This window comes from Channa argus, chromosome 6 (genome assembly GCF_033026475.1).
Source record: "Channa argus isolate prfri chromosome 6, Channa argus male v1.0, whole genome shotgun sequence".
Taxonomy (NCBI): Eukaryota; Metazoa; Chordata; class Actinopteri; order Anabantiformes; family Channidae; genus Channa; species Channa argus.
The window spans coordinates 6922552-7066730 of record NC_090202.1 but is presented as its reverse complement, the minus strand read 5'-3'; the positions used below and the strand labels follow the sequence as shown (position 1 = coordinate 7066730).

General features: G+C 39.4%; 6 protein-coding genes across 11 annotated transcripts; 2 read left to right on the top strand and 4 right to left on the bottom strand.

The window, feature by feature from the left end:
- Positions 1 to 2465: 2465 nt before the first annotated feature.
- On the bottom strand, positions 2466 to 49829 carry LOC137129384 (roundabout homolog 2-like). Of its 3 annotated transcripts, none has more exons than XM_067508458.1 (26): positions 49211 to 49828; positions 40272 to 40598; positions 30271 to 30428; positions 29174 to 29294; positions 28956 to 29094; positions 26438 to 26565; positions 23765 to 23889; positions 21624 to 21795; positions 21086 to 21291; positions 18870 to 18951; positions 18472 to 18640; positions 14820 to 14986; positions 14358 to 14479; positions 13922 to 14138; positions 13055 to 13173; positions 11671 to 11848; positions 10854 to 11066; positions 9965 to 10007; positions 9739 to 9875; positions 9368 to 9655; positions 8130 to 8268; positions 6623 to 6954; positions 6305 to 6421; positions 5789 to 5968; positions 5347 to 5477; positions 2466 to 3090 (listed from the first exon to the last, which is right to left on the bottom strand). In XM_067508458.1, the coding sequence occupies exons 1-26, from the start codon at positions 49263 to 49265 to the stop codon at positions 3079 to 3081; spliced, it is 4077 nt and encodes a 1358-aa protein (XP_067364559.1). In that variant the 5' UTR covers positions 49266 to 49828; the 3' UTR covers positions 2466 to 3078. The 3 variants fall into 3 exon arrangements, with proteins under 3 accessions (XP_067364559.1, XP_067364560.1, XP_067364561.1); XM_067508459.1 differs by having other exon boundaries at positions 9368 to 9652; XM_067508460.1 differs by lacking the exon at positions 10854 to 11066 and having other exon boundaries at positions 49211 to 49829.
- Positions 49830 to 68805: 18976 nt separating this feature from the next.
- esamb (endothelial cell adhesion molecule b) lies at positions 68806 to 112821 on the top strand. The gene is made up of 7 exons (XM_067507375.1): positions 68806 to 69260; positions 102399 to 102544; positions 103294 to 103495; positions 103827 to 103982; positions 108355 to 108477; positions 108559 to 108688; positions 109851 to 112821. The coding sequence occupies exons 1-7, from the start codon at positions 69206 to 69208 to the stop codon at positions 110320 to 110322; spliced, it is 1284 nt and encodes a 427-aa protein (XP_067363476.1). The 5' UTR covers positions 68806 to 69205; the 3' UTR covers positions 110323 to 112821.
- Positions 112822 to 112959: 138 nt separating this feature from the next.
- acad8 (acyl-CoA dehydrogenase family, member 8) lies at positions 112960 to 117863 on the bottom strand. The gene is made up of 11 exons (XM_067507376.1): positions 117704 to 117863; positions 116912 to 117012; positions 116377 to 116546; positions 116073 to 116182; positions 115908 to 115984; positions 115680 to 115817; positions 115401 to 115536; positions 114490 to 114587; positions 114240 to 114392; positions 114049 to 114151; positions 112960 to 113928 (listed from the first exon to the last, which is right to left on the bottom strand). Exons 1-11 carry the CDS (start codon positions 117813 to 117815, stop codon positions 113873 to 113875), a joined length of 1254 nt encoding a protein of 417 aa, XP_067363477.1. The 5' UTR covers positions 117816 to 117863; the 3' UTR covers positions 112960 to 113872.
- Positions 117378 to 120350, top strand: thyn1 (thymocyte nuclear protein 1). Of its 3 annotated transcripts, none has more exons than XM_067507377.1 (8): positions 117378 to 117463; positions 118903 to 118961; positions 119047 to 119216; positions 119298 to 119366; positions 119554 to 119646; positions 119733 to 119828; positions 119925 to 120075; positions 120159 to 120350. In XM_067507377.1, the coding sequence occupies exons 1-8, from the start codon at positions 117429 to 117431 to the stop codon at positions 120203 to 120205; spliced, it is 720 nt and encodes a 239-aa protein (XP_067363478.1). In that variant the 5' UTR covers positions 117378 to 117428; the 3' UTR covers positions 120206 to 120350. The 3 variants fall into 3 exon arrangements, with proteins under 3 accessions (XP_067363478.1, XP_067363480.1, XP_067363481.1); XM_067507379.1 differs by lacking the exon at positions 117378 to 117463 and adding an exon at positions 117840 to 117993; XM_067507380.1 differs by lacking the exon at positions 117378 to 117463 and adding an exon at positions 118204 to 118506.
- A 192-nt stretch (positions 120351 to 120542) lies between these two features.
- On the bottom strand, positions 120543 to 127553 carry LOC137128816 (vacuolar protein sorting-associated protein 26B-like). Its single transcript, XM_067507381.1, has 6 exons — positions 126882 to 127553; positions 125577 to 125728; positions 125215 to 125384; positions 124052 to 124227; positions 123818 to 123960; positions 120543 to 122763 (listed from the first exon to the last, which is right to left on the bottom strand). Exons 1-6 carry the CDS (start codon positions 127102 to 127104, stop codon positions 122626 to 122628), a joined length of 1002 nt encoding a protein of 333 aa, XP_067363482.1. The 5' UTR covers positions 127105 to 127553; the 3' UTR covers positions 120543 to 122625.
- A 2350-nt stretch (positions 127554 to 129903) lies between these two features.
- On the bottom strand, positions 129904 to 142734 carry jam3a (junctional adhesion molecule 3a). 2 transcript variants are annotated; one of them, XM_067508552.1, is made up of 9 exons: positions 142508 to 142734; positions 134484 to 134555; positions 134265 to 134378; positions 133906 to 134058; positions 132968 to 133170; positions 131695 to 131794; positions 131152 to 131281; positions 130978 to 131020; positions 129904 to 130882 (listed from the first exon to the last, which is right to left on the bottom strand). In XM_067508552.1, the coding sequence occupies exons 1-9, from the start codon at positions 142554 to 142556 to the stop codon at positions 130847 to 130849; spliced, it is 900 nt and encodes a 299-aa protein (XP_067364653.1). In that variant the 5' UTR covers positions 142557 to 142734; the 3' UTR covers positions 129904 to 130846. The 2 variants fall into 2 exon arrangements, with proteins under 2 accessions (XP_067364653.1, XP_067364652.1); XM_067508551.1 differs by having other exon boundaries at positions 130978 to 131026; positions 142508 to 142728.
- Positions 142735 to 144179: the final 1445 nt, after the last annotated feature.

The following is a 144179-nucleotide window of genomic DNA, read 5'->3' as shown; positions in this document are numbered from 1 at the left end:
GAAAAGCACTTTCCCATGTTAATGATGTCTGAATGGGATCTTTGAAGTAATGCGACAGTGAAATTACGTTTTACAGCATAAGAAACTTGGTGAAGTCCATTTATAGACACATGAAGTTGCCTCAGACTGGTCAAGCTGAGCTGTCTGTGTGTGTGTGTGTGTGTGTGTGTGTGTGTGTGTAGGTGTGTGCTTTTAGGTCTATAATCCACTCTACAGACCTAAAAGCATAAAATTGCAGAAGCCTTCTAAATTGCATAACCCCTTCAAATTGCTTCAGATTACCATTATCCTCGTAGCCCGTGGGGCCCAGTGGGTACATTATTTGCCAAAGGCAATGGAGTCCAACTCACTTTCCAAGCCACCCGATTGCTTCGCTGCCAAACTGTAGCACTTCAACTTATAAGATCTGCACGTAAGAGGCGCGTACAGTTGAACCTTTCAAATCCTGTAGCTGTCACGTTTCACAAGTCGTACTGCGAGATGAAGGTTACCTCCCCTCATTAAGCCACATTCACAAAAGGCTTTGCACAGTGCTGCGATATACCAAAAGTTTCAAATCACGCTCAGTATCATCTCTGAGTTCCGTCAGACCTAATCAGGGACGTTTGGCTTTGATGGTAAAAATTCTAGTTGACTCCTGTCTTCTTTTATTGCTCCTACTCTCTGTCTTCTCCTTTTCTAGCTCAGCCAACACAAGTATATACTGTCATGGTGAAACACGAGATATTTTAATCATTTTGTTCTCCTGCACTGAAGTTTTTATCTCATGCCTTGAAGGTACGATATATAAAGGTTACATGGCAATATTTTCCAAAATTCAGACTAAATTACTTTGTTTCATTTCACAGATTACAGTTATTTGTGTTAGAGTACTGACATTTGCTAATTAGCTTTAGTACAAAATACAGCTGAGCCTGATGGGAATGATATCAGTTTTGATGTGTAACCAAGGAACAATTAGTTCAGTTACTCTTGAAGTAATAATACATGTTCTTATTCCTTTGGACTTTGGTAGTTGTTGGTAGCTGCAATCTTTTATTTATAAAAAGTTGTTTCGAATTTTCCTAATCCATCACAAACCAGATTCCCCTTTGTCTTCAAGCTGCTCGTTCAGAAGCTATTTACATAAAAGTCGCATTATTCATCCTCCATCCGCTCTGATTGGCTGCAGGCGTGACCTCTACACTCACCCCCAAACCACTCAGAGAAGTACTTCTACTAAATAATGCAACTATTTTGTGCTGCATGTAGAGTAACATGGTAACCCAAAAGATAAGATACTTTATTGGAATCCGATGCCGAATGTGAATGGGAAGAACCGGCTGTTGGATTGTGTCCGAGACAATATGAACATCAAGCCAGAGTGTATTTTAAAACAATGGGTCATTCTCCTCATGCTTACCGTGAGTGGGGGACTGAAAAAAACTGCTCTCTGCATCATTATATTCAGCAGAATAGAAAAATGTTGGAATCATCGCTTTGTCACAGAGCAAACACAGAGCAGTGTTGGGGAACAAGCAAATCTTTTTTATCAATCCAGGCAACGAAGTCCAACTGCTTTTAAGGTAAAAAGATGCACTACTGCCACCAGCTGTTTGGGTTGTGATATAACACTGTTTCTATCCGAGCTCCATTTCCTCCGAGAACACTACAACGCCAGATTTCTCTACCTCCTGAGCTGTGGCTCAAGTCTCGGAAACAGAGATCATGTCTGCATTAAGGTTGAGCTGTGGCTCAGGAGGAAGAGTTTGATCCCAAGCTCTTCCTGACGTCCATACTTCGACGTTCGAAGTGTCCTTGGGCAACACACTAAACTTCACTTTCTTCCTGTTGGACTGGATCAACGAGAAGCAATAATGTAAAGAATGGAAAGAATAAAGGTAGAAAAGAGCAGCCGTTTTTCATTCGCACACTAAACTGCAGTTTCAACCTTAATGCAGACATGATCTCTGTTTCCTAGACTTGTGCCGTCCAGCACAGGCTACCATCACCCTTACACATTCCAAAGCAGATTTTCCTTGTTTTCCACAACACCAGCCATTTAAATGTATTGAATTTTACTTGACCGCAGACATTTTGTTCAGTAAAAACTGCTACTTTGATCTAGTTCATAAAATCTCTCCCCATGGGGTTTTGGAATGCGACACAAATGTCTTTGCCTCCTTAAAAGTTCAGGCTGACTAAATGATTCACACTAAAGGCATCTGCAGAGAAGGCAAAACATATATGATATTAAACCCAGTGCACAAAATATTTAATAGAGACAACAACTCAGTAAATGATGTTCATTATTCAATGATGCAAACATTTTTTTTTCTCGCAGGCTAAAACCGTTGGCCACAATTTAACCTTTGGCCAGATGATGGTGCTACAAGAAAAATCTGATTTCCTCAGTCAGAGGAAGAAATTGTTTACTCTTCCAAACAGCATAAACAGTTTGGCATATAAGTCACACAAGGACTGAAACATTTTTGTAACAAATGTTTTATTGGTCAGGTTTAAAAAACACACTGGTGAGCTACAGGGATACCACAGTACACAGTCACACAGAGATGAGAGATCAGAACAGTACATACAGAAACACTACACACATGCACTGACACTCACACACACACACACACACACACACTCCAACGTGATGGGTTATTATCACATTTTCTGCCTCATGTCTTTCGTCAAACACACACATCATCATGAATTCATGGTCAGGAGTAAACAGAAGATACATTCAATAATCTGCTGTACAATAATGTAATAGTTCCTTTTGCTTCCCACGGCCGGAAAATACTGTTTTCTTCCCCCCAGGTACATTTTTAGTAATATATCTGATCACGTCTTTTAAAAAAATTGTCTATATACACAAAGGAGGGGTGAGGGAAGTCACAAAAAATAAATTAATTAAAATAAACTAACAAACAAAAAAAACTGTTTGTGTGAAGGCAGATGGCAAACCTTGACACTTTCCCTTTTGTCTTCAGTTTTTTTCTTCAGTTCAGAGACTGTGGCAACAGATTGATGGCTTGCAGAAAACAGGAAATCAGAGAGGGAGGAGGCGGATGTCGTGTGATCGGTTTCTGTCTACATGAGGCTCTGGAGAGAAAACACACAACAGAGCATCATGGGACAGGTGCAGGTAACTGTACACGGGGGTATGTACAGAAACCTGGAGGTTGTTACTAGAGCCCAACACATACCAATTGATGAACCAAATCCTCCTATTTGCATAATGGTACTAGATGGAAACACTAATTGCTTCGCATTTTGTTTTGAAATTTTCTGAAAATTTAAGCAGAATTGAGACGGAAATTTAACAATTTACTGCAGTGGTTCTGTTCTGCAATTTCTTGCTATGCTGGATACATAATTAGCTGGGGGGGGGGGGGGGGGCAGGAGCCTATTCTACCTGTCATGGGACAAGAGGTGGGGTACACCCAGGACAGATTGCTAGTCCAACAGGGAGAACATGCAAAGTCCAAACAGAAAGGCCACCGTCGGCCAGGGATGGGAACCCGCAACCATCTAGCTGTTTAGCTTTTTTTGTATCACCTGCAAAGAACGTACCAAACCATCATTTTAAAATAAGCTGTGAAAGTGATCCTGGACACATCTGTGAATTATGTTGTATGGCTAAGAATGTCGTCTTCGTTTCCTTTCGGCTGTTCCCTTTCAGGTGTCGCCACAGCGAATCATGTGCCTCCATCTAACACTGTCCTCTGCATCCTCTTCACTCACAGCAACTAACTTCATGTCCTCCCTCACTACATCCATAAATCTCCTCTTTGGTCTTCCTCTAGACCTCAGCATCCTTCTACCGATATATTCCCAGTTTCTCCTCTGAACATGTCCAAACCACCTCAATCTCGTCTCTCTGACTTTATCTCCAACACATCTAACATGAGCTGTCCCTCTGATGTCCTCATTCCTGATCCTGTCCATCCTCGTCACTCCCAAAGAGAACCTCAACATCTTAAGCTCTGCTACCTCCAGCTCTGCCTCCTGTCTTTTCTTCAGTGCCACTGTCTCTAAGCCGAACAACATCTCTGGTCTCCCCACTTTCTTGAACATCTTTCCTTTCATTCTCGCTGATACTCTTTTATAACACAACACACCTGACACTTTTCTCCACCCGTTCCAACCTGCCTGCACTCGTCTCTTCACCTCTTTTCCACACTCTCCGTTGCTCTGGACCGTTGACCCTAAGTACTTAAAGTCTTGCACCCTCTTCACCTCAGCTCCCTGTAACCTCACTGTTCCACCTGGGTCCCTCTCATTCACACACATGTATTCTGTCTTACTGCGGCTAAGCTTCATTCCTCTGTTTTCCAGAGCAGACCTACACCTCTCTAGATTTTCCTCCACCTGCTCCCTGCTCTCACTACAGATCACAATGTCATCTGTAAGCATCATAGTCTATGGAGATTCCTGTCTAACCTCATCTGTCAGCCTGTCCATCACCAGAGCAAACAAGAAGGGGCTCAGAGTCGTTCCTTGATGCAGACCCACCTCCACCTTGAACTCCTCTGTCACACCTACAGCACCTCACCACTGTCTTACAGCTCTCATACATGTCCTGCACCACTCTAACATACTTCTCTGCCACTCCAGACTTCATACAATACCACAGCTCCTCTCTCGGCACCCTGTCATACGCTTTCTCTAAATCTACGAAGACACAATGCAACTCCCTCTGACCCTCTCTGTACTTCTCCATCAGCATCCTCAAAGCAAATACTGAATATGTTTTTTCTTTCTAGGCATGAAACCATATTGCTGCTCACAAAAGTGAAAGGGTATAATGCAGTATAACTTCCATCCATCCATTATCTGTTTGGGGGAGCTGGAGCCTATCTCTGTCACCAGGTGAGAGGCATGCTACACCCTGGACAGGTCTCAAGTCTACTTAAGGCCAACACAGAGACACATACACAAAGATTCACCAATTAAACTAACACTGTCGGAGGAAAACGGTGTACCTGGAGAAAACCTACGCAAACATGGGAAGAAAGTGCAAGCTCCACACAGAAAGGCCACAGCCGGCCAGGGATGTGATCCCACAACCTTCTAGGTGTAAGGTTGTACTATACAGTCTAACTAGTTTATTTCATAGCTTACAGTAGAGTTGAGTCGAGTGGAGTCAACTTCCAGATAGTTGGGAACTTGTCCTTTTCTTGAGTCAATAAGTTATATAACAACTTTTTTTGGCCACTGCACACTTCTGATAATCACTGTCTCAAGGTAGTTGACAGGCAGCTCAAACTGCCCTCAGTTTACTGTGGAGCTGGCTGTGACCCACACCATTCAGATAAAATGTGTGTTCAGCAGCTCCTAATGGACATCTAGACATACCTCATTTCCCCTTACACCAGTAGTGGAGGGTCGTGGAAAGACTCGTCCACCCAGGGACCCAGAGCCTGACATCTGCATCTTGGGCAGGAAGCTGGACTGTCCATATGGGACATATGGGACATCTTTGTCATCTGCAGATGACAAAGATGACAAGATAACAAATCACTCAATGTTACAGCTGTATTTATATAGGTTAAATCCTTAATGATGGAGCGGACTGAAAATAGATCGACTGCTAGTAGAAGTGGAGCTGCTCCTATGGTATAATACACTGATGGCAGTTGGTTGTTCCTAAGCCCAAAGGGATTTATATTAAGCATCACAATAATATTGTTACAAATCTACTTGAGATCCAGCTGTTGGAGCAATATGATTTTTTCCTCTTTTTGAGTATTTTTGTTTGTTGCCAGATACAGATTGTGTATTATATATTCTAACGTACCCTGTGATGACCACTTTGTAGGTCCCCTCCTTTGGGGTGAGAAATGTTCTTCCCTCCTCGGAAGGGTTGGCGAGTCGCTCCCCTCCTTTGTTTCACTGTTTGTTCGGCTGCGGCTCAAAACATCAGCCAAGAGCTGCAGGGAATTGTCTACTGGAGGAGGGGCGGGTGGAGGGGGGAGCCCTGCATATGATTGATCAACGATGATTAATTAGCTACAGGCAGAGTTAAGGCTACATTAAAGAAGTAGTTTGACAATTTGGGAAACACTGTATGTTTATTTGCTTTCTTGGTTTAAAACACACCATACGACGAGCAGTGGATTAAGTCATCTTAGCAAAAAGACTGTAAACAATGGGAAAGACGGGCCCCGGCACATCCAAAGGTAACAAACTCTACCCGACAGCACATATAAACTTCACTAATTAACATGCAGTATCTCATGTCATTGTTATTTATAATCCGTACACTTATTATATGGAAATATTCCCCTCATGTATTACAAACACTATATCATACCTGCTTGGCTCTGTAGATCTCGTCTGGGTTGTCCCTCCTTTGGAGCTTTCTTCTTACTCCGGGATCTGTGGTGCTGGGCTGTGGGGCTCAGCTCCGCAGCTGGAACTGGAGATTGTCCTGACAAGAGAGCACACTGATGTCATCCTCAGGAAATTGGGAGAAAACTAAAGACCAATGAAGAAATGCAACATGATTTTGCAAACACTTTCTGTTAGGTAACATCATAAACTAAATTATACATGACACTACATGGTTATGTGCTCCCTCTTAGGAAGTCACTTTCAAGAATGTGAGGCTTCAAAGTGAATTTAAAGTGACCTTTGCTGAGACATTCCTCCTTGAAATCATCTGCCCACTGGCTGGTGTTGTCCACCTCGCTGGCATCACGGGTCTTGGAGTTGGTAAACAGGTCTGGGTTGGACTGGGAGACTGGGGAGCCTGAGTGGTGACGGGCCAAGAGGTCAAAGTGCTGCAGTCGTGGACTGTCGCTGGGGTTGTGCGTGTCTCGCTGGGGGGAGGACTTCAATGTCGCAGCGTAGGACAGCTCATCCGGTTTGCAAGGCAGTCTGGAGAGTTCCTCCCTGGAAGTGTCCATCAGGTAGGTCCTGGCAGGCAGCGGAGGACACCAGTCATCATCTTCCTCCTCAGAGCTAAAAGACAGTGAGTAACAGCAGCATGAGCGTATGTTTGGGAGGGAAACACAAGTGAAACCTACTTACAGTAAATTTAATAAGTGAAAGTCTATTCCACGTGGGATTACATGACACACTTCCAGTAGATCCAGTGATTTTTCCTAAAAGCATTGTCCAAATACATGTGTCCATTTCACAAAGCATATTCTAAATATATGCATCTTCTATACAAAGGAAATTTTGTTTAACTAAATTACGCACAGCAGTGATTTGAGCTAAATGCTAACATGCTTACAATTGATTACAATGCAATTGTGTTTTGTTACAATTTCAGTGAAGTTCCACCCAGCACCTCTGAAGTACAGTAATTACCATATTGTATCTTATTTGTATAATATTGCTGTATTTGGAAATCAAATTTTGGATAAATCTTTACCAGATTTCATGGAAATTCATCCAATAGTTTGAAATATTTCACAAGAAAAAAATAATACAAGCGGATTAGGAGACCATGCAAATCAGCAGGATTCATCCTCTGTGAAACGTGAATGTCCAATTATTTTGTGGTAAATAATTTAGTTACTGAAATATTTCTAATTGGATTAGAATGGTGTACACTGCTATCCACAAAGAGATACATCTGTCATTGTTGAACCTTATACAAAATTAGTAAAGACAGTATTCTTCAAAAAGAAAAAAGTATTTCCAAGTTCTTCTGAAAAAGGGAACCAGGGAGGATCTAACCATGATTTCTGTTGTCACTTCACTTCAGTGCCGTCAGGTCTAATTTAATGACGGACGTGTCATTGAAAATGGAAAGTACTAATCCAAACTGTCACATGCTGGCTAATGTCATTACAAAAGACACAGCACAGTTGGAACAGCCCTCCAATCCCACCCTGTTATGTCTGCAGTCTAATCTGTCAGAAGTGGTTAGAGAAGACGCTTCCCTCCAAAACCCTCAAAGCACAATCTTCTGACTGCCCGCAGGCACAGCCGGTGTTAATTTGAAAACTCCCCAGACTCCAAACTTCACTCAGGCAGGCAAGTTTGAACTCATCCTGTCTCAGCTCTCTCTGTCCTGAAGGTGAAGTCAGAGGCCTGGATGGTAATAATTAACTGACTGAATGAATATAAGGCTTCACACTGCGGTTGCAATCGCGGAGGAGGAAAGTAATAGAATTTAGTCTAACCTTTGTTGCTCCTCATCTTTGTCTGTCTTCGCGTGACCTCTGTCTTTGTTGGCAGGAAGAGGCAGTGACAGAACATCCACCCAGGTGAGAGGACCGGATTTGGATGAGGATCCAGTGGACCTTTGCTTCACCAGTTTGTCTACAAAGACAAAACACATGGACATTCAGTGAGCTGTGGCATCTCCACCTTGACCTTAAGACTGAACCCACTGGATGTTTTAAAGGGTATATAATCTCAACTAAATAAAGGCTTTTAAAAAAACCTTTTTTGTTGTTGCTTTGCCTGTGAGTGCCTGAAGGACGTTTCTTTTAACTGAACAGCTTTTTCATCTTCAAGAGCCCCTTAAGGTACCCAGCTTTAGTGTATCTGAAGCTGACTGAGAACTGCATTCCTTTATTTTCTTTGTTACGGTATGTTTTAATTCAAATCTTATATATTTTCATGTAAATTTCAAGAACTTTAGACAAATGTATTAATTAAGACTTCATGTGTGTATATACACACACTAAACCATACATTGTGGCTTATCAGTGTAGCTGCTATTTTAGGGGCAAGGAGAAAAATTAATTTGTGCAACGTCTCTAATAATTGTAAAAACGTGTTTCTACTGCTCTTTAACATATTTCACCATTTCCACCTGCATTGTTTAAAGGTTTCTACAAGTTTCAGGCTTTTCCCCTCAGTTTGTGACAGTGCAAAATTTCCAAATGCACAGGTGCCCCCATCTTCTGGTATAGTAAGAGATTTCATTTGTGTGCAATGTTGCGTTTCTGGTGTCATAGTATGAAATACTTATTGGATTTGTATTTATGTGCGCAAACTGATTCAAATGTGTGGGTGAATGGACATATAGCCTATTTGCGGTATATATATTTAATTACATTAAAAACTATTAAAAACCATTGTGCAACATGTTCCTTTCCAAACAACAATACGCTACGGCTATAAAAACACTTGGGCAGCATAAAAACAATGCATCCAGACGCATCAAACATGGTTTCGGTCAAGAGTAAAAGGATTGTATTAAATGACTAAATCAAATTACTGTATCTGCAGGGAACCATGGTAACAATTCTCATGCTTCATGCCACATTACACGAAAAGTCCCTGAGTACAGTTGCCATTACATAAGAAATGCAACCAGATGTATTAGAACTGAATCAGATCAAGTGAGACATAATCACATTTCTTCCCTGTAGCTAAAATAAAACCTATCACAGTGGCAGGAAACCCTCACCGTTACTCTTCTTGGTATACTGGAGTTTGGCATATTCAGACCCAGACTGGCCGGACTGGATGGTCCACTGCTCCAGGTCCTGCTCCAGACACCCAAGTCCAGTATTTGACAGTGCTGGGTTGCTGCTGTACGGGTCTGGACCCTGGTTGTAGGATGTGCTGGAATAGGTGTCGTAGTACGCCAGCAGGTCATCCTCAGCAGCTGTGTTAATGGTGCTATAGATGGGGCTGTCATTGGAGGCAGTGCTGTGTTTCTCTGACTGGTTCGGGTAGTTGATGAAACCAACTGCTGAACAGCAAAACACTGTGTTACACTAACAGGGTTCTGAAATCTGATATTTCACCACACTGTCAAAGTCAGAGAGCTCTTACTGTTATAATATCTGTCTGAGTCCAGTTTGCCTGAGCAGCAGTTGACAGACTCTTTGCTGTTATGAGTGAGGTTTGGAGTGGGCCAGGAGTCGGCCAGCCAAGGGTAATTACCCATGTTTGATCCCAACAGTCCAGGCCTGCAGGGCGAGTTGAGATTGTATCAATACTTGTTACATAAAACAAACAGTGGCAAATTATGTGAATCGCATCATAAACTTCAGTTTACCCTCCATTGATTATTCCAGATCCTTCACTGTGAGCAAAGCCAACTGGAAGAACAAAACGAGATTTGTTTAAAATCTTGTTTTACAGCGGAGAAGATAAAGCTGTTCAATGAGTCACTAGCAGATAAATACATTTTTGGACTCAGCTATGCTCCATTCCAAATAAACTGTTTATCCCACACAGAGTTTAAGGGCACAGATGTTAATTTATGTTGTATAAGTACACAATGTTGACCTACATATACAAAGAGGCACCTAACACAGTATGTCGGAAGTACAAAAAGCTGCAGATGTCGGTTGATGAGTCAGTGAAGTGGTTGCTTGCTTCTCCTGCTATATATCTACACTGTAGACCACACAAACTCTGTAAAACAGGTATGAGAAAGTTAAATTACATATGTTGCTGTTACAGCCTTGGGCTGTCCATCGAGTAGAATATCTCAGAAAACAACTGATCTGTTTATGTTCTTATGTGCCCGAAGGCATATTCTAAAATAAACGGTATGTAGTGGTTACTATTCACACAGTCTTCAGTAAGTGTGACTTCAGTTCTCTACCATAAAAAAGTGCATTTACATTTACATACATACATTTCACTTCACTGAATGTGCGATGAAAGTGAAGTCGCTCTTTAGGCAAACACAAACTAAAATGGAAAACATTCATCACTGCTGCAGATATCCCAGCGGCCCAATAAGAAGTCGCCGTCATTTGTTAAAAACCAAAACTGTTGCTTTGCTCTAATGAACAATTGCAAATGAAGCCTTTACTCCTCAGTATCATCTTATTCATATCAATGAATTATGGAACCTCAGTGTGTGGTCACCCCTTTTTATATTTCTACTAATACCCAGCTACTATAGACAAATCAAAGATTCTTTACCCACTCACCGGCTGGTGTGTATGCAAAGGATGTGGTATAGTGTCCGAGCTGTTTCCTCCTACGGTGGCGACAGTACAGCCAGCCACTGAATCCCGTCAGCACCAACCACGCAGCTACACCCAGTCCTGCGATAAAGGCAGGCTGGCGGATGACACCTGTGATCTGCTCTGAGATACTGAGGTTACGGCCTGTCTTCACAGGTGTTTTGTCCACTGGCAGGGCTGGAAAGGAGGTGAGGCAGAAAGTGTGAGAGCCTGGTTGCCGAAAAATGCCGACTGCCAGCAGTAGTTTAGTGTAATGTGATTCATACTTGCTGGACACACAAAAAAATACCTGTTAAATCTCATTTTCCGACATCTGCCTATACCTAAAAACTGAATAGTGATGATGAGCCACATGATTATAGTATTTTTTCCCCTTTTTCCAGTCTTTTTGCTAAGCTAAGCTAACCTGTTGGTTATCGTAGCTTCATATTTACTATACAGATATGACAGTGGTAAATGTTTTCCTTATTGAACTTAAATCAATAAGTGTTTTTTCCCAAAACTGTAAACTATTTATATATGGCAGAAAGCACAAAAAGCACATTATCTGTGCTTCTCTTCATTTGGTTCTACTTTGAGTATCTGGAGGCTAAAAATCCCGTTTCTCAGCTTCACCGTGAATCCCTGACGAACACATTTTAGATTTTCCCACTCAAATCAGTGTTGATGATACTTGCTGGTATTTTCCACACACACACATTTCACCTGTGGTAAACCTCAGCCTGCCAAGAGCAAACCTTGCCATATTTGTGTAGTAGCTGTAACATTTTGAGTGACTCACTGAGAAACAGGCTGACAGGCGGACTTTCAGCGCCCACACCCAGGCTGGTGACAGCAGCCACCATGACAGAGTAGCGGACATCAGGCAGCAGGCCCGTCAACAGGATGGACAGAACGGATCCATCCACTGTTCGGTTTATGTGGTTCTCCTGCTCCACACTGCTGCCAAGACACCAGACCTGATCGACACCAGACACACAGAATTAATGTTTCAATTTGAATGCATGAGAAGAGATAAAGACAGTATTTATCCAACGCACCATGTGATAAGATGTCAACTTTATTAGAATAATATAAAAAGCTGGTTGCTTTTCTTTGTCATTGAAGCTTTATCTGGTGGCAGGCAACACAGTGGAGACTGACAGCAAAAATACAAAAGAGATAAAAGAGAAATGGATTGTAATGAACTAAAAAACAGATTTAAAATCCTAATGTTGCTCTAGGCATTTATTTTATGTGTTCCCCAGCCTTTGTCTCCCATAAATGTTTATATAAATTAGATGTATCTTCCGAAGCAGCAACATCGCGAGTTTAAACAGCTACCTGTACCTGTGCTTTATCAAATGCTTTTTTAAAAAGTCTTGTATACTTTGATTACTTTACAACAATCAAGTTAATGTATTTTGTTTTTGTTTGTTTTGTATCTATAATATTTGCAAGTAAATGAGGTAAAGTCAAAAAGTACAATATCTTTTATTAAAATAATTGGGATTTTTGCAAAGGAGCAGTTTCGTATAAACTACATATTGAGCAGACATTTTTCACATTTAATCCTTTGAAGCTTCATACAAAATAATACGTGTACAAATTGAAAGTTTAAGGGGATTATGTGTAAACCTTGCCTTTGGCTGACAAGCTGCCACACACAAAAGAATCTGGATACTCATGATCAGACGTACCATTTTCTTATGCCTCTCAACATGTTAGACCCACACGAGATGAATAAATTTAAACAAAAGAACTCTGTGTTCCATTTCACAGTTTTATTTTTTCCGGGAATAGCCGCCTGATGATTAGTAATCAATGCTGCGCTCTTGCTAAGAGACAGATAATCAGAACTCAAGTGTTTTTTTTCACAGAGCAAACAGATGACAGGACCAGTCAGCATTCAGCCAAGAATCTGATGACAAAACTGAGCCTCGTTCTGAAGCAGATAAGAGACGATGAGTAATTATTAATTGTTAATTAAAATCAGTGATTTTCACACGTATCCAAACATCAAATCGGAATGCTGCCTAGTAATGTTTGTATAAAAATACAAACATCATAGAATACTTTATTTTTGCTCTTTATGTGTTACTAAGCAACAGTCATAACAGAGACATAGTCAGCCAGGTGTTGTCTAAGGAGTCAAATATTGTCAATGTTGATAGCTGTTGTCTCACCTTGTACTCTCGAATGATCCCACTCTGAATATTATGAGGCGGAGGCTCCCAGGACACACTGATACTGGAGCTGTTGGTGAGCTGGACCACTGATACAGCCTGTGGAGGGGCACTTAAAACTGGAGACGCAAATAAGAAGGAAACATATGTAAGTATTAAATGTGATTGATTGACAACGATAATAATTTCTATTTTACATGATCTGCCATTTCAGAATAAATTGCCAAGAAGTTTCGGGGCAAAACTACTAATTGCTGATTAGGGGAAATGAAATGAAGCCTAATTTAAAGCCAGATTAATCTTCATTACTTATTTACCATAGGATTTATTATTATACACTTATGATTTTGCTTTTTTATCTGTTGATAAAAACTCTCTTTAAGCTACACTTGAAATTTATTTTTCATAATACATTTGTTTGTAATCCAGTGAAACTTAAATCAGTCATAGAGAAACAATACTGCCATGAAATGAAAGATTCTATCCTACAGCAGATTTTTAGGTGCAGGATTTGGAAAATATGCCGGGCACCTCATACATTCTAAGAGAGGGCATATTAAAGTGGATTTCTGTGATACGAGCTTGGCCTCGTAGGGGCATCAGTAGATTTAGTAAAAATATTATTATTATTATTATTATTATTATTATTATTATTATTATTATTATTATTATTATTATTATTACTATAATCCATCTGTTATCTGTAACTGTATATGCTATTTGGGTCGCAGCAAGGCTGGAGCCTATCCCAGCTGTCACATGGCAAAAGGCAGGGTATACAGCCTCTTACTAATTTTAATATTATTATTATTACTATTATTATTATTAATAATAATAATATTATAAGTATTTTTATGGATTTCTTACCTTCCTCAGGTGTACGCAGCAGAACCATGAGGCTGTCATGTCCCTGTAACTCATTGAAGTAGGGACGTATCTTGACCTCATACTCTGTATTGCTGTGCAGATCTACTAAGATGGTACTGTGGTCAGATGTATCCTCAACATCCTGGACCAACCAGGAGCTGCCAATAGTCCGGTAAAAAACACGGTAACCCTGAACATACCGAGACTGGCGAGCAACCTGCAAAAAAATGTCAAGACACAAAAAATATGTAGAGAGAGTTTCACATTTGCATCAGCAATTAAAGCCAGCGGTGATTGTACGTCATGTTAATCTGTTTGTGTCATGTAATGCTTGGATGGGTTTTTGAAGTTTATTTGTGGAGATTAGCGTGTCCTCCGCACACTGCCAGCTGACTTTGAAAACTAGACCTTTTCATCAGCCAAGTATTCAACTCACAGTCCAAGAAATCTTGGCACTGGTAGGAGACAGAACCAATGACTTCTGCAGGTAGACGGACACCTCTCCTAACTCTCTCTGCACCTGTCTGTGGTCCACACCTTGCTCTGTAGGACTGCCATCTGAAACAGCAAAGAAATCCATTCAGTCTGGGCCAAGACCAAAAACAGAGTTGAATAGCAGCTAATCAGCAAAAAAAAAGAGCTTTTTGATGAAATTCAATATTGCTCAGGGCATGAGAACATCACACTGAGAAAGCAATTAGTTTTGAGACTGCACATGCAAAAGACATTTTTAAAAGCATGCAGCACATTATCTTTGCCTCAGCCCTACACTCACTATATCTAATTTCTTTACTTAAAAATAGAAACAGAAATCAGGATTGGGTAATTGGAGTCAATATTGGGCATAGTAAGAAGTAAGATCAGAAAATGGTTATTGTATTTTGCTTATGTAACTCACCCTGCGTCCTGACAGGCTCAGAGATGGGGCTGGGGTCACTAAGGCCGTATGAGTTGACTGCTCGGACAATGAAGAGGTAAACAGTGTTGGGGAAGAGGCCGACGACCGTGTGCCTCTCCTGCTTCACGTGATCTGCTACAGTTTGCCAGGTGCTGCCCACTGATTGGCTGCAGGGGGGGGAAAAGCAATTACAGTTTCCTTGTCAGACTAACCAATGACAACATTTCATTATCTCAAAACATCACAAGTTTTCCTGGCGATCACTGTGAGATAAAACGAGAGACTTTGATTATGACATGGTCTTAAACAAAGGCTTTGGATATAGGCGACGGGGGTGTCACACTTGAAGGTCAAGATCTTTATCAGAAGGGCATGTTGCTTTTAGAGGAACACTGATAATTAAGCGCACAGTCGGTAAGCTGTCTGTAAAGTGATGTTTCAATGAGAAAATGTTTTGCCCTCTATGTGAACATTTTTTTTTTTACTCTTGTTATCTTGAGAGCAGGGCTTCATTATCATGTCATTTTGAAATAACAAGGTACTGTAATGGGCTTGATGACAAGTCTTTGCCTGCTGCTGATCGCCCGATAGTCCAGATGAATGAAAGAAGGACAGGGGACATCAAAACGAGAGATCTGAATTTTGCAAATGGGGTAAAACATGGACAGTATGATGACTATAATTATATTAGCTACCTTAACAGTATTAAGTCAAACATTTTAAAAATTTTGTAATCATGAGAAAACCTTCACTATACTAATCGGTCTTTTCATTACAGTAGTTGTTCTGGCACGAAAAAAAAGGGCCACGAATAAAAGACCACTAGGCAACAGTCAACCAAGAGACCAATTTTATGTTATGTGGTCTGCACTTATAAACCTATTGGTACTCAAAGCACTTTACACTGCTTCTCGTTCACCCATTTGAAGTCACACACCAATGGGGGAGCTGCTGTGCAACTGGCCAACACTTGCTGGCAATAACTAAGTTGGGGTGGTTCAGTGACTAGCTCACGTACACTTTGACATGTGACCGGAGGAGCTGGGGATCAAACCAAGAACTCTGGGATTGGTGGACGACAGCACTACCTCCTGCACCACAGTCTCCCTATTGACATTTTTGACCCGATCCATTTTTAAAACGGTTACTTATGACTTTCCTGTCAGTTCTTACATATTCTGCTCATCATTTTAGACATACTTGTGCTCTTTTGGACACTTTGGACCCTCACAACTATCCCCAGCGGCTGGTTAGCTCAAACATTATATCTTGTTTGTTTAACTTGAGTGGAATAGATTGTTATAAGCACTCAGGTGATCTCATCACAATCATCTGTTGATAAAAACTCCTTGGACCCATCTTGGGGACAAATTAGTGATTACTTTTATTCCTCCTTTGTGTTTCAACAGGTTTTAACCACGGCGGGTCGAGCGAGAAAAGAGTCTGTTGCTGAGCGGGGATGAGGACTATCGGACAGCATGGGCACAATTTAAAATCTTCCTTCACTCCATGGAGGAGAAAATGGAGATGTAATTACAACAAACGGGCTGCAGCATTTTTCTATCATCAGTCTGTCCTCCTCCTCAACCTTTCCCTCCAAATGTTCTCTGAAGAAACTATTTTGCCATTTAAATACAGCCATTCTGCCGTCTTCTTTTAAATGCAACTGCAAATGGGTTTGAAGTGGAATCTACTGCCACTGCTTTTACATGAATCATCCAATAATATTTAATTTCTTTGAAATTAAAATTTGATATGCAGCTTTTGTTCTTTCCTGACTAAGCACAGAGATACTACAACACCACATATTAGTTTATTTTATTTCTTCGGTTCCTACTGATGCCAGAAAACAATCATTTCCAAGGAATTTGTTGGTGGTGGACCATGTTACAGTGAGTGGATCTTAACCATTAGCTCTGCCACACTCAGCTTTCTGTCTACACAGACCTAACTGGACTGTGCGTGTCTCGGTGTCTGTACACTTGTTCTGTACCCTCTCTCCTGCTTCTGTAATGAGTGAACTCTCCCCGACTCAGTTGGCATCCCCTCCTTCCGTTGCCCCAGGATAGGACAGAGCTGCTGAGCTGACCACTGCAGTAATTGACTCCTCTTTCGCTCACTGTCTGTCTCACTAAAGCCTCTCGGTCGGTTGTTAGAGCTGCTGTGGCTCTTCGTTGCGATGCCACGGGTAAATACTGATGCAGTGTCACATATTCACTTCCTGTAATGACTCTGGGCGAACAAGAGGTCACTGCCAAAGAATAGTGACAATACTATTAATTAAGAAAGTGTGGACAGACTTAGTTAGAGTTAAAGTTAAATAGAAATGATACGAATTAACAATTAATGCTACCAAGTCCATCAGAGAAGTATGATTCAATTTCACTTATCCATCTCATTATCATTTTATTTTTAACATAAAACTTTATTTAACACCTCGGAAACTTTATTTCAAGCGTCACATTAATAACCCTTGTTGTAATGTGTGTTCTCTGAGGCCTCCTTTAAGCATCATGATGTGGACTGTGACTCATTTGTGGTAGGAAGTTGCAGCCACATTTTCTCAAGTGTTTGCTAAAACCATGCCAGTGTCTATTTCAGTGTTTTGTGTTGAGGTAATTGTTGCTATTTTGCATTTCTAAATCCCAGGGAAAAAAATACTGTCAGCTGGGACTAAAGCAGCAAAGTGGACAATTTCCACATGTTTGAAACTTTTTCACTTTGGTTATTATACAATGGACAGGATGTTACTACCCTGTTGTGATAGATTCATGTTGTATATTGTATTTTCAGTTTTCTAGTCCTTTTGTTTTGTTTACATTAAATTGCTATAATAGAGCCCCACCCCCTGCTCTTTAAAACAAAATATTCTAAAGAAAAAACAAAACCTTATCACAAATTCTGACACATTGTCCACTGCAGATAATTGATAAGGATATAATGGTTAAAAAATAAGAAGAAGCATCATCCAACGAGTCAACCTTAAACTTATAAATCCCAAATAAGAAATAGGTATATCATAATTCTCAAGTCTCAAATGTGGGATTGAACCAGCAGTGTAGCTGTGTCCGCTTTGCTCAGATGTGTCACATACAGTAATATATGCAAACGAAGCCAGTGGACTGGATTAAAAATTTAAAAACCACCAAAGAAATCCACTGATTTCTTTGGTGGTTTACATTAAAAGCCTTTAATCAGCTGGGTTCTAAATTTGGATACGTCAAGAATAAAGCACTCATGAGATCTGATAAAGAAATGATTTCTTTTCTAAATTGCAGAGAAACCCTTAGTAGAGTTGTTTTTTTCTGCCAGGGCTTTATAAATAAATATGAAATAGTGCAATATTTACGAGTGCAACTTAGCCTACTTTTATGTCTCTTTTATGTCTCATTTTTCAGCTTTATAGTTATCTGATGTTTTACTCCTACTCACTTTTAATGTCACTGCTTTCACCAATTCAGCTTGTAACTTTGTTGCAAGTCCCGTTAAACATTAATATAATTGTTATTTATTTTATCAGTCACTGTTTAAACAAATGACGACTATATTAGCACAATTAGCCACAAACAGCATTAAGAACTTTAATGTTCTTAAGGCTTAAATTATACTTGTGTAGAGTAACAGGAGTGACACTTTGTGTGCCACTGCATACCTGAAAGCTTCAATAATGTACGAGGTGACAGCAGCCCCGCCTTCGTGAGGGTTGGACTGCCAGGTCAGGGTGACTGTGTTTTTGGTCACCTCCGTCACTATGGGCTTCTGGGGAGGCCCTGGAAGCTGGATGAACTCAGACACTCTGGATACTGAAGACACTCCCTCCTCTGTTACAAAAACCAGAAAGAAAAACACCATGATATGCCAAACCATGGTTTGATTTGGATCAGCATTTTGGTTGAAACTGAAATGAATTTCATCCTGTTCTTTGTTCTGATGAAGAGCACCACCAGCAGGGTGCACGGTTTTCTTGAGGAGAGCGTGTCCAGTGTGAGAGTGACAGACTGTGAAGTGTAACAGATAGACAGGCTGTGTGGAAAGGTTTGCTGTGGGTACCTTTGACCGTCAACATCCCACTCCAGCTTGTCTCCCCTGTGGTGCTGGATGCCATGCATGTGTACATCCCTGAGTCCATGTCCTGTTAAACAGCAGTCAACATTTCAGGCGCACATCGAGAAGAAACGCAAAAAGAACAAATACTACAAACAGTTGGTAATTTTTGAAAGGTGACTCTAGGAATAAATTACAACGTCTTCCTTTGACTGATTAGATTCTGAGTATGTCTGACAATGTTGGAAAGAACATAGGAAACAACAATTTTGAGGTACTTCCAGGTCTAAACATTCAATATTATTTCACAATAATTTCCAAATGAACGTTTAGTTATTTCTGAAACAATTCCTGGAAAGAGCAACGAAGATGGGTCCTGACTACAAATTAAACCATGTTATGTAATTCATTACAATTATGTAGAAAAAAAGAATGTTAAAGTTGAATGTTAAATAGGAACTGCTCCTCTTAGTTATTTTTAAATTATTGTCTAATTTTTGGAAACATTTTTCTATCTATTGTGTAATGTATGATTAGCTGACCTGCTGAACACTGACTGAAATGTTCTCTATAGGTTATGGTAGCAGTGTACTTGATGAGCCTATTGTGTTTTCCCATAAAACTTCCTTGGATTTGTGTGGAAATTATTTATAAATATTAGACCCAAGGGTTTTACTGTACTTCAATCTGCAGTAACTTATTTTCTAGCCTCCTTTGATGCAGCAGAAATTACATTTAACCTGATCAATCATCCCCTCATAAAGTTGACACACTAAGAATTAGTGACGCCCTGTAGTCACTCATTATTTGGTCTCCACCAACCCCTGAGGGGGATACATGTATCTTTAGCTGCTAAATGCTGATGTTCACCAGCTAGTTGGCGACCTTGTCTCTCTGCCAGTGGGTGATTTTTCAGTGTATACGGCCGCCTGGTGAAAATGAACTGAAATAGTCACATTGTGATCTAAAGGCCCTAAAAAGCTCAGTTGAGCCGATAATTCTCTGCGTATTTGTTACATATCACAATACACACATTTGGGTCATTGTTAATATAAAAATAGAGATTATGGCAGCTTTAAGGAGGATCTGAATACATCTTTGACTACTGTTGTATGGTCTGCCATTATCCACAAATCTAAATGTAATCCATGCATACATAAAACATTTCCCCTCAGCTGAAGTCAACATAGCAGCTGCAGTATGAGGCTCTGTTCCACACTCTACTTGCCCTCATGTTTACATTAGGAGCCATAATCGTCTGCATGCTTCACTGACACACTTGGTGTTCACTCCAGCCCTGCCCTGGATGAGAGCCAGTCTGCTGGAACTATCATCAGGTCATATGAGATCATCCACCACAGCGTTGACCTCTGGCTGACAGACAGCACAGCATGTGGGCAGGTGAACTTCTTTAGATTATTCCAACTCCTGCTAAAATATTGATGTTGGAAGCGGCAGCAGCGGGGTAAATATTTTTAGTCCCTTGCTCGTCATCTCCGTTTCCACTCTTGTTTTTTTTTTTTTTTTCTTCTTGTCATCCCCTTGATGCCACACTAATGCATGTCTTCTGTTCCATTGAGCACATTGGCATGGCAGATTTCCCCCGCCTCAGTGCTGCACTGGACCGAACCTTAATGCTCTAAGTTTGCTGAGCAACACTACTGAGAAACAGGATGAGAGTGGAAGCGAACAGGCACAGTGCAGCCAGCAGATTTAATTGCCGGTAAGATGATTTATCATCTACCGCAAGTCAATTAAGGAAAACGATGCTGCTTTTGCTCCGTCCTGCACATATTGACTGACCTACAGGGGAGGTTTGAGCACAAAGGGGCTTCTGACTGCTCTTTCATCAAAGGAGAACACATTAGCATTTACAAACAAGCACCTTCATTAACATTACAATTACACACCACACGAGCACATAATTGCACTGGAGAGATATGCACAGCCTTAGAGAGATTGTTTTTTGAAGCTAGGTCTTACCTTAATTTTACAAATGAAAAGTGATGGTATAATGAAAAAATTATGCTGTCACATGGGCTGTGATGAAAGTGTAAGATGGTCAGAGATCAGGTGTGAATGTTGAGTGTGTGCAGCATTTTGTATTAGTCACACAGACTATTTGTCCTTCAGTTTAAGAGTAAACCTTTCAAAAGCAATCGTTTTCTTGCCCTTTTGCAATAAATGACTCCAACGTAATGCAAAAGCACACACACACACACCTTAACGTCGATGATTTGCAAAGTGCCATTCTCCATCAAGGTCAGTCGAGGTTTATTTCCCTGCACTTTCTCGCCATCCTTCTCCCATGAAATCTTGACTGAGGGCCCTCCAATTACACGGCAGTGCAGCTGCACCATTGCACCACGAGATACGGTCTGATTAGCTGGGCCTTGGCGAATGATCGGCGGGACACGACCTGAAGGCCCTACAAGTTAGATAGGAGAGGCGGCAGAATATTATGTTAGGGGTTTCTTTTCCTTTCTGATAGTGGGGAAAAAAAGCAGAGAAACGTGTACAAAGAGTGAAAATACTTTAAATGCTCAGTGGGCTGCATAAAGAAAAAAAATCAGGTTCTTAAAAGCTGCCTGAGGAAGAAAATTATCCAGCATGGGGCCTGTAACTGTTTTCTTTCTTATTCTTTCTGAGCCTCATTGCACCCATTGAGTAATTAATGTATTGCCTTCGTTAGCTGAAGGAACAGAATACAGAATAAACCTCGGCCAGGTTAAAATGTCACCGTGTGAAGTTAAGTCTCACCTCCCTCTACCTCCAGCAGAGCCTTGGTCAACACACTTCCTGCTACACTGATGGCCTGGCAGATATAAAAGCCTGCATCCTCGGGGTGGACGTCGGTGATGGTCAGTTCTCCGTTCATGGCGACAGAATAACGGCCAGATTGAGAAGGTGGCTGGCCAGGGAACAGTAGCATCTATCACACCAAAATACACGACAAGAACAAATAAGTCCTATAACTATTTATGGGCTGCATTTGTTTTTTGTGTGTGACTATTTGTTTTTCACTTGAAGTGCTCCATTATGTCATTGAAAAATTTTTCAATTTCCTGAGAATATATTCAAATCGCTTGTTTTGTCCAAAATCCAAAGCCCAAATATTGAATCTGTGCTCATCCAAAACAGAAAAAAATTAACACTTAAGAAGAGCAATAAATAATAAGAAACTGTCAGGCATTGTTAGAACAAACAATGTTAGAATAAACAAATATGTCAATAACGACTGAAATTATATATATATATATATATATACACGCAACTCGGGATGTTGTAATATCTTTTGCAAACACTTATGTTACTGAAAGTCTAAGCATGGTAACATTAATATCTGGCTCAATGTAAAGCTGAAAAAAAGCCACCAACATAGTTATGCACACCTCTGAAAACCAGTGAGCACAGTTTGCTGGTGTATCCTCAAATATACGTTAAACCTCTGCCATGTGAGGAAACAATTATATATCAACAAAATCAATACTGCTGCTTTGAGCATGAGCTCATTTGAAATGGACTTAGGTGAAGTGGAATAATTATTTTGGAAATTATGGAATATGGGCAAACAACACTGCACATATTACGGCATGGCTCCAGAGTAAAAGAGTCCGGGTGCTAAACTGAGCGGTCTGCAGTCCAGACCTTTCATTCATTGACCACATTTGGAGCATTATGAAGTGAAAAATACAAGCAGCTTGCTTTCAAAACTAAAGCAATATGTCTCCTCAGTTTCTAAAACGTTTCCAGAGGGCTGCAACACAAAAGTGCCTTTTTTCTTATAGTGTCCTTTATGGAATTGGAGTGTGTACTACATTCACACACTGATCTACTCAAAAGCCGAAACAACAGCTGTTGAGTTATTTCGATCTGGACCTCAAAGTGGTGCAGGTGGGACCGGCACGCCGACATTGCCATACAGCAAAGAACTGGAAGAGCTGGGCTGCTTCTGTGTTTTTGGGGATGACTGCCACTAACAGATATTTTAAAGCTGCCCCGTGTTTTTTTCTTCTTAAGTGAGATAGATGTAAGCAAGGGGGGGAGGGGAGGGCTGCACATCAATCCATTCAGCCATCCATTTCATTCATCTAAGAGGCTTAGACTTGGAGGGACCAAGGTTATAAGGTTACACATAATCCCCCAAATACAGCAAAAAAGCTCTCCAAAACAGCCAAGCCGTGTCCCCAACCATTCTGCAGACTGAAGCTTATTCACAAAATCTCTGGCCGAACTTCCTGTTTACTCTCTGACGAGCATTTGAAAACATCTGAAGCTGCTCCTCCAAGTCAGTGATCCCAGCTGCTGTTGAGCAACAGGGTATTTATAGTTGGGTACAATGTGGAAAGAGGACAGTGTTTTCCCCCTCTGTGGATTTGGCCTGAAGATACAGCTTCCACACCTGGTGTACTTCCTGCCACCCATCTCTCGTTTTCTTCTTCTTGTTTACCCCTCTACCCCTCCTCACCACTATTCTCTTACACTGCGATCGCAAACAGAAGAGACAAATTCTCGCCAACACGTTACTGCAATTCGCTTCCAACACTTTGTCTCTACTCATCTCTCTGAGCCAAATGCAAATGTGCTGAACCCCCTTGTTCGCTTCTCTTCTGTTTTCCATAGAAAAACGTGTTTTGAAGAGTGTGGGCAATCCCATAAATAATAAAAAAAAAAAAAAAAAACCTGTCAGAAGAAGACTGATTAAATCAGACAAAAGCTGCTCGTGTTGTGGTGAGTCACTCTCTCCTTTAAAACAAAGACGCTGTGATACTCATTGAAATTATTTTAGCCTTTTTAAATGTATTCATCTGCACTAATCTGGTGATTTATACTTTGGAATTTTACCAACGTTGCAATATTATCCATTAGATGATGTGTTCTTCTACGCTCCAGCCTCTTACCTGGCTGCCCTCTTTCTGCCAGAAGATGGCAGGTGGAGGGTTTCCTGTGGTGCCGCACTGAAAGGTGAGGCTCTTCCCCTGGGTGGCAATCTGGTCCCTAGGCTTCGAAGCAATCTGAGGTGGAACTAGAGGAAGAAAAGAAGCGTGACCATCCATTAAAATTCTTACTACTGGCGGAAAACTTGTTAAGTTGAGATGGAAGAAGTATTACTTTCCTTTCAGTAACTAGTAAAAAGTTAAATTAGCTGCCAGATAAATGTATTAAATGGAAAGAACAATATGTCATTATAATATTTAATGGATGAAAAGAATAAAATGATATGAAATATGAAGCACCTCTAACTGTTACAGATAGCAGCACTGCTTTTAACCCTGATCAACAGCGTATCACCAAAACACTCGCCAGTGCTCGTAATAAGCAAGCTTTAAGAGTCATCTCTTTAACCTTCGGAGCTTTTTGATCTATTACTACACTCTCACCACCCTCTCATCTTTAATGGCAGACATCACCTCTGTATCCTCTGGAAAAAAACAAATCATGGCAGCGCGAAGCAGCGCTGATGACATTTATCCAGTTATTTTGGGAAAGGTCTGGGCAGAGCTGCCAATTTCCAGCTTGGGTCAGATCATTGCATTATCCACATCATCACATCCGCTGCAGACTTACACTGACCACTGGCTTCTACCTTCCGTATGAATAATTGGCTCACACTTCCCATCAGATGAGGACCTTGCCCAGGTTGGACTCATCCTCTCTACAAATCTCTGCTCAGTGCATATGCACATGCACACACGCGAACACACTTTTGGCTCAATGCACAAGCAAAACTGACTCATCTGTGTCGTGTCTTAATGTTCTCAGCGAGTGCATGTTTTGATGATGGTTTTGTGAATTTGCTTCCGTGGAGATGCTCTAATTTCTTTCAGATAATCTGATGTGTTACTGTAGTCTCTACACCTAGTGCCTTGTAGCATCGGCTCGTCCTTACGTAGGTTGCAATTTTAGACAGTTCATTGTAGATAAAGATAGATCCTTTATTGTTGCTGTGTCATCCCAAGCCAATACACTACATCACATCACATCACAATGCATTAAGGCTTTTACGCTATACGACTACATTGCGTTACTTATTCCACTACTGCTACTACTGCTAGTACTACTGCTACCACAAATAATAATAATAAAAGCACTACATTCATTCTATAGAAACCCCATTTTAAGAAAATATTATTTAAATTTGCATAAAATAAAACGAAACACAACAATCTGCAAGTCATTTAAAACGTAATTCTGCTTATAAGTAGTACAAACACAACAAATCAAATATTTAAACTTAAAAATTTCATCTTTTTATAAAATATTTAGTAATTTCAGCCTTGATGGCAGGACTCTGGGTACTCTGATTTTCTGCCACAGTCCAAAGACATGCGTGTTGGGTGAATCGGTGGCTCTCAATTGCCCGTTGGTGTGAATAGTTGTCTGTCTCTCATTTTTCATATTTTCCTATTTTTTTTCCTATGGTTTATTATTGAAGTCAAAGTGGGTAATGTGTTCGTAATGGAATGCATTAGAAGAGAAGAAGAGGAGGTTCTAATGTTTTGGTTAACATCTTTCTGACAGTTTCAATCTGAAAACTGAGAAATTTTAACATTGTAAAAGTATAATTCATTGCAGACCCACTGCTTTGAATTCCATTAAAGTGCAAAGGTGTTCATAATGTGTTATGTCTGATGGGTGTTTTTCCATAAAATATAAAGTATTTCCAGTATTAGGCTAGATTTTAACCTGAGGTCAAACAATACTCTTATTTAGAAATTAAGACCAAGATTTCCACTGAGCTGTAATCAAACTCCGTACAGTTGCATGTGAAATAAGGTAGCAGCAAATGAAAGAAGGATTTACACAGTGACAGCAGATGTGTGTCAGATAGGAGGCCTTAATCTACATTAAGTCACTATATCAGAGGCTTACTTAATGCCTGACTGCAGTCACAGGAAAGATGTCACGTTTACACCATTAGGTATTGATTGTGTTGATTTAAAAAACAATAAATAAATGAATTTGACAATTAGAAGGAATGGGAACTTACAGAATGGTCCGACTGGCACGATGACAAGGGTTTGAAACATAATGGAGAGAAATGGAAAAATAATGACATGGATGTAACTCTGAGCTACAAAACTGGTGATAAAAAGGAAAAAAAGGAAAAAAAAAAAGAAAAAAAATTAAGCTGAGTGAATGGAAAACTGCTTGGTTGGTTCAGATTTCATTTACACTGATAAAAGCATTAGTGGATGAAGTCGTCGGAGACTATTTGAAAGAAGGCGCACGGCACAGTGAGAGAAAAAGGGCACAGAAAGCGAGGCAGAGAGAGGAGGGAGATAAAGAGACCGGAAGACAGAGGCAGAGAGTCATGTCTTATTAATACTGGGACGGCTCTCTGGCAGTGAGTTAAAGCACACATCCACCAAACATCTGTCAAATGCTGTAATCCATACGGTTTAGCATAAGCTCCTGGCACCACTGCCGGACAGGGACTCACAAAAACACTGATATGAAAACACAGACAGGAAATGGGAAGGGGCTTTGTATGATGCTGCTGTAAAGTGACAATATGCTACCTTGAGATGCTGTTGCGGACTCATATACAGTATGAATAATGCGTTTCTTACCATGGACCTGCAACATGGCTGAAGCCTCAGTCTTGCCCACACTGTTCTCAGACGTGCAGGTATATGTCCCTTCATCCTGCTCCTTCACACGGAACAAACGGAGGTTGTTGCCGTTGCGGATTTCAAACCTTGAGAGAGAATGAAAAAAGAGAGAAAATAAAAACTGTAACAGAGAATCAGAGCAAAACAAACAAACAAACAAAAAAGACCATATTAATTTAGTGAGGGAAATCTGTCAGTGGGACACAAGATGTCTTGTCTTTTCTTATCAAACAACCTGTTGCAAGGATTTTTCTTGGAACGAATGAAACCCTCTGCCTTATCTCTTGTGCTTTAGATGTTTTTTAGTGGGTTTTTTTTTTTTATTTTGCAGATGAACGTGCAAGATAGTATAATTTAGCTCCTTCCAAACATGACAAACAGCAACTTGCATGTCACAAATACCTCTTCTCAGAAGGTCACCAGCAAGACAGCACCTACTGTGCAATTATGGTATATATAAGGCTTCCTATCGCTGTCTGATATATAGGCACACTAGCAATTCTCAATCTTACATCCTTAGACAAGGTTTCTGCAGCCAAGATTGTCAAAATTAACTTTTCAAAATCCCATACAATCTAATATACCTGCAAGTTTCATTCTCATACTAACTAAAAACAAGTGTTGAGCAAACGAGTAAGGCCCAGAATTATTTAGTAGATACCTTAATTTACTTTTAATTGATAAGTAATTAAGTAAAAACCCATATGTACATTTTACCTAATGTCGAACATAAAGAACATTGCCAAGGTTGTTTTACAGCGTAGTCTTTGCACGGATTAAACTAACAAGATTAAATACATTAATTATTCAGCATTAGAAGTGCTGGTAAGCAGATTTTTCTTACCTTTGAACAGTTTCCCTAATTGCCTCATTGTTTTTTGAGCTCGTGATTCAAAAGTAAAAGATGCTAAAGTTCTCATCGAGTCTCTGCCTGTGGCACTCACACCCATTGTTGTAAAGTGCTTCAGCCATCCTGATGACCTTCTACCGCTGTGCATTAGAGAGCATCCTCACCAGCAGTATTACGGTCTGGCATGGTAAACTGCACTATCGCTGAGCGCAAGGCAATGCAGCGAGTGGTGAAAACTGCCCAATGCATCAAAGGGGGCTCCACTTCCACCCAGTTGAGGACATCCAGAGGAAAGGCCTGCCTGCGCTGAGTTTGCAGCATTCTCAAGGAATCCTCTCATCCTTCGCAAAGACTGTTTAACCTGCTGCCCTCTGGGAGGCACTGAACTAAAACCACCAGACTCAAAAACAGCTTCCTTCACACAGCTGTTGCGTTACTGATCTCTGCCCCCCGCTGACCCCTCACTTCCCTACAGATTCATCTCCCCTCCTCGTCTCTCTTGCACACACAAACAATGAACTGTATCCATCTCATACACTGATCCAAGTCGTCATTCATTTCATTTATTCAAGTACTGAATATTATGCATTAGCTTATACACTACGCTGTCGACTGTAGTCTTTTCTGTTATGCATTATTCTAAATGTCCATTACACTAATGGTACAATTTGCACATACTGACTTGTAAATAAGTGTTTATAGCTTCTCCTGAGACTTAACATCTAATAACACACGTTCATCTGTACATCATGTCCACAGTACTCCCATCTGTATAATATTATGTCCATTGTAATTCCATCTATATATTAGTCCGTAGTACTTCCACATGTACATTATATCCATAATAGTGCATGTACATAGTGTAGACACTGTATATTTTGCACTGCTGATTGCTCTTCTGGTTAGATACTAAACTAGATTTCTTTGCCTAGTACTTGTACATGTGTAATGACAATAAAGTTGAATCTAATCTAAGCGAATGAGTCTCAATTCTCTTATAACACTTGGGCCCTAAAATCTCTGAGAAATGTTTCCAGCACCTTGTTAAATCTGTACCATTTAGAATTAAGGCAGTTCTGGAGGCAAACAGGGGTCCACACTTGTACTAGCAAGGGGTACCTAATAAAGTGGCAGATGAGTATGTAATTTAGTTATACTGAATTAATACAGTATAGCTCTGTTGAACAAATCATTAACAATATTCCTTCATTCATGTATCAGGGGAGAACTGTGTGTTTGACGGTTGCCTGCAATAATTTAAAACACATCATAGAACAGATGTAACAGATGTTTAACAGATGCTCTTACGTAAACTTTGAGATTAACATATAGTTTACACCTACATGTCATTTGGCCGCCACTCTTTGTAATTATTTAATAGGCTTAGCTGAATATAAATTCAGTTTGGAGGAAAAAAAGCATAAAAATGGTCATGGAAGGATTCTGCTAACTAATAAATCAAGTTTGGTCTCAATTAAATGTATCGATTTACATTTGCAGACCGACAGAAGGACCAGTCATGACAGACTTGTCTCTGGTACAGCTGTATCATTCAGTCTCATAAAAGGCTGTGCGTGCATCATCAGGGTGACCCCCCGTTGGCCTGTGCTCACGTTGCACTCTCACCTCCCACGGGGAAGCTCCCCTTCGTCTCTGCGCCATCGCACAGTGGGAGCAGGATCTCCGTGGACCTCACACAGGAAGTCAACAGTCTCGTCCTCCATGACCACCTGGTTCACGGGCCTCCGTACCAACACGGGTCGTTCTGCAGAGAGACAGAGGTGCTCAAATATGTCTAGCGTTGTCGCCTCATATGCTGAGCATAGATCTATTCAGGAGCTCACCATACACCACCAGCTCTGCAGGATCGCTGTCCCTCTCGCCAACCATATTTGTGCCCACACACACATACATGCCAGCATCGCTTTTCCTAGTGTGAGAGATCATCAGTTTTCCCCCACGCATCTGAAAAACAGCATAGTGACAGCTCGAGTGATTAGCCTTCAGGGTGCCCTGAGTGAAGACGACAGATACATACAACTAATCACCACAGCTTTTATTGAAAAAAATAATCCACATTTGGATACAGTTGGACTGTCATAAATAATAATCCCTTTTCAAAGCACCATGTGAGTCACTGTGAGATTCAGTACAGTTGTAGAATGCAAAAAAGTACATGTAATCAAGTATCAACATATTTCTTGTGTATTTCATTATTTTCCTTTTTTAGAAAATTTTATAATTTTAATATATTCAGTAGAATTTTGAAGTAAATAAAGTTTAGTCATGGTTACTTTGAACAATTAAGAGTTTACATACAAACTTATCATCTGATGACATTTCAAAATATGACGGTTACAGATCTGTATGATAATGGTCCAAAGTAGCTTCACTTAGAACCAACTACAGCAATGAAATCCAACACTGAGTTAGTTAGTTAGTGTTTGTTGTAGTTAGTAAAGACTATTTTTTCCAGTACTGCTTCTGTACTGCTATAAAAAAAAATTTCCATCATCTTCAGCTTGTTATTTTTACACATTTTCATAAATCTGTCAAAAAAAAATAAAAAATCACCAGAGAATGTTCCCAGCTGTTAATTTATACATGATAGATGGGAACAAAAGTGAGATCAGAATCAGATACGGCCCCGCACAAAATTATAGTCTGTTAAAAGTATTGTCACTGAAAATGGAGATCTGTGCTGCTTGTATAATAGATTTTGGCTGGATTGTTAAATGATGGAACTCAATGGAGTCTTTGCACTGATGCTTGAGATTAGTACTTTAAATTTAAAAATTAATTTTTGCTATTGTTTGGTTATGTATCCACAAGTATAAAAAATTTACATTTTATGCTTTTGATTGTCCAATGAAAAGATGAATGTTTAGTGAACAACAATACATGTCTGCCAGTCCTTTCTCGATGTGGGTCTCGAACTCACGGTGACACGTTCGTCCTTGGTGCTGACTCGAACGTTGTTGCGTTTCCATGACACAGTGGGCTCGGGGTGACCACGTGGAGGCACGCACTCTAACACGGCAGGCTCGCCAGCAGCCACCACCACGTCGCTCGGGGCCTGCCGGAAATCATCCCTCAGTACTAAGAAAGAAGAAAACACAAAGAAATCTAATTAGCTTCCGAAGCCCTGCCTCTCTGATGTCCTTAAAACAAAGAGTGCAAATCAGACACAGATCGATGAGCAGCAGCACAGACACATGACCAGAACAGAAAAGACACACCAATTTGTCTTGGAAATCATTCAGAGCTGTTTCCCTGAGTGAGCCATCTTCTTGCTGAGGGTTGGATGAAAACAAGCTTATTGAAAGAAAGTCCATTATTGTGTTTGCGTGTGCATGACTGCTCAAATCCCTGGCAACATCCTCGTTAGACTGTGCTGTGTTTTAATGCTTTCCCATGCCTGTGTCCTGCTCTGCTGTCTCTGCTGTCAGAGCAGATGAATAATGCACATCTCTCAGTCCGACATGGAGTAAACAAATAACAGCACATTCATAATTTAGCCCATGTGTGAGGGAGAAACAAAAAATGGCCTCTGTATTAATGAAAGAATTGTCTCCGATTCCAATCGCTATCTTACAAATCTGCAGCCCCCATCCTGTCCTCGTCTCAACCCTAAGGTTTGCAGCCCACCACCCTGCAGATGACGACTGGAGGAGAAGGTTGGCAAGGAGACTTTTTTATCTTCTAATCAATTGCTGTGATTGACAGATGAAAGCCTCAATGTGAACTGTGAACTTGAGCCCTTTCATCAGACCTCCTGTACAATGAAAACTCATACTCAGAGGGTGACAGACACACACACACACACACACACACACACAAAACCACATCCTGTAGCTACAGCCTTCAGGCTTATTTCTCAGCCATAGGGTAATATTTCAAAATAATCAATCAATACAGTCTCCTTTTACACTGTCATGAATATTTTAGCAATCTGTTATAGATAAAAAGATCATCTGAAAGTTTTTCAGTTTTTATATCAATCTATAACCCATGGAAACAGACATTTGCATTAAGCGTTCTTACCCTTCTTCAGCAAATACCGCAGCCCGAAAAAGTGATTATTTCATTACATTATTATTAGAAACCATAATCAAGTCATGGTTAAGTCAACCAAGTATGAAGGGTGGTTCCTTTTTTTGTAGTTGTCCCAAAGCAAAAATTCTCAAAATAAATTATTGCACTCTGCCTTTATACTTCCAGAGGCAAAGAGGCATGTTATTGATTACTCTAATGTAGTTATTTTGTGATTTTGGTGGGAGCAGGCTCTGACATACTTAATGCTTTTTTCAGGTTCAGTCCTTTGACACATGGACGCAACTACTGAGTGCAAATTTAAGACACTTTTTCACACTCAGCCAACTGAGGATTTGTAAGACACTTTTGCTCCTTGCAGAGTTCAGCATGTGACAGTAAAAAGTCAACTGGACATAATTAGTTTCAGTCATACAGAGTTAGTAATAACTTGTAGCTACACTCCCGGCCAAAAATATTGGAGCAGCAAGGCCAGTTTATTTGTTTTTGCTGTAGACATTTGCGTTTAAGGTGAAATGATAAATATGAGATGAACATTTCCTGGTATATATCTGCATATATTAAACAATAGATAGCACCTTTTGTACTGAATCACCTAATATTTAGATTTAAAGTAAATTAAATACGTTTATAAAGCCTGCAACTCACTGGCATCAGCAAATTTTTGCTTTCTTCTGTCAAAATGCTTTTCCCCCCACAGTTTACTGTTTATTTTGTGGTGGTGGGTGAGTGTTTTTTTAATCTCATCTTCGGCGGGTGAGATGAAAGTTATTCTGGATAAGGTCTGTCGACAGTGTGACAGTGTATTTTGAATCATTGTCCTGCTGCATGATGAAGCTCCTCCACATTAGATTTGATGCATTTCCCAGTACATTCTTGAAAAATAATGTTTCTGTATTTTCTGACTGAGCAACATGAATTGGATGAGTTCATTCTACTGCTACTGTACCATCGTGATTTATGTCATCAATAAAGATCAGTGTGCCTGTTCCAGAAGCAGCCATGCAGCCATAAACTATGGCACCTCCTCCGCTGTGCTTCATAGACGATCTTGTGTGGTTTGGATCATCTTTTCTTCCTCCAAACTTTGGCTTTTCTATATCTTTGGTAGAGCTTGATCCTGGTCTTTTTTAATCTTTGAAACTCTGTTCCAGAAACTTTGTGGCTCAACTCCAACCTGGCTTTGTGATTTGGCCTTTGGCCTTTGGTTTTGCTCATAGTATTTTCTTCAAATGTTGGATTGTGATGCCTTCACTTCGGCTCTGTTTTGAGGTTGTTATTGACGCTACTGAGTGTTTGGGGGGTTTTCTTCACAGCTCTCACAATGTGTCTGTCCTCAGCTGTGGCTGTTTTCTTTTGCCAACCTCATATTGCTCAGTGCACTAGTGGTTTCCTTCTTTCTCTGGCCATTCCAAATTGAGTGTTTGTAAAAAGCCTTTGATTGTTTTCTCTGATTTGATTTGTCAGTTTTTAATCATTATTTATACTATTTATACTACTTATTATGTCACAGGGGACAACAAAGAAGAAACACCTGTAAGTCACATGTTTCTATAGTTTTGGAGATAAAATGTAGGTGATCTAACAGAAAAGCTTATTCCTCCATGTTGTTTAATGTGTCTAATGTACCAAATCTCCAGGAAAATCTAAGATTCTTGTTACTGGTACTGTTTATTTCTACCACTGTATTAGAGGAAACACCACAAAGAAAAGTTCTGAGATTTTCAAACATTATTATTGTAAACTACTAGAAAAGAGAATGTGACAGGCTAACAGCAGTAGCCGGTGAACAACCAATGGGTGTAGTCTCAGTTAGTCTGCATTCATTAGGATTTATTGAGATTACTGTATTCCACCTTAAATCAACTAAGCAAAGTTCTAAGCCAATTACTGTGAGCACAACTAAATGTATGTGCCATTAATTGCCCACCAGGTCTGTGCTAACATGGCAGCCGTGGCCCTTAATCAATATTCAGACCCACTGTGCTTGATTAAACTCTTATCTGAAATCTCTTCATTACAGCTACTTAAAGATGGAAAACCATCCTCGCTCGTATTTGACAGATATAATTGTCTTGGACAAATAGATCTGAATATTCCAAATCTTAGTAAGGCAGCAGCCGATTTCCCTCTGATCTGAAGTGGAGTCGTGCCAAACTCTCCATGGTATATGAGTTGCTCAGTCACGCACTACCCTTTTTTCAGTGCCGTGACATGTAGGCAGTGGAGACTCTTTACAAAACCGCTATATAGTCAGAGCTTCTAGCACGGATATTATTACATTCTCAATAAACCTTGGTGATATTTTAATTGTTGCTCATTGCCAAACACTGTAATATGTATCAAAGCAGGTGATTATGTGAAACCGGGCAGCTGACCAGAGATCTGTGGGGAGCTAGTAGGCATCTATACGGAGTGGCCACAAAGATCCCCACAAAGCGGGACAATTAAGGAGCTTTTGAAGGAGCCTTAGCAAAGACACAGGAGGAGTGCAACCAGTAAAGGCACTCACTCTCCTCCCAAAGGTCTGTTCACCAAATAACCACGAGGGTGTTCACTCGGCTGCCTGTTTCTAATGCTTTGCAGAGCTGAAGGGCTAATTGAATGCACCGCATTATTTTTAGAGCTCCGTCTGCAAGGCCTGGTTGGATGGGCGCACAGAGACCTTTGTTTCACCGCCATGGTGACTGAAGTGAAAAAGTTATGGGCAAAGAGCTAATCCCTGAACACACACGCACGCACACACACACACCTTTAGCATCTGAACAGTCCCCGAGCACAGACTAACAGAAAGTGGGACATTTGAATGTTGAAACACATGCCAGAGAGCAGAATATATTCCTGACATCACTACCCCCAAACACTGTGCAACACGAGCTCCAAATTTTTCTTTGAAGCTGCGTTCAAGTTAATGTGATCCTTCCTTGCTCCGACTTTAAAGCCTGCCATGCCAAACAGAGTTTCCCATGGATGTTTGTGTTTGATGATGATTCCAGCACAGAATCTCCTCAGAAACACAGAGACGAACGCCCCTCCTCCCCGAGGGGGCTACAGTCACTAACTTAACTTCTCGGACGTAATATGACTGGCACTGGCTAATAATCTCCTAAACTGGGCCCTGCACTCTCTCTTCCGTCCGTCCACACTGGGTTCAGCCACGGAGTGTGGTTAGCTGAGGGCAGCTGAGGTTTGACCCTGCCTCGTCACACAAATCCTGATATTTCCCTGGGCACTTTCTGGGAGCTTAAATAAAGGAACAGCACAGCTAAATGACTTCCAGTGGACTTATCATTTTTGCTGTGGGTGCCACTCCGAAAGCACCCATTCATTTTCATAACTTTAATATTTCAGGGACATACAGATTAGGGGAGTTAATCTCCCCCAGAATATTCATCACTGGATGTTAAGTGACATTTATCTCTATAATATAGTGTTTAGCAACGAGGAGCTGTAGGCCTGCAGAAAGGGCCATCTGTTAGTGTTTTTGGCAAAATGAACAGAGGGAGGAGAGTGGATTATTCACTAGGAATTGCTTTGTATGGCATTCACACTTTGCACATCTATGGCTGATTAACCAATATTGTCGACAGTCCTTTTTGTTGTTAATTGATTGTGGCTAAACGGAAAGTCAAGCAGCCACAGAACGATGTGGAATGTGAAAGTTCATTGACAATTTACATACTCAACACGTTGAAAGGAAAATGATAGGTGGCTTTGACAGACAAGACAGAAAAAAGAAGCTTTTATGCAAAAGACAAGGTGACAGTGAGTTTGGGAAGCAGACCGAGCGAACAGCGTGGGCTGGACAGTAGCTGTGTGAACAGCTACTGGCTTGTGTGTTTCCACAGATGACAGGTTAAAGGAAGGTGGACAGAGGTTAAAGGACAGTGGAAGTGCACGTTTCTGACAGCCTGACACGACTCAGTGCTCGGCTTCTACTGTTCTTTTATTTTGGAGAGCAGTAAACCCATTAGGGAGGTAGTCTAATCCTATTGTCATGATACTGCCCTGTCACAGCAAATGGAGGCTACAAAGAAGTGATGGGGTGCTTTAATCCACCCATTGTCTGATTGTGTTGATGGAGGCTGAGAGGAGACTCTAGGGCAAACAGTCTTTATGAAAAAGCCTTGGTCTTAAATCCCTCCACTTTCCACAAAATGTGATAATGTTTCAATTACAGTACAAACAAAGGCTACAGTATATGAAAAAAAATCACAATATTAGTAAAGATTCACAGAAGTCATATAAAACCACAGCAGTGGTGATTTGGATAGCGGCAGAAAATTTATGCTCTGACAATGTTCCCAGAAACAGACACACTAAAGTGTAAAATATATTCATTAAGGTTGATTTATATCTGTCTTCTTGGACAAGAGAACACAGAACAGCTGCAACTAAAACTTTGATTTGTTCATAATCCCCCAATCAGGAGTAAGAAGAACATCTGTCTCTAAAGGCTTTTAAGCAAGTTTTCTTCTTTATTTGTCCTACTTTTTTTCTAATCGTTCCCCACCCTGTAAGTATCTCCTCGTCGAGAGGGATGGACGTTCATGTTCATGATTGTTAAATCGTTGTTACTACTGTCCCTCCCCACCGACCCCTCCACCGCCTTCTTTTTCTTTTCTTTTAAAGCTCAAAACCTCAGAATGGATATGGATTTCACTTCACTCCCACAGCCTCATTATTCTGGTTGTTCAACAGCCAGGCAAGTCAGCTGGTCACTGGCGGCGTACAGTAAAAAGGGAAGAAAAAGAGAAAGAATAATGGCTGCTGCTGGCATTTCTGAGCAAACCACCAAGCTCCACTATAAGCGAGCAACCATCAAAATACACACAAACTATCTCTCTCTATATATATACAGTATATACATACATATATATATATATATGTCAGTTCTAAATCCATTTTAAAAATTAAGTTTTGACACTAACCTCTTTGAGTTATATTTCTACAAAGCAATATCCACCTTATTTTTAGCCCCAAACCTTGTGTGAATTCCGAGAGCCGCTTCTGCTTTTTCCCTTTCACAGATGGCATCTGCTACAGGTGGACACAATCTGTCAAACCTTCAATGTGATAAGGTAATAACTCATTTGCGTCTGCTATTGAAGATGTGGCCACAAATTAAACAAATGGGAGTCAAAGCCGGTACAATAAAGTAAAACATTTTCTCTGGACAACTGGAGTGGTGCTAATTAGAGAGTGGTACAGCAGGTACATTTATTGAAGGGCTGATCAGTGTCTATGTGCTAGACCTTTCTGGGCAGAAGTCCAGGGATGATTTTTAATCCCAGTCCATCCCCGATTAGCTCCGTGAGCTGAGGCCGTAATGCCCCAAGTGTACTGTAATGCACCTCATGGGCCATAGGGATCGTCATAAAAACATGTACCTCCACAGAAGCAGGTCCGGCTAATTCTCACAGATGCCAGTTCAGTCAAAGGAAAAGAAACCATGCCAGTGTCATTGGGCCAGGAATAAAGTGGTTAGAGTGAGTGAAATAAGGACTCTGCAGAGAAAAAGTCGTAGTCATGCAGCACAATACATTATGCATCCTTCACTGGCAATTAATGTGTAATTAATGTGGTTGAAACCAGGTTAGTGCCTGCTCCCCTACTCAGAGCTGCATTAACTGTCGAACAGATGCATCAGTATTAATTACTGCTCAGTGGGAATTTAGAGCTCTTCCTCCTCCCACTTGTTGTCCCTCGGACTCCTGCCCTGCACATAGCCACCACACACACACACACAATTCAGGAAGACCACCAGCTTAAAACTGGCCTCTAGTTAACACTGCATACTCCCCTTCCACCACCTCACTGCCAGAGCTAATTGGGTCACCATTTACCCCACAGTCAGCACAACCTCACACAGAGAGGGGTGGGGGGTGGGGGTGGGGGGGGGGGGGGGTGGGGGTGGGGGTGGGGGTGGGGGGGTGGGGGGGGGGGGTGGGGGGGGGGGTGGGGGGGGGAAGAGTCTAAGACCACCACCACGCTATCTTAGCATATGCCCTTGCTAGCCAGAGGCAGTGAGATTAGAACAAAACAGACACTTATTAATACTGTTATTCAATCAATGCCTGAATCATCCGATATGACTACACTGTGATCTTCAGCTGCACACAAAACTAAATTTCATTATCAACCCTAAAAGAGGCAATATGACAGTGGAGGGTTCATATCTTCTCCCAGCATGGATATTTGCATTTGTTGCTGCTGCTTATGGATCTCAATATAGTATAGATGGGGGGAGGCTGTCACTATTTTTGGACACACGCTACAGAGGAGGTCAACCAGCCATTAGCACTTACCCACACACTCCTCCAGTGGAAAAAACCTCAATATGGTGGAAGATAAGACCGTGCTTAAATAGCTGTTATGTGTGTGTGTGTGTGTGTGTGTGTGTGTGTGTGTGCGTTTGTCCTTCCTAATCTGTTATGCTTCTTCCCTTAATCAACCCAAATACTAATCTATTTCCTCATGCCACAGAGAGATGCAGTTGAGTCCAGGGCTGCAATGAGGAGGCAAGGAAAACAATGGCATGGATCCTGGACCGACGAGGGAACATAAAAGACATAGCTCCTGGTGAGAGCGTTTTACTTCACTGCTTTCTCACCAAGATGTGAGAACGCTTGTACTCCTCTGCTGGAGATACTACATCTATAGAAAGAAAACACAGCTTTACATGCATGCTCACACACACAGTCTTTTTGTTGGGAAACACAAAGAGGTGACTCTCAGGAAGTGTGATGAAAATCTGGTTTCCACAGAGAACATATCCACAGGTCTGTAATAAACATTCAATATGGCTGCAGTGGAAGAAATACTATGATCGCTTAGAAGTACAAATACTAATACCTCAGTCTGAAAATAATAATAGCTGGTTGCATGGAGGTAATTGTTTATATAACGCTTGTACAATGGTTGAATTGATTTTTTTTTTCATTTCTTGAGATAGAAAATGTAAACAAGTTGAGAATAACATCTCAATATTGATAGGAAAACGTAACTATAGCAAATAATACTGTGTCTTAATGTGCAATCAGTGGCATGGTCCTAAGAGTCAAGCAGGTTGAAGTAATCTAATAGCAACTGTTTGGCATTTATAAGCCTCCATTACTCCATGAAAATATTTAACAACAATTTCCTGAATAGCGATATTTGCAACTACCGACTCAAGAGAGAAGCACAAACCTCCCACGGCTTTTCAAAACACTTCAGTTTAACAGAATTCAACTCACTTGTGACTGAGTCTGGACAAACACATGGGAGTAGTCCTCCGGGAATTCCTGGAGCTGTTGTATCTTTACACAATGGATCAATTATGGCACAAAGACAAGTGTTTGAGGATCTTTTTCCTGCTAAACTGAAGTGTTTTGGAAGTTGTAGGACACTCACACTGCTTTACTGGTTATTGTTGTTCTTGTCAGTCAGTCAGTGTCAGCGTTTCACAAATCTCTGCAGCATGGAGCTGGGGGTGAGATAAATCAGAGCTCCATCTCCTGATACGGATTCCTACACCTCGGTTTGTGCTTGAACTGCAAAATGGTGCAATACAATATCAGTCTACTTCTATTTTAAATAATAGATAAAAATACAGTAAATAATAAAAACAAAATTCTAAATTTAAAATCTCCATGTCACAGAATAATTGGAATCTAAATTCTGTAAGATAAAATAAGGTCTGGAACCCAACATGACCGAATCAGTCATTTCTGTACAGCATGTGCAAAAATACTTGTGGCAAGTGTCCAGTACGGTATCTAAACGTTGTTGCTGTGCTATGTGCAGCATATGGTTTAACATGGTTATATGTTTTTCTTTCTTTGACTTTCATTTGTGGATGCAGACAAACTGTGTTCACTAGTAATAGTTTTCAGAGGTTTTCCTGAATGTCTGTTTTTAATGCAGTGCTGCCTGAGAGCCTGGTGATTTTACCTTGTCTCTTGTTTACAAAGCTTTTTTTGGTTTCTCTGAATCTTGTAATGATATTACGAGATCCCTAACCTGTAAATGATTAAATAATTTTTTAGCTGTTCAACTTGCAGAGTTTGCTCACACAGTCTCACACAGAGTGTTGGACATTGCCCATCCTTATTTCTCAGAGCACTTTGAAAGTGCCCTTTCTGCATCAATCATAATTCTGATCTGTTGCCTGTTTATTTTTCCATGCACTATACAACTTTTCCAGCTTTTTGTTTTTCCTGTTCAAATGTTTTCAGAACCTGTTGCTTGAACCTGTAATAAAAAATAAAAAAAAATATATCTAAATAAGTTTTGACATTACATGTCATCTTTTAAAAAAATTCATAATTAAAAAATCACAACATTCCAATTTTACACAATGCCTCAACTTCTTTGCAACTAGTTTGTACCAACTAAGTCATCGCATAAAATCTTCATTAGACATATGATATCATTCTCATATATTTATGTTACCTCTATAGTCAATAGTTACATAAATTACACTGTGCATACTGTGATTTGCTATGTCAACTAATTGGTTAACTGCCTGTTTTGTTCACTGCTGACACTTCAGCCACAATTAAAGACTTAATGTAAGAAAACAAAGAACAAAGGACAGAATCCATTCATTTACTGTCACAGTAGCCTAAAATTAGAAGCAAATCCACAGGCCATTACTTAAAGCTTAATTTATCTCCTCCGACACCAGCATCTTTTGTGAGGTTGCCTCCTGTAGTCTGGTTGTTTTACATCATTATTTTTAAGAACAGCCAACTCTCTAGTGGACTTCCATAAAGCTGCCAGACAGCTGCAAAAAGATCTGGGACACAACTGTGAAGCTTATGTATAGCCCGTACACACACACACACACATACAAACACACACACACAGCGTAGTAGGACAATGATCAATAACATAGAGCCTCACTGGCAACTTCGAGTGAAGCATTTCGACTAATGGCCTCTCCTAGGTAGTTGCGGGCCACACAGGTGTAGATGCCTTCATCGGGTTTGCTCCGCCGTCCGTGTACAATGCGAAGGAAGAAGAGCGAGCCGCTGGGCAAGAGCATGCGGTGGGAACGGGGGTCATCTTTGTCCGTCTCTACACGCTCACCATCCTTATACCACTCTATGCCGGGAGGGGGTCGGCCTTCCGCCTTGCAGTTGAGGGTGGCAGGCTCCCCCTTGGAGACAATTAGATCCGAGGGGTCCTCCACAATCCTAGGTGCACTGTCTTCAAACCGTGGCCTGGACCCTGTAAAGTGGAGATAAGGACAGATGTTATCCATGCAGCAGCAGACCAACTACCATTGATGAAAACATATAATCTCTTTGTAACAGTGCAGACAGCAACAAAGCCATTTGAAAGACAAGATTGTCTTACTTTACGGATGCTAGACAGAGACACAGACAGTGTGTAGTGAAACACAAAATCATATGTAATCTTTCTTTGAAGGTAGACTCTGAATTCAAGGTAAAGACATCAGCGGTAACAACTTGGGATCTCTATATTCAAGGAAACAGCAAACCACAGAAGCCCCGTGTTGCTTTCTGCTAAGTACATATAGCTGATTATTTTCACAGGGGACATCACCTGTAAACAGAATGCAGTCATCCATGTGATATGGTAATAACTGATCTATGTGTCAATCAGAGTCGTTGCAGAGGAAGAGATGACAGCTGGTGGAAAGCTGAGAATAGGACGGACGAACAAATGCCTTGAAGGGGAGAGAATGAGGGTTGAGAGAACGAGTGAGGCAGAGAGAGATATACCGTAGATAACTCCCATATCCCTCTCTCTGGGGATCCTTTGCTATCTTCCCCTAGCTGTGGGGGAAAGGCCCACTGCTTGAAGACGAGAGGTAAGCTTTTAGAGCAAAACCAAATAGCTCTAACAATGTCTCACAAAAAAAGAAAAAAAAATGAATAATTCAAAATTTGGCTTTTAGTTTGTTTCTGAGGAACAGATGGTCTCTCCCTCACTCTCAAAAATAAAATAAAAAAAAAGAAAAAGAAAATGAACTGGTCACTGTGCCACTGATTGTCTGTCTGAAGCATTAATTTCAGGACATAATCTAGACTGCATTATCATTGGAGTGGAGCAGTCAGGAGTAACCTAATGACACACATGTTGGCCCACATGTTGCCGTTACATTATACTTAAATCTGAGGCATCGGGATAAACCCTCACTTTTCAGCTGTAAGCTGATTTACGTATTTTCATGAACTGGTTTGATCCATGCAGGGCCAGCAGTTCACCATCATGGCCTAAACCTGAAGTAAACATCATAAGAGCAATCCGAGTGCTCTCAGCTAACACCCCGAGGTCGCAGTCCAGGACAGCTCAAAACATTAGTGAGCGATGTGGTTGAATATTAATCGAGACATTAAAATGTGTCCCAGCACCTCCAGTGTGTCCGGGCAAAACCACGCAGTGTTTACAAAAAGAGAATAAATCCTTTTGTGCCACAAAAATGTCACATTATCCATTCAGATACCCTGTACTTCCTTTTAGATTACATCTTATCACATCTGTATTGTGTGTCAGTGAAGAGTCCTACAATCTTTCATTGATACAATCTTTCTGTCCACAGGAAAAATCATTTGGATTCTGAAGAAGTGTCTCCACAGCATAGTGATATATTGATGTGTTGGGGAACCATGCTTTGAAACGCCCAAAGGATTCACCGGCAATTTCAAATCCCAGCTCATGTGTTACAGTTACATCACAGCAAGATCCTTTCCTCTGCAATCATAATGGGATTTTATCCCAAAAACAAATACTAGGGAGAGAGAGCTGTCCTCTCAATAGAAGCAGTCCAGTGTTTTTTCATTGCATTTTCATTCACACGGGAGACTTGCGAGACACAGACCAGGAAACAAAGTGCTCAAAATTGAGGTGACAGAGGGCAAGTAACTCGTTACAATTGAATAAAAACATAAATGTAAACGTAATCAGTTATAGTTATTGAGAAAAAACATAATTCATGTACATTTAAAAGGCAAAATGTTGGTGGTTTATTTGGTAAAAAGGCTATATGTAGAAAATAACACTCATTCTGTTCACTGTGCAGCAACATCTCGTCTGGTGTGCAGCATTTCTGGACAATGCAGGTCAGAAAGCCTTTGGGACAAATCTAAGTCAACACCATCAAGGTAGAACAGCTTAAAAGCATGTGTTTCACTGAATAGCTAGGCTCCATGCAGTTGGCAGTATGTGCTAATATTTCATTGGGTTGTGTTTGATGGCTTTTCTTGTTCGACTTTCCATCACCTGCCAGTCCAAATCAATCAATCAATATCTCCTCCAACCCAAATGCCTGTATACATCATTTGTCATTTTTCGTTTGACTCAAAGAAGCAATTGCTGAAAGAGCGCCCTCCTGCTGGTGTGATTGGCACACATGGCACCATTCAGCACGTGATTCAGCAGCGGGCACCAAAATGGCATCCGCCGATTGCACCAAAATGGTGGCAAGCAAAAAAAAAAAAACTGAACAGTTACAAGCAGTTGTAGCTGTAATTTTAACTATTAGAATAGTTACATTATATTGCATTTTAAAGGAGTAAATAGTAATTTAGATATTGTTCCATTATCTAGTAACTTTCCCAACACTGCTGAGTACTAAAAACAACAACAGATCAAATCCTAGATTACGTCATGAGGGACTCAGGAACTGTTCCATAATCTCATAAGGATTAAAGTGCAATAACAAAATTATCCTCCCCATTATATTTCTTCTTATTAGAATATTTCATTTCCATGGCTGATGTAAAGTACCCGTGTTTGCTTGTTGTTTTTCGACATTTCTGTATTATTAGCTGCCATTTGTTTTTACAACCCCTATGTTACATACAGGATGCTGACTTTACTGTTTAACTGACCAACCTTCCCCCAAAGCAATTTAACATATTGCTAAGATGTTGTCACAGCTTGTGAACAGATTTTTGAATGCTCCTTACAAAGCTGATTGTCTGTTAAAAAAAAACCTGACGTCCAGATTGTCTGACTGTATTTTATTTATGCAGAATTTGTTATTCAATATTTAGCTTCCCATATCACACATGGTGCTTGTAAGGCCTCAGATATCACCTCGCACACAATATTAGAAAAGATACTTGCAGCACTTCCTCACTTTTTTTAAATACCGCACTTGACTTTCTGAATAAATACAGCTTTACAAACCAATATAGAAGGATAATCATTTGTAGGTTCTGTGGCTCTTTAGACAAATTCATTTATTTATTGCTTGTTTCTTATAGTTGTTGTTTCCCCTAACCAGCTTCTTCATTACGTTCCCTAAATCCACGGAGGAAAATGCAAATAGAACGCAATGTTTAGGGCTCCGACAAATTACATAATAAATAAAGCCATTACTTTGTCGTTATGAAAGCCATTAACCATTAACAATTGGTATTATAAGTTTTCTTTCTCTATAGAAGCTGCATTCAAGGCTCTGTTTTATCATGTTCTCTTTCCTGTGTTTATGAGCAGCCCCGGTATTCGGTGCGTCAGCACATACTGTGAACTCTTTGTTGCTTAATGTTGGTGTGAAAAGCCTTAATGTCACCGTAAAATGTTCTTGTGCATATATTTTATTTGATGAGTGTGAGAGACGTTCGGAAATTAAAAGTAATCATATTTAAAAGCTACAAATGGACACAGTCCAGCTGAGAATTCAAAGTGCATAAGAAACACGTGTTTTCACTGGGGATTATTAATGAGGGTTAATGGATGCTTATTACACCCGTAGTTATCATGCAACACAATCAATGTGGCACCATGCTGATGCATAACAGAGAAAATAGCTGTCAGGAAAAAAAAAAAAGGGGGGGGAATAGCAAACACATTCAGGTGGCGAAAGTGACAAGTGTGCAATTAGTGAAAAGTCTACGTCACCTTGAGCCTGACAGCAACATATTTTCTTTGTGAGGAAAACATATTTACACTGAAATGTTTTGCTTTGTGACACAGAGACTCTGATGCAGTAGTTGAAAGCACGTATCAGCAAAACTCGAAACTCTATCAGCCACGTATGTGACATGAAAAAACTAGAATAACACGGGCAAAGATAGAGGACGTCTGTGAAGGTAAGTTTTTAGACTGATCATAAACACGGTCCATTAGAGCCAGCAGTGGCTCTGCAGACATATAAGTGCTAGTGGGAATTCAGAGTGTGACTTAGTTTGTGTGAAAAATATTACTCTGGAGCATTGTTGTGTGAAATGACTTGTAAATATACAAGAGATGAACAAGTGGGGAAGGACATTGGCTACTCGTGTAGCAGGTTTGTCGAACAAATTGCATAAGCGCACAACAACAGAGACAACAGAGACAGGACAACAGATTGGAGTCACATCTGACTGCTTCAAGTGGCTTCTCAGCAGCATCTAAAGCTGGTGCTTAACTATGAACAAACAGAGCTACGTGTGTTTAAACAAATACCACAGTGCTCTTGATATCAGCCGAAACATCTCAGCACTGCCAAGGTTTCTTTGAAAAAACACAGGCAGTAAAATGTCCAGGCGAATGTGTGTATTGATTCGAGAGCCTTGCACAGCAACGTTAGTTACAAACATTTTTGTGCTGAACAAGAGGTCGACTCAATATAATACATCTGAACAGATCTCAGGTTCTCTGATTATCACAGCCCTTCAGTGTGAGGGCCAAAAGAAAGTCGACATAATGGCAGCCCGCCCTGAGCCGTGGTCCAGTGCAGAGGGGGCTTTGTTGATGAGAGTGTGTCAGCCTGATGTGAGGTTATCACTCCGTAGTGCACTCTCAAGGCAACCAGAGGAGTGTTTCAAGGTGTAAGGTGCTTTTTAGAGAAACATACAGTGAATACAATGGACAGCTCCACTCATTTGGACATAGTCATGCGGAATCTTTTAAAATGAGGCTTCTTTGGTGCTCGTTCTGCTTTTTCCCATGGATCCTACATGTTGGTTTGGATTAAGGCCTTAAGAAAAACTTCATCTGTTAATATCTGTGTTAGGATTGTTCAAAATCCATTTTGATTAACAAGAATGCAATGAATGTATATATATATATATATATATATATATATATATATATATTGTTTTGATTTGTTCTGTTTTACAGGCAGCAGGAACAAATTAACTTTGAGATATCGTCATGTGGTGAACCTGTTAGCAAACAATGGCTTATGTTACTGATCCAGCAACATTAGCATTCACTTGGGGTCATGTTTGTGTCCGCCTGATTAATGTATCCCCAATAATTACTCTCTTTTATCGTTGTTATTTTTTTTCCGCCACACTTCGTAGGGAAATAGCTGTTGCTTTAATGCCAAATGCTCCACTATTTTCACCAGCAAGTTTCTGACAGACTCTGTCTGTCTGCTGCTTGGTGCTGGACATTTAAGGTACCTCGGGTTTTTTGAAGCGTTCGTCACTGACGACACCCATTTGTGAGAAAACCGCTGTGACGGCAGTGAGAGTAAACCAAAACAGCTGTGAACTAAACAATGAGGCGGAACACGATATAAAGTCTAAAAACCCACAACTACTTTGATAAAGTGAGTGACGGGGAGTGTGTGGGATTCTTTGTTCTCTTTTTTATACAATTAGAGCTACACACATACGTCACCATGAGCTGATCATGTGTGCGAGGAAGTTATTGTCATAATTACATTTGATATGTGTATTTCTCCATTTAATCTAAACGTATGTGAAAGAATCCAAAGAAAGCAAGTGCACAGTCACATAAAAGCAAATTAATGCCTCACACAGCTCTGATAGACAAGCAATCGCATTGGTCTTAATTGCAATCTCTGACACATGCCCACATGTTCGCTCGTGGCGTCCCCTACATTTCTACCTCATCTAACACGCTGAGTTAGCCGGGTAAAACCCGAGGGGGCTGATCGCAATCACGTCTTGAGAACCCCGGCGATTCGGGCTACGTTTGGCATTTCTTGGCTCCTAGCTGTGCCATTACATAACGGGGGCTGCTTTCATTAATTAATATTTACAAATATTAACCCCACATCCTCCCTGGAGGCAGAAGTGTACCGCTGTCACGCTAATGTGCGAAAACAACAGAAAGCCACAAAGGGGACGTCCTGCTTTGCTTTCCGATCTCTGTTCCTTTTAGCGACGGCCAGGCTCACGGTGAAACACATGGAGCTGTCTGAGCTCACAGCTTGATATCTGCAGAGAAACACAACTATCTACCTGCTAGGCAGAAAGCTCAAAGACTAACTTTACATGCAAGTTCAAGCCCAACACGAGCAGCAGGCTGGCAGCTTGTCTGTGAGGCTCTCTGCTGTCTGCTGAGATTTACTTGTGTCTCTTTTAATTTCAATTCATTTACATACTTAAAAGGCCAAAAACATTCACAGAGTTCTTGTGATATTGCCAAGTAATCCCTGCAGGAGGGTGATAGCGTGACACATTTAACTACATTTCAAAGCAGAGGAGTCAGGTCTGATTTTCTTCTCGCGTCACTCTTGGGCTTTTGGAGCCATTGTTTGGCAACCGCCTTCCTCGCCCGTCATCTACTTTCTAAATGATGTCATGGGCGACTGTACCAGAAGTGTGACATCATCAACATCCGGCTACATGACTCAGGCATGTGACACATTAGACAAACCGGCTTTGGTTTCATCGTCCACTGCTGTTTCATGGAGGAACTGTGAGAGGCCTTAGTCGGCCTTCAGCAATATTTGTCACTAAGTAATGAGCGGGCGGAACAGAGAGGACACAAATCACCAGCTAAGGCCGGTTTAGCATCGATTAGTTCCACAGTTAAGTCTGAATAAGTGAAATTTCAAAGAGATGTATTAGGGTCTCCACTGATGGCGTATTAATTGAGATTTCTTTTGTGTGTTTGTGTGAGAAGGACCTGCTGTGTTAAATTGATCGCAGTTTTTGAAGGTGATTGCCGTTGTTTTTCCTTCACATTCACACAAAAGAAAACACCGCCACCACCCCACCACCACCCCCACCCCCACCGTGCGACTCAACACCAACAAAGAGGAATTTATTGGTTAGATAATCCAACACAAACAAAACATATCCCACTATAACTCAAATTTCTTCTTTTTGTTAATATTAGAACATTCTACAGATGAGCTATTTGTCTCAACACAGAGGTCATGAAACCTGTTTGAAGGTTTTTTTTTAATGAATAGAAACACCCTATGAGAATGTGCAGTATAATAAAGATTGGAATTAGAGGAAATACTCCAGATTAATGGATGTGGGCAGATGGTGTGGGTGTTGAATAGTACCTCTAACAAAGGGAGGTGGCAGCAGTTTATAAAATGAAGCAAAGCGAGTGGTGAGAGGAGTCGCAGAGGCCATGGAGCTTAGGATTTATAGTGAAATTTAAGTTTATTATTGAAGAAGATGTAAAACAAAGCCAGACCAATAACTCAGCTGCACCAATATATTAGCTGGTATCAGTTTGCTGCAGATACTGTATATTAGTATCAGAGTTTAGTTCACACAAAGGAAACTGCAATGCAGAAATGCCAAACACACTGTGTTTTAGCACGTCTTAGTCATGATTCTTTAAAGCTGCTATAATAAATATTTCAATATTAACAATATGACTACCTCTATATAAAAAAAAACACTTGACTTCACTGAGAATCCTCACCTGACTCTGCAGTTGCATTCACAGGAAGTGTCTTTCAGCATTATGTTTTGGTTTCACAGGCATCGGCTTTAATGTTTTGTTTCACTCTCCCTGACCTCTAAGATCCCACTTTACACCAGCTGCTCAGCACAATTTAGCAGACCTCTAGCAGATATTTGACACAGGAGTCAGCCAGAGACAAAAACAGAGCAAAACAGAGGGTGAATATTTAAACCTTCAACAGTATCTTACTTTGCATATTGGAGTAATATACTGTGCAAAGTACAAAAAAAATCATTACAGTGTGTCTATAATATGACATCAACTAAACAAGCTGAAGTTGGGTTTATATTCAGTGTTTCTCACCAAAATGCATCATGTGATTTCTTGAAGTATAACAAACTTGAGCCTTAAAAAGCTTCTTAGCGCTACTAGTGGTCACAGACTCAAGACCATGGCTTTAAGGAATCCTATCAAAAATTCTGTGTATGGTTTGTATGATAAAGGGTAAAAGGAAACAAGTTTAATTCAGTTATGTTAAAGGTTTAAAACTGAAATACAGCATTCAGACCCTAAATACATCAGTGTGATTTGCATCGAATGAAAAAAATCATCTGGACTCTTATTAACTGAGCCCTGACGTTTTTATTTGGGGATTGGATTAAAGCTTGGAAATCTAAGCTGTTATTAGAGCAATGATTCAAATATCACATCTTTCTCAAAGATAATCAAAACTGAGCTTTTAAATACATTTTTACTTTTATCTCCACAGTCACTGGTTTGGTGGAGGCTTTTTTCAGACTGGGACACTGTTCGTGAGAGTTTCTGAGTTAAAAGTGAGAGTTAAATGGTCTCACTTTGGCTACAGTGAAGCCTCTGTTACCCTGCCTAATGGAGTCCCTGTGGGGCCCCCTCAGAGCTCGGGGGGACATTATATGAAAACGCGCATGACTCCAGCAATATTAAATATTACAAATTACTGCATGCGTGCCATTCTCCTCTTTGGGAGAATTCGTCTGGGAGGATGCGCTCGGCTCCCACAGCTGTCAGAGAAACGGGTTTGCAAGCCATCTAAACATAACATTTACATCCATCTGGAGGGAGAGAAAACACGGCAAGAGAAGTCAAACACACTGCGAGCCAGTCACGCCATATGGGCTGAGTGAGCATGTGTGTGAGTGTGTGTGTGTGTGTGAGAGAGAGAGAGAGAGAGAGAAAGGAGAAGCGCATTTAAAAGACATTTCTCATTATTTATATTTTACCTGAAGCAATCGTGGAGAGTGAGGCAGTCACCAGTAGTAAATTTCCAAAGTTCATCTCCACTCTCTCTCGGTGCCAACCCCCCCAGGAGTCTGCAGTCCACTCAGTGTCAAATGATCGATTCCAGTGCACCCGCAGTCATAAAACAGCGCCCGCAACTGACTAAAAACCAGCTCAATTAACCCGGTTTGGAGCCCGAACCTCAGCTGGAGTAATTGAAGCAGAGAAAACTTTGATGTCACTCCCAGCAACCTAGGACATCAGCCGCATCAGCAGCAGTGGCGGCGGCGGCGGCAGCGGCAGCGGCAGCGGCGGCGGCAGCACCGCCCCGGAGAAACCTAATAACAAAACTCAGCAGCATCACTTCATGGGGATGCGCGCACACACACTCACACACACACACACGCGCGCACACTGCCTCCTTCTAAAACACCCTGCTGCCGCTGATGAAAAGAATAAAATTGTTTAACTGTACTTAGCACCGTCTCTTACTCCCTCGGTCGGTTCTGATCCGGGCGAGTGCTCGTTGCTGCGTCCGTTTGGGTGAATGTGAAGCGCTGCACATGCCGAGCGGAGCTGCGCACTCTGTCTGCAACAAATCCTCTCCAACCTTCAGGAGTCCGTGTTTTAAAGAGACAGACACGACATCTGCGCCCTGTGTGCCTTTAGTTAAGCTCTGCTGAGCTATATTAGGACCCGAGATCCCTGACGAGACATTGGATATAAGATTTATTATGTAAGGAGAAGATGGAAAAGGTTTGGATATTTAGGTTTGGATACTGGGTTTAAGGTTTAACATTAGGAACCAGTGTGATCAATTAAAGACCTTTTCAGGCCTGTAAAAATATTTGGGGTCTGTTAAGTTGATAACCACAGGTTTGTTGACAGACCTTAGGGAGTTCAATCGTAGTTAGTTATAAAGACTGCAAGTTCAAAGTATCATCAACAACATCTTTAGCTTTAGCAAAACGTTTGAGGTCAGCAGCCGAAGCAATTTACAGTTTCTAAAATTCATTTCCAGAAAAGGTGAAACACTGCTAAAACATGTCACCTGAAAGTAATTGAAAAGTTTGTTGCTCCAAGGTAAAACTCTACCATGCAAAGAAACAATTTTATAAATGAAAAGGTGAACGCTGTTTCCTTCAGTTCACAGTTCAACAGACAGGATTTCCTGTCTGTTTTTCTTGCAATGATGCCTAAGGGCTCAAAGAACAGAGCCATTAAATATTGGTTTTGGTTTTTTGTTTTCCTTTATCTCTTAGATTTCTCTGTATTCTCTCAGCATTTTAAAATTCTTATCAACCATAGATGATGAAACCCCCAAGTTTCTTTGCAATTTCATATTTAACCTGCCCCATCCTTAACTCTGAAAGTCTCAGCCTTTCTAAGATGCTCTTTTTGTCATGATCCCGACCTGTTTTTTTGTTTGTTTTTTTTACATTGCACAACTCTTCCAGTCTGTTTTAGCCTTTTTTGAATTATTTCTTTTGTTTTTAATGTCAAAACAATCCAATGTCTCACTTTTACAATTTGCCATGTTGTTTTTGTCTTAGTGTTATTTACAAAAAAAAAAAATCAAAAATAGGCTTCAAATAATTGCATTCTCTTGTTATTTAGCATTTCTGAGGTTTTGTACCTCTTTTTCACACACACACCAGTGCAGGTATACTGTATAGCATCGCTAACTGTTTAGGATTCAGTATCTTGTGCAAGAACACATGTACATGACGACAGAAGGAGCTGGGGGCTAAACCACCAACCCTGCAAACAGTGATGCTACTGTACCTCCCAAGTCAAAGCACCTCACATGCTATTAAACAAAACAACAACAACAACAAAAAAACACATTTCAGGAATTATTTAATCACTGATTGCACTGCTATTTGAATTCCTCTCCTTGTATTAAGGTGTGATGCTACTCCAGTACTTTTTTTTAACCTGGATTTATGCACTTTTCATAAAACGGATCCAAAAGGATCACCAGAAACAATCTCAGTGAAGTAAACAACGTCTCCTGCACTGTTTCCTTGTAGAGTCTTCTTGTATCAGGTTACAACACAATACATGTCTTATTTCACTAATCTCACCAAACCTACAATATTCATCTTTCCACACAGTCTGTGGCCTGATTGTTCTCTATGGACATTCATAAGATAAAAGAAATAACGTGTTATACAACAAAACAAAATTATTATCAAACACTGTGAGAATATTTCGTCTCATAATAACTTTTCTGGAGTTTTTGTTTCCGCAGAGGATCTAATGATAGCAGCTGTGTGAAGACTTCTGAGACATATTGGTGATTTTGTGCTGCATAAATCAATTTGACTTGACACTTAAATTGTGAAAACTGTCATTGTTAATCATTAATAATTAATCATTGCACTGCAAAACAAAACTAGCACCTCAAGACAACCATCATCACTTTCTCAGCTTCAATTTCATTATTATTGTCTTCATCATCGTTATCATCATCGTCGTCACTGCTGCTGCTGATAGAGAACTGTGAATGCTAACAGTCTTCCTGCATCCTCACCACCCCAGGTCCACTTCCACTGATACTGGATTCATCCCCTCTCTGGTTCTGTGCTGATTTATTAAGCAGCTGTTGTTTCAAACCCACTCCTCTACAATCTGGCACTGCTGGAGCCTCTGGTGCCCAACGGGGTCTCATTCTCAGGGAGTTGCGGACACACATGGCTCCCTTGGGAGGTACGAGATCTGTTTCAGGCGCTTGCGTCGCAGTTGCTTCCTCTCCCTACACATCTTTGTGTCCATGTCAGTCCGCGAGAGCCCGACATGATGGAGAGTGACTTTTGGATGGTCAGACGCCTGCTCTTCTTTGTCTGCGTTGAATAGGACTGGAAATTGGGCAACAGAAGAGAGTGTCCATATGTCTGTTTCAAGGCGGGACACAAAGAGGGGCCCATAATGGCTTCTGTCTATGTTTGGGTGGAAGTGTGTAACTTGTTAAGGGCCACAAAGAAAAAAAAACAGCAAAAAAAAAAAAAAAACCCAGGCATTTTAGGGGGAGAGTTGCTGGAGTCATGGGGGTGTCAGATTGTCAGGGTGGTTGTATAAAAACCTATAAGGGGTCTGTGCTTTGGTGTAATTCCGGATTGTGTGGTTTTATCCTCTTATTTAAATGAGTGAAAACAGCAACACTGTGGATTTTTCGATGGAACTAGGTTTCCATCTTTATTCCAATGTGTTTCTAAAGATTGTGTCTCTCTTACTATTTCGGTATCTGGTTGTAATTTTCCAATCAATTCCTTGTTTTTAATTGAACTGAAAGCATTACTGCATGTCTGTGTTTTGTCCATCACTAGTCAGAGTATTACATGTGGATATGCTGCTATTAAACATTCAGTGAACTCCTTCCACTCATCAGATTTGATCTCATTTGAATAGGCATCCTCCCTACTGGGAATCTCAGCAGGTTTACAACATTTCAATTAAAGCAGCAGATGTTGTCAGTCTATCAGAGTCTACTTTCCTGCCTATTATGCATAGAATTTAGATAAATTCAGAAAAAAACAACAACAATTCAAAGTCAATACTTATAAGAAATAATATACAGGGAACAAGAAAATGCAAATTGGCTCTTGTGGGTTGTGTTTGGTGCACGACTGTATGTACTGAAGGATTTTGCTGCTCTAATAGTGTTATAATGTCTTGTTCTTTCCCGGAGCTCAGCAGGGCTCATGCACTGCTGTGAGAAGCCTTGTTTTGCTACTGTGTCTGTCTTTATACTATCTCGTCTTTTGTTTCAAAGAACCTTGGCCCAATTGACTCACACTTAGGCACCGTAAGCCCAAACTGAATGGATAAAAGGTTGCTGCAGCTTGGTAACATACAGTGGCCGAAAGGTGCAAAGCACAATGTTTCATGAAACAGGACACATATGAAGTTATATAGATAACTGTGTGATTTCCAAGATGATGTAACTAAAAGGCCAAATCAGTCAACTATAAGAAAAAACATGGAACACTATGGTAATAAATTATGTTAAGTTAGACTCTTCCTCGCTTAACAACAAACTGATGCTTTTATCTGCTGGAGTTTTTCCATCTCTGCTGTGGTGCTGAAACTTCAATGAATGTTTAAGTTACAAGTCTTTACACTTCTTCTCAATACAGCAACTTTTTCACCAGGGAAAATGGTTTGTCGCTTGGTTGTTGTTTGAGTTTTTCTTTGTTGTGTTGTTTTATGCTAAAATTTAAAATGTGCACAAAACTAGGTGAAATGAAACTCACTTGGGATGTAAGCTGATACTGTTAAGGCCTAATCATAGTTTATGTGTCCACATTTCTGTATCCATGACATAATTTTCTGTCATGTCCTGTTCATCTCCCCTATCCGTCAGGGTCCAGACAGACTCTGTAGACATCGACACACAGTACAGGCTAAGACTTAATGTCTTTACCAACAGTCTGCAGCACTAGTGCACAGACTGCAAATCAGGGACATATGTTGATTTCAATGGCCTTGACACTATTTATGTGAACCACTTCTAATCATACTGCTTGAGTTTTTTTAGATTTTTTTCAAGTTGTTCAGTCCAACAAAAACAAACAAATGAGAACTTTTTCTGCGTGGAACATGTCTATGTTTGTATCCCCAGTTGTTGTATGAACAGGTGAGTGTGTGCAAATTCTTGTCTGTGTCTGTCTCGGTTAAAGGCTACAGTGAAAGTGTGTTTCCCCCTATTAGATGATGGGATCATAAAATTTTCAATATGAGGGAGCTCATACCAGGTGACTCTTCGTTTAAGGTAGCATCCAGCCTTTAAATAAATTCTCCTCCCAACCTCCGCAATTAAACATAATTGTTCAATAGGTGAAACTTTGTGGTTTTCATCATGTGGTATTATTCTTTGCATCTTTTGTTCTTTATCATGTCCAAGACTTTGGATGCTGTACAAGATTAATGGGGAAACCTGATTTTTTTTTGTCTGCTTGCTGTGTGTATATGTGTGCCCTTGGGTGTGTGTGTGTGTGTGTTGTGGCACTACAGGGAGGTACAGATGGAGGGATGTGGCAGTCTGTCTGACTGCAGTGAAGAATGCGAGATTCAGCTGTTAGGCTCTAACCCCCCGGCTCTGACCTTATGTGTCTCTGATCACCGTCTGGCTCCATCTCATGACAAACTCCATATTGTCGCACTCTAACAGTGCAGCCGCAACAATTACTAATGAAAAAAACCTCCAAAAAGAGACTCAGTGCACTGATGAAAGCTATAATACCCTTCAGGACTCATCTGCCATCACTGACTAAGCTCTTGTTACCTTTCTTTATGTGGTCGTGGATCTTTGCTGTTGACCTGCTAAGATACCTTGTCAGCAGATTTCATTAGTCACAGAGGCAGGCATTTTGTTTCCCTGATGTGTGTGGGTGTGTATGTGTGTTTAAGCAAGTGCAAAAGACCTTCAAATAGCCAGGAGGACTCCAGAGTATATTAATAGGCTGAGTGTCACAGCAGCACTGAGCCAACAGCAGCAATTCATTTAAATCCAGTGCACCAGAATGCAAAGGTAAGCAGCTGCTATGGCTGCAACATTTGGCTTAAAGGCTCAGCTTTCTTAAATGTTTCAGGACCCCCTGCTGGCAGAGGGAGCAGTACGTGGCAAAGTCTCCTTTTCTTATGTCATGCTCTTAAATGGCAGTGTCACATTGTCTAAGAGTTGTTTACACTGAGTTGTGCACAAAGCTGGAAGAGCCCTGGAGGAGCCCTGACTCCTGCTGCATCTGATAAAGCGATATAATGAGCGTGTACAAGGCTGCGCGTGATAAATATTACAGCTCCTCTCCTCTGATTTGACATAGATTTCATAGATAGTGACCACTGCAAATGAAAACTTCTTTCAAAACTGTTATTGGGTTTTTGTGCTGCACATTTGTTAATTATGGAAGAACTTCACTGCCAATGAATAACAGAGATATTCATAGAAAGTCATATTTGGGCTATAACATAAACAGCTTAAATTGTAACTTACTAAGTTAAAGTGAGTGTGAGACTCAAAATCAATCAACATCCAAGAACATTTCAACGCAGTGATCAATCAGTCTAACGCAAACATTTTTAGAATATGTCTGCACTGCTGCCAGTTTTGTTCAATGCACAGGGGCTTTAACAGCAAATGGTCTGCACTTATAAAGTGCTTTTCTACCTATTGGCACTCAAAGCACTTTACACTGCTCCTTATTCACCCATTTACACTCACAATCACACACACACTCTCACACTGATGGGGAAGCTGCTATGCAGCTGGCCAACAATCACCGGGAGTAACTAAGTTGGGGTTCAGTGTCTTGCTCAAAGACACTTTGACATTTGACTGGAGGAGCCAGGGATTAAACCAACAACTGCAGGATTGGTGGACGCCCACAATGTCAAAGATAAGATAAGTGTTAAAGTATATTTCTTGCACAAATAAATGTTCAAAAAACTTACACTCTCCAACTTTAAGAAATAAAAATCTTTATTTCTCTAAAAATTCTTAATAGTGTGGAAGAAGAGTTATTGCCAAATATGATGTTGTATTTTCTTATCCTCACTATTCTGGAAATGTAATGATGTAATATTGTGAAATTGATTTTGTTAATTGGGAGGTATGGCGGAAAATGTCTCGCTGAAAAAAAACTTAATTAAGTGATAAAAATAAATCCCAGATGGAAAGAAAATCAAATGTAATAATCAAAGGTACGTCTTAATTTAAAAAAATAAATTACTTTCTCATAAATTGGATATGTTGTTGTTTTATCCCTAACTGTTTTGGAAGTCTCATTTTACATTATTTTTCTCAATTTTATCTCATCATTTTGGCCTTACTTTCTCAAAGAGTCAACCATTTCAATTTTTATTTGTTAATATCGACTTATCCAAACCTTTTAATTTACTGTCATACATATTTTTGTCATTCTGAGTTTAAAGTTTAGTTTTGGCTTTATATGTTTGACATAATACATTTTTGGCGCATTACAATTATGTTATTATAGTTCAAAAGGACACAATATATTATTAGAAATAGTTAGTGCACATAATTTCTACAACCCCAATTCAGGAAAAAGTTGGGGCGATGTGTAAAATGTAAATAAAAACAGAATGCAATGATTTGCAAAGCTTATCAACCCATATTTTATTCACTCTTTCAATAGAATATTAACAACATGTCCGATGTTGAAACTAAATATTAGCTAATTTTGAATTCGATGGCAGCAACACATCTCAGAAAAGTTAGAGCAGGAGGTTGTTTAACATTGTGTAGCATCCCCCCTTCTTTCAACAACTGTCTGGAAAGCATCAGGGAAGTGAGGAAACCAGCTGCTGGAGTCTTAGGAGAGGAATGTTGTCCCATTCTTGTCTGATGCAGGATTCTAGTTGCTCAACATTCCTGGAGCTTTGTTGCCGGATCTTTAATTTTATGATGCGTTAAATGTTTTCTACTGGTGAAAGGACTGGACTGCAGGCAAGGCCAGTTCACCACCCAGACTCTTCTCCTGTGAGTTTATAGACTAAACTTCTCCTGCTGTTGTGATGGATGCAGTATGTGCTTTAGCATTGTCTTACTGAAATAGTCTGGATGGAAGTATATGTAGCTCTAAAACCTCTATGTACCTTTCAGCATTGATGGTCCCTTTCCAGATGTGTAAGCTGCCCGAGGCAAAGACACGGCGTCCATGGTTTCCAAAACGAATTTCAAATTTTTGATTCATCTGACCACAGAACAGTTTTTCATTTTGCCTCAGACCATTTTAAATGAGTTTTGGTCCAGAGAACACAGCTGTTCACATATGGCTTCTTCTTTACATGACACAGCTTTAACTTATATTTGTGCATTGTAGAGCGAACTGTGTTCACAGACAGTGATTTCTTAAAATGTTCCAGTTTTGACCTTCGGCCTAGTCTCTTGTGCACAGAGATTCCTCCTGATTCTCTGAATCTTTTAATGATATTATATACTAAAGATGGTGGGATCTTCAAGTCTTTGCAATTTTATGTTGAGGAACACTTTTCTGAACTTGTTCCAAAAATTATAGTCTGCCTCTCTGAAATGCTCATTTTATACCTAATTATGTCACTGACAGATAAACTAGTTAGTTTTCAAATGCTCCTCCATTAGGTTTTTTGTTTTTGCAGCAATTACTTCTCAAGCCTTTTGTTGCCCCTGCCCCAACTTTTCTGAGATGTGTTGCTGCCATCAAATTCAAAAGGAGCTAATATTTTCCATGAAGTGGTAAAATATCTTGGTTTCAACATCTGATATGTTGTTAATGTTCTATTCTGAATAAAATATGAGCTGATGAGATTTGCAAATCATTGCATTCTGTCTTTATTTAAGTTTTACACTTTGAGTTGTATTTAACATGAGATGTTTTTAATGTTATTGAAATGTAACTTGTTTTCTGGCAGTGATGCATTTAGAATGTTTTCCTTTTATGATGCAATGGGCAGAAACAATGATATCAAACACAATAATGCTTAATTTATATGATGTATGCTGTGTTTGCTGTCTGTACACTTTACTAAACATATTTTTTAGAGTGTTTGGTGTGATGTTTGTGGAAAAATGGCATTTTATGCAATAGAAATTTTCATTTTATGACGACGTGAAACAGTGAGGATGATATGAGCTTTGCAGAAATAAGGGGGGAAAAATGCTTTGAATTTTTTACATCTTTAGCTACTGATTGCTTGGTACAAGTATGTCTCTCATGTAATTGCTACTTATGCTTGAGAGCCCATTTATCTATTCTGTAGAAGTATGTCACAGGCCTTAAGTCTTGCCTTTCATCAATGTTTCTCTGATGAAAATCTCAGATGTGTTATGCATCTTTTACAGCTAAAACAGAGACGAAACATTTGAGCAGTGTAAGTCCTAAAAGAGACATTCTGTTTTCATGTCCTTTTATTAATATGCTTGTTATATCTGTGCAGCATCCTCTACACAATAGAGGCCATGGATATTTGCGATGACCTCATCCAACAAGGAAAGGAGGGCTGAAAGGGCTGAATGAACATAAGGAGAAAAAAAAAAACATGTTTTAAGGTTGAGCACAGTAGTCAGAGAGAGCAGCAGCTGAATCCAGCAGAGGCTCATGGGAGTCCTCTGCTGGCCTGAGGTTGTGACTGCACATGTTTTGAGAGCGATTGCAGAAGTGTTACTTTTTCCTCTGAGAGCAGCCTCAGCCCACAGGCATCCATCTTTTTGTATTTACTGTATTCACATGCTAGTAGGTCAGCCAGTAGGAACCCGTGGTGAAAGCTGCACAACATCATTTGGGATACTAGAGGAACATTTCACAGAGTTCAAACTCCTCAAATTACAGTTGCAAACAGAACACCTTTACTGCAGGTTTTGGATTAAACAATAAAACTATAAAACTAAATAATTTAATTTTGTTGTCTTTATCATGAAAATAATCAACAATAAAATTTACCTATAAAATAAATTGTAAATTGTAAAAATAAATGCTGCTCTGTCAAGCAATGCAGTACTTTGGCTGATTAATAAAGAACAATGAAGAAATTCTAGAAGTGCCTTAATAGCAGCTCAGATGAATTTACACTATGTGCCATTTTAGGACGTTCATGGTTCTATTGCAAAATCAGCATCTGTGTTTTACTATATCATATTGTCCTGGATCATGTCGTATTCATTTTTTTATATGCATCTGATTTGTTTTGTTTTCATCATCGCTCTCAGCTTGTTTTCCACTTACACAAGTCAAACAAACACACTGTACGACAAAAGAAGGCGTTACATCCATTTCCTGTCTTTTGGTGGCAGAGAACTTCAAAAACGTCTGTATGAGCTTTCCTTTCTGATGTTGCCATGTGAGAAGGTGTCAAACTCTTCACATGCAGCATGGATTCGAGCTGTCACTTCTATTTTGTGAAGGCCTCTGCTGTATTCACCACGGGACATGATTTATTGAAGAGGTCGCTGGAGTAACTGTGGACTGCAGTGTGTTTGCTTCAATTCAGTGTAGGTGAACTGTTATGTGACTCACCCAAATGTTAACCTTTGCAATCTTTCACGTTCTTTAAAAAAATGACTATTGTTGCTTATGTTTCTTCTTTTTCTGATTAAATAGCAGTGTGGTGAGGTGAATTTTTCAGTAAGGTATTTATCAATGAAAACCGAAACTAGGCAAAACCCAGTCGTTAAAATCTTATTTGGTAAGGCTAATACAAATACAGAAATGTGTCATCCGCAAAGAATATGACGCAACATAACAGAAGAAGTCAACACCATTGCAGTTGGTAAAAGAAAAGAAATAATAACTGCAATATAATTGTAATTCTAAACATCCAGAAAATCTGTTTCCAAAATAATTATTTAGTTCCTGCACAGACGTGTGTTCAGTTTCACTATTGGTCTCAGATGCATAACCAAAAAAAAAGGTTTGTTTTATTTTAGGCTCTCTGTCATGCAGAACTACAGAAGAGTTGACATGTACAGTAAAATGGGACGAGCATAAACAGACGCAATGCTAGCGTGAAGCAAATTGGCAATTAAGATTAAATCAGAGTCACTACTGTTTTCAGCCTTTGGAGAGTAACAACATGAGGGTGGTGCACATTCACAGCGTGATCTTGCTGTGTCACATTACCGCAGCCTGGATCATTTCAGACAGAGGAAAAAATGAGAAATGATTTAATGTAAAATTTGTGTTGCTGTATTGCTCAAACAGAATTATCTTTGAGGCATGTCTTATCCTATGACAAGGTCATTTTCATATTCCTTAGGCTCGTCCAAATCTAATCTCCTCTGTAATGATGGTAAAGAGTGATAAATGACAGAGGTCCCATTACTCAGAGGGTTCATATCACCAAACATGTGGCAGACATCCAAACAGCCTCTGATATCGTTCACTAGCCCGACTGTCACCGAGCTGCATGTCCCCTGCTCCACAATATGAGCCAGACAGTGAGACTCGTACATTTTTAATGGAAATGTAGGAAGGAAGCCGGCAATGTCCGAAGTAAACTAATAGCCGTGATTTCACAGAGAGAATTCTACAAACCCATGTCACCTACAAACAGAAATGTTTCCAGCTCATCATCATTTATAAGAAAAAAAGGTTTTATAACAGTAAATCAAACAACATTTCTAAGGACTCAATGACAAGATGCACATCAAGTTTTTTTTTTTTTTTCTGGTTATCACTGAGGACAAAAACAATTCTTTCATTTTGTTTGGCATTTATGCATATTTTCTGTCCGTTTCCATGTCTTCCGATGGCTGAAAACTACCTGAATTCTCCTGTGTGAATTTTTCTTTCTTGTGTTTTAATGTGAGAAGGTGTCAAAGTTTTGATATGCAACGTGAATTGAAACTGTCACTTCTATTTTGTGAAGGTCTCTGCTGTATTCACCACAGGACATGATTTATTGAAGAGGTCGCTTGGAGTAAGCGCGGTCTGCAGTGTGTTTGCAGAGATTTAGTGTAGGTGGACTTTATGTCCCATCCAAATGTCAACCTTGGTAATCTTTCACCTCTTTCTCAAGCTATAATTATTACCCATGTACAGGATTTTTCAAATGCAATGGCAGAAAAGCCTTTCTTACCATTTAAATCTAAACTAGGACAAGGCTTCTTCACAACATAAGGCAGCAAAACAAAAGAAAGAAAAGAGACAACAAGATACAAAGACAAGACATGCTGCCAAAAGTTGATTTGGAAAGAGAAATAAAATGTACGAGTTTGACACAGCATAATAGAATATGTCAACGCCACCTACAAAGTTAATTTTGCATGAATTCAGAAAGCATTTCTCTTGCATTTCATCAACTTTGGGTTTTAAGGTGAACGTAAAATGTTTTAGAAGCATTTATTAGACTTTGAGTTTTACATTTAATGGCCTTCAAAACACATTCTCTGCTCTGTATGAGCACCAGAGACTGAACATGTTCTGTACCGAAGCTGCCTGTACACAAAGAGAAATGTTTCAAACCAGCACTCTTACATCAGATGGAAACTGTGAATTGTACAGCACACTGTGCCTTTATGTAATGGTGCCAAAATTCGACCTGATACACTTTTTAGCCCTGTTAGCAGCATGTTGCAGATTGAAATATCTCCACAACTATTGCACTGACAGACATGAAGTGTACAGAATTTGATGATTGTCTGATTCTCCATCCCACACAACGTGACAGTTAATGGGCAACTTCACCAATTTTAGACATGGTTTCTTTGGCTAGAGTTTACGGTGTTAATGTACATTAATGCTTTTAACCTTCACCCTGACTTACCCACATCAAAATATTTCTCTCCTGGTTAAAACAAACTCCTCCAGATGACATCACCCAGAGGATTTTATTTATCATTAGCAGTTCAGAAGATATTATGAGCTAGGGGAGCTGAGGAAAAGCAGGTTGACAAACTAGATACTGTAAGCAACAAGATAACATAATCTAAACTGAAGATTCCTCCAAGCAATGTAATCTGGAGGCATTTCTTTTTTTTTTTTTTTTGCTAGAAGTTGAGAGATATTTTAATATAGGAAGGTCAGAGGGAAGTTTAATGGTGTTTATTTGCTACTCAAACTAGAAGCCAGGTATCCTTTAAGGTTTTCCCTTATCCCGTGAAATTTCAACATACATAGACTTTTAATGCGGCACCATCATCAGGTCAAAGTTTGAACAATTGTAAGTAAATTGCCTGCTTGACAATTCCATCAGTTTCAGCTGCACTTTCTGCTAAATAGCACACTGTAGAACATTTATATGAAGTGAAGAACATGGTGAACACTATACCTGCTAAAATACCAGCTTGTAGCATTGTGTGAGCGCATCAGCATGCTGACTTTGACATTTAGCTCAAAGCACCACGGCGTCTACATAGACCCTCAACGTTCCAAGTACAGCTGTAGAGCGTTAGCTGTTTGTAATGTTGCACGGTACAGATTTCTGGCACAATTTCACAAACTTCAAAAGTCGGAAAAGGTCAAACCGTACCAGAACCACTTGGTGTAATACAAAGAACAACGTTGTTGGCCTACATTAGTGGAAAGTGGTTAAGTACATTTATTCAGAAACCGTACTGAAGTATGTTCCTATGTTGAGGGCTCTGTACTTCAAACATTTTATGCTGTTAAATACCTTTGTTCAAAAAAGATGAAATGTCTTACTTTTTTGTTTATAATACATAAAGCATTGTGAAAAATGAAGCCAGTGACTGGTGACCTATATAGTATGTTAGATATCTATGTCCTCTGAATGTCTGACATGGTTTCATTTAAAGAACTGTTCCAGGTCCAAAGAGATAAAACCACATAAAATCATATATCAAAATGTCACATTCCAGGTATATTTTACCTATATAATAAAGTGCTGTTGGTTTTAACTCTGCTTGCTTGTTAAGGAAGTCACCATGCAACACATGTAGCTTAAAATGACAAATATTACAGAATATTTCATCAGGTATTTACCTCAGTACATAAAATAATAACAACAATTTTATTACACAACTAGTCATGTAGCAGATGCTTTTATGCAAAGGGACTTACAATGAAGAACAAGCACCAGGGGCAACCTGGAGTTCAATGTCTTATTCAAGTACACTTAGACATGTAAACAGGAGTGACCTTGGGGTTCGTGGATGACTGCTCTATTAACTGAGCCTCAGCTGCTCCCCATTACACAAGACCTGTCCAGTTTCAATAGTATCAACAATGTCCTCATCAGCCAACAAAACTTTCCTTCAGATGTGGTAAGTAACCGAAAACATTTACTCAAGTAATGTACAAATTTGAGGTACTTGTGATCCCATTTTACACATGTTACTTTTACACATACTACAACATAATTTAGAGGTAAATATTGAAATATTTACTCAACTAGATTTTTTTTTTTCAGTTTCACAATTCTACTTCTAGATTATAAAACATAATCAACAATTAAAGTATCTTATTATGAAATAATCATTAGGCATAAGTGATTATTTCATAATAATCATAAAAATCAGCTCTACCTTTATCTGACATTTCTGTTCCACACTAAGCTTTTACAGCAACAGAGATCTTTGGCTCTTATAATAGAAATGTTCTTTGCCACATTTGTCACTTTTATCAATTTGGCAAACAAATCTGGACCAGGCTTGTAGGCTTTTGTATTTTTGTATGTCAGTTTTATGTCCTCACATGGTTAATTTACTGTTCATCTTCTGCAGGAACGATGAGCTTCACACAGGTTGATACAGTCAGAGACAGGAAGTCAGAAAGGATTGAAAGACAAATTAAAGGTCTTTACATGGGGCTTGGTTAGCGTTAAGGAAAATATCTAATAACTGCAGCTTTTACCCTTAACAAGCCGCTGAAAAATAACTGACTAACAGGGAAATATAGTACATATTGCAACCAATTGCACTTAAAATTACATCATCAGTTTAAATTAACATCATTAGTTCATTATTTGAACACTTGAATACCCCTCGTCTTAACCAGGAGCCTCCTCTGGAACCATACATTAGTGACTCAGTGGTGAAATGTGTCAATCAACTATTAAGAGCTTTGATCCCTTGATGTGACCTTTTCTAAGAGAGCACTGCTTGTTCTCTCCATGCTCTCACGTGGATTTTCTCTCCTCTGTGACCAAAAACGCACAGGTCAGGAGCAAAGACTGAAAACATGCCAGCAGGTACAAGCATGAGTGTGACTGATTGTCTGTCAATTTATATTAGCCCTGCAAGGGACTGCTGACCTGTCCACTGTCTTATCCTGCAGCAAACCAAATGCTACACCCTCCCACTAACTCCTAAGAATAAAACAAGCAGGTAGAGGCGTCAACTGAGGACTTCTCTGGTGCTTCAGGTGAGCACCACTAGGTGGCACAAAAGAATCAGCTAATCCGAATTCTTTGCACTTTGAGCAGAAATCAGCTTCTCTCCCAACTTTGTGAGGGGCAGTCACTCATACAAACATAACACTGTCCGGAAGTTACGAATTTTCCTCATGAAAATATGGACATAAAAGTCATGTTTTAATAAGAAATACAGTACTTCAAGTTAGACGAACATTCACTCAAAGGAGGCTAATTACAAAGGAAGAAAATTACTACATAGAAAAACTACTTCAAAATCATCCACAAAAATAGTCACATACACAAGCAACACTATTGCATAACATAGATACCTATTAATTATATTTATTAGCCAAAAAGATCACACGAGACCAAAAAGACAGATAAAAATTGCAACACAAAATTTAAAAATTACCTAAGGGACAAAAGGGAAAAACAACAACAAAATAAACACAAAATGACTAGTAAGCACCAGACAACCTTATTTTTGTAGTATACAAATATATATATATTTGTATACTACAAAAATAATATAATAATAATATAAAAATATAAAAATAATATATAAATAAAATATAAAAATAATATAATAATAATATAATAATAATAATAATAATATATATATATATATATATATATATATATATATATATATATATATATATATATATATATATATATATATATATATATATATATATATATTACATTCAACTTTATTTATATAGTGCCAATTTACAACAAAGTATCTCAGGGCACTTTACATAATAAAGTCCAGACTACACAAGTATGTAGAGGCAACCCAACAATTCCCCCTGGAGCAAGTCATAGGCAACACCTGCAGGAAGGGACAGAGAGAGAGAGAGACAGAGGGGGAGAAGCAAAACTACGGGAGAGAGGAGACACAAAATTAATAGCATGCAGTGGTTACAAATAAATGTATAGAGAGAAAGAGGAGAGGAGCTCATTGCACTTGCGGGAGACCCCCAACACTCCAAACCTGTGGCATCTTAAGTAGGAGCAGGTTGACTGAGCAGTTTTAACTATTCAGTTTATCAAAGACAAAAGGTTTTAAACCTAGTCTTAAAAGTAGATAGGGTGTCTGCTTCCCGAATCTGGATTGGAAGCTGGTTCCAAAGAAGAGGAGCTTGATGGCTAAAGGCTCTGCCTCCCATTCTACTTTTGCAAACTCTGGGAACGACAAGTAAATAGTAATTTTAGCAATGTTCCATAGGTGGAAGAAGAATCGTTGACTAGATAATCAACTTGTACAGGAGTAAGATGGCTACTCACCATAGTATTAGTGGTAAAAAAGATGAAGAAATAATTTCTTTACATTTTTTGACAGCATTTTCACATAAACATCTCCTGTAGTGGAATTTTTTACTAACTGCTGTATAGTCCATTATTGTAAATTCAAATGCTGAATGGTCTGCACTTATATAGCGCTTTTCTACCTATTGGCCCTCAAAGTGCTTTACACTGCTTCTTCTACTTCTACTCACAATCACACATGCACTCATACACTGATGGGGCAGCTGCTATGCAGCTGGCCAACACTCACCAGGAGCAACTAAGTTGGGGTTCAGTGTCAAGGACAGTTTGACATGTGACTGGAGGAGGTGGGGATTGAACCAACAACTGTGAGATTGGTGGATAAGCACTGTACCTTCCTGCATCACAGTCACCCAAATGTTATCAGAAAATGATCAGACAGAAAAGAATTATGAGGAAATACTATTAAATTATCAGTTTCAATTCCATATGTAAGGACAAGGTCTAACGTGTGACTAAAACATTTACATTTTAGGAAAAACTAATTGAATCTAATACTGAATTAAATGCAGTGTTGAGACAGTTACTGTCAGCATCTACATGAATGTTAAAGTCAGCCACTATAATGACTTTATCTGTACTAAGCACTAAATCAGATGGAAAATCAGAAAATTCTATCAAAAACTTGGGAATAAGGGACTGGAGGACGGTACACGATAACAAATAATAGCAGTTTGTGAGTTTTCCAGTTTGGGTGTGAAAGGCTAAGAGTAAGGCTTTCAAATGAGTTATAGCTATGTTTAGGTCTATATACTGTGTGTATATATATTATATATATATATATATATATATATATATATATATATATATATATATATATATATATATATATATATATATATATATATATATATATATATATATATATATATATATATATATATATATATAAATGCCTGCATTGAAGTAAAACATAGTCAAATTCAGCTGAAATTCACAGTCTCAAAAATAGTTTTAACATAAATTAAACAGCATCAGCTTTATGACTTGAGGATTTCCTGCAAGACGGTTGTATTAGAACACAACTCGTAGTACCTAATAAAATGGCAACTGAGTTGGGAATTTAAAAACATTTTACATTTAATTTCCCAAGAGATTTTGTTTTATAAACCCAAAATTTAAAAAACCCATATTCACCTTCAATAATTAAAAACATTAAAATGCAATAGTCTTTATGAGAACAATTAGGCTGTATTTCGGAGACTGTAATATAAGGTGTTAGTGTGCATAGTCTGCTCATCAGACTGAGTCATATTATATGTCCTTCAGGATAAAACTGTACTTACACAGTCAACACTTTATAAGCTATAACCCTATTCTCTGATGAGAACAACATAAATAAATCAGGGGTCTAACCTGCCTGTTGGATAGAAAATCCAACTGAGGCAGATGTGTCCTAATGCGGCTGAACCCAGTGCACACAGAGGTGTAGGCAGCACTCTCAGAAAAAACGTGTAGCCTAATCTAATGTAATGATCCTCAATAACCTATTAAAAATACAACACATCCACCTCCCTGTATTAATATTTCACCTGACAACCCATTTATTGTGAGGCTGAGCCGGGACCTGAGAATTAAATTACAGTGGTAAATCCCAGTGCAGCTCCTGCTCTCATGTAAAAGTCTCCATGGTTTGTTCCTGTGAGACTTTGACTTTGGTGTCTTTGGGATTTATCAGATAAAATACCATTACGTTTACATACCTTTCTTATTCGCAGACTTATTTTTGTACTTTGTTCACTCTCTGACTTTAGAGTATCAGGTTATTCATTTTCAGAGCTGCTCTGAATCCCAGACAGAAAGGTAAATAGGAAAAGCAAAGTCCTCGGTTTCTCTGATTCTCTGCTACATTCTAAGAAGTTAATTATAACTGCTCCAGTCATTGCTTTTATATTAACGCTTTGTATCCTGCATGTATGTATATCACAAGTCACTTGTGAGAATTATCAACTAGCTCGACAGTTAAGTTAAACTAAACCATTTTTTAGTTCATAGTTTTGGTTTTGTGGCTTGTTCAGCTCCGAACAGCAGCAACAACAGCAGCGCATGAACATTTTACGAGCTGAAGAACCAAATATTTCCCCCCAGGAATTTAGAGTAAAAACAGAGCAAAAGTGAGTACCAGATTCACATTTGTCAGATAGACACAAACCCAACATCAAATGTACATGTGTGTGGAATGTAGAGTGGCTTCAGAAGGTAATTAGGCTAATGATGCTTTCTTCACTTTCTTGTGGTGTAGATTTTTTTTAAATTACTAGATCTGGCATTTGGCTGCACTGCGGCAGAGGGTTACTGTCATGACACCTTGCAGAATAGGAGGTTTAGACAGTGGATACGTGGATGGAGGTTGGCATGAGGTCTGGATGTCTTGAATTTCACTTAAGTATCTATTGATCGATTTTTTTTTCTGATAAAACACTAAATATCCTACAATATACATACAGTCACAGTTCTATCTCTGAAAAACTGAAAATCAGTATTCAGACCCGTTGCTGTGGCAAAATGCCACTGTTGCACTCCAGATTGTGGTCAGGTGCACCCTGTTTGCTTCACTTCTCCTTGAGATGTGTACAGAACTTGAATGTAGTCGTCCTGTGGTAAATTAAACCTATTGGACATATATACACACCTGCCTATGTAAATTTCCACAAGCCACATGTCAAGAAATATAGAAAGACATAAAGAGCAAAGTGCTTTCTGCAGGTCTCTGCAACAAATTCTTGTAATGAAATTTGCACTGGATCATATAAAACATTTAAAATAGCTTTGAGTGTTCCCGGGAGAACAGTGAGCACCAGGCACCGCCCGTACACTAAAACAGGATGGTGGCTTCAAACTATGAGGTGCACTGGTCAGAAATGAGGGAAGGATGAATGCAGCCAAAGGTCCTCGAAGAACACCTGCGTCAGGCAGATGGGACCTGAAAGCATCTGGCCAAGACAATAGTGGAGTCAGGACAAGTCAGGTCTCCCACTGTCCACTGTCTAAGAGGCCTGGCAGGTGTAAGTCCAATACTTTCTGACAGAGCTTAAGAGAATCTGCCAGGATGAAATGGATAAACTGCTGCTAAAAGACTTGTGATTACTGCCAAAGGGGTCAATACTGAGTGAAGGCTTTGAATGAGCAATGTGCAAATGACATAATGCAATTTTTGATTTATAATGTAGTCTAACAAATACTGTAAATACAAACGTACACAGGGGAATGTAGCTAGAATTAATGGAACTGAAAACCCACTACATGTCACACAAAAGCACATATTAATACAATCAGTAAATGAATAAAAAACAGTGATAGCAGTCCACATTGCGTGCTTACAAACAGGACTCTGACTGCAGGAGAAAGGCACAATATCTCTTTGATGAAACATCTGCTGCGTTGAGTGACAAGCTGCAGTTTTGCTTTGGTTACCAGGGGGCAGCACCGAGCAGCGCAGGCAGGTGAGTGCGCGCCTGCACTTTACGCTTCACAACTACAGTGTGAGGATGCTGACGGAGCGACGCGCACTCATCTACACACGGTCAGTACAACTAAATCAGACTTGATTCAACACCAGCAACCAACGAACCAGAAAGTACTTGCTGGTTGGTTTGACCTTCCTCCCGCTTGAAAAAAAAAAAAAAAATTACATTAAAAAAAGACAAGCGGAGCCTTCGGCGCTCGCTGCGCTGCATGCGCTGCCTGCCGCTGTGTGGAGACGGCATGGGACAAGGACGCTTTCTATCGTTTCAGGTTTTTGGAGGGGACACTTGAATTGCTACGTGAAGACAATTAAGGAGCAGCGGTGGGTGTGAAGGAAGGCTTTGCTGTCAACTTTAGAGAAGCGCCTTTCTGCCGGTGGATGTTGCGCCATGGAGATAAAGACCAGAGTTCGTGGAATGCTGATGTTACTGTGGATTTTTCAAGGTAAGCTAATTAATGCACTGACAGTGATTAAGCCGCACGAGGAAAGTGAGACCAGCAGCAGTTTGTTAGCTTCACAGCAGGTGATAAAGCATATTTTGAAGAAATACCGAAAGTTAACCATCAGTCTCCTTCTTGGGAATCTTTTAGAAAGTCAAACAACAACAACGACAAGTTTTCCCCACATATTTCTCACGGAGCATTGTTGTTAGGAATTTACTGTGACAAATGAAGACACTCCAGTATAATTCGGACCAAAGAGCCTATTGTACCTGTGTGACCTCTCAGATGAGGCTGCATTAACACCACATTTGGATCCACTTTGCTCTAAGTCCTGAGAGAGTAAATGGATGTGAGTTCAAAATGCATTACTCACATCCATTCCCACAAGACTTATTGGCACTTATGAGAAGCTGCAGCATCAGCCTGCTCAAATGCTACAGTTGTGTCCTGAACAATCTGAAGAGCCTCCCGACTCCCTCCTCCAGGAACATTTTGATTTCAGATGCAGGAACAAGCAGGCTGACAATTCATGAAATATGTAATTTTTATTGCTTTGAATTCCATTGAGGATGTAGCTGCTTCTGTGTGTGTGTGTGTGTGTGTGTGTGTGTGTGTGTGTGTGTGTGTGTGTGTGTTTTTTTAACCAGAGGTCCCCTTTTAAAACACACACAGCCGAGTACTCTTCATCTTAAGAGGGCATAATGTTGCTGCATGGTTGAATGCTCTGAAATGAATTTCAAGGAAGTCAAATGTTGTTGCTTTTTTTTTTTTTTTTTTGGTTTCTTTTGATGGTTATTGTCCCTTGTGAGGTTAAAAATAACATAAAAAGCACAAGTGTACCTGAAAGAGCAGGATGTCATTTTTAAAAAAACTATTCTGGACAAGAAGTCCCAGCCATTACATGTAGGAACATAATGGTTATTCAAGTTCAAAGCCCTCCACCCAGCATTGGCTTTGCACTGGTGTGGGTTGTATTTATGCAGTTAGCAGTGAATGCATGATTAAACTGATTAGATTTAAAAAAAAAAAATACATTGGCAGAATAACTCATAGTATTTAGTTAAACAGTACGAGAATATAAAACAGTTTTTGTCATATTAATCAGCTAATTATGAGTTTGGACTGTAAATCTTTTATCTGGAGCCAAAGCTGAGGGCCGTTTTCCAGCTGGATGCTAATACTTTACATAATCCCAAAATATTGACAAGATTCGTTAAATCATTAATGTTCCTCTTTCTTATCAACATATTGTACATCATTCAAGCTCTACTGCAAAAAAGCCCTTCGGGCTCTTGTTGCTGTCAACTGTACTGCTGCATCATTTCTTACCAGATGCTGGCTTTCCTCCAGTGTGGAGATCAGAGATTGTTACAGCTCATGTCTGTTATGTCAGGATTTGTTTGGTTCAAAGTCAGGTTTCACTAGGAGTACCTTTGGATAACACAAAAACAAAAAAAGGGAGGTGGGGGCGATTGTATCTAGCTTCATCTTTCATTTGATTTAATTACTTGGAAAGGGTATTTCATTCTTCACCATACAGAGGACACCTGACTTAAGATGTGGGGAAGCCCTGTGGTGTGGCACTACATGTGCTGTCCTTTCTGTTTTACATTTCTCACAGTGGCTAACTGTCCATCCATGCCTTCAGATTTAATGAATCAAGAAACTGCCGACCAAATTCGGGTAGTGGCCATCTTTCCTGCACAATTTTGAAACGAGGAAACCTGTACCGTGGCTAATTGGTTACTTTTTTTTTTTTACCTTTTGGCTTATGCCGTGACTTCAGAGCAACATTGTCCGCATGTTGATTTGTCAAAGTTTTTTTTTTTTTTTACGCTGGATGACCTTCCTGACGCAACCCTCCCCAATTTCTACCGGGCTTGGACCGGCACTGCACAGCTGGGGATGGAAATGGGCTGTTGTGGGTTCAGCGTCTTGCCAAGAGACACTTTGAATATAGCCGGGACCGGGGATCGGACCACTGACCAAATGGTCAATGGACGACTGCCTTACCAACTGAGCTAAACGCTACAATAAATCTGTTATTGCTCAGCTGCCTCCAAGGATCCTCTGATTTCTGCTGTTTTGTAACCATTAGCGGCAATAAATCTTCTCTAGTTCTACTATACAGCATACCCATGATGTAATACGTGGCTCAAATTTAGCCTGCGAACACTGACTTGGTCATTTAGCTTCCAGCTGTTTGACTATTGAGCCAGACTCAAAAATGTAAAAAATTTCACTGGGCCAGCTATTAAAATGTGGTCATGTTCTCAGCTGATTGTGTTCAGTGATGGCTGGTTTATAATGAGTCCGGAGTCACTTGACTCTAATGTAGGCTGGTGTTTGTGAGCCATATATATCCCTGTGTCCCTTTCCACAGAATAAGTCACAGAGCTTAGGGTAATTCTGATTTTGTATCGCATGATTATCTAAACATAAATTAAACGGTCGTGGTCCAGTGTTAGAACCAGCAGTGTTTCACGCCGACTGCTGCATTAGTATGAACCATAGAGTAAAGCTTTTCTGGGGCTGGTCTGAGTGGTAATAAAGAGATATTTGGTTGATATCTGAAAGTACCAATCAGAAAACTAAAGTATTTGTGTAACATTGAGGTTAATAAATTAGCTTTAGCCGGATTTTGAACCCCATCTTGAATTGAATTAAAATCTCAGTCGTCCTCGTCATTAGAAGCAAAGAAAATCCACAGTTTGGTTGTAACTTTTGATACGGAGTTGTCAAAGACACCAAGTCAAGTCTAGACAGAGTTTGTCTTTTCTCATTTCCCTGAATCAGAACAAGGCTGTAAGATCTGACTGGCCAGTCGACTACACTGTTTATTGGTTATGAAGTGTTTATAGTTAGATTCTAGCATGATTTAACATGATTAAAAGTTACTTTAAATTTTAAAATTAATTGTTGAAATGTATTAATAAAATTTGTTGATACCAATGGCCCTTTTCACACATAGACGGGGGCATATTGCCCTTATGATGACCCTTCTTGAAGGCTGCTTTTTTTATTCGCCCCAAACTTTGCCAGGCCAGCAGAAATCTGCTCCATGGTTTTTACACAGCTGCCAGGTTTTAAAGGCATTACATTTAATATGACAGTCAGTATAACGCATGTTATAAATACTGTGCATATTTGTATCGCTTTCAAAGTGATAAAGAACAGAGTATCAATTAGCTTTTGCTAGTTTTGCACATGAAATAATTCAGACTTCATCAGTTTTCATCAAAGTTGTTGGTCTGCAGCATTAAGCTCAGCCTGAGGCAGAAGTTAGAGTAAGGTTGGGGTCAGGTTTGGCCTCAACACTAATTTAGCAAGTCTTCCAAAAAGTAGCTGACCACCTTCTTCAGCCACCTTCAGGCAAGCAGTTTGCAAGCTCCAAGTCGGTTTATTGTATTTTTTGTTTAATTTTGTTTTAAACTGAACATCTTTGCGATGTGGAGTGGTTTCAATATCAGTATATCTACGGATTGTCAGGTTGGTACTACTGCTGGTACTACTACTGCTAGTACTACTACTACATGCATAGCACAAGTATAAAGTGATGAAATACAGGCTGTATAGCAACAACGTAAGGCTACTTAAATCAAAAACATATTTAATCAGATCTAATCAGAGCAAATATTACCTGTTTGCACATGCAGCTGTCTGCAGTGGAAAAAGACAAACCAACAAAATCATGTGCTGTGAGTCAGCCTGGGAAAGAGAGTTTGTCCCTTAGTCCTGCTGACAGACACATACACCGACGGCTTTTCTGATGACAGAGAATCTGAACACAGGCCACACTGCTCATGTCTGGCTTATAGTGAGAATTCCCAGTAAGTACATGTTGTGTCTGTCTGGCTCTGTGTTATTTTGACAGCATGGCACCGCAACAAACAGCGCTGTCCATAGTTCTAAAACCACAGCTGATCTAAACGGAGAGGGGCAAAACCCCAACTGAGACCCTATGTGTCAACAATCCTGCTACTACTACTACTACTACTACTACTACTACTACGTCTACTTCTACTTTTAAAACCCGCCTTTTTTGATTTAAGGTAGAGATTTTGAGCCACTTGGAGTTTAGTCGTTAGGCCTTTCCCCAAGACTCTGGGGTACCACTTTGTGGTATGAGTACTACTATTTCTCCAGAGTTTTCCAAAACCTAAAGATATTCAATTTGGATTGATTAATCTGAAGCGAAGAAAATTTGGATTTTTGGCTCAGCTTTTTCTTAACAGATAGCTGAAATGGCTAATTAGCTCAATTAGTAACACTTATTTTTCATTCAAACCAACTAATCGACTAAGCAACTAATCCATTCTGTTGTAATCACCTATAGACGTCCATCCCTGACTATAACCACGTAGTGCCAGTGTGATGTGAGGAAATAACGGCTATAATAAAAGCTGCCAATATTGTTGAACAGAACCGCTTAGATAACATCCTTTAGTTTTGTCTCCTCCTGCATGTTAATAAAATGAAAATTATTAAAAGTCTTTGTTGTTACCAATCTGCTGCTGCATCTTCTAAATCTCTTTATTGAGCTGAATTCATCCTCACTGCCACTAGTTTCACATTCGAAAGCATTTGTTAGTGTGACACATAGCATGGGTTGAGAGAGCCTAATTTACCGAAGTCCACTGTGCCTACCATGGACTGACTGAGGACCCCCGTAGAGGCTGCAGACACTGATTGGAGGCAGAATAAGCCTAAAGAGCTAAAGCCATGTAAAACTAGGTCAAATTAATTGGCTCACGCTCTCTATACACAATAAAGAGGACAGTGGTGCTCACATTTCTGTGTTCCTACACACAACAGTTGCTGCGTGTTCGACTTCAGACAACATCAGGTTGATTTTCTCTGTGACAGTTACAGTAGTGGAAGTTGACAGTTGTTGATTGGAGCTCTGCATGCCGGCTCATTGAGCTAATGTGACTTTGAGGCAGGTGATCAAAACAATCTGATTGTGCTGATGGATGTGGTAGCATGTTAACAATGACAAGGTACAGATTATTTGTGTTTTCAAATTGGATGGAATTGGGCACAGGCAAATTATAGTGACCCTCTTGGTTTGAGTAAAAGGGCAAAGGAAGGTCATTTTGTGTCTCTTTGTGGTAATTTTGTGTGTCTTTGAGAATGTTCCCTGAAACGTCTGAATTTGTGAAGACTTGGGGCTGTCGGCTACTGTTGATATTAGCAGGGTTTGGCCTGTTTTCACTGAGCTCTGTGACATGCAAACAAGAAACAATAAGTGTCACTTAATTCAAAGACTCTGGCTGATACATACTTGCTTATAGATCTTAGTGATTGATTAATTATACCTTGCAGAATTACTGTATACAGCTGAAAAATACTGGAAAATTGTGATATAAATTTCAATATTTTTCAATATATTGAACATTTAAATGCATAGGCTTAATCTAATGACAGTAAAAAACGAGACAGTATAGTGCATATGACCATTGCACTGGCAGTTGTTTCCTATGGTGTGTAATCATTTTATTATATTTGAGCTGCGTACAATTCAACGGATGCACATTAAATGAACAGTCCACATTGCCCCCACATCAGAAAGAGAAATATGGCACACAATGTAAACCATTATGCTCTAACTAATCAGCATTTTGCTTACCGGATGGCTCGCTTTGATGTTAGCGAAGCTGAGTGCATTAGTGATTTGCCATCCACAGCATACTTTAACAGCCCAATAGCCTTCATCATGTTGCTGCTCAGTCAGGAATGATGGAGTCATGTTAGCAATAACTTACTAAAGAAAATGGTCATTTATAGTATAGAAGAAGAGGCAAGGTGTGTAAACATCACCAGCACATGTCTCTCACCTGAGATGTGAAAAACTGTTTTTATTCATGTTTTCATTTGGAATGACCGGAGATTAAACTCCATAATGGAGCAGGGAAGTTAACAACTTTGTCAATAACCCAGCTAACCAGTGAAGTGGGATAAAAGTGAGATTTCAATACGCACACACATACAATTTGAAACCATGCAGCACTCGTAGTTGAGGTAGTGCTCATCCATGTGTTAAACCACATCTGCATCAGCACTGAAACTGAACTTATTAAGATTTGCCTCAATGTAACCTATCGACATTAAATATGTTTCTTTGTTGTTAGTATTACGAAATAAAATATGTCTCCAGTAACATTTTTTCAGACAAAGTGGGCTCCACATGATTCGATTCCAATAAGGTGCAGATTTTAAATTTGGGAGAGAAGGGACTCTGGATTAGTACTTAGTTCGTATTAAGAAACAAGAAGTGTTATCATTCAATAGTGTATGAAGTATCGAAGCCATGGTCAAAAAGGAAAATATATAAGATACTGGTTCCACTGGGCTACAAATAGTTAGTTATTAAGAATGCGGGTTGTGCTGACATGTTTGCATACACGTAGTAATGTGGGCATACACGAGCCTATAAATAAAACAAACATGGTGAAAGACTGATCCATAGACACGATGTGAGTCCATAATGTTGACAAGGGGGGATTCAGGCCGTATGATAAAAAAAAAAAAAAAGGGCCACAGAAACTGTTATAACGAAAACAATTAATTCATATTCTACTTTTTAGTGGCTGCTGTCAATAGGACATCGAAGAAAAATTGCTTGTCGATCTGGGAACCGCTTCTACATTTGTTGCAAAACCCCAGAGGAAGAATTCTCCAATCTGATCAGAGAGGAATATGTTTCCGCAGCAGTTAAAGATAACAAATGCCGATGATGGTTACTGATACTGTGTGACATTTAAAACGGCTGAAATACTTTAGGCTTCTCTTGTAAAATGCAACACTCTCAGCAGGGTGTAGGAATAATGGTCTGGTACATGTGCTGAAACTACAGAGATATTTAAAAAAGACAGCATCAGTTCATAGGCACAGATTTTACAAGACACTATAGTTTAAGACTGTTTTTTTTTTCCAACATATCCCCTTGTTTGGTGTTTTCATGGTGACAGTTTAAACAGCTATCAAACACATTGGTTTATAATTTTAGATCTAGTGATGTGGTGCTGAAGAAAATAATATTAGTAAAATTATTCTAATATTAATTTTATGTAGAAGCATTTTTTTTTCTTGCCACTGTCGCAGCTAAAGGAGCATCCTATTTTTGGGTTGTCCGTTTATTAGAGATATGAATTGAGAGCATGTTCTGAATTGTTTAATCCATTTGAGGGAATCGTATGCCTCTCGGGTTATCAATTTCTTTTATCAACATGTTTTTCTGACATTTGAAAAAACTTCTCTGTGTCTATGTTGCTGGGAACTTGCAACAACCACTCGTTGCAAAGAATAGGTGTGTTCAGCATTAAGAAATACTAAAAGCTAAAGTTGATGCTAAACACTCAACAAATGTGGCACAGACTTGGCCTCAAGAATGAACTGATTAGATTTTGGTGGTCATAGGTTAAAGTCACTGCATCCTCAGGTCCTATTCCTGTGAACAGGATATCCCCAGGAAAACCTGAACCGTATTTATTCCTATACGACCATTCTGATGCCTGATCACAACCAGGACAGGGGGCATGCAATGGCCCTGCCAGTGCTTTGCAGTACTTTGGGGGGGGACTGTATATTTTATCCATCTGGGCAGATTCATGTATACTCCAGAGGCACATAACAGTGATCTGGTCTCTTTGTAGCTTCTACTTTATGTAGCAGTGCAAAGATAACTTGTGTAGTCACATAATAACAAGAAAGAGAGACCCTCTCAGCATTAATCATCAGTAAACCTAAAGCTAGTTTCACTGTGGCCACAACGTTCTTCAGGGAGTCCGAATTTTACCTAATTTAATCCCACTGCTCACTAACACGTACGGATATCATTTTGTGCCTGAGGTTTTTATTAAAGAGCAAGTCTGTTTGTTTAGTTTGTTAAATCCATCGTTAAACCTGCCTGCAAATGCAGGTTGTAGCAGATTGTAGTTAAAAATAAATCACAAGTGCATAGATTCATTGTGAAGCACAGAGTGAAAGCTGCTGGTGTGGCAACAGGCATGCACCTGTTTTCCATCTTCATTAGTGAAATGATGTGAGCACCTGAGAAAAGAGAATGTCAGAACACGTAAGTCCACCTCAGTCTTCCCACTTGGCCATTTTACATCCTGACTTTATGCTTCAGTCTTACGTCAGATACAGTAGCTTCACAGCATTCGAATCACAGGCAGGAAAAAGCATCTAAATGAGGTGCGTTATATTTGTACTAGCCACTGGTTTCCCTGCTGATCCCAGACCATAAATGATGCATCTTTGAGCAGTGTGTCACACTCCAGGCGTAGGCGAGGGTCGTGATGATTTAGGCCAGGTGCACCCTGAGAAAATGGCGCACTGTAATGAGGTACATTCCCTTTTTAAATGAGACCTTTGCTCTGAGAAGAAACCAGTGTGTGAACTTCAGAGACCAAACATACATGGACACACACACACACATGCACAAGGCAGGTCTGCTAACTATCATCTGCAGCCACATTTGATGTACCAAGAGCTATACTGTATGCTGCAGTTTAAGACAAAGAAATCCTAGTAGTGCTGCTGTCTGTGACTCGGGGAAGCTGTGTTAACCTGCTGAAATTAATTTTCATCCTATTTCTGCAAATTCATCACAATTACTCAGTTTCTGGAACTAAAACAAATCAGCATCAAAACTATTTTTTTTTTTAAGAGGTTGTCATCCAAAGATAGAGGCTCCTCTATAAAAAAAAATAAAAAATATGACTAGAAAAGTATTTTGTCAGCATTTTAAAATGTTTGCTTTAATCCAGAGAGTAAGATTGATTTGCAGGAGTAAAAGGCGTAAAAACTGCTGGTCTGTAGAGAAAGAAAAAAGCCCCTTTATTCTTTTGACTTTGTAGTGCAGGTAGTAAATGGGCTTTCTGGAGGCAGCAGATGATGAGTTTTGCAGTAAGATGCAAGAAGATTACAATCTTCTGGCTGTAATAGTAAAGCATTATTTTCATCTGAAGTTCAGGGTTGGCTGGGTTTTCTGCTCTGCTGTAGTAGTGATTGGTTAGTTTGAAAATGGTAGATGAAAGCCCTGTGAAACAGAACTGGCACTTTTGGAAGCACGACAGTTGTCAGAGCAGAGATGAGGGATCAGTATTCACTGAGAAGTGAGAGCCATGCATCCTGGCTCCTGTTGCTTCACTGTCTTGCCAGATGGAAGGGAGGGTTTTCGTAGCCAGATTAGTGCTGTCATCTGGTTTAAGGTGTAAACGGTCCTCCCTCACAGGCTGCAGGCGTGGTTATGTGAAGCTAAAGCAGGTCCCTCGGGTCAATCCTGCAATGGCGAGGCGCCTCGACCACACAGGTTTTTTTTCCTCCTTATAGACTAAAAAAAAATTCAGACTAGAAAATATTCTGCTTCTGTCCTTCTTTACTGAAACCTTTAGTTTTGAAGGATTTACTGACCGAACAGCATAGTTCAACTGGCATCCTGCAGGTTTAGGACCTGTGATGTGACATTGACCATAGCATCACCTTCATGCTAATATAGTAAAGATAAACTGAAATATTAACATGAGGGCATAAACGTTAATTTCATACCTAAAGGGGCCGTGCACAACGTGGTGGTGTCAGACAGAGCAGAAAGACGATCGACTTGGCCAAGAGTGTTTTGATTTTGTCTCTCAGATTACTAGTAGGTTAAAGGTGCATACTGTATTTTTGTAGACTGCACTTCCCCTTGTGCTGAACTGCAGGAGGTGATCTTGATGGATCAGGGATCAGCTGCGTCCTGTCAGGCCACTATCCAGAACACAGGGAAATAATAGTCTAATGTCTTGGTAGATATTATCACAGTCCCATGATGGCATCAGATCATTTTGTTTTCTAAATCAGTATCCAAAATAACAATAAGCCCCAAACAGAACAACATTCTTGAGTCCACAAACGAGGCTGCAGAGACAGACTCTTGCAACAAACGGATCTTGAACCTGTCCACCAGCAAAAGGAGAGTGGACCCCCTCCTTTTTCGGATCAGGTCTTGAATAATATTCTCTAGATGAACAAAGACTCCCGTGACATGTAAATGCACATGGACACCAAATCCCTAAATTTGTAAGTGTAAATTATGAAGACTCCCCTACAAAAATGAACACAATGATTCTCAATCAAGATCTAACTTAGTTTGAACCCAGGACATCCTGGCATGGATGGGCTCTGCATAAGCAGAATATGTATTTTTTCAGAAAAAGGAAACTAGACATTTCTTCCAAAGGCATTAAAAAAATACCCTTAAGCATCAGGAAAGGCATCTGAAAGGAGTTTAGCTAAATAGACAAAAGGCTCAGCATCGGAAGGGTTAAGAGTTAAGAATTAAGCTAATTAAGCAGCAGACAGATTGGGAAAAAAGCTCAAGCTGTGAGTTCGGGTTGGACCCTGAACTCGCCACATAATCATTTTGTTCTTTTTGTATGTTTTATTGAAGCCAAGTTTAACTTTTAACTAACAAGTAAATAGACTGAACCAACTTTTGATGTTAGACCAAGTCATTTTATTTTTAGAAGATCTGTCTCATCAACCAGCCTTAATCCTCAAATCACATTGTGGCAAATTATACAATTGTTTCGCGGTTATATTGGACATCTTGAGGGCAATGCTCCAGAGCTTCAGAACCCTCCCTATGTATCTCTGGTCCCCAAGGATACAGAGCTTCTCCTCCTCGGGAGCTGGACAACACATACTGTGTTGCTTCGTCTTAGTGGGATTCTTAGTTCTAGGATAAATCCTGTTTTCACTCATCATCTGCTCAATGTTTTGTTATATTTTCTGTCTTGAACTCCATTATCAATTTCCAAATAGTTTATTCCTTGGTCTGTATATTGTGCCGACTATTTATCACCAGTGTTTTTCTCAGTAGTTATTAGATCAATAAATAATGATTTATCGAAATCAGGTGATTGGTTGTTTATTCCTTTGGCGGCAGTTAATCTATGGTTTTACCAGAGGGATCGTCTCCTACAACTGATGTGTTGCCCTATAACAAGTATAAATTATTGATATGTGTATGTTTGAAGCAGTATTGTGAGGCTCCAGTGATAACTCAATATTGCTACTATTACAAATTTGTAGTTGTTTGTTGAGTATTCGCTCTGCTTTAGCTCTGTTTTTGGTCTCATGAGGCTCGCTAGCTTCTATATGCTCCAGTATGTTCACAAGCTACAATCTAATTCTGTCTGTTGGCTGTTTGTTCTGAGCACTGACAGTTTCTTTGCAGGTTGCATCTTGTGCAGCAAGTTATAGATTGACTTTATAACCCCATTAAAGAATATCGCCAGATGGCCGACAGAATTACCAAAGTTAAATTATGATTCTGTGATTTACTTCATCTGCTCACCACACGTTACAACAAATCCTGCTGAAATGGCCTTTGTTTTGTTTTTTCCATAAATAGCCTCCCTTCGTTTTCCTGGCCTCAAGTGTTTATCGCTGCAGCAGCATCAATTTGGTTTGTCGATCAAATTTTCATTCTGCTTGGTCCCTCTGGTGGTGGGGAGGCAGTTGCCATTAGAATTAAAACCCCGGGGGGTTGGCGCTCAAAACAGAAACAGCCACCAAGGAGAAAATAAGGCCAAACCATATTTTATAATCTCAGTGATCTGTCGAACCCTGGAATAATTGGCTCTTTGGGATGAGTGAGAGTTGAAGCTAGAGAGAAATAACCTTACGATCACTTGAAGTGATACCGCTGTCTATAAGCATTTCCAAATGTCATTATTGTGGCCAGGGAAGGTTAATCGGAAGAGCATCACCTTCGATGATTGGTGGCTGTCATGCAGGAGGTAGAGTGGGTCATCAACTAACCGCAGGATCAGAAGTTTGATCCCTGGCTCCTCTTGTTCTCCCATCCAGGTTTGTTTGGCAGGACACAGAAGCTCAGTTTGCCCCAGGATCTGAAATGGCTGTTATAGCTGTTTTATTGTAGGTTTTTTCTTTTACTCACTGGCAAAAAAAAAAAATTTATTCGACCTGTGAATTCAAAGGAGAAGCATTTAGATCAGTTTAAAAGACATTTTCACTTTGCAACAAATAGCTAATTCTATGTGTTTATTTTGTTTTTACTACTACGGCTTACTTGCCTATAGATCAAGCTTTAGAGCGTTTGAATGAGATTGGTATGAAAAGTACTTTAGTAATCACAGTACTTTCTAAGGAGCAGGTAGGCCTGTGCATGAAGATCTGACACATACAGTAAAAACTATAGTAATTAGTTTACACAGTAGCCTGTGGCAACGCCGTTGTGCACACTCTCAAATAGTGTTTTGAAAAAAGGTAAACAGTTTTTAGCTCAGCTCAAATTAAATTAACATGACATGTATCCAAAAACACAAACTGCTTAGTTAAGCCCTCTCCCAAGATACATATTTTAGGACCTATAGCACAAGGCTTACCTATATAGCTTTTCTTTTTTTTTTTTTTCCAGGAAGGGGATTTGCTCACTTCTATTTCAAGCCCAGAGGCTGGTTAGTCCCCTAAATTGATCTGGTGAACACAGCTGTTTCTGAGACACCTGCTCAGACCTGATAAGCGCAGCAACTGTGGCACCTTTAGTATGCCTCATTTCAGGCGGGAAGTTGAAGTCATGAATGTTCTCTGGTATCACGTCTCCTCCTAACATGCAGAATGTATCCTTAAACTGGTGAGACATAGAGATAAATGGTTCAGGCTAGAGAGCGGCACCCTGCCATGTACAGTAGCTACAATATGACGTACTGCAGGATGCTATTTTCAGGTCTTTTACATGTGATAACACGTCTGGTGCTTGAGAGAAAGGTGTCATCTCGTGGCCTTTTTGCCCATTAGGCCTAAGTTGTGCACTTGTTAAATGAGTGTTTTGTAAAATCATATTGTCACATTGCTTGTTGTGAAGATCTATGACAGTGACTCTCCTTAATACATACAATACAGCATTTTCGGGCTCAGCTCTCAGTAAAATGGGTCATGAGTTTTTCTGATTAATTTTGCCACATAGAAATTCCAAGTAAGTACTAAAGCCTTCAGCCATCCAGGATAAAATCTCCCCTAAACGAAGTTAGATTCCAGTAGCAAGGGACTGACCTTGATGTCCCAAATTGTGGATGTGAGCTCTGACTTTACAGAGTAGTGTACACATTTAAAGCTGAAGTAATTAGTTCAGTAATCATTTAGTGGATCTGCAGCTACTTTGATCCTTTGTTAAAGTAAATATTCAAATAAAAATGTTGCATGGATTTGATGATTGTCTTCATCATGTTGAATTGGATACCTGTGAGTTTTGGACTGTTGCTCAGACAACAACATGCTGTACACGTGATGATAAAAACCAGACTTAGAGATGGAAATGACAAACTTGCAACCGTTAACGGAGCAAAACAACAAAAAAGAAAATTGGCATATTAATGATGAAAGCAGTTGTTAGTGGCAGCTTTTACATGGTTTTACATGTAGATTTGTGGCACCTCAGAATTCACACAGACATGACAAAGCTCTGTGGTTTGGATAGCAGATGGCACAAACTACAAACCTTCGGTACAAAGGGTTTGGATGCTGGAACTCCACCCTCCACCCAGAGGGAAAAGACATCATTAGTGAATTCAAGACACACAATGAGTTGGCTAAACCGCAAAAGCAAAGTCAGGGAATTATTACAGCCGATAACAGAAAAAACTCCTGTTCTTTGGTTTGCATTGGAACTTAAGCTACTGAAACCCTGAGCTTCTCTAGACACTTGTGGTCGCTGCATGTGAAAAGGCAAATGTCTGAGTGAGATGGCACAGACATTACTTACAGACATTACTGCCTTCATCCTGCAAATCCTGTAGTACAAAGTCAATAGACAATACAGCTGCTACCAGGAAAAGACTTTTTCACTGGTGCCACGGCTGAAATAAAGTGAAACTCCTTCTACACTTTATTACTAACCACCATGCCCACAATTACTTGATTGGATATGGCACTAGATGAAACGTTCAAGGGTCAACAAGGTTTGTGTCTGAGTTGGTTCAAAACCAGTAATAATTTGTTTGCCTCAGCTTCTAATTAACACCTTCTTTTAAAAAAAGAAGAACTGTATTGCTCAGTGTTTAAGTAAAGTAACTTATACCCTTAAAAAACTGTGCTCCATTTTCATACTGTAGCAAGTCATAAGCAGTTCGTGATTAATCAGCAATTCAGACTGAAACATTTCCTGGTTTTGTAGCATTTAAAACTGTGTTTCATTATTCATTCTTTCTGACTAATTACCCAAAAGAAGAACAAAATATGGCCAAAGATCCTGCTCCAGCTCCTGTTTTCAGTCAAATCCAGTGGACGAGGTGACCGTTGTGCATTTAGATCTTCTCATCAGTGCTCTTGTATTTCCTCAGTGATTCTAAATGAGAAAATTAGTGTAACTGCTGCAGTTACAGAAATAGAGCTGCAGCATGAAAGCGTGTGCAGCTTCCTCTGCCAAACCAGGGAAGAGGTTTTATTTAAAGTCACCAAACACAGTTAAAGGTCAAGTAAAATATATAAATAACGTTCATCCAGGTAAAGTTGTTCGCCATGTGCAGACTGATCTAACCTTTTGCCATGGTAGTACATCGTTACTCTTTTTTTGTAAGTAAGGAGAAGAGTATGAAAACATATCCAAATCAAGCCTGCATCCATATTTTTGTAAAGAAACTCTTTTTAGTATTAGTTGTGTCAAGCTGTATTTAACCCGATATAATAAATCTCTTAAATATGATGTTTTGCAGATACACCTATCAGAATGTTGTGCTGGGCGGGGTCCACGTGGGCATCGACTGGTCTCAAAATGACATGACACTATCTTTTAAAATGATGTATCACTCTGTTGGATTTTTTTCCGCTGTAGCTCAGTTGGTAAGGCAGTTGTCCATGGACCACAGGGTCCCCGGTCCTGGATATATGTCTCTGGGCAAGACACTGAACCCCCAACAGTCCATTTCCATCCCCAACTGTGCAGTGCCGGTCTAAGCCCGGTAGGGCATCTGGTGTAAAAACTGTGCCAAATCAACATGCGGACAACTGATGTGGCGACTCTGAACTCACAGGATAAACCGAACGTACCAAAAACAAAACAAACAAAAAAAAACAGAAATTGTGCACCTGCAGTTGTACAGAGTGCAGCATCTTCCCTCACAATCTTTGGCTGTGTGCAGACCCGTCTACAGAGAGCAACAACGCAGAGTTAATGTGCTTTAGGGACTGGGACCAGTGAATACAGCAGTAAGCAGTGGCTAAAAATGAGGAGCTGTTAACTAATTGTTTTGTGTGTTTGGATGCACCAGTGTTGCCCATATACATTTTTTTTTATTATTAGTCGAATAGGCCCAGAGTTCCTTGTTTCTTATTTACTTTTACAGTAACTGTTATTATCTCAGTAAGTTAAGGTTTGGGTTACTCTAAGGACTGTGATTTCTTATGAGAACTAAATACCATTAGACAAGAATATAACTGTTTAAGCCAACAGTATTAAAAATAATTTCTTCCTTTAATTAAATAAACAAAATGTCCCCCCAAATTAGATATTCCACATGAAATCAAACACAAATACTTTAGCATTCACCATTGCAACGCTTCAGTTTCAACAAAATAACCATGTCTATCTAACCATAACTAAAATGGTTGCAGGCCCGATTCGGTCCTCGGGTCATAGAGACCAAAAACTCAGTGGCCAAAATCTTTGCTTTAATTATGATTTTCACGCACATTTTAGCATGAGAATTGAAACGGAGTGGACATCCTATACTTATGTTTCCTTTCAGTATAAATATTATTAAGATATGATAACATTTCTTAGTGCCAAGTAAATTTTGCATTAACCCCACAACCCTGCGAGTCTATAATCATTCCACTTAGTTTGAGCAAAATAGAAAAAAAGATCATTACTCTCTATGTAAGATTTTTCAGTTTTATTAGTCATAGTGAAAAAGTGTTAAAAAAAAAAAAACATATCGCTCCTGCTCAGCTACACATGTGTGTATCTTTTAAGAGAGGTGAGTGGGGTGTGGGGGTAATTGGTTTATCTTAAGGTCTGGACAATGGTCTGTGCCCTCAGGAGCTTGATTTCATTCGTCTTTGAAAACAGAGGTTAAAAAGGCGTTTTAATTTTGCCAGGTTAGTTTTTCATGGCACAGAGAACAAGAACACAGCTGCTTGATGCCTCACGTTTAAATTGACACCAAGTGCAAAACATAATTCATGTCCAGAATGAGTTGTTGTCTGCATTATTGCATGTTGTGCAACACCTGATATTTGAAATCAGGTGATGCTGAGTATCATAGTGAAAACAAACCACTCGAGGCATCTTTTCATTTTCCCAATAAGTGATTGTATTGAGACAAATGATTGACTTGAATGTTGGTGATTCCTTCGCATGTGACAATGTGTGTAGGCAGGAGCTCCATAGAAAAGTGTCTTTCATTATTTTATTATTATTAGAGAAGCTTAAAAAGCAGAAATGACATATGGCTTGTAAAACATCAGACAGAAACTGGTGTAAGAATAACGATCTGCTGTTACACTTTATTGATTTTTTCTTAACTTATTTTTTTTCATCAAGTGAACATCTTTCACCAGGCTTACATGCAACACTCTATGCTCACTACCAGTTTGGTCTCTTTCTGCTACAATGCAATTGTCTCCTGAGTCAAAGGACAGTGGTCACGGTATGTTGTTGTTTTCTGTCCGACTTGTGTCCATCCCATCTCCCTCCCTGCTAAAGCCAGCTTGGGCTGATAATAAGATTAGAGCAGGGAGAGGCAGCTTAGCGACCTGGCCTAAGGAACAGTGATGCTTTATCTCTAAGGCTGCTGCAGATAGATGCGAACGGGGAGAAGGAGTCTCAGAGCGGAGAGTTGGTGCGAAGCCGCCGAGGTTAAAGGGCACCAGGCACCATTCACTCACTGCACAAATGTTTCCATGAAATTGCTGCGTGCTCGGCTTTAATTGCCAGAGCGGAAAACATTCAGAACACTGTTTGTCCTTAGAAACACCTCACAGCACAAAAATAAATGAAGTGTTTTATGTGCATTCGCCATCCATAATCAACACCTCTGCAACAAACGGTGGCCTCATCCATCCAAACAAATCAATGATCTGTAAAACTGTGGCAGAATTACCGGCTTAACCCTTTTGCTGCTCGTTGGTGAAGATCTTAAGAGAACAGGAGATTTACAGATGGCACTCTGTTGTGGAGCATAAGCCGCATGCAACAGCCTAAAAAATACTGTAATAACGGACAATCTGAGGTTTGGGCTGAATCAGTTACGCAATAGCTTTTGTTCTGATTTTTTGTAGAGCCTGTCCAATAGAGACACGTGTAATCATATGATTACAGTCCCAGAATTATTGCAGCGATGACAGACCATACTGCTAATTGTTATTATAATATTTGTTTCGTCTGTTTGTTGCTGTTTTTGTGAAACTGGACTCTTGCAAAGTACAGTAAAGGTTTCATGCTAGATTATTGTGATTGGATTATATTATTACTTACACCTGTTTGTTGCCCTATGAAAAATAAATCTAAAGCTGACAATTTAAATCAATTTTTTTTTTTTTTAATTCTTCATATTCTGTGTGGTGGTTAAGGTAAAACAAGTTAGTTGTTTTCTTTTAGTGCCATGTAGCTTTTTAAAGTTCAGACACCTCTGTGCAAATGAGGATGATCCACATCTCACAATTTACTCTAACAAGGACACTGGAATTCTGGTAGTGTCTGTATTTTGTCTTCTAGCACGGTCTATTATCCAATTTTCCAACTTAAGTTGTGGATTTTAATGCAGCTAATTCATGCTGCTTGTTGCTGAGTTGAAGTCTGTGTTGTGAGTTTGCACATCATCAGTTAAGACTCACTGTAGTAGGTGGCTAAATCACATTCAGTAGATGAACAAAATAAGATTCATTTAACAATTTAAATTGTAAATTCATCCAATACCTTTCTTATAATTTCTACACAGAAATTGATTAATGTAGATGATGTAGTGAAAATGGTAACTACATTGTGTTAATATTATAAGTTTATATAGTAAATTAGATTCACCGGATTTTGGATGGATGAAAGTTCCCAGTGGACATAACTTGCCATGAGAATCTAATCAGGTCATCCTTGAGTCCAAGAGGACATTTGTGCCGAATTTGAAAAGAATCCCCTCAATGAGATGTCACATTCCCAAGAATGGATGAACGAACAGACAACTGGAAAACATGATATCCGGTTGATGATATATGATGATATATCCATTGTAGAGGTGTAAAACTATAGAGAAACATCTCCACGTTCACTGAATGTTCCTCTTATTGTGACAAAATTAGCAGTTTTTAAAGTTCTCGTTAGCCCCAAAAAAGAACGACATTCTATAGAAAAAAATCACAAACATACACTAATTTCATACTTTTCACCCATTTCCTCTTGGCCTTCACCTCAAGGTAAATGCTACTCGGCAAACCTGTTGTCATTAAGCCACCAGATTTTATCAACTTATTGTGGTGGATAAAAGTAAAGTAGCTCAAGAGGATTACACAAACACCAGAATAAATCTCTTTCATATGTCTTTGAGCATTACGCAGAGACACCACACGGTCAGTCTCGAGGGAACAACTGTTGTCCAGTTAATCCCAACACAGAAGGCAGCACTTTTACAAAAGCACAGTTTATAATGCAAGCGGACGCTTGAGAGGCCTTGAAAGCCTCTCTCATTTAATCCATTATGTCAGGGTGTGGGAGCTATCGAATCCTTTCCCACTCTGATATAATCCACGGTGAGTTCAATCCGATCACCTCTTTAAATTACTGCTGCTCCTAATTGTGTAGTAAGCAAGCGCACGTAACATCTGTTTCTCATTCACGGCATCTCTGCTGGGAACCACATTTGTTATATTTGGTGGTTAGGATCACGGCTGAATTGTATGGTCTATCACATCAGCAACAGTTTCTCTGCTGTGTGTTTATGAATCTGATTGTATTTGCTGAGAATCTGTATTTTAAATCAGTCAATCTATCCTCATTCAGACCAATGTCTTTCCTTTTGGAAACCAGGAACATGTGAGAAGATTATACAGTGCTTCAACTAATCATTATTGCTATTATTGATTGGTATTTATTATTTGTTAATCGTTTAGTGAATAAAATGTCAGAGAATAGAAAAAAAATCCCAGTTTCCTAAAGCTCATGGAAATGTCTTTAAATTGCTACTTTCGTCTGGCCAACAGTAGTAAAACCTATTGTCAAAAATAAGATGATAAGACCCAGGTTTTGAAAATGTTTTATTTTTCCGTCAAACAACGTACAGCTCCATTTTCAACACTGTGTTTATTTTGTGTGTGTTTCACTGCTTAATTAAAGCTTTAATGAAGTCAAGTTTCTATACAGTACCTCTGCTTTTACTTAGAGGGAAATGTGCTGAAATTGAAGCATCAGGCGGCTTTCGGCAGCGCATTGACTTTGGGCGGCCGTCCTTCAACCCCACGTCATCTGTTTGAGCCCCAGTGTCACTGAACATCCTTCAACAGAACACTGAATCTTTACCAGCTGCAGAGCTGCCGTCCTGTTACTGACGCTGCACTTAGACCTGGCTGTGAAAAGAAAATTTTCCTACAGGGATCAATAAAGTGTCACATTAGCACAGATAATGCACAGCGGGGAAGTAAAGCGGGAGCGAAATTACCTGTACAAATCCCTGCACCGCATTAATCATGCCAGCGATTTGAGAGCGTGCCGAACTGACGAGCACAAGCCAATTCACTCAGCGGTAAAATGTCACACATGAGCACCGCAGGCTGGAACAGTGGGAACTGCTGCAGAGGAACTGAGTTGCACTGGATTATGATGACTGCAGCCTGAATCTGCAGGACTGACAGACTGGACCATTGTGTCAGAAACACGGTGCTACAGTATTTAAGCATAATGGTTTATACATGTTGGACAATGTTAACAATCTGTTGTAGGTAAACCAGGAGGTTTTACTTTTACTGTTATTTAGCAGTGATAGCTGTATGGCTAAAGACGGAAGACAGCCAAGTCTAAACATTTCAGAAATCTAACCTGGTTGCAAGTATTTTTTTAATGTCACGTCTTTCATTATGTAACAATACAGCAGCAAGTTTAGCTTTGGTCTGTCGTTTCAAAGTGACTGAGCTGCATCAAGTGCATTAACTGAGGGGAAACTGGAACCAAAGGGTTGAAAGTTATTTCCTCTGCTCTCTATAAAAGTATTTTCAAAGCTGTTGTCTGTCTAAAGATGTCTGAGGGCTTTTTTTTCATGTGTCTGTATGTGCAGACACATACAGTATGTACACACACGCTCCTGTGTCCTGTAGGCTCTACAGTTCTGCCCACCTTGTTCCAATATGGCAAGCTATGATTAGAATTTTTGAAATATAGCTTTAGCCTATGTAATGACTTGTGCACCAGGTGATCTTAATTATTAATCACCTCATTTCTGTGCATAAGGTAAAGGTGGAGGTTGACATGTACTCTACAGCAAAGCGAGGAAGAGTTAACTCTTTGTGTAAGATTTTTTTATGTTTTCCCTGATCAGACTTTCTATTCGATTCTTTGGCAGATTTCCCTTTATCCAGGTTTGTTTTAGCAATGAGACAAATTTGAAATGTGGATATAATTCTTAATAAATCTGCTCAGTGATGGTAGAATATATTGTATTCTCTTAAAATGATTTAGGTTTTGTCCAAAAAAATCCAGCCTTAGTAATGACGTATCATGTAGAGTCTTCTTAAACACACGCTTAATCTCCCAATTCCAATTTTGCTCACTGTCTACGTTTTGCAGACCTCTTCAGCTCGCTGGAAGGACTTTTTAGTAAAACTCTAAAAACTCACAGTACAACCTCCTCAGCAGCAAATGCCAGACAGAAAGGCAGTTGAGCACGGGAGCTTCTATTACTCGAGGGGTCGCATATTTCCCTCAGAGACCGAAATCAGAGCTAAAAGAGATTAAACACTGAATGTACTGTATGTTCAGCAGGTGGCCAGCAACATGCATTTTCTTGCAATATAATACTTGTGTATGTACTTGTATGTGATCACTAAATCAGGTTTGATAAGATGCATTTTATAAAAATGGAAAAAGTGTTTTTTCCCTAAAAAAAATAAATGGTCAAATCCATGAAAAGAGTCCTGCTGAATCATATTGAATCATTTGTAATCTCTAAATCAGCTGTATGGATTGGATTTCACTTATGATATCTATACCATCCTTTGACTTTACACTCTGAGTGTCAGCTGACAGTTGAATCTGTTTTACTTGTAATTTCACACACAAAATGTTTCCTGTTGTTATTACTATGTACTTTATCAATACTGCTGTATGCCTTTGCCAGTAAGCATCAAGAGGTTGCTTTACATACGGCAAATAGCAAATTACAGATTCAGTTTGTCCACGACAGACTGTATCTATGAAGCACTGAGTATACTTTGTATTGTAACTTTTAACTGGCCTGTTTATATTACTTGATATCGATCTTCTCATCTAAACAAACATTTCCCCAAATGTTGGACACTTCCTTTAAAAAGAGATTGTAAGTAGACACGGTATTGCCACCAAACACAGCTGTGTCACTCTCCAGATGTTAAAACATGCACCGCGTTTATATGGAGTTAAGTAACCGGGTCCAGCTGGCCTACTCGCTAAAGCATGATTTCTTAAATGTCATGTAAACAGGAATGCTGTTTTCTGCAAATGAGGTATGGGATTAGGGAAACCTGCTTTCCCCAGAACGCTGATTTCTCTGCCATGTATACACATAACCAGGTTTCTAATCGTCTTTCTGCAAATAAGCATGTGCGTAATCAAAGCCTGCAGACAGTAACATGCATGAAATGAATGAATGAATGAACGAAGAGATCATTAACAGGGGGGGAGGGAGGGGGCTGGTGGTAACACCAGCTTGATTATAAAAACAATGTCCGTCTAAAGTTCGACTCTAAATAAGTCATTTTCCCCGTGGATTTTGAAAACTCAGTCTGTTGTGGACCTGCTGCATGTGTCTTTGCTCCTTCTGCACTATCACACACAAACACACACACACACAAAAGTGCGAAAGCAGTGTTTTGTGTCACTATCGAGTTATCAGGTTACTCTTCTGCTGCATGGATGCGCAGATTCCCCGTAACCTGGTTTCTTGCATGAAGTCATCGTTCCCCGATTACCCGAGAAAGCGGATTTACCACGTACCACGGTTACCTAAGTGCACGTAAATGCAGTCATGGACACAGGTTACTCCTCACCATACACCTCTCCCATGATAAATGTGGGAGGCATTTGATTATCTGATGTTGTATACAGATTATAAAGCTCATCCTGTAATTCCCCTCTAATGAGAGCTCAGTGGAAATCAGAAATCAGATCACTCAACTTCTTAATTACTGTCTCACAGCATTAAGCCCTCCCTGTGTCCCACAGGCAGTAAAATGGCGAGGCAGTCTGGGGGCCTCGGTCACCGCATTTGACCCTGGGCCTCCACGGCAGCAGCCACGCTATCGGCACAGCTCTCCCTGCTCGGTAACACATGACAGATCCGGGAGATAAAACAGGCAACCCCTTGCCCCGCTGCCACACTAATGGTTTATAAATATCTTCTTCAAAGGCCTGAGATGGCGTAAGGGGTGGCGAGGTGGTTGTGGGCTCTGTTGCGGTATAACATTGCAGACCCATTTAAACTCTGAGTTTGCCTTTAATTCCCTGCCAAAAGGACCCAAGAGCCGCCTGGAGAGAGGGTTGGGAAGAGCACTGTGGGACTCGTGATTGACAGCTGGGATAAAAATGCAACTGGCATCGTCTGGACCAAGTCAGACTGACCAACACATAACAACGAGACATTAACTGATGCACACACTGTTTCTCCAGATTTTACTTTGCTCATACATTAATACCCACACATGTACATATTCCTTTCCCCAACTTAATAAGTCTCAGTTTACAATAGCCAAGAGCCTTTGTTTTCCCCACGTAAACACCTATATCCCCTGTGTGTGTGGTATTTGCATGTGATCAAAGCCTCAGCCCACTGCTCCCTCCTTCCCTCGCTGACTATAGAAACCCGTTTGTCTGATTCCCATTTGTCTGTCTGCCGTTGCATTCAGCTCTGAGTGCATTGTAGTTAAATGTGTTACGCGGAGCTGTAAGAAGGCATTCGGCATAAAGACGCGAGCATTCACACTGCTGCGGTTCTAAATGCATAATCATGCATGTAAATACGCAAGTGAGGAGAGTCGGAGGACAAACGGCAAAGCGTGGCCGTTCAGCTGTAGCAACGTCTTGTAGACGGGAGGGAAAGTACACAAGTCTCATATGCACATAATTATGCAGTGAATAAATGTGAGGTCTCTGACTGGTTTTTCGGTGATGTGGATGTTCTGAAATGAGGCTCAGAGGTTGTGTTTCTGACGATTCGATGTTCCTGAATTGGAGGTTATAAATAGTTTTTGGCAACGAGAAGGATGCGACTGCAGCACCAAGGCAGAAAGGAAGAGAAGAGTCAGTGTTTTTGTTTTTGTTTGTTTGTTTTTTTTATTGCATTGTTTGGTGTTTGTTAAATTACAGCATGTCCACACCACAGCAGAAGTGTAACAACTAACTGACTACGTTCAGCAAAGTGAGCACATTTAGTCTTCACCCACCGTTTGGAAGTTTTTCCCTTTTGCATTTTACAACATTGAATCATGGTGGATTTAATTTGGCTTTATTTAATTACATTTAATGTTATTTTCTCTTAATGTTTTATATTTTTTATTCACAGAGTTGACTGGAGGGCTGTTTTGTCTTTGTGGTGTAGTTTCTGCTCAGAATACTGATTCATTAGTAACCTTACAGATACACGTGTATTTATACTACAGTCCTTTAAACTCGGTCATTGCACTCAGGTGATCTTCATTTAACCAACTGTGACTTTGGAAATTCTTTGGCAGCACCACTGATAATTTGTTACCTCAAAGACATTATTTAGATGCACTTTAAATATTAGATTTGTAATTAATTCAGATTATTGTGGAACAAGGTTCTTATAGTGTCACATTAGAAAATGTGGTTTTTGTTTTAATACTATATTTGGGTTTAATCAATTTCTGTTTAGTTTTAGTTGGTTCAACCAGTGGTTCTGTTCTTTTAATTTTAGCTCTTATTCCAATGGACATGTTTCTATTTTGTTTTGGGTTTTTGGTTTTAGTTGTGCTCTTAATAATAATTTAGTGTTAAGCCGTTTACTTCAGGCCACGTTATACAAAGGCATCAACAGGTTTTAACCCAGTGTGGTAAAATAAACATGCTAGTAACAGATTGATGATCTGAGTTCCACTTTCCTTTTTCTAGCAAATACTGTGAGCAGTCTGCTGCCATTTGAAATTAAAATTCGATAAACCGGTTTTAACGTTGTTTCATGGAGCTGATCGTTCACTCCTGATCTTTTCAGTGGGTCTGCTGCTTGCTGGATACTGCCCACTGGTTCTTCTCCGTGCATTAATGAGTGTGTCCTTAAATGAAAAATCTTTGAATATGACCTTTAAGTTTTTTTCCACTGTCATGTCTGTGCCATAGGTGCCAGAAAATATATTATGTGATAACAGTTTCACAATTAAATTGGACATTGTCACACATTCGTTACTGCATTTTGACCTCACTTCCTGTCTCAATGAAGCGAAAGTTGTAAGGGAGTGGGAGCCAAAAATATACAAAATGAAAAGACAATTATTTTTTGTGTGTTCCTATTATAAGTTAGTTATTTGACAGCAGCCGCTGATAATTCTGTTTGGTTCTGTAGTTTTTGTTTACGGCGATGATCCTGCTTTGTAGACATCTGTTTTCACTTTTAAATTCGTCTTTTTATTAAAAAAAGATTTGTCAATTGTTATCACTCCATAGTTACAGTTTGGTAGGTCCCCTGTTACCTGCTAGTTATTTTGAGTGAGACCTGTAAGACATTCGGTTTGTGTTGCAGTAGATACTATTTGTCAATGTTGTTTCTGTATTTTAACTCACCTCATGATCTTTTCCTAACTTTAACCTATTTTGTTTCATAAACTTGAGCCAGAACTAAACTGTAGATAATATATATAATATTATATACAGTATTAAATATAATTTTTAATCAAATAAATTGCTCTTTAAAGGACATGGTCATCAGTTTTCAACTCTGACCTCGTCCGGTGCTAATTTGTACAGAACAACAAAATAGGCCACAACTAATGATTATTTTGAATATTAGTAACCTGCTAATTACTTTCTTGATTAACTGTTGTGTCTCTGAAAATGTCACCCCAACCCCACATTTTCTGCTTGGATGAGCACGGTTTTATTACCTTTGTATAATGTACAACAAAGATATGCATCAAACCCTTAGATTTGAGAAGCTGGAACTGTTTTTTTTTTTCAATCATCATTTGAAATAGTCCTAGACCTGAAGTACCTGAAGGAAGTTCAGAGCTACTTTAGATCATTGTGGTTTGTCAAAGAGGAGACATAGACTACGAAGACTGATGTTAATGATATTAATGAAGGTCAACTACATCAACCTGATGGACCCAATGCAACATGCTGACACAGTCCGTTTTTGAGAATATCCTGCTTTGTCACTTCAATTCTATTCAACTTTATTTATATGGCGCCAATTCACAACAAAGTCACTTCAAGGCACTTTACAGGATAAAGTCAAGACCATAAAGATGTATAGACAGAACCCAACAATCCCCTCAAACTCCCTTTAACGGAAGAAACCTCCAGCAGAACCAGGCTCAGGGTGAGCGGCCATCTGCCTTGACTGCCAAGACATCGAGCAGGTTGGTAGGACCAGTAGCTGCACGCTGGAAGACACACAGCTTCAAAGCCCGGGGACACCTGCAGAAAGGGACAGAGAGAGTGGGACAGATAAGGACAAAGACAACTACGGGAGAGAACACACAGAGTTAATGACATACAGTGGCAACAATTGCGGGGTGAGAGGAGAGGAGAGAGGGTCAGGAGGAGGAAAGGTGGTCAGTGCATTGGGGGGTGGGTCCCCCAGCAGTCTAAGCCTATAGCAGCATCACTATAACTAACTATAAGCTCTATAGTCGTCATGTGGTTTATTTTAGGTTCATTTTAATATTACCCTAAAACACCTGAATTCAATTAGCTCTGTAATGTGAACCCAGTGATTTCATCAAAGACTAACGTAATAGAGCCGATGGTTTGTACCTGAGGTTGTTGTGTTTGTTTTTAAAGATGGTAGTTAGTTGGTGTTGTATTACAAATAGATTCCCAAACACTCCCTTTCTTTGATTTCACAGCTAATGTGTTCCTTTATTTTGATGTCACGTCTTGGAAACAATTTGCTTTGAAAAGACTTTTTTTCATTCTCCATGCTCCTCGAGGGCAGCAGCTCTGTTTATTTTCCAATCTACACACTTTCTGATTAGCCTGATCAGGTGTGTTCAGTCAATCTGAAGCTGGAAGGGCAGTGGGTAGATGTTAGTAGGCGTTTCAGAAAATCTGGATTAAGGCCTGCTCCTGGCGTGATTCTAGTCCTGTCTAGGAAGCTGTTCATTATTCCTTACAAATCTTGGTACCATAGGGTTTATTTAACAGAAAACTTCAGAAAACTTTTGCAGACTCCAGCTAACTTCAGCACAAGTCAGTGTATTTCAATTTCTTCCAATTGAGATCGAAGCTGCCACGTTTCTGTCATGAGTGGGCTGGTTCATCTGCTAAGACCGCAGGGTGATACTGCAAAAAAGAAATAATCAGTAGGTTTGCGTGAGTGTTCATGTGTGTGTGTGTGTGTGTGCTGTGTGTATGATTTCATGTGTTTTTTGCATGTTGCAGTGCAGGCGAGTGAGTTTGCTGTGAGAACCAAGGGGGAGGATGTGGGAGTTTGGAGCCATGTGTGCAAGGAGAATCAATTTAAACACAATCAAAAGTTAAGAGGGATTAAAGCTACTGTGATGAGATAGCACTCTCAAAATGGTTTAAAATAGCTACAGAGATTATACTAATGTAATCCAATTTAAAGGAGCCTTCCCCAAATATTTATTATTGAAGCACCATCTGTTTGAAGCCTGTAGGGTCAGTCCAATATGCAGTTTTACACCAACAAGGCTATTTCGTTGTCCTACATTCCTGCCTGTCCTGTCTGTCAAAAAGTCAGATAATAACCCTGTTTTTTTTTTTTTTTTCCCAGGCTCAGTCATAATCTTGTTTGTCCTTGTTTGACACCATCTAGGAATCTGCGATCATTCTTTCTCGTTCAATTCTTCAATAAAAGTGAAACTCCAGGTCACCCAGCCTCTCTGATGAAAGACTGTAATGAGGCAGAGAAATCTGTTGCTTAAATTATTCATCAGTATGATATTGTCTGTTATTGTGTGGCTGGGCGTTGAAGACTTTCTCGCTTCTCTGACACAGATCTGGGCACAGACTAAACATCCTGCAGTGCTCAGATGAACACTGTTTCATCCACAACAGCTGTGAGCAGAAAACTGTGATCTCCTCTTTAATTAATTATGTAGAATAGCATTGGATGATATTACAATTTTTTTTTCTCTCTGAGATAAGAAACATTTTGTCTGCTGCCCTACTTTTTGCCACACTGGTTACACCGAGGTCCCTCAGTCTGTCGGCTGTTCCCTGGATTTGTTACAAAACTAGCATTACACTCAGTTTATTTCACACTTGCTTTACTTACTTGTATCATGGCAAATATTTGAAACTCAGCATAAAATTACACACCCCATGATTCCCTGACTTTTCATCTAGTTCCAAAATGGGATGAGAATTCGAACTGATCATTTCGTCGGTGCGTAAATACCTGCTGAACATTCCCATCACGCTCAGCTGCACTGTTTGGTCTAATTAGCGTGCTGTCACGCTAAGCGTCCAATTATTTATCACGCAGCCGTGTCACTGATTTGCTTCACTTGCTGTTTGTGTTTTGAATTGTTGCAAATGTATTACATTTGCGTACTTACAAAAGTTTTGGTTAGAATAAAATCAATGTGAGTGTGTAATTTTTGCCTATGGAAAACTGGCAGTTTTTCACGGTTTCTCCTCATGGTAAACATTAGCATTATTAATGAAAATGACATACTGTAAAAATATAAAACCAGTTTTGAATTGTACAAAGACAAGATATCAAATTTTAAAACTGCGAAAATGTATCTTCAAATATAACTACTGTATAAATGGGCCCGCTGTTTGGCCCGGATAAACTAGAAGGGTTGCTGCAGGAAGGACATCCGGCATAAAACAACGTGCTGTAAATGCTTTAAGAGGTATTATAAACATAAACAATGATATTATTTTATAGCAAAATATAAAATCACTCTTAGGACCCCATTAAAACCTTTAACCTATGACCACGTCGTTGTTGCTTTGCTTGGTTCAGATCACCAGTTCCTTTATAAGTGGCGGACCCACCTCACCGGTATTGATGGGGACAGGGGTGGTGGGTGTGGGTGTTGGGGGGTGGGAGAGGTGTAAATGGAGAGCAAATCTAAGCCTCAGCTTAAGCTTTAGCTGCAGAGAGGGACTCACATGAGGGAAAGACATGAGTGCAAGCAGAGATTACTCTGGGAGATAGAGTGAGGCTGCTTAAAGAGGATCACTTTATCTTCACACAGGGCTTTTACAGAGGGACTCACTTGTTATCACTCACTTGATCACTACAACACACAGCAGAATTAGGCTGCAACGCTTTGTTAGACATGGAAATGGCATGTACTCCTGTAATAAATGACTCCTCGTAGACACACCTGCTCCACCTAATTTGAAATCACACTCACACCAGCTGCGTTGCTTTAGTTGACAATGATTTATTGATTTAGTATTTCTTACATTGAGAGATTCCACTGCTTTGTTGATTCGATGATTTTCCACTGTGATCTGTATCTGTTTATCGGATGATGTTGTTTCGTGTGGATGTGCTGCCCCCTGTGGACTAATCACAGTACTACACCAGAAGCAGATTTGATCTCTTAATTGTGCCCCAGCTCGTACATGCATGGCAGCGTGAACTCTGACTGCTGTTTGCAGGTTTGCTCTCGCAGCTGCCAAAATCTCCTAGCAATGATGATGCCCTGCAGGAGAACTGCAAACATTGTTTATTCTAAAGAACAGAATCCAATTAGCAGCTATAAAGCGTGGCCAGGATGAATGATAGCCTCTGGTGATTTATAATTAGGACAGAGTTAAGTGAGGCTACAGAGTTTCATATCTGCATCGCCTTTATTGGCAGATTTTCCACTCCTGTGAAGGATTGAGTTCATATTCATATATATGTCTTGACCTGTCTCTATCTGCCTGTATTCGCAGCCACACACACACACACACACACACACACACACACACACGCACGCATCCCAGATGGAGACGACCAGAGATTAGTGAAGATTTTCCCTCATTTAATAGACAATTGAATGACACAGTTTACAGGATAAACCTGCTCAAAGAAGCACAAAATATTTTTGGAGTGGTGAGACTACAGGGCTTTATCCTGCTTCCTCGTGGATGGTCTGTGTGTATAATATTTAGCATTACTGTCTGCATTTGTGCATCCCTGCATGCCGCCTGTAGCTGGCACTCACTCACACCAAGAAGTAGTTTTAGTCTCATCAGCCTACAAAAAAAAAAAAAAACCTGATCCTTTCTGATTTGTCTCTGGTGCACGATTCATACTAATCAAGGTGCGATGCCTGTGAATGTAGCTTTTTACAAGGCGAGGGATTCCAGGCATTCATTGGTCATGTAGTCACAGTCTGATCGGAAATGAGACCCTTTTTTCAATATTGTTACGTAATTGTTACAGCACGTACATGTCAGTTCATTGGACGGCACAACAGCATAAACAATAGCTGCTGGAAATGAAATCTGACCACTAACAGGATTTTTGAGAGGGAAACTACTGTTTCAGAAAATATGGGGGAAAAGGCAATTCTTCTGTTTTCTGAGCCGCTGTACATGATGAATTAAAACCAGGCTGATATGATGATGGCTGCAGCCGTGACAATATAGATGAAGATAATAATCTCTTGCACGCATGTTCCAAAGATTGCTTTACTGTGAGACACAACTGACACAAGCAAAGGACGGACATGAAGACATGTTTTGCGATTAGATGGAGAAATATTTTTGCATTTATGTCTTACAGTTCACACAGGTTGGACAACTTGTTATGGTATGTTGTGGGTAGACATCACATGTAGGTTCTATGTTATTGCTGCAGCGTGGCCCTGTGGATTCAGCCAGTAATGTATATCCGGTTGGCATTTGTGGTTTTGACTGAAATGTCTTGACTCCTGTTTGATGGACTGCAACTATTCCCCTCAGGACCATTTGGGCAGAATTAGATGCAATGAATTTGGTGATTCCTTAACTTTCAGCTACTTGCATCGTCGCTCAACCTCTTAAAGAACCTCCAGTGGGTTCCTTTAACCTGTTTCAGATCAATGGCCATATAAGTATTAGCCAATAAGTACCTGCTCCAAGTGCTAGCAGACTCATTAGATCATTAGATCATTAGATCGGTGTCGTTTTGGTGCGACAGAAACATACTTTTGGTTTGGGTTAAGCAATAAAAACAATAAAGTTAATGTAAGGGAGTTATGATATTGATAAGCTATTTGTTTTTGTTTTTTTGGTTATTGGTCTGTATCCATATGCAACTAAACAAAGGAATGTGAGCAGCAACTACTTTTGTTACTTTTGAGTGTGTGTCCCTACACTCACCAAGCAGTTCTCCCCCATTCTGCTTCTGTAGAGATGGGTTCAACGACGGTAGTGAAGGTCAGTTGCATTTCAACTACAAACATCAACTTATAGAACAAAACATTTTCCGAACAGATTTATTTAAGTCATCTAGTAAAATTCCTTCTAAATCTTGTAATTTTTTATTGCAATATATGTTTCGGAAAGAAAACAATATTGCAATTAAAGCTTTGTACAATATTACACAGCCCAAACCTGGAGGGAATTTTATCTGGTCCCACAGATGAACTGATCAGATAATGAGTCCGGACGTTCATGTAAACTGCAACTTAACAGGTTGACAAGAGCAGACCATCTAGTTTTGTTATGAGCACAGTAGCTGGTGGTACGGTGGTGAATGTGCTGGTTGGGCCTGTGCTCACATACTGAAACCATTGCTATGAATGTTTGTGTTAGCCCTGCAGTACCCCCCCCCCCCCCCCCCCCCCCCCAATTGCCCAGTGTCACACAGGAAAAGATAATTGATGGATGTCATGTTAGTATGTCACTGTTAACAAGTACAACTCAAAGTAATAGCACTATCGCATAAGCACCGATTTAAGAATTTTGCTAAGTGCAGCATCAGAGTTTTATAATAATAATAATTTTGTCATCTTTCAAACACTTGTGTGAAATTCACATACAGGCTCGGCCAAGGTCATATGGCATGAATGATTAGGTGAAAGGTACAAGGTTCCGCTAATAGTAATTAAGAGAACATAAATGGTGTTGTTGATGATGGCAGTGACATCAGAGCTGGTGGGAGAAGTCACCTCGTGTTGTACTACATCATATCTGTGTATGGTTGAGCTGTTGAGCTCACGTGAGGTGACAGGAGAGCCCGGGATTGTATCGGGATTAGTCAACGGGATTTACTAGATTCAAAGGGACGAGAGCACCATGGCAGCAGGGTCACATTGCCCCGGGAGGAATAAGAAAGCAGCGAGTAACCCTGAGGAAAACTTAGCACAACAACCATTTCTCATGTGTGTTGTGCCCCTTACACATGTGCATCTCACGCTCTCTCTTTTTCTCTCTCGTGTCCACATTTGCCTCTTTTTCATCTGCACACCCACCTTCCCAGCCCCTAGCACCGCCACCAATCACCTAATTCTCCTGCCTCGACATGCCCAATCTAGAAAAGAAGGAAGGCGTTCCCGGCTGAACAGATGTTCTGATCTCAGCTGCCTGTTTATGGATCATAACACCCCCCACCCCCTCTCTGGCTTTTTCTGTCTCTCCCTGTGATTTCCTCTGTATCCATCTATACATCTGAGCATATCAGGGCTCTTGTCACAGTCTCCGTGCTTTCTGCTGGCTAAGGAGTTAGTCGACGGAATCCTTTTTTTCTTGGTGTGAGTTTTTTGTTCATTTAATCAATCCTCAAACTGGAGACACAGACCGACTCCGACTGCTGGGGTCAGTTGATCCAGCTTCAGCTGGCGGGTTCAGGTGACTGGGCACCCTGTAAGTTGGACCATTACCTTTCAAAGTTTCTTTTCATCGGTCATCTTTGTCACACCGGGCCTAACAGCTTTGTTTCTTTGTTGTCTGACTGAAAAATGTGTTTAGGCTTTTCCTCCACTGTGTTTGCTGAGCATTAATGCGTGATTAGTGATTAGATGGGTGACAAAAGGTGAGAGGACATAGGAAGAACCAAGTCATTTGCTTTGTACGTTTTAGACATTCGGGAGCATGATTCTCAGCTTCAGGTTAAACTAAATGATCAAGATTTATGTTTTTCAGATCATCCTTTAGTTTACATCCCAAGTTTAAAAGTCATAAAACATATATTTGCTGTAATGTGTCCTTTTCTGTTTTCTCTGCCAACACACAATACGATATGTTTCTCGTTTGTGTAAACGGCAGAATGTATAGAGAAAGTGACACACATGATGATGTTAAAGAGAAGCACATTCGACACTGAATGAGGGTGTTGCTGATGATCAGACGAGCTGACAATACAGTTCTACAACTCTAAACGTTGAAATGTCCCGTTGTTCACCTTTAATGCCTCTGATCAGTTCTTTTCATATTGTTCTTAAGATCGCTTCCAAAGACATGTAAATCTGAGCCAAAACAGTGATGCCAGGTGATGGATTTGATTCTGTAACAGAGAAAATATGCATAACACATTCACAACAATTCACAAAAACTAAAGCAACTTGTGTCCAAAGTGAGGTTTTGCTGCTTTTCTGTTTTATGTAACTGTATAGATCAAATTTATTCTGAAATCTTTTAATCCGACATAAGGTGTGGATATGCAAGACAAACAGAAAACATTTTTAATAATAATATCTAATATAGTGCTGTGTGGGGGCACAGGCATCCGCCAAGTCCTGACAACAACAGAGACTACGTTACAGCTGCTACATTTAAAGTTGTGATGAACTCTATTCTGGTCTTTGTCGTCATTCCAGGTGACATCCAGATGGTGGAGATTCCCAGAAGAGAGTTGGAGGTGGTGAGAGGTCATATGGTGGTTTTACAAGCCTGGTACAGCCCCCACTCAGACATTTCCAAAAACACAGTCATCTGGCACTTTGTGGGGAATGAGTCCAAACAGGTGAGAGGGTTAAATACATTTGTAAGAATCAACTCTGTAGTTGTCACTGCTCTTGCCTCCGCAACAGCGAATTAAAACCATCTTTTGTAGCAGAAATGTTAGGAAAATTGTTGGGATTTGCAGTTTTTCTTTGTTTGTTGCCATTTTAATTTGAAGTATCTTTCAACCGTTAGTCCAGCAAACTGTGAACATTTGGAATTATTCTTGAGAAGCAGGAACATACATACTGTAGGTTACTCCACTTTGACACCATTGTGTACGGGGAAAACCTATCTAGTTGCTTGGAAAGGTGGGAAAAAAATAATCTGTAGAGACTGGGATTATATTTAACACCTCTGCTGATGACAGACTTGTGTTGTGAGTTAGTTTTCAACAACCGAAGGATGGATGTTCTCGACATGTCATGTTTGGTCTTTACTGCACCACCCATATGCTGCACACTGTAAACTGTGTGTGTGTTTGTTTGTGTTTGTGTATCGGCTGCCAGAAAGCTTATATTAAATCGAAAATCAGCCTAAAATTCAACATCCACCATCTGTACATGTCAGGATTATCTTTATGAAGGATGCTGATTTCGGCACTATGGTTAATCTGCATATCTTAATATGGCTGCAGCAAACAAAAATGTACATTATTTTCTGTGTACTATACAATATGACTCTCCTTGTATAAAAATGTTCATCTAATAACTAATAAAAGTGGGATCATTTTAGTAAAATGTTGCCATTATTGTGTATTTGTTGGTGCAGGTGATAAACTTCAGCTCAGGTGAGGTCGGGCATGGTCAGAATGAGTTCACTAAAAGAGTTGGCTTCAGTGTGGCGATGCCATCAGCCAACCTCTCCATCTACATCAACAACACCCAGGAGTCTGACTCTGGACGCTACGTCTGCAATGTCATCATCCCCGGAGCTGTTGGCATTTCTGGAGAGATGCGCCTTAATGTCAAAGGTAACGACCACGGCGTCAGGGGAATTTCAAAGGTCGGGTTTGATCAGAACCGTGTGGAATGCAGCTCTCACACTGCCTCAACATTTTGGAAGGATTTCGTATATGTGCCGAGTCTGCTCAGAGACAGTTATGTATGTGAGTGAGCACTGCCAAGATAAACATCATCTGCTGTTTAGGGATTCACCCGACTCTGAGGTCATTATATCATCCTCCAGCAACTGGAAGCAAGTCCGCAGTGGCAGAGGATTAAAACTAATGTATCAGATCAATAAGATGTCATTTATCCTCTTTTTTTTTTTAAACATAAAACCGTCTGTCTGTCTGTATCCAGTCCCCCCCTCTCCCCCAGTATGCACCCTGACAGGAAACCCAGTGGTGAAGGGAAACGTGACTTTGAGCTGTAAGTCTAGTCATGGCAAACCTGTCCCCCAGTACAAATGGACTAAGGCTGCACCGATGTCTGAGGTCTTCTTCTCACCCATGCAGAGTGAGTGTTTTCTATTCACACAAAGAATATGTGCACGTAACCACCTCATTTCATCTAAATCACATAAAAAAGCCCACTTTTTTCACTGTCTTCCCACACAGAGCATTCTTTTCTCCGATTTTGAGATTCCTGCATCAACATCCCAGAAATAGCTCCCAAAAACAGGTGTCCTACGGGTTGAATGATATACTGTGTCGTACAGGTCGTAAAGCCCCTTGAGGCAAATATTTAATTTGAAAAACTATATAAATAAATCTTGATTTAAATTTTGATTTAATGGACATCCTAAAATCAGTTAAGCATAATCTACCAGGTGCTTTCCAAAAATTTTAATCCATTCGGCTACTTACAGGATGGAGTGTTTGTTAGGAAGGTTTTTAGATTTAAACTAAAATTATTTCATCTATATTTTTGTTTCATGGTTCATTTCAGCCTCATTTTAGTGTCTTGTTTGTAATTATCAGTTCTATATTCATTGCCGGCTATTTGTGCCGTGTTCAAAAAAATATTCATTGCATAATTTTAGAGCGGAAAAAGTGAGAGCAATATTCATTTTTAGCCAAGTTATTGGCAGTCAGCTTTATTGCCCAGGTAGATGTTCAAACACACCTCAGAGGAAGGTCCTCAATAAAGCCCCAGCGTGCAGCATGAAATCCTCTTTACAGATTGAGACATCTCAAACCGCAGAGCACACACCTCTCACTGCGTCCATGCCAGAGAGGAAAATTGATATTTGTTGTTGCAGATCGTGCTGCAGAGAAAACACCATCTGTTTCTGAACAACGGGACTTAGTATGATTGATTGAATATTGACTTTGATCTCTCCTTTCCATTCTTTTCCTGTTTCCTACCCGACTCATAAAATAGAAAGTGATTTGTTCATTCACCCAGGGTTTTCACTATGCAGTGTGCACATGCACCTGTTTACATACCACTGACACTATAGTTTAAACCCTATGCTCATCCTCTTATACGGCTGCTGTACATATGTGCTCACCATATTCTGCCATCACTGCTTATCTGCTTCAGCAGTCCCTGTCTTTTTGATCTCTCTCTCTCTCTCTCTGCTGATCCTATCTCTCAGCGCTCCTCATTTCCTGTTAACCTTGGTGCCTAATCTAACAAGCCCCATGTCATCACTTGATCAACCCCTCTAAGAGGCACAAGTTGGATTTGGGCCTGAGAGTGGACTCACACTCTTCCACTCCCACCCCCACCTGTAACATTTCTTAGCTACCTTTTCATTCATGCTCCTTGTCTCTGTTTCCTTCTGCAAAAAAACAAACCAAAAAACAAATCCAGAATGGAGAGCCTGTCCCCAGCCCATGCTTGTCCTTGGGTTCATGGGTAAGGGTTTTCACTCATTCATTATCCACTTGCTTCCCCACCTTCATTTCACTGTCACCGGCAAACTGTGACATCCAGAGGAGTCACGGTTTCCTCGACTCACAGCCATAAGCTGTAGGAAAGCTTTAAAGGAAAAGAAATCAACCCAATTTGTAGGAATTCTTAGAGGATTATTGTGCAGGAACGATTGCTATCTAGGCACTCGGGGCCAGGGGATAATCCCACCTTAAAGAATCATCAGAAATCTCAAAAAATCAAAAAAAAATCTGGATGCTAAACTTAGAAAAACAAGGGAAAGCAAATCGTCAGACCTGTATAATTAATATTTTCTGGCAAAGGGTTGAATTTGTCCTTTAAATCTTTACCCGATGTCTGTTAGATTTAGCTGCCACCCATTTAGTTTCATTTTGCAGTGTGTGCTAGTTTTAGATTTACATTAACCCATATGTTCAGTGTCTTTACAAAAATTCAAACGGAACTAAAAAATCAAGAATACTTTAGTTTTTTGTGTTTAACCCTGCACAAATGTATTTGTTTTAGATCCAGAAGTAAAATGACACAACATATAAATATGATGAAAAAAGTGTTTCCTTCAAAAATGTGACATGAAAAACTGCATAAACTTACAGTATATCTGCATAACAACATCATTTAAATGTCTGTCATAAAAATGTCTGGCTTTGGAAAATACATTAAGCATTTTACACTAAATATACAGCTGCAACAAGGTTGGTTGGTTAGTTAGTTTAGCTGGTTGAAACATCCAGCTGTCCAAAGGTTAAAACATAGGGCCGACTAGTATCAACACGCTACAGTTTATTCTGTAAAAAAAAAAGAAAGTGGAAAAATAACAAGTGTCAATTACCTAGTTGTTGTGCTGCACGTGCTGAGTAATGTTTGTCCCCGTTGGACAGAGTCAGGGTAGCAGGTTTCCTGGTACATGTCTAATGCCAAGCTAAGCAGAGAAGGAGATTCACCCCAACTCTCATTTGTCCTTTTTATATGATTTGTTGCATTGACACAAAATCAGCTTTACAGCCTTTTCAAGTAACTGGGTTTCTGCAGCTAGTACGGGGGGGTTAGATACAGTACAATACACTTTTAAATTAGCTTTTTACAATAATAAATGTGCATGACCAACAGCTGCATTGGAGTGGAATAGCTGAATGAAACCATGACATGGATCATTGCCTCCTCTTTTGAAATGAGGTCCACACAAAATCTGCCTAAAAGTGAAAATCTGATCATTCATTAGTTGTGTGCATGTGGCTTTTACAATAACCTGATGACTTAAGTGCACAGTTATTGTAAACTAAACTGTGTATTGTGATTTGACCTTTTGGCACACAAAACAATTAATATAAAGGCATAGTTTTTTGGCTGGCATCGTTTATGATCAGTATTTTATAATGTAAAACAGTGAAAATTTTAAGTGATGAAGTAATGAGTGCAGCATTTATTTTCTGACTCCTCTCTTTATCATCTTGACATAACTAATTATCTGTAGTTGGACAGTGTCGTGTGAATTAGGAAACTTCATTATGAGCCACATACATGAAATCAGTGACTTTACATTATTCACGTCACATGTCAGGACTTGATTGGGGCTGTTTCTTCACCCTGCAATGAAGTATAACATGTGTAATGCTGCTTTACTGTAACATCAGATCCTCTCCAGCTCAGCTGCCGCTGGAATCTGATCACGGTGCAGACTTGCACTTCAAGCTCATAGTCAGGTGATGCTCTGCTAATCTGTCAAAATTGGGTTGGATTCTTCACAGCTGGTTATCAAACGTGGGGATTAAATAATCACAGAGGGTCAAGTGCATTTCACACACTCATCTGAAACTGTTTTATTTGCTACTTATGTTTATTTTGATTCCTCAGGCGTGATATTAATACTCTGGTCAAAAGATTAACATAAAATATTCCAAGCAGCATCCTTTCATAAATTCTAGCTATTACTTTAGCTACACAGCTTTACTTTGTTGTTTCCCAGTATGTGTTTCATTGGGTGCTGCTTAAATGCACAGTTACCAAAAAAAAAAAAACAGCTAATTAACATCACTGCTAAATCACATGACAGTTTCTGGCAGTTATATTAATTATCCTGCTAAAATGATGTTTTATGTGCAGCTACCTACATTAACCTGACTCCAGCGGTGATGCAGTAGCAGATGGTACTCACAAAGCACAAAGCTTCGCTCTCCCAAACTTTGGGATGAAGGCAGCTGTTTAGACACACTGATTGTTGAGGATTTTCTGGTCTTGTGCATTAATATGTCGCTGGCATAATGTGAACCTTGACTTTTCATCTGGGATGATTTGGATGAATCCCTGCTTTGCATTACTTTTCTGTCTTTGGGGATTGAGTCAGTGCAGGATGTGTGACGTGTGTTTTTGATCCATCCAAATGCCAACCACCTTGCGGACGTCCGATTCCACAAAATAGACGCACTCAATTTTTCTTATGTCCCCACAAAAAGCAAAAACACCTCATGACAAGACATGCTGTGATGTGACTTTTGAGATTGGATTTCAGAGGATTTGTTGCCATAACCCCCTCATAAAGCTTGTTTGAAATGTTTGCAGCAACACAGCATTTTAAGTCCAGATGTGGCCAGAAGAGCAGATTGTGTTTAAAAGGGAGGAAGCCACAGTCTCGCTGTTGGTGTCATGACCTCGGTGTGAGAATATATTCAAATGCAAATTGTAGACAAACACCATTATTTAGCAGCGCCTCAGAATTATAGCTGCAGTTATTTGTTATTGGATTGTATCAATGCCAAATTATGAGCAGTCGGTACAGGGAACCAGCGAATATTGGATTAAATTCTGGATTAGGGCTGAAAAATCCATTGCTTTAATAACTGGAAAACAACAATGATACCATTTGTTATACAGATAGTTTTGTGAATTGTGAATAGGCTAAGCAGTGTACGATTTCCTTGGCTAGTTCTTCCAAGCACACAAATACAGACTACTTACATATATGAAAAGTGAAAGATGTGTTGCTGTTTTGCAGATGAGAGACACGGCACCCTCAGGTTGAGCAACCTCACTAAAAGCATGTCTGGGAAGTATGTGTGCCGAGCCAGCAACACTGCCGGCTCTGACAGCTGCTCCATTAACCTGGAGGTTATCGCCTGTGCGTACACACTAAATACTACACACCGGTTATATTCACAGCTGTGATTGTCATATAGTGTAAACACCATCTGTTTCCCAGCTTCCAATGCAGGTATGATGGTGGGTGCGACACTGGGGTCAGTGTTGGGACTGGTGGCCATCGTGCTTTTCTTCTTCTTCATACTGAAGAGGAGGCGGGACACTGAGGAGGAGGTGGCCAATGAGATCAAGTGAGAGTTTCACTTTACACTCAGTAGCCACTTTATTAGGTACACCGGTGCAGTCCGACAATACCATGATTTTTTACAGGGTTTATAATATTCAATATGTTTTGGAGATTTTTTTAGGTTCAATTATATGTTTAATACTGACTTCATCATAAAAAAAGACTTTATTGCAGAACAGATGTATTGGAATACATTAGATTGTACAGGTGTACATTACAGAGGGGTCACTAAATGTATGTGTGGTGAAATGGGCTTTGAAGTAATAATCTGCATCTAGTTCATAACAGCTACTACATAACAGTTATTTATTTGCAGGGGTGAAGTACATTTACTCAAGTACAATACTAGTACACTTTATAGGCACTTGTGCATGTGTGTGTGTGTGTGTGTGTGTGTGTTTTGTGGCTGAAATATATACGCGATCAGTGACATTATAACCACCTGGTGGTTTAAATATAAAACTATATGTTTTTAATAGAAATAATAATTATTTAATAATAATAAAAATAAATGCTGATGTATTGTTACTGGTTAACTGCATAACTCATCACATAAAGTGGTTCAATTCTAACAATACTATCTGTGACCTTTAGTTTAATTAAATACTGTACATGTTTTGCCATAATACACATAATCAGTAATGTTTAAAATACATTGTTTTCTTGGTGGAGTGGTTTTACATTATTACTTAAGTTAAATGACGATAACCTGCTTAGTACTTTTACTTGATTATTAGTGGTGCGTGTAGTGAAGATTTATTTTTAGACCAATATTTGCACTTTTACTTGAGTAATCAGTTTGTGTACTTCTACCCCCTCTACACACAGTGTATCACATTTTACTGGTTGCAGATCCCTTGTTTAGAGCAACTGCATCAAGCCTAAGAGTCGATGACATCACCAAATTGTTATTTTTTTCAGTTGATGTGCTTTTCCAGACTTTCATTGCAGCCTCCTTCAGTTTGTTTTAGGGGGTTTCTCACTTGATTATCCTCTTCAGCAGACCTACAGTTCCCATTAGAAGGTAGAGACAAATAACTAATATAGTTATTCAGGTTGGAAGACTTCTATAGTCAAGATGTTTCCCAAATTTAAGGGTAGGGTATCTAAGTTAAAGATTTCTTTGGACAATTTGACTCACTCTCTTTTCTATTTCTCTCTCACAGGGAGGATGCTCAGGCACCAAAGCGAGTATCATGGGCTAAGAGTAACACGGGTTCTGACATTGTGTCCAAGAATGGCACGCTGTCCTCCATAGCCACTAGTCCTCAACCGCGAGACCCCCACCAGCCCAACTTCCACTACCCATACTCGCCCACCTCAGCTTCAGAAGCAGGCTCGGTGATCAACGCCTACCAGCTGCGACCTGGAGAAGCCAACACTTTACAGGGACTTCCTGGTTACAACATTGGAGGAACCCCTTCACGTAAACACAAGTTACGTCCCAGTACAAACGGGGGCCCTCCGCAGGTTCTCAGGAGCCCTGTAGTTGCCATCCCCAGTAGGACTGAAGGGGCTCAGCCTCAGGTGCCACCGCCACTCACTGTGTCCCCGCAAATCAGGTCCTCCACTTTGACACGTATGGGAGCTGTTGCTGTAATGGTGCCTGCTCAAAACCAAGCCGGCTCGCTGGTGTAGCTGGTGGAAAAAGCTCTGCTGGGAAATAAAAGGACAGCAGTTACTGAGAGAGAGAGAGAGAGAGAGAGAGAGGAAGGATGCCTTGAAATGGAAAGCACTTTCTCCATGAAGGCCTGAAAGGTTGTGCGAGAAGACACTGCCTCACAGCTGGTTTGTGCTTCTACTGCACAAATTCTCCCTTTGGTTTATTAATAGATAATTAACAGCGTTGTTCATGTGAGTTTCTTTTTGTATCCCACATTCTGGCTCCCTGAAGAGAAATATATTTTTATTTACAACTTAAAAATAGATTTTAAAAATGATATTCAAAAAGCGATTGCGAATTACTTCAAGAGAGTTGTGTTCATGCCAAGATGTCTGTCTGTACTGTAAACCAAAATGAGTTCAGTCTGCTTAGAGTTTAACAGTTTCTGCAAAAAAAAAAAAAAAAAAAAAAAAAAAATATGTTTTGGCTACATTTTTATAATATATGAATAAACAAAGCGTAAACACAGTTTTATAATTTCATTTCTATTTCACTGTACTTGGCCATGCAAGCATCACTGTTCTGTCGTGTTTCTCAGGCTAACGGCACTAGTTCAGAGCAAAGCCCCAGCAAATCCCAATTCAGGTACTGAAAACATCTCACTTTGTTTTACTTATCGGTGAAGATTCCCCGTCAACCAGATTTGGTTATCTGAAGATTGAATCATGTAAACTGGAAGTCTTTTTTTTTTTTTTTTTTTTGGTTAGAAACGTTTCGCTACTTCTCCAAGACTGAAGAAGCTGCTTGGATAAGTAGCGAAACGTTACCAACCAAGAAAAAGACGTCCAGTTGACATGATTCAATTTTCGGACACATTTATTCGCGTTCATGTACGGGTTGTGTATGTAGCCTACTGTGGTGATGGCAGTAAGAGGACACCAACATATCTACTTTGTGTTGTAGATTTAATTTAAAAATACATATTTCTGTACACCCATCTAAATTTAGCGCTTTAGAAAAATTCAGAGAATTCATGAGAATGCATTCACAGTCTTTCGGAGAAGACTGGAAGAGGAAAACATCCCGCACACGAAAAGCAACCTCAACCCAGATCGGATCTGTGCCCTCCTGGATCTGTGTCTGACCACCACATACTTCACCTACAGAGGTGACTTCTACACGCGGAAACACGGCAGTGCGATGGGTTCCCCCGTTGCCAATCTCTGTGGAGAAGAAAGCAACGATGCACTTGTTCATATAAATATAGATGAGATCCCAGTGAACATCAAAATCCAGGAGATTCAGGCTTTCACAGACCACAATAATGCAGTGGACTTTAACAAGTTCACCATGGAGGACACCAAGGACAACAGAATGGCCTTCCTAAACTTGTGGGAACCTGGACATAAAAATCTACAGGAAACCCAGACATACTGACCAGTACCTATATGCTTTGACTCCCACCACCCACTCTAACACAAACTAGGAGTCGTCAGGACCCTGCACCAAAGGGCAGAAAGGGGAGGGCTCTCAAGGCCTGCAGTTATCCTACTTGGGCCTTAAACAAGATGGCGTCCAGGAGAAGGTTAATGGACAGAGCAGAGACACAGAGTCAAAGCAAATCCTGCTGATTCCTTACATGGCTGGAGTTTCGTAGAAGCTGAAAAAGATTTTCAGAAAACACCACATACCTGTTCACAAACAGGTATGGAGACAAAGACTCGTCCACGCAGAAGGCTGAACACCTAAACACAAAACTGAAGAATCCTCCTCTCAGCAAAGGAGAAGCCCTGAGACACAATCTGTCTCACATTATCCATGCTGCCCTCTCATCCAGCCCCAGGAAGATTAAAACCACTTCACACATCCACCAAAGGGGCCACACTTAATGATCCAATTCCAGGGAATTAAGGGTGACTAGTATCGTAAACATGACCTGCCTATGACTCCGCCCAGTTCTCACCTATTAACCCCTATTATCCACCTAACGAGCCTTTTCAGGCCAAGTGAGAAACAAGGCCTACTCTAGGGGAAATAACCGAGTCCCCCATTAGTCCAATTGACTTGACTCAACCTTCAGATTTTTTTAAATCAGAGATTTCAGGTTGAACTTTTTTTTTTTAAAGTTTGCCAAAAGATGAAATCTACAACACAAAGTGGGGAATAGGTGGAATAGTCAGAATATTTTGAAAAAACACTGTATGAGTTTATTGCCTGTCATGGTTCTGTAAATGGAATGTAATCAAAATAGAGAGATTATCATTGATGTATACCTTTGAAAGTGGATGGTGTCTTCCTTTTTTTAACAGAGGTGCTTGGTATAACTCCATATACTTATTGCTGTAAACACACAGTATGAGGCTCTTTAGTTGAGTATAAGGTCAAAGAAAACACTAGATTTCCTCCAGTGTTCAACTGATGGTCACGTTTGTTTTCTTGTATTTATGCCAATCTCTGGAAATAACGTAGCACTGGTTTAATTCATGCTGAAAAGGCTACATTTAGCACCTTCATTAAAGTTCTGATTGTCAGCATTTTTTTCAATAGTGTTCTGGAGTGTGATTTTAGCCCGACTGAAATATAAGCACTTCTCTTACACAATATTAATCATGCCAACAATTGGTATAAAATGTGATTCATGCTGCTAATAAAAGCGCTTAGTCCTTTGGTGAAAGTTAGAATTACTTTATTCGGAGTGTCTGCAAGTGTCATTTGCTAAGTGGCAGTTGGAACACCTCGTGTGTTTTTATGTGTGTAAAATATGCTGCGTACTAACACAGCATATTTTAATGCAGCCAGTTTACATACTATGGAACACACAATGGAATAATATACAGTAACAATACAATAACAACAGGCATTAACAAGATCTGAAAGGCCACTTCAGGGATAGAAATGCTGAAACTGAATGTGAAAGCAAAGCATGATACAGGAACCTGGTTCATCAACACTTCCATTGTTGTTAAATACTTTAAATAATGTAAAACTCAAACTTTTACTTACAAATTGAGTGTAGGTTGTTTGTTTTTTTTGATAGAAAAAGACTCAAAATTCAAAATACATACTAGCAGCTTCAAAAGAAAGTGATTAAGGAAAAAAGAAAACTACTGCTGGCAGTGAAACTGCTGTGTTGTGTTTTTCACCATGTGCTGTGGCCACGATACAGTATTATCTCAGACTCTGCGTCTCAGGCTCAGTTCAACTTAGACTTTCATTGGTGTTGTCAGCGTTAACCAGCTGCATTCTGTGCGTAAATAAAATGTGCTGTGTTTATTAATTATACCAACGTTCTGATGTCATTTCAGCTGACTTCAAATGAAGGCATCATATAGTAACGTGACAATTTTTAGCATTTTAACACCATCAGTTTAGCTAAAAATGAAACAAATAACCCAAATAATCTAATGCTAGAAAAAACTCTTGTACTGATAAAGTCAAAATTCTCTGATCCATTTTTTCCCACCTTTGCTAAATCTACAATGCAGAGGGCTGTTTAGGAAACCGGTAACAGTAAGAGATCTGAAATGATGATCATTAACAATATGGTCACTACTGAAGTCAGTTGAGGGACAAGGGAAGGACTTGTCAAGACTCTGTCAGCAGGTTTCGAGAAATAATCATCCGCATCACCTCATTTGTGCCTGTTGAGAAACCAAAAAGAAGAGTTGGACCAACTGTGATTGTTCTCACATTTTTACTCGTAAGACGATTTGTCATATTAAAATCAGAAGCACAACACATTCAGAAGAAGCAAAGCTCACCTTCTAGGATCTGATGTACTCTGATGTCACGGACAAACTGCTGCACTGCATAGTCTTTGAGGTAACCGTACCCACCATGCATCTGCAGAGCCTGGTTACAGACCTGTTGAGTGTGAACAGGTAACAATACAAAAAAGGTCAATTCAATGTGAAAATTGTAACACTGCCCTCCAGTAATCAGAAATACTCACATTAAAGCACTCATCTGTGGCAAAGAGCTTGGCCATAGAGCAAAGGGAAACCGCGTCAGGCCGGTTCTCCTGCAATGCTGTAGCAGCTTCACGCACCAGAAGACGAGACGCAACCAACTTGGTGGCCATTTCTGCCAGTTTGAACTGAAGAAACTTCACACAGCAAACACAGAGGGAAATATGCCATTAGGATAACTTCAATCACTGGCAGACCCAGTGGCTACAGACCTGTGTTTTTTCCCCTTCTTACTTGGTTGTGGGAGAGCGTTTCTCCAAACTGTTTGCGCACCAGCATGTGATCCCTCGCTAGCTGTACACAGGCATGTGCCGCCCCAAGAGAACAGGAAGCTGTCAGCAGAGCGAGTAAATAAATAAAAATTGCTGATTAGTGAGAATGTCCACCACTGTGGAATAATAGAAAACCAGTAGCACTACTAAAGAAGAGTCAAACCGTCAGCAGTGTGTCAGTTACATAGCCATACTGCTGTAAGCTACTAGTTATTCCACATCACCTGAGTGTACTGAAATAAGCTATGGGCCGATTTACTGTCTATTAATCAGACTTTTAATTTAGAGCTCGAACCCAATGACTCTCAATTATTTCCTTAAAGAAGTTAGTGTCATCACTTACATAAATAGAAAATGTATAACTGGATTTAGTGTTTTTTCATCATCAATATAATTCCAATCATTTTGTCTAGTTATGGAGACAACTAGCAAATATGGTCATGTGAAAAAATATTCCAACCCTTGATTTCTTTCCTTTTGTGTGTCACACTAAACTGTGCCAAAATGTTACCCAATACTTAAATTACCACTGTTAAAAAGGCCAGATTACATTTATGGTTGCAATCATCATTTTGCTTCATAACTCCAATGAGGTGTAGCTCACAGACTGATGACCTGATGATCTCCTTCAGAAATGCCCCTGGATGCAGCAAATCATCCCTACGGCATCACACTACCACCTCCATGCTTGAAATTAGGTACGGAACCCTTCATTTGGTTTAGATCATTCCCCTAAAAGCTTTGAGGGTCATCTAGCTATGTTGTCACAGGATTCAAATGAATTCAAATCACTTCACAAATCTACAACGATGTTTAGTTTAAAGCTCCAAAACAGTTTTTATCACATAGTTGGAATAATATTTTTCTGCTCACCAATATTAATTCTGCCTCCATTAAGGCCTTTCATGGCAATGTTGAATCCTTGTCCTTCCTCACCAAGACGGTTGCTTACTGGAACCGCACAATCCTCAAATATCACTGCTCGGGTAGGCTGAGAGTTCCAGCCCACCTGAAGAACAGATTGAGTGACAACTGAGTGACTATGACTCAACTCTGCCATCTAGTGGTTGTGAGCAAACATCTTGATGGAATATAGCAAAAAGCAAAACACACATGCTCTTAAAAACAGTTCTTAATATCATTGAACTCTACCTTCTTTTCTTTTTTACCAAAACTCAGTCCTGGTGTTCCCTTCTCCACCACCAAACACGAAATACCTTTGGGTCCTTTACCTCCTGTTCTGCACATCACAACATAGACGTCCGTGTCTCCTCCTCCACTAATGAAGGCCTAAAAAAAAATAAATAAAACACACAGACATAAAACACATTTCTGGGCATACAAGCATTAAACTGCATGTGGGCGTAGACATGCTTCAACCTTAGAGCCATTCAAAATGTAGTGGTCTCCTTTCCGCTGAGCAGAGGTCAAAAGAGAAGCCGCATCGCTGCCACTGCCTAAGGTCAAAGATAATCACAAAGTGAGATTTTTAGATTTTGATTTTCTTGGAGCGACATGTATGTGATTCTTTATGTATAAACTAACCTGGTTCAGTGAGACAGTAAGAAGCAAACTTTTCCATTGAACAGAGATCCGGACAGAACTTTTCCCTCTCTTCATTATTGCCAAATGTGTCTATCATCCAGGCACACATACTGCAAAAAATGTACAGTACAACATTAACAGGAAAAGCAAATACAGTAAATGTCATAGCCATAAATATATGCAGTCAGCCTCAATACACTTTTTAACCAACACTTTTTTACTAAATTTTAAACAAAATAATTAATTTATTATTATTATTAATTTCATTACACTGTAATGACATTGCCAAACAAACGGTTCCTACTTGTGGATACTCATATAAGCTGTGGTGCTGGCACATCCTGTGGACAAGGCCTCAAAGATGACAGATGTGTCCAGGCGAGAAAGGCCTGATCCTCCAACATCTGGATGAACATAAATACCGCCAAACCCCAACTGAGCTGCTTTTCGCATCGTTTCCACTGGAAATATTTCCTGGAGGAAAATGTAAAATACAAATTGTTATAGCCCAGTTATAGGGAAGATATTAGTGTTAAGGCATGAGAGCCGTTATTTGTTTATGATTTATGAATAATTCATGTTCTTTAAATCCGTTGTGTGCAGTTCATTTCAGTTTTGAATAGTGGGTGCAGGTGCTCATACTGTGTCTCAAATTTTGAAATAACAGGGAAGACAGTTTAATTTTAGGATGTGTGTTATTATTAATCTCTCAAAGGACACTGGGTGATCTACATCTACTCAAGCAGGACCAATGTATCAGAAAGCCTGCTTTAAAGAAGGGCAGCCCAGCCAGATAATCAAGTCCTTCCAAAGTCATCTTATGCCTCGCTGCCACATACCTTTTGGTCCCATTCGGCCATGTGTGGACTCATTTCATTGGCAGCAAAATCAAAGGCCACTTTCTGGAACTCCTTTTGTTCATCTGTGAGTCCATGAGAGGCTGTCAAGAAAAAACACAAGAACATACAGTATGCACCATATGGATGAAAGTATGTAGAAATGTAAATACAATTGTCACATTGAACATGCATCTCTTTGGGTGGCAGCAGATAACAGATGCAGGCTTAAAATGAATCTGGGGGCATGAAATATAGCATCCTTTAGAAATGGTCATTGTACACTGAATGTTACATTGAACATGAAAACAAATCTCACGTGCTGTAACTTCGAGATACTGAATGTAAATGTAAATCGGTTGTTTGGAAAGTTGGCCCTCTTGAATTACTACCTGCAAAAGCTAAAGAATCATATGGTGAAACGCAGATTTGTTAAGAGCCTTTCAAACATCACTCGATCCGCGTTAGAGGAGGGGCGGTGTTAGCTAAACGGGGGCGTGTAACTCGCTGTGCCTCATGAATGGAGGACCAGAGGACCAAACTAACCAATGACAGGTAACAGTCTGTACATTTAATGTTAAAAGACTGACCGTGAGTTTATTTACTCATAGTTTTTGGTCAAACTATTCAAACTACTCGAACTAACAGCTAAGTTACCTTACAGCCTCCAAACTGACTTGCTTAACTGACGTTTTACTCGCCCGGTGTCAGTCGGATGCTCTTTCATGCCAGCTGCCAAAAACAAATTAGAACATTTGTTAGATGTGTTAACATTTCTCTTTTTCTGGGACTTACGGTCGATACATGAAGCAATTCCTCGTCTTTGTGAAATTGATATTAAATGTCTGTTCCTGCAGATGCTGGAAGCCAGTCCGGAGAGTCTTGTAAAGGGTCTGAGTGCCGCCATGTTTACCTCTTACGCAGTGTACAGTTGATTATGTCAGACAGCCGCGGCTGCTGCTGGGAAATGTAGTTTTATTATCAGGAAACCGGATGTAGATCTAATGCAGAAAGCTTCTCATTCGAGAAGTATATGTAACGTTAAGGGGGGAAAAGACGCAGATAAAGTCCTCCATCCAGGCCAGGTGTGACCAAAACACTTATCTACAATTTTTAAAGCAGATATTTTTCTTTGTTTAACATTTATCTTTCATTTAATATGTGTATAGACAGAAGTTTATAATTTAGATCTACTCCAACGTGGTAGGTGGTGGTTTTTACAAGGAAAATAAAGGTTTCACAAATATGAAAGTGACAGTTTTTTAAACTGTGTATTTCTTTTAACCAGACCTACCTGATGTTGTCTGTAGGTTTTGTATTGTCTGATTTCTGTATACACGTTAGCAACTGAGAAGAGTCGTTACATTATAAACGGGAGCAGCTGGGGACTAAATCCAATGAACCAGTGTTTGTTGACGTCACGTGTTGGGGTCTTTTCCGCGGGGTTTGACGGCTGACAGCTTTACGTTACCTTAATCACTGCTTATATAAAGGTGGACTTATCCGTGTTTAGACGGATTATCTACAGACCAGAGCTGCTGTAGAAGCTCGGTTACTATCAAACCGTGTAACGCACGTAGTTTGCATGTGTGGCTCAGGTTTGTATGTACTTGTTGAAGCTTGATAGAAATACTATATGTGTTATATTAATATCTTAAAACTCAGACTTCCATGCAGCATATATTAGATATTCATGGGCTTCATACTTTCATACGTCATTGACTGTAAAGGTTTTGCAACCAAGTATTATAACCGACAGTTTGTTACTTTGTCTAAATACTTTTGAGCACCCACGAATTTAAACAATGTTTTTGGTAAAATAGCAAATTCTTAGATTAAAGCTGACAGTCTTCACTTTCCTTTAAAATGTTTAGATCATTTGTGGTGGTGTAGAGTTAAAATAATGAAATAAATGTGGACATAACTGTAACATCATATCTCATCCTATTAAGGATGATGCATCAGACCTGAGAATTAATCATCTCTCTTTATAGACTGCGCAAGATGCCGCCAAAGAAAAAGGCCAGAGTTTATAAAGCAGCAGCAACTTCAGGTGAGGAATTTAAATTCACTGAGTAAATTGTGTGACTAAAGAAGTTATTCTTTATTTAGTGATGATCATTGCTCCAACAACACAGGAAAAGATGATGACAGTGAAACAGTCTATTCAGTAAAGGAGACAGTTGGCGGTAAGAAGAAAGCTGCCGTTTCAGTGGAGAGCTCAATATCACCGAGTTCTCTACAGTACTGTCACTGGCTGATGAAGTCTGAACCAGAGAGCCGCTTTGAGAATGGCATTGATGTGAAGGTGTGTAGAAGTGATAGCGTTGTCATAATCTGTTGTCTTTAGTGGGCTGCACTCTTTTGATGCCTTTGGTTCATTCTGCAGTTTGGGATCGAGGATCTGAAGGCTTTGCCTATTCAGACCAGCTGCTGGGATGGCGTCCGTAATTATCAGGTAGATCCACAAAGCTGACTGCTGAAACCACAAGATGCACACCAGAAATAAGGGACGGGCACAAAACCACTCTATTGTTTGCCCATTGTCCGCAGCCTTGTGCAAATCTTGAGAAAGGAATGACTACTAAAGTTTTTTTTCTCTTTCTTTTCTCTGTGGGAATGTGGGAATTATCTGTCATCTGCAGGCCCGCAATTTTATGAGGCAGATGAAAGAGGGGCAGCTGGCTTTCTTTTACCACAGCAACTGCAAGGAGCCAGGGATAGCAGGAATTATTAAAGTCAGTCACTCTCTCGTTGCTGACAATATTGCGTTTTAAACAAAGCTAAACACACATGTGATGTCCAGCTATGTCTTTTTTACTAGATTGTGAAGGAGGCTTATGTGGACCACACTCAGTTTGACAAGAAGGATGTCCATTATGATGCCACCAGCAAACCAGGCAACCCCAAGTGGAGCATGGTAACATCACTGAGAAGCATCAGTTCTCAATCTGTTTATAACGTACGGTTACTGTTAATAGTCATGAGGTTTGAGGCTGCTTTCTTCTCTCTACAGGTGGACGTCCAGTATCAGAGAATGATGAAGCGTTTTCTGCCTCTGTCTGAGTTGAAGAAGTACCACCTGCAGCATCGTGCCAAGGGAGGACCCCTGAAGGACATGGTGCTTTTCACAAGGGCCCGGCTCTCTGTGCAACCCCTGACCACTGGTACGTAACAAAGTATGATACGCACTCCTGTTTTTATCGCACCGTGTTGAGCTCGTTATGAGCACAGCCTGTTCTCTCTGCAGAGGAGTTTGACTTTGTCCTAAGTTTGGAGGACAAAGAGCCACTGTGAGGACCTGGACCAGATGATGCTTCATGACGTAGTGAAATCATGAAACTTCAACCTACTGTACCGTCATATGCCGAGTGTAGTATGCAATACTGTAGTGTTTGTTCTCTTTTCTATGCATAAATGTGATTAAATATGTCAAACTATAGCCCCCATGCAGTTTTCATCTCCCTCTGGATGATATAAAACCAGCTTCTTTCTGCAGGATAACACACTGTAATGGAGCTGTATGCATATATAAGCTGTTTATGGATGTAGGTCACACCACCATAATGAATAGTAACATTGTGAACTTCCCGTTCATGGGAATTTCCCATTGGGATGAATGAAGTATCTGATATATTGTTGCAAACAGACACCAGAGGTTTTTATTAGAGTGTATAAATGTTAAATAGGGGTTTAATGAAAGTGTTACAGCAACATCCAGACACTACCAAGGCTTCATTCAACACAGCAGCAATATGTAGGATTTCTCTTGGCCTTCAGAGCAGCTTCAGGCCTTGTTTTTAGTGCGGATGTTTAACTTGCATAGCACCCAATTCTTACCAATACCTGACACCCATTTAAAGCCACTGTCCTCATACGTTCACCACTCTGTAATCAGGTCCACTGAGGCTGCAAGGTGTTTGACACCATCACAGCTTCCAAAAGTCCATCATTTTGAACATAACCCGTGAACTCGGGTATCATTATGTGGTAATATATATGGAGGTTGTGCTTGAACCACACACTGTTTAATAAAATTTCCTTCATAATTTTATAGTCATTCAGGAGCACAGTTATGATCAGAATTAATGACTCCAGCACCATGACTCTCCATACTAATGTCAGCACTGGATTTAGTGCTACATAATTTTTTTATGACCGAAGATGTGCAAAGATCCGGCTTTGTTATTTTTGGTATTTGTGGCACCACTTGACCTGCTGTCGAGGTTCATGGATAAGGAGAAACAGACTGAAAAGATAAAACTGCCAGCAACAATTGCAAATTGTTAAACAACTTTAATATTAGACCAATGTGTTTTAGCCTGTGGTCATATAATAAATTACATAAATAGAACACAACCATATACCAACCAACCCATGTAAATGTTTCTGACTGGAAGACACATGTTTGCATATGTTGTAATTTTTTTTTTATTTTTTTAGATAAAATTGACCTTTCTTCTACTTAACTCTATTTAAATGTCCGTAACTCCAACAGACCCTGACGAAGGCCATAAGTCCAAATTGGTATTTGGTGCGATAATAAGGTTGTTTGACAATCTGCAAATGTTGGTGGCAGCTATTTGGCTATCTCAGAAATTTTAAGGCTGTAAGAATTAATAACTATTCCAAGTTTGATTTTGGTGTTTCATATTTTGTTTCCACCCATTCTGTTCAGGTTATCATATCACATGCAATCATTATCAATATCACTCATACAAAGTGTATTTTTCTTTTTCCATTTGGCATCAATTTATTTCACTTCTGGGGATAAGGACTAATTGATTAGCATTTGCAAAAGATAGATAGTTCTACTGTATCTTCTCTCTGGTTAAAAGACTAAAATTATGTTAGAGGCAGGAGGAGTTCATTTGCTTGATACACTTAGGCACAACTTTTTAAGTCTCTAATAAAGATGACACAGACCTTTATACAAACACTCTGACATCCTCTCCTAACACAACTAGAATGCTGAGGTAAAGCACATGAACATGAAAGGTCATCTGTGGCACTGTGTACAGTATAAGCACTGTACAAAGCTAGGACAGGGAACAGGAGATCAGGTTTTAGCTGGTCTTATATACATAAAAAAAAAATGCGTAGAATTATACTCTAAAACATCAAAAAGAAAATTAAGTTCCAGTTTCCACATCAACCATTTTGTGTGCAAACAAACAAACACAAAGCAAAAAAAATGTGTTCAGCAAGACATAGCAGTGCAAAGTTATCTGGGACATGACCATAACAATGTCAGGAAGGCATTCATTACATGTGGAATGTTGTAGATACATTTAGATAGAGATTAATGGACTATTTAGTTGCATTGATTAAGAGATTAGAAATCAATTTCCCCCCCAAGAAGTGTTAGAATGTAACAAACAAAAGGCTTAAAAATTCAAGAGTTTCACATGAAAGATTTTACACAATGAATACAGCGACAGGTCATTAGTTTGATTCGCATAAAGAAAGAAAAAAAAAAAAAAAACACGAGGAAGGTCAAGACCAGCAGCCTGAATCCACTCTGAATGCCTCATGCAAACTGTGTCACTGTTCACATACTGTATTACTGGATGTTGGCCTCCCTTCTTCCTCCGTTTACCTGCAGCGGCTAACAAATAAAACAGCTGCATGACCAGATGCACAGTCGACAGGTACCTCCATGACTCCGACGCAGACGAGTTGTGTGTGTGTGTGAGGAGAGTGGAAGGCAGAGGGCTCTAGCCGCTCTCCTCCTTCGCAGCCTGTTCCAGTGCACTCTCTGAAGCAGCCGAGCCCTCGAACCTCTGAGAGGCAATGGCTGCCTGGTGGGACATGCTCTTCCTCACCACGTCACCTTTTCTCCACAGGGTGATCTCCTACAGAAGACATGTTTTAATTTAAGCAATTGTATTTGACCAAGCAAACACGCAGATGCTATTAAGATGTCAGGGTAACAACAAGAGTGAGAAACTTTTTTTGACATTTAAATAATCAAATCTTTTATTTCCCACATGCCAAAATTGTCCAGTTTCTTAAATGTTAAAATTTTCGAGTTTCTTCTCTTTTCGCTGTGCAATACGTTTTGGGTTATTATTAAATAATATTTAAAGTCACTTTGGTCTTTGGGTAGTTGAGATTGACATGTTCCACAATTTACTGATATTTTACTGGCCAAACTACTTATTGAATAATTGAGTGAAAAAGAAAATGTGAATAACCTAATACAAAACATGTGTCATGCGGACAAACTATTTCATGAAAAATTATACAGTCATTGTAATTGTGTTTATATTTTGTCATGACCATATAATGGTGTGATATCGTGCCACAACTTGGCCATTTAACATGACCCTATAAACAGTACAAGCAGGGTGAACTGCCAAGAGGCACTATGCCGACCTAAACTGTTAATTAATGAGTAGTTGGCTGTAGGTATCACTGTCTCTATGTGTGGCGACCTAACCTAGGTGTACCGTGCCTCTCACCCAAAGACAGATGGGATCGGCTTAAGCATCCCTGCAATCCTTAACAGGACAAATGAATTACATAGTGGATGGAAGTGGACAATAAAGTGGATGGATGAATAAAGTGAGTAACTGCTGATATGTTTTGTTAACAGACACAAAAAATACCCTGCTCGAGCATCATGCCCCAAACCTCTTTCTTTCTTGGGTCTACAGTGTCCACACACTCAGAAAACAAAACCCACCCAGAGACCTAGTGACAGGCCTACAAGCCTCCACAATCGAAACCCTCCACACGATCCAGCGGCGTTAGTGTTATTATTGCTCAGCCGAAAAGGGCATATCACACTACTGTTCAGATCTCTATTCAGGTCTACAATCCCCCTCACCCACTGTGGCATCTGGTTGGAGCTCGCAAGAGGCCAGTCTGCTATTGCTACAATTAATGTTTTAATTATGAGCCTACCTGCTGTTTGAAGTAGCGTCTCTCCTCCTCATCAATCAGAACCAGGTTCAGGTAATACCGCACAGAAAACTTCTTGTTAATGTCGCGCATGGTGGGAGTCAGGTCATAGCCAGCCAGAAATAACCGAATGGGAATGGATTCTCCTAAGAAATGACATGACATTGCAATGGGTTGGAGAAGGTCTATCTTGCCTAAATAAAATAAAAATAAAAATTAGGAATAAGAGTTGATTACCCCTAACAGGAGCACCATCCATGATCTCGTATTTGGCAATAGTGTCATTTTCATGGTATACACTTGGGCCAGTGCCTGTTGTCTCGCGTTTGATAATGTCAATCTCCATGTGCTTAATCTTGATCCTCACCAGAAGGAAGTAAATTTTTCCCACAATTACATCTTTCAGATGGTACCTGTCAAAAAAAAAAAAAAAGTATAGTATGAACAGAAATTTTTGTTTGTTTGTTTTTTGCAAAATAGCATTTGTTGTGTCTGACATCTGGATGTTTTACACTGCTGTGTCATTAATAATCGGTCAATCAAAAGGAATTTAATCTGATTATTGTAATTATTGTTATGCAATAATATTGTATTTTAAACATACAAAAAAAGCTTGTTTCTTTTCAAATGTGAACATTTCTTGTTTTTTGTTGTCATCTATGATTTGAATATCTTTAAAATAAGATATGATAAACCTTTATTTGTCCCAAAGTTACAGCAGCAAAATGTGCAAATGTGTGGCAAATTTGTGCAGTATTAAAACACAAACATCAATATAAAAAAAAAAATCTACATAAATAAAAAGAATATTAATAATACAAATTAGTATCCAATCATCACTGCAAAGTTTTTTCAGTAGAACCAATGTGTATTATAGTGAGTATTGGTTTTGTCATACAGGGGGTAGGAGTGATTCTTCAGGATAGATTATAGCCAGACTTCCCACCTCCTGTACTGTGTCCAGAGGCAAAAAAAACACTTTACCATAACCTTGATAACTAAAATGATAACATTTTATAGACCTGACTCCATGAGTGGAACTTCTACATTACTTTATTATTATTATTATTTATATTATTATTAGTGCATTGGCAATATCACGCTTGTATTGCCAAAGGCAAATAAGGATATTTATTTTAATTTGATGTCTCTGTTGGATTTGATACTGCATCTCTCACTGAAATTGGTAGGATTTTAATCCTTAGTTTTTTGTGTGTGAGTCTTTAAATACTTTCGGTTCTAAAAAGTACTGTAATCATAAGGTATTACTTTTATTACTGTGTGTTTACTAATAGTGTAAATGAAATACTGAGGTTGTCATGTGTTGGACAATAGATTATTATGACAATAGAACAGCTTTGAGACTTGATAAATTCTTGATAAAATCATTCAAGCCTTACTTGGATTTGTTATACTCAAACTCGATGTGAAGACAATCCTCAATTCCAACTTCCATTTTAATGGAGGAGTTGAGCTCAGGGTAAGTGCTCAATGTATGGACTACAATGTCCATCTCTTTAACAATGTCATTTAGTCTTCTGATTACTGTAGCACGAAGAAAATATCTGCAAATAAATTAGACAGGGTGAAAACACTGTGCGCCATGTTATTAAAAAAGCTTATATAATTGACAGTAACTGTAAACAATAATTTCAAGTGTCCCAGAAGTCAGTTTAAGAGTTATCACATGACAAGCAGGTTGAAGACTAGTTACTTGTTTCACTGCCAATAAAACAGAGTGAATGATCAAACCTACCTTAGCTTGAACATTCTGGCCTGTGTAGGACTCGTAAGGTTTCTCAACGTGAGTAAACTCAAAGTCGAACGTCTGTGATTGAGTTATTTCACCCGGTCTCGCAAGGTCCTTCACCAGGGAAACAAACTCATGGTGATTTCCTCTGTCATAATACAGCTCTGGAAAAGAATGACGTTATAAGCAAAGGCAAAATAAGAGAAATTCCTTTGAAGATTTTTGTATACTGACATTATTGTAAATTATGTAATAAAGACCCATGACATTTAGCATTTTTTGTATGACTTCAGTTCTGAAGCAATATATATTCTATTATATCTATATATTATATATATATATATATATATATATATATATATATATATATATATATATATATATATATATATATATATATATATATATATATATATATATATATCTGTTAAAATTGTGAAAAGAGGCATCATTTTTATACTGTTTTCTCTCAGTTCAATTTTTTATTTCTTTATTTTAGCTTATTGCTGAAGGCGAAACATTGTTTGGACTCAAACAATGAAGTACAACATCAGCCAAGACAGGGCCTCCATCCTAGTCTTAAACTGGTCTTAAACATATACGGAGTCAAAAATCTACTAAGCTGATTTGATGTAAAGTTGTGTTTTATCTAATTGCTTCCATACATTCCCAACAAAACTTCACACTACCTGAGAAAATAATAAAACATCTACAGTGAGAGACAGTGGAATAAACATAAGTCAATACATTACATTAAAGCCCTTCGTTCAAAATGTTTTTGTATAGTCCTAATATAATTGATATTTTCCATAGTATTTTAACTGTAAATACAGACATTTACTCAAGAACTCACATAAGACATACATATATACATAAGCAGAATTCTTTACCTGAGTAGTTGCATTAACCGCTTCTTTATACTTTAACTCAATTTCAAGGTAACTATTGTGCTTTTTACTACATTTATTTATTTGACAGCTTTAGTTGCTTGCAAATGTAGATGATCTTTGGGGGCATTTTTTTTTTTAAATTTGCAGTTTAATCAAAGAACACAATGTGGGTCTCAGCCCTTAACAATAAGGTTAATTTCAACAACTAAGTTCGGGGCATCTATCTGCTGAGGGACTAGTTTAAATGATTAATTGTGGCAGGTGTTGTACTGATATTTGGGATTAAGCTAAATGTTTATGTATTTCGAAATATTGTTACTTTAAAAAGGTTATTGTCAAACTTTGGTCCCTGCTGTGTACATGTGCTGTGTGAAGTCACTGTTGAACACATCTGTAATAGTGTGAATAGTGTTTAACCTGACGTTACCTATTTGGCCAACAAATTCAATTTTGATCCCTTGGTGCTCCAGCCTCTTCCCGGGGTTCTTCAGTGTCACATTCACCTTCCCACTGACAGTTTCGCCATCATAGAAAAGAAAGTATTTGTCTTTCTTTCCATCTTCAGTCTTGTGTTCAGCCTTCTTCCTCGTTTCGGCGTCATTCAGCACCACATCGATTTCTGCACTTTGTCCAAAGCTGAAGAAACTCATCGTAACCTTCCTTCGTTATCTCTGCGAGTTGTTAGCCGAAACCCTGCCAAAACCAAACACACAAGGAAGGCCTGCAGGGTGTGCGCCCTCAGCTGTCTCCTGGAGCCCACGACGCACCGTTACACGGTGAAAAAGTCGACGATATTTGGCAGAAAACTCCACATTTAGTTACATGTTCACACTCATTCCCACCGCTGAAGCTAAGTAACAAAACGGAGGCAAAACGAAAACGCACAATATAACGTCCATTAGCAAATACACCGTTTCTTTTTTTTCCTCTCGTTAACTTTAATGCCACAATTACACAGTCTGCAAAGACAACTAATTATTTCTGAACGAACAAAATCCTTACTGAGTGGATATATGTTACATGTCTGTTTTCTATAAGAGAAAAGGGTGAATGTTGTCAAATGATCAGGATATGCGCCACCTGCACTGGCTCAACTGCTTCCGGGTAGAGTTTTTCAAAATAAAACGGAGGAGGAAATGTTTTTTTTGTTTGGCTGGGTTTTTTTTGGTTTTTTTTTTTTTGGTTTTTTGCCAAAATACAAAATAAGTTTTGACGCAGACAAGTTTTACAGTAAACCAAACATAAGCCCAAATAAACAATTGAAACTGAGATGTGGCTTTCATTTCTGTGATAATCTGGTAGTAAAGGTAAAACATTAAAAGAAAAAGCAATGGTTTCAAAACATGTTGGATATGAATTGGACTTGTTGGCTGTGCTGACATGCTGCTCTCTATTAAGAAGTATTTCAACATGCTGTCCCTAAACTAGATACATTAATTTGCAGTAAAACTAAAAAGAAGAAAGAAGAAAATAAAATTGGAACATGTTCCAGTAATATAATAAACAATAATAAACCATTTAACATAAGTAAACTTTTTTTTTTCCTTTCAGCTTATCCCATGTGTTCAGGGTCACCACAGAGAATTGTCCGCATGTTGATTTGGCACAGTTTTTACGCCGGATGCCCTTCTGGACGCAACCCTCCCCAATTTCTACCGGGCTTGGACTGGCACTGCACAGCTGGGGAGAAGAATGGGCATTTAGGGGTTCAGTGTCTTGCCCGAACGTGTTTCTCATTAGCACGTTAGACATGATTCATTTCCTTTTTCGAGTGCGTACATATAAGTACATGGGTTGTATTAAGATGGAACGGGATTGTTATTCATGCACCACATGTCTGACTGTATTTTCCAGCCATCTGATCATCTGATGCAGCCTATATGGCTGCAGGATACAGTATATGTGAAAACAAATAATTGTTGTGCGTCTGTACGTAAATACAGCATTTTACAAACCATATCCTCAGCAGTTTAGAGAATGTTTTTACCGATTAGTCATTTAAGGAAGTAAACAAGGAAGACTGAGAAAGGGAAGCAGTAAGAAAAAGAAGAAGAAAAAAAGACATGTCACACCCAGGAACAGTGGTGAAAAGTAAGGTGGTACTTTGTTCCTGTACTCAGTGGGGGTCATTGATTGCAGTGTTAAATACCCTCCTCCATGTCACAGTCGATCACATAATATAACAACCAGCATTCCAAACATTTCCTGAACTTAAACTTGCACAGTTGTTTCCCAATGAAAGCTCAGTTGGCTTCACAGTTGTCAACTAATTGCTTATTGTCATTGGTTTGTTTACGAGTATTTCACTTTGAATGGAACATCAAAGAAATTCTGGCTTACAAAATATTTATTGTGAACTATGTCCTGGGGGGAAATAAAGTAAAGAATAAAATGACATCTGCTCTGTAAATATGTGATGTTTAGTGAGTTTAGTAGAAAGCATAATGAATTACATTTATTTAAAAAGAAAAATAAAGCAGCACTGGTTCACAGAAATAATATTAAACTATTTTTACTTTTAAAACTTCAAGTAAATTATAAATTGTGTACTTAATTTTATCTTAGTAGAAATGTCAGTGTGGTACTTATAATTTTAAGTAAATTTTTAGTGTATTTGTACTTTCACTTACAGGTACAGTAAATATGTTTTGTTAAAATATTAAAGCACAAGACTACAATATTTATACTATGTTCTAAATTTCCAAACATGTCACTGAAAAATAGTTTTGTGTCAACTAGAATAAAAATAATAAGTAAGCCTTTCTTTCTAAAAATATGACACACCTTTTTCATATAAAAAAGTTGACACCTTGAGGAAGTTAGATATATATATGATGGGCTTTTTTATAAATTGTTTGCAAAAACACAATCACAAGATGGAATTGCAAAGAGTGTCCCACTACATCTGAATTCTTCCATCCCTGTAAACCGAACTAAAAACAAGGGCCTATATCTGACTATGTCTCCACACCAGAATAAGATCAATAATAAATATTAAATGTTTTTTTTTTGGTTATTATTTCCAGAAATTCCAATATTTAAGACTATAAGATCATTTTTTTACAATTGCATTTCTAATACAGTTGTCACTTGCTGTCAAGTTGTCGGTCCTCAATTGGGTTTTGTGTATTTGTTTCCCCTATGCTGCGACGCATAATACGTTTTTTTTTTCCAGAAACACTTTTTTCCAAATTCAAATGGCCAAATTAAAATCATCCCAATTCCCACTTTATAAGCAAATATGTGAGCCTCCACAACATTTACATTTAATGATTTTAATAGTAACAAAATAACATGAACATATAGCATTAATATCAAATGAACAGTGAACATTTACAACAGTTCCTGAGTTATTACACAAATCGTTGACACTAATGTTTGAAATGATATACTCCTAATACTGACAGGCTCAACACTGCAGGTACACACTGAACAGTAAATACTGTACATTTGTTTCCAGTAAACAGTTTTATTGCAGTATTTATAACAAGGTATGGAGTGCAATGTATGAAAATTAAAAGATCAAAAAATGTATGTAGTTATGTACATTTCATAATAAGTCAAAAGTGGACAATATGTCCAATACTCACAAAATAATTAGTAAAGCACAGAAGGTCACTTATACACAGAAACAGCACTCTAAAATATCATACTTCACCACCTTTATAGGACATATTGACTTTGCAGCATAATTAGATATATGTTATTCAAATTCAAGGGGTTAATCTGTACTCTTTACTGGACTTGATATAATCTGTAAATATTATAAAGGCTTATAAATTGTGCCTTTTGAATCTTAGCTCGTCGGCTTTCTACAGTCTGCTATGTAAAGACTGCCTAACTACGGTATATACAAATGCAAGTTTCTACACTTCCCCAACCAACTAAGAACACATGTCTTCTGAACAAAGACAATGAAAAGGAGATTTGTAAAACAATTTCAGTGTACTCAGTGTAAAAAGTTTAAACGTTACAAAAGAGCATTTGGCCAAAAAAATATGAAAGAATGTAGCTTCCAGCATCTTTGTGATGATACACTGAGCTATATAGTTCAAAATTTAAAATACATCATAAATGTCACAGTTATGAAATTGTTTTATTTGATAACACAAATATGTTGCAAAATTTGTAAAAAAAAAAAAAAATCAACAAAATAAAATAAATAAAAATGAATACTAATAGTAGGGAATAAAAAAATGTTACTTTATAAAAATTCTGAAACTGTCACAAAATGATATTAAAATTACTTTGGCAAGGTGGTTGGTTTGATTTTTTTTATGTGCATCAGAGAATAATGTGCCATGTTACATCTCAAACTTCACCATCTGAAGCGTCATTGTTGCAAGTTAACCTCAACAGTTTTTTGCTTGGTTCCAGCTTCTGTCACTGCTGTCAAATGACGAATGAAGACTTGTGGCGAAAATGGCCCTGGGAAAAAAAGAAAACCTGTCAATACAGAACCCTTTTACTGGCACTGACACAAAATAAATATATGCAGTGTATGCATCAGAGACTGTGTTTACCTCATCTGCATCACGATAATCTCCATCATTCTGTGCCGGCCAACTGTAGCTGAAGCAAATACATAAATCAATCAATAAATACATAATAGAACAAAAACCTTGAAGTAATTTTGAATTAAAGCATAGAATACAATTTTGCCTTAATCCTTCCACAGATCTTTGGTTCATGCTCACTTGTTTTCATTGTGACCTTTTTTATGGAAGCAGCCACGTCTGAAGGAATGACAAATAGAAGCAGCCAGACAAAAGAACACAGCCACTGCAGCAAAGGACTTGAGGAAAATCCCAAGAATATCAACATCATCTGCAACAGAAACAGAGATGACACCTTAATAGATATCAGTGGCATATTTTATATATTTTGCCTTAAATCAATAGAGTTATGTTTGTATTTATTTTTCATTTATATTTATCCCTTGATTAATGGCTTAGTTGATTAGCAGATTTTGATATTGGATCAGCAATTTTATGCTATAAATAATATAATATCATTATGTTGATGGGATTACCTGCTTCCCCTTTTGTCATATCAAGCTTCTCCTTCTCATGCAAGTTCCACCCTTCTGAGTTTGCTTTTTAGTTCAATTACTGTCCTCAAACATTCCATAAAACAAAACTAACATGACATCATTCTCCTCAGAAATCCTCTGAAATTCCCCCAAAAGCCCTTCAAGTGCGCTTCAAATTTCTGCATATGCTTCAAGGTTTGTCACTCACAGACTTCCATCATTTGTGGAGGACACTGTGCATGTCCCGCATCATTCTTTGCCTGGCAGTAGTACTCCCCCGCGTCCTCCTTTCTTACCCTTCGAAATTTCTGAGGAGACAGTTTCAAGAGATTTTTTTTTTCAGTTTAGTGACACATAGCTGCATTGTCATCAAAAATGATGAAGGATGTCTGGCTGTGAGAACAATTCCTACAGTTCTGACTGCTTCTTTTGTGCATCAAGTGCATCAAGAAAGTACTCACAGCACTTAACTTTTTCCACATTTTGTTATAGTACTGCCTTATTCCAAAATTGATCAAATTCAATATTTCCCACAAAATTATGCAAGCAAGACTACATAATGACAATGTGAAAAAGGTTTGTTTGAAATCTTTGAAATGTATTAAAAAAAATAGTATTCATGGCCTTTGCTATGACACTCAAAGTTGAGCTCTGCTGTTTCCACTGATCCTCTTTGAAATATTCCTACAACTTGATTGGAGTCCACCTGTGGGAAATTCAGTCGATTGGACATGATTTGGAAAAGCATACACCTGTCTATATAAGGTCCCATAGTTAACAGCGCATGAGAAAAGTGGCCTCCATCCTCCATAAATGGAAGAAGCTTGGAACCACCAGGATTTACCCCAGAGCAGATTTGAGAGGGACCATGAGAAATACAATTCTGGTCTGATGAAACTCTTTGGCCTGAATGCCAAGCGTGATGTCTGAAGCAAACCAGGCATCACTCACCACCTGCCCAATACCATCCCTACAGTAAACCATGGTGGTGGCAGCATCATGCTGTGGGGATGTTTTTCAGAGCTAGGAACTGGGATACTAGTCAGGATCGACGGAAAGATGAATGCAGCAATGTACAGATACATCCTTGATGAAAACCTGTTCAAGAGCACTCTGGACCTCAGACTGCGGCAACGGTTCATCTTTCAACAGGAAAACGACCCTAAGCACACAGCCAAAATAACAAAGGAGTGGCCACACGACAACTCTGTGAATGTCTTCGAGCGGCCCAGCCGGAGCTCAGACTTGATCCTGACTGAACATTTCTGTAGAGATCTGAAAAGGGTTGTGCAACAATGCTCCCCATCCAACCTGATAGAGCTTAGATAGATAAATATGGATTAAACAAACAGCTACTCCGTCCTCATTCAGATACTGAGAAAACCTACAGTAAGAAGCTGATTTATAATAATATGGTAATCATACGTATAGCTTTTTTCACCAAATGATAAATGCACCACTAATAGGTCTGTGTTTCTTACCAGGCCACCAGTGTCAGGATTTATGCTGTAGGACGAGTTGACAAACTTTGGGCTGTTTTTGGGGTCTTGCGGGAGCTCTTCCTCATTGTGGAACCAGCGGTACTGCGAAGCAGGAAAGCCCTCATTCTCCAGACATCGCAGCTCAGTAGATGTCCCCACTGTGACCGCCTCTGGCACACTGCACCGCGGTACAACAGGTTTCACTGCACATAGACACAGTGTCACATCATTCCAGGTTAGATCACATTTACCAAGCCGGGAAAACATGGATTTGCATGTTGGTTATTGTTGTCATGCTTTTGACTAATCATCTGCTGTACAAAGTGTTTGAGTGCAACAAAAAAGTAAATAGAGCCAAAAGTAATGACCTTAAGGAACCGTTCATAATGATAGGAAATGTAATTGTTTTCTTGCTGAGAGTTAGATAAGACAATCTTTAACATTCTAATTTCTTAAATATAAAACCACGGCCCAGAAGCAGGTAAGGTTTGCAGTAGCATACTTAAAACTCAAAAGGACAGTGTTTCACAATAAAAGCATTAAATGTCATACAAGCAGAATATTTGTCATTTCATTTACTTGGGACAGTGCTACGCAAGTCGCTAGTATGTTTAATATTGAAGAAATACGTATAAGACTGGTGGTAATTTTCTCATACTTTCTTATTCTCTCATTCTCTGCAAGAAAAAAAGGGAATTCCCTAAAATATTACACTGTTGCTTCAAAATAACAAACCCTAAATATTAAATCGACAAAATCTATCGCAGATCACAGATTTCTGAACTGTAATATAAGTGTTAGTATAGACCCTTATCCTAACCCATATTTCCCAGATCAGTTCTTCTGTTAATTCACACGAGTGTAAATCCAAATCTGCTCCAGCCAACCAGGAACCAGCCATTGATGTGGTATCGTAACAAAGTACCCACTCACTTTACCTCTCACTGCTAGACTAATAAGTATTTCATCAAAGTCCCTTTGATCATCGATGGCGGCCACCTCACAGCGGTACTCTGCAGTGTCTGACCGAGTGGTGTTGAAGATCAGAATGTTGGCCGGTTCTCTGAGCTGAGCTCTGTGCTCCAAGTCCCCTTTCGAGAGAGAGTGAGAGAGACTTTACAATTGCTCATTCAAACACACATCATGACTTCACAGTTCAAAACCAGAATTCAATGCCAAGTTCCTTCAAGGTACCATTCATCCAGCTAAGCTTTGAGCCCTGAGACGTTGCTTTGAAAGGCTGTGATATACTGGTTGATGAGGTTTTCATAAAGACAAGAATGTCCAAGTGGTTTACCTGCTATCTTGTTTTGAAAGTACACATAACTGGGGACACCATTTTTAATCTTTTTCCATTCAATCCTTGGGTTGTTCGTGGAGATGGACTCTATTAAACAGGTCAGTTCAATGGCTGTGGAAGAAAGAGGACATATGAGAGTTGTGCAAAGAAGGACCGAATCAGGAAAAGAAAAGCTACTTTGTATAAATAGGTTGGAATGCTTTTCCTGCAACTTACGCTCAAATTCATTTGCCCACACAATCTTGTCTGTGGTTCGGAGGATTACCGCGAGTGATGATGGAACGTGGCCTGTGGGGGAAAAAAGAGAGAGACACGAAATGCTGAGTAACCCTGATGCCACACACTTTTCATTAGCGGACATTATCAGCTGGGAAGGTTGCCTAATAAACCGTGGATTACAGCGATAAATATAGAAACTAAGACAGTATGAAAGCTTTGGAATTTAATTTAGTGTAGAGATATCTTATTAATTACGTTCCTATTCTGTTTAAGAAGATTAACACCTGGGGCCAAAATGTGTCACTTCTTCATGTTTAACAGACGTGTGCTGCACAGTGAAGAGTACAAGCTGACTGCAGTTTTTGATTTTTTTTCTTTATAGAGGTTAATTTTATAATAATTTGGCCAGTCGTGAATCATCATAAGAGAGAGCAGCTTTAAAATGTTATATTGCTCAATAAAATTGTGCATAAAGTCATGTTCTTAAGTATCTGCACGGTGACACACTTTTTTATTGTTTTGGCTTGACTCCAGCATGGTACCCTGACTGAGATTAAAGTGCTGACTTTAAGCCTTTTGTGTGAGGGTTTTAACAAGCATACTGGAGAGCCAGAGCCAGTGCAGTCAGCTTTTTCTACATGGTCCCCCGTGTTTTAGGACAATGGAGCAGGACAATGAGCATACTGTACAGACAAGGCAACCAAGTGTTTTTTAAGTCATTTTTTTCAATTACTGAAAATGGACGACTGACTACAAAAACATACGAAAATATGCAAAGATCAAGCTCCTTTATTTATGCTAAGCTGCGATATTTGGCTGCTGGCTGTAAAGTGATATTGCAAAGGCTTACAGGATAATTTAGTGGTATCAATCTAAGCATAATGTGAGTAAGGATATCTCCCAAAATGCCAAATTAGCTATTTCTAAAAAAAACATTTAATATTTGTTTTAGAATAATAAAAAAGCAAACCAACTGAATTTTCAATTTATGAAGTTTCTGCTTCTGTGTATATGTTTCTGTTCCTATGTTATTAAGCAGGAATCTGAATCTAAATTTGATAGTCTTATGGCTTCAGATAATGGACTTGTGTCTAAACTTGTCCTACTAGACCTTAGTGCCGCATTTGACACCATTGACCACAACATTTTATTACAAAGACTGGAAGATGGATTTGGGATTAAGGGAACCACACTACATTGGTTTAAATCTTATCTGTCACACTCCAATTTGTTTTCGTTAGATTCCAATTTGTTCATGTTAATGAATATTTGCACAAAAGTTAGTTATGGAGTTCCACAGAGATCTGTGTTAGGACCTATACTTTACAATCTGTATATGTCACCTTTAGGCAAAATTATTAGGAAAAATTCCATAAACTTCCACTGATATGCAGATGATACCCAGCTATATGTATCTGTGAAACCAGAAGATACTAACCAATTAGTCAAACTTGAAGCATGTCTAAAGACATAAAGGTCTGGATGTCCTATAATTTCCTACTTCTAAATTCAGACAAAAGTGAAATTATTCTACTTGGGCCTAAAAATATGAGAAATGTGCTGTCTAACAATATATTTACTTTAGATAACTTTGGCCTCCACTACAGTGGAGAGGAACCTTGGAGTTATTTTTGATTTTGACCAGGATTTCTCTTTCTCTCTATACATTTATTTGTCACTACTGCATGCTATTAATTTTGTGTCTTCTCTCTCCTGTAGTTGTGCTTCTCCCCCTTTGTCTCTCTCTCTCTCTCTGTCCCTTCCTGCAGGTGTCCTTGGCTTTGGAGATGTGTGCAGCTACTCATCCTAGCAGCCTGAATAATGTTTTGTCGTTGCTTTTTGTTGCTCTTTTCCTTTCTTTTCTCTCTTCACTTTCCACTCACCCCAACCGGTCAAGGCAGATGGCTGCCCGCCCTGAGCCTGGTTCTGCTGAAGGTTTCTTCCGTTAAAGGGCGTTTTTCCTCTCCACTGTTGCCTAGGGCTTGCTCAAGGGGGAATTGTTGGGTTGCCTCTACATACTTGTGTAGTCTGGACTTTATGATGAAAAGTGCCTTGAGATGACTTTGTTGTGAATTGGCACTATATAAATAAAGTTGAATTGAATTGAATTGGTATCCTAAAGGTAGGTGAACAAAACCCATACACACAAAGTGACCATGCAATTTTTTGGGGCTGAAGTTAATTAGACTGAAAGCAGACCGCTTCTGAATCAAGTCAAACGTTTAGCTACTGTTAAATAATGCAATACCACCATGTCTGCCAAAGTGTTTCACTGACTCATATGAAGTAAATATCTCAAAGACTTTAGTCACTTACAAACATGGCATTTGCTATTTGTTTCTATGCATTAGTTTTCTTTTATATGGAAAAGTACAGCTCTTCTGGAAAAAAAAACTACCAAAAAGAGAAAACACAAAGACCTTCCATAAACGCGCGCAATGGATTAGGATACTTGATTAATCTCGACATCAAATCTCATTTTAGAAAATGAGCATCAGCATCAGTATCACTAAGTGGCACTAGTGTTTGGGTGACGATTCGCCTCTGAGGAATAGCTGAAAGGTCTATGATGTGTCACTCATTATAGCAGATTCTTCCATTTCATTTTCTAAAACAATTTATTTCAGTATTTGGGTCACTGTGCTATTAAAGCATTTATTCAATGACAACAAATTATGTGGATTTTAAAGGGGTTTGCAATTCATGTACTTATTTACAGAAAATGTGGTTCAAAGTGCTGTTTACATGTCCTAAAACATTACAAGATAGAGACGATTCTTTGCTAAAATGTGACACTAATTTACACTGAGGTTTACACAGTAAATAATTTATCAAAATCCCAAAAAACAAAAACGAATGAGAGTCACAAAAATAACTTGACAGTGAGAATGTGATTAGGCTTAAAGCATATTTAATCAACCGTCTTAGTTTCCCTCTGGCACAAACAACACATGAGATGTATTTATTTGAAGCTCCTTGCTTGACTGAATTCCTTAAAGCAATCAGTGTTATTTTGTAAATGTCAGATTATAATGGCATGAGGCATAATTCACAAGTTTTGTCAAAATTGGGCCAGTGGAATGTCCACTTAACTGGAAAATTAGTGAGTATATGGAGGGGGCGGACGATATAGAGTACAACAACAAATTAGGAAAATTAGGTAAATTGCAAATGTAAATGTAATTCCACAATGCTAAAGATAAATAAGCATGTTGGTCCGTTCCCCTGGCACCCTACACTCAACCTATTGTGACTGTGCCACTTGTAAGGGTAGTAATTGCTGGGTGAATACACAACTAACAGCCCCCGTGCTGGGTAATGAGGGCAATCCTGCTGCCAGTGAGGGCAGAATGAAGGTCTGTAAATGGAGGCAGATACAAGACAATGATAATCATCCGAGCAGCCTTTGAATCTACTAAGACATCACCTCATGTGGGCCAGATTTATTCTGACAATATTTGTTCAAAACTGCCTTTTTAGCACACGAGTGACCCTGAGATGTACGGTGTGACTGGGAGCCAAAGGGATGCTTGCATATAGCTGATGCTCAGCCTCAAAGTGATGAAAACATTAGTCCTGCCAAAGCATCCGGTCATATAAGCACAGCTGCCGACGCTGATGAGATTTGACTCCCAGGTCTCAGCTTCCTTCTCTGTTGCTGACTTTCCCACCCTGTACATCAGGAGCTATTTTTATCCCAGCTGTGACTGGACATCCTTGGAGACACAACGAGAGCTCTTCCAAAGAAAAAAAAAAAGCTCCTTCGGCATATGCACACACGGGGTCCTCAGCATTGAAACTACTCTCTGTAATGGTTCTGTTACTGTTAAGAAACCATGGAGTTGAGGGTCAAATCGAAAGGACTCAATCTTCAGGAACAAAATCAGTCTCTACTTAATGAAATCTGCTAAAGTCCCACCGCAAAGTATCACATTTCCCAAAAACAATAATTATTACATTAAAAACTCATAACGCTGACCATGTCAAGAATTACAACATAGCATTGTGTAATGTGTTGTTCTACACTAACAGGAAGTGATTCATTTAATTAAGTTTTGCTGAACTCTCACTTCTTTTTCTAAAGCACTCTGTGACTGATAAAGTGTCCATGGAGGCAACCTTTGTGTCTCTTCGGCCTGAAATGTCCAAACAAGAAACAGGAGCCTTGTAGCGTCCACATGATTTTTTTGGAAAAGGTCATTTAAATCTTTACACAAACAGAACAAAATGTAGGCCGTGGGAACGAATAACCACGGTCAATTAACAAGACAATGTGTAACTGATTACTAATGCAAGCTTAGAATAAAAGCATTCATACAACACTGCTTGCTCCCCTGGTAAAACAATGTCCGCTTAAGACAATATTTTATAATTAGTAAAATAATCTCAGCAGAAACAGACTCATTTTAATCCCCCTGTTTTTGTAGTTCATAGTCAGAGTAGGTCTATACCCTGTTCTGAGAGAAAAATGCTTTTAAATAGCCACATTCTGCAATCCTCTTATGCTCTAAATATGAAAACAACCACCCATCCCCATCCCTGCAACAAAAGTTGTTGATCCAGTGCATCTATAAAAAGCTTTTTTCCCAGACATTCCAGTGCAGTTGCTGCAAATATGCTGAAGGCAGAATAAGCTGCAAGGAACACGGAACAGTGTTCAGGGTCCACTGCATACTAAAGGGTGTGTGTAATATAATTATCACTCCAGTTAAACTAGACTGATATGGTCTTGTTGTATTAAGTACTTCAGGTACATATGAACAAAAAATAGTATTTCACCCTTGTGTTTTCTAAGGACACATGTGTGACACTGGTCCGTACACTGCGTGATGATCCTACAATAAGTAAACACCGAAATATCGTATAGAACCAGTAGGTTTAACCTCTGCAGTCCCACTGTTGAGCACCAGACTAAGTAAAGAGAGAACATACTAACCAAATTAAGTTATGATGTATTGAAAATTTCCCACAAAACAAGCACAATAGTTTTATTTTATGGAATGGTGTAGGTATCACAAACATGGAGTCTAGGATTGAAAATCTTGCTTAGTGTAAACCGCAGCTGCAAAAATTCATTTTGAAAATTAATCAAAACTAATTAGTAACAAAGTAAGATTATTTAAAAACAAAACTATATTAATGATTCTCTGTTCTACCTTCTGAAATGAAAGTAACTGCTTTCTTTGTCATTTTATGAATAATTGTAAACTGACTATCCTCGGATTTTGGATTGTTGGTTAAATAAATCAAGCAATTTTAAAATGTGTCTTTTCTCTGTTGGAGATTATGACATAAATACATATCAAATTTTTACAGTAAATCAAGAAATTAATATGCAGACTAATCAAATGGGATCTTACCTACTAGAGGAAGAAGAAAAAAAACATTAATTCTGTTTTAAATTAATTTTTATTAAAATAAAATGATTCAGCTTTGTGCACCAGCATGTCCCAGACCTATGAAGCATGAATTAAATTATGCTAATCATAATTCATATTCATTATTCAAACCTAAAGGCAATCCAAAACATAATGGTAGACTTTAGACTCTTAATATAAGCCTATATCTTGAATTTTGATTATTTCTCCTGCAACTGTACTAGTGCGCTACAATTCAGCTACGACAATGGCTGTAAGGTCAGAGCTGTTTCAGAACAGTTACAATGTCAACAGTGTAATAAATTTGAGGTTGGCTTGTCGACCGCCTTGCTTATTTGATTCACATTTACAGATAAATTGGATCAGAAGTTCAACACCTACTGATGCGATCTGCCGTTTGGACACGACCGACCCTTCTCTGCCAAGTTTTACTCAGCAGCGGCAGGGTGACCTCACAGCTAATGCACATCAGGGTGAATACAACATATCTCCCAGCTTTAGCTACGCTGATCAACCCCACGCTTCAGCTGTTTTAGGAGCTGGGAGGATGAGTTATGTCATCTCCCCTATGTAATATCACCATGGCTGAGTCTGCATTTTCAGCTGAAGCCTTCAACCTTTCTCACTGTTATCAATCACCAAAGGTCAATACGTGCACTTACTGAATCCATCATGTGGGCGAGTTTGAAGCTACAGTATGTAACTTTTTAGAAAGCTCAACTAAGTATTTTTTGCAGCTTTGCCATTTTTTGTCTTTTAATATCACTTGAAGGGCTGTGCAGAGCATGGCAGAGTACAGTGGATGATAGAAGAGCATTGGTGGACAACCGCTCTTCCTCCTGCGCCACAGTCGCTTCATTGTGTCGTTATACACTTCATTGTCACTGCAAACAATACAACAACATTTTGAAAGAAACTTTGTGATTTATACAAAGTTTCAATATGAAACATCCAGATATCCCTTCTTTTCTGCCCAGCCCTCCCTCTTCATGCTCGGCTGCAGTGAGCAGAACCCTTCAGGTTAGTTTTTATAAATGACAAGAATAAGAAGCTAATCAGTCAAGCATTAATCTTTGTGCTGATCTCATTTGTTAGGAGGAGGAGCATCAATCACCTTTGTGAGGTTGAGAGATTTTTGAAAAATACTGCCACAAATGTTAAATGCTTTACAAGCAAAGCTGCTCGTGCTGTTCAGTAAGTCTGGGTGACAGCACCTCCACACATAAGGATATATTTTAGAGCATATTTTAAGAACAGAAACGATTATATGCTGTAGTTTTAAAGTATCCATCCCTCCAGCCATCCATTATCTATAATCCAGGTCAGGGTCGCAGGGGGCTGAAACCTTTCCGAACCGTCATTGGGCGAGAGGTTCAACATACAACAGACATACAACTATTCACACATACAGGCAATTTAGAATCGCCAATTAGCATATCATGCATGTTTTACACAAAGAGAACATGACATGCAAACTCCACAGGGAAAGTCGAGAGATGGGGAAGGATTCGAATCCGGCACCTTCTATTTGTGAGGCAGCAGTGCTAACCACTGTACCACCATGCTGCCCTTCATTTAGTAAATCATTATTATTATTATACCAGCATTTATTTTCACTACTGTTTGTATTTGTCAGTCTGGTCATTCATTTATAATATAATAATAAAATTATTCCCATTACTTCAAGGTGATGTCTGCAAAGGTTTGGCAACTAAACAATAAAAAAAAAACCTGTAACAAGTAAATAACAATAAGTTTCTTGATCTCTGTGTGTGTTTGGATTTTGAATGAGTCCATAGAATGAAAAACTAATTGGCTGGCAGATTAATCCAAACTGATTCACCAAACAATTGGCAAACATTCACATTTTAATGCATAAGCAGGAACTTACAAACATTTGCGTGCTGGCGTTGATCAATCATTAAAATGGCCAATTATTTTCCAAGTGGTTAAGCATCTCTAGACTGGGAGGTTATTGGTTGCCTCCGGGAAATAATGTAGCTGCCAAGTGTGATAGGTGTCAGCAGGTCCCCCAACAGCAGGTCTTTGTCCTGGGGACCCTGCTGACCACCCAGGTCTTTATAAGTGATTAACCATTAATAAAGCCGACAATAAAGCCTGTTATTTTAAAAAGCATGGAGGCAAAATGCTGCATGAACAAACACACAGTAGGTGCACCAGGGCACGTCCCCCCCCCCCCCCCACCATGTTTTGTGGATGCCTCTTCTTTCGCCCAAAATAACGTTTGCTTTGGGTTCATTCTGGAAATTTCTTCCGATGTAGCCACTCGCCGGTTACAAGAAAACACATGTTAGTGTCGAGGCTCGGTGAAAGGTCTCTGACAAGCAATGCGCTGCCGTGAATGGCTTTCAGCAAATGTTACCGCGTGAGCAACGTTCCTTCAACTAACTACGTACCATTGTTGGTTAGCACAACAGTAACGTTAGCGTCCACGGCGAAACGACAATACAACCTGCTCAACAAATAATGCAACGCATAATAATAAATAAGCACTCTTGACTATTCGCGGCTTGTTCATATCAAACTACAGTCTGGTCCCACGCTGACAGCCCCGTTTACACATTGGACTGAACTTAACTTGCTGAAACGTTTTCGTCTCAGCAGTGTGGAGAAATAACTTACCTAGGCTGGTGTAAAGCGCAAAACATGCTATGAGTCGCACAATCGCCATCTTGCAGCGTCTCGTTTATCGGTTAGAGTTGCACACACTCAGCACCTCCGAGGGGTTTCACGGAGAGGATGAGGGCAGAACAGACTGGTGGATGTTGCCATCGATGAGTTTCCATAGCTACAAAGGCGGGGAGCGGAGAGCCCTCAATACTGTCTGACAGGCGATAGGTGGTGCCAAATATTCAACCTGCTGCTGCTGCTCCTACAGAAGCCATACGATCCTGACCGTATGTGAGTTTGAGTAAGTGGGACTATACACCCTCTAGTGGTGTTCATTTTCCACTCACTCAAGTCCGTTTTATGTTGACCAATATATCACAATATTCTCTCACAATCTGCAGAGCACGCAACCAAGTTAGAGCCTAAAGCTCTTTAAATGCCCACCTGTTAAGCACGAAGATGGATTTTGTGCTATCTGAAGCCACAAGAATATGTGGCACAGAAGAAAGATTGGAATCCATTAAATGTTGACAAATTTGGAAGCAAAAGCCGCGCAGTCAACACCATGCGGTGCCTTACGATTTAACACTGGGCAACTACAACGGGACGGTGTTCTGAATCATGACTGGTTCACAATGACCACAATGTTTATCTATCTATGGCAAAAAAGGTTGCTGCCTGTAAGACAATATTGAGGAGTTAAAAGGCCATGGTAATTGCTACAAGGGCATCAAGGCGGAAGATGGATTGTTCAGAGGCAGGAAATGCTTGAACATCATTGAGCATTTTAAAAATAACTATTACTAACATCTGTTTAGTCTTTAGTGATTATCCTATCGTTTATTCACAAACCAAATCAGACACTATGAACATTGTTAATTAAAGGAAGGTATAAGCTGAACATTTTGCAATATCTAAATTTTGCACCATAATAATGATATTGTCTCTACATAGATTTTTATTGATGAAATCATTAGGGAACCTTTAGACTCAATGGATGTAATTTTATATCTGAGTTGGTTTTAAGTGCTAAAAAATAAACAGCAGGTGGCAGTGCTAAACCAGACGTTAGTGCAGCTCCCACTACACGGTACATACATGAGACAAACTATTGCATCTCATGTAAGGGCAGGTTATACACAATAATGATATTAATGCAGTTGATATTGCGATGCCTCAGATAACCTGTTATGTTAGTATATGAAATATGGGTATATACATTTCCAGTTTAAGTCACAAAAACCCAAGGTGAATGTAAAAACAATTACTGCAAAGTTTAGATGCATATATGAATACAACCCTCTGATCTACCCATGGTGCTAAAATGAAAAAAAAAAAAAAAAAACAGTGGTCCAGTTTCGCTCTCTGGGAATACTCTTGAACCTTCACATTATTCTGCTTGCTTTCCAGTGTTACAGTGTGGCAAATCTTTTGGCAGTTATTTCTCTGTTTCAAGCGTCTTTCTAGTTGCCCTTTGGTGCTTCTCATAGAAAATATTTCCATCATATTACACATGCAATGTCTCAAAGAAGAAATAAACTAGTTTGTGAGTGTTTTCTTTTGTAATTAAAATTCCATGCAAATTAATTTATTATGTGTTCATCATAACTGAATACTTGTCCAGTTAGATAATGTTTCTTCTTGGAAGGTCAGTCAATAATTACAAAGAAGTGTCAAAAGACCA

What these genes read in the sequence shown, in the direction of transcription:
- esamb (XM_067507375.1), top strand. Translation starts at nt 69,206, where the DNA reads ATGGAGATAAAGACCAGAGTTCGTGGAATGCTGATGTTACTGTGGATT. An exon ending in GTTACTGTGGATTTTTCAAG is followed by an intron (nt 69,261 to 102,398) that starts GTAAGCTAATTA and finishes TCGTCATTCCAG; the next exon opens with GTGACATCCAGATGGTGGAG. An exon ending in GATGCGCCTTAATGTCAAAG is followed by an intron (nt 103,496 to 103,826) that starts GTAACGACCACG and finishes GTCTGTATCCAG; the next exon opens with TCCCCCCCTCTCCCCCAGTA.
- thyn1 (XM_067507377.1), top strand. Translation starts at nt 117,429, where the DNA reads ATGGAGGACCAGAGGACCAAACTAACCAATGACAG. An exon ending in GGATAGCAGGAATTATTAAA is followed by an intron (nt 119,647 to 119,732) that starts GTCAGTCACTCT and finishes CTTTTTTACTAG; the next exon opens with ATTGTGAAGGAGGCTTATGT. An exon ending in TGTGCAACCCCTGACCACTG is followed by an intron (nt 120,076 to 120,158) that starts GTACGTAACAAA and finishes TTCTCTCTGCAG; the next exon opens with AGGAGTTTGACTTTGTCCTA.
- jam3a (XM_067508551.1), bottom strand. Translation starts at nt 142,556, where the DNA reads ATGGCGATTGTGCGACTCATAGCATGTTTTGCGCTTTACACCAGCCTA. An exon ending in AAAGGTCACAATGAAAACAA is followed by an intron (nt 131,027 to 131,151) that starts GTGAGCATGAAC and finishes TATTTGCTTCAG; the next exon opens with CTACAGTTGGCCGGCACAGA. An exon ending in ATTATCGTGATGCAGATGAG is followed by an intron (nt 130,883 to 130,977) that starts GTAAACACAGTC and finishes TTTTTTTCCCAG; the next exon opens with GGCCATTTTCGCCACAAGTC.
- LOC137129384 (XM_067508458.1), bottom strand. Translation starts at nt 49,265, where the DNA reads ATGAACTTTGGAAATTTACTACTGGTGACTGCCTCACTCTCCACGATT. An exon ending in CTCAGACAGATATTATAACA is followed by an intron (nt 9,656 to 9,738) that starts GTAAGAGCTCTC and finishes TTTGCTGTTCAG; the next exon opens with CAGTTGGTTTCATCAACTAC. An exon ending in TACAAAGTGGTCATCACAGG is followed by an intron (nt 5,478 to 5,788) that starts GTACGTTAGAAT and finishes TGTCATCTGCAG; the next exon opens with ATGACAAAGATGTCCCATAT.
- LOC137128816 (XM_067507381.1), bottom strand. Translation starts at nt 127,104, where the DNA reads ATGAGTTTCTTCAGCTTTGGACAAAGTGCAGAAATCGATGTGGTGCTG. An exon ending in TGAATTTGTTGGCCAAATAG is followed by an intron (nt 125,729 to 126,881) that starts GTAACGTCAGGT and finishes ATTCTTTTCCAG; the next exon opens with AGCTGTATTATGACAGAGGA. An exon ending in GACGCTACTTCAAACAGCAG is followed by an intron (nt 122,764 to 123,817) that starts GTAGGCTCATAA and finishes TGTCTTCTGTAG; the next exon opens with GAGATCACCCTGTGGAGAAA.
- acad8 (XM_067507376.1), bottom strand. Translation starts at nt 117,815, where the DNA reads ATGGCGGCACTCAGACCCTTTACAAGACTCTCCGGACTGGCTTCCAGC. An exon ending in TTACTGTCTCACTGAACCAG is followed by an intron (nt 115,985 to 116,072) that starts GTTAGTTTATAC and finishes CTTTGACCTTAG; the next exon opens with GCAGTGGCAGCGATGCGGCT. An exon ending in ACATTTTGAATGGCTCTAAG is followed by an intron (nt 115,818 to 115,907) that starts GTTGAAGCATGT and finishes ATTTTTTTTTAG; the next exon opens with GCCTTCATTAGTGGAGGAGG.